Here is a 127,985-nt window from a genome sequence, read left to right as displayed (position 1 = left end):
TGGACATTTTTGTTACCTGCATGTAATACCTTGCACTTGTCCACATTGAATTTCATCTGCCAGGTGTCGGCTCATAACTGAATATTATCTAAGTCCCTTTGAATAACCTGAGCTGCCGAGATTGTATCTGCTGAGCCACCTATTTTAGTATCATCTGCAAATTTGACAAGTTTGCTATCTATCCCACAGTCCAGATCATTAATATAGATTAGAAAAAGCAAGGGCCCTAATACTGATCCCTGTGGAACTCCACTAACAACCTCACTCCAGTTAGAATCGACTCCTCTAATCGACACCCTCTGTTTCCTATACATCAACCAGTTCATAATCCATCTACTTACATTACCCTGAATGCCTACAGCTTCCAATTTGAGGATCAGTCTTTGGTGTGGAACCTTATCAAAAGCTTTTTGAAAATCTACGTATATCATATCATATGCTTTCACATGATCTACAGCTGCAGTTGCATGTTCAAAAAAATCTAATAAGTTACTAAGACATGATCTGCCTCGTCTAAACCCATGTTGACTATGTCCAAGAACATGGTTTTCATTAAATTGCTCCTGTATTTTCTGTCTAATCATTTTTTCCAACATTTTACAAGTAATAGAGGTGAGACTGATTGGCTCAGATTTGTCCCCTTTCTTGTGGATTGGTATGACATTTGCCGTCTTCCAGTCAGTTGGTACATCCCCTGTTCTAAGTGTCATTTGGAATATTTGAGTTAGCGGCCTATAAATAATTTCCCTAATTTCTTTAAATACTGTTGGAAATATACCATCTGGCCCAGGTGAATTGTTTGTTTTTAATTCTGCTAGTCCCTTTAGTACCTCCTCCTAATGTATCCTGATCTCTTTTAGGGTTTGACTGGACTGATTGTGGTATGTTATCCATTTTTTCATTTGTAAAAACCTCTGTGAAATACTCATTTAGAACATTTGCCACATCTTGTTAGTTTTCCAAGATATTTCAATTTTTTCCCTTTATCTGTTTCACTTCCTCCTTTATTGACCTCTTGCTGTTGTAGTATTGCATTAATTTTAGCTCCAAGAGCTATTTCTTTCTATTTCCCTCTTTGGTACAAATTTCTCCTGAGCCTCAAGTAGTATATTCTTAAAATATAACCATTCATTTCCAACTGAATCTATATCCAGTGTGCTCCAGTCTAACTCTTCTAAGTGCCACCTCATACCTTCAAGGTTTGCTTTTCTAAAATTGTAGATCATTGTTTTAGACTTGGACCCTTGTTTTTTGAAAGTATGCCTCAAAAGTAACCATATTGTGATCACAGTTTGCCATTGGTTCTATAACTAATGTCCCTCTGACTCTATCTTGGTCATTTGAAAAGATCAAGTCAATGCATGCGCTCTCTCTGGTTGGTTCCCTGACCAATTAGGTTAGAAAGCAGTCATTTACCATCTCAACCATTTCTATTTCTGCTTCTGTAGTCCCAACTGATCTTTCCTAGTCTATGTTTAGGAAATTGAAATCCCCCATTATAACAGCCACATCCTTGCTAGATGCAGTCCTGGTTACATTGTACAATGTAACATATTTCTGAATATCTGAATTGGGTGGTCTGTAACACACTCCTACCACTAATCTTCGGGATATTTTATTCAAAAGCTTAATCCACAAAGATTATTTTTCGTTACTAGAATCTAATTTGAGTTCTTCTGCCTCAATGTCATTTCTGACATATAATGCTACCCCATCACCTCTTTGATTTTGCCTGTCTCTCCTAAACTGTGTGTATCCTTTCAACTTGTATTCATCCCCATCATTTTCTGTAAGCCATGTTTCTGTCACTCCTACAACATCATAGTCACACACCAGCACTGTGGCTTCTAGGTCTAACATCTTGTTCCTTATACTCCTGGCATTGAGGTACAAACATTCCAGGACTTGTCTACTAGCAGTTTCCCTTTGTTTTCTTTCCTTAGTAGAATATCTCCCATTGTCAGATCTCCCTGCCCACCTGGTTCCTAAATTATTCTCAATTACTCTGCACATACGCTCTCCCAATCTATTAGCCTCCCTTCTGTTTAGATGTAGACCGTCCGGTTTGTACATGTCTCATCTATCCCAGAAGAAAGACCAAGGCTCCATAAATCTAAAACCCTCTTCCCTACACCAAAATTTCAACCACGTGTTAAACTTTCTCCCTGGCCATGCACGTGGTACTGGAAGTATTTCAGGGAAAACTACCGTGGAGGTTCTGCTCTTTAGTTTCTTTCCTAACTCTTTAAATTTGTCTTGCAGAACCTGTGCCTTTTCCTATGTCATTGGTTCCAATGTGGACCATGACCAGTGGATTCCCCCCGGCTTTGGCCAGTAGCTCGTCTACTAGTTTAGGGATATCTGCAACCTGAGCACCAGGCAGGCAAGATACCATGCGGGTCTCCTTATCACTAGAACACACTGTGTGATCTACACCTCTAAGAATCGAGTCTCCTACTATAACTACCTCCCTGTGCTGGGGGGGAGTGGGGAACGTGGTGCTCTGGTGCTCAACTGCCCTCCCATCACCTTCTGAGCTGTCACTGTCCAACTTGGTGTCTAGCAGTTGGAACCTGTTGGGCATTTCTAGCTCTTGGGTTGTCTCTTCTATGTGCGCGCCCTTTTCTGAGGTTACGACCTACTGTAACCCAGCAGTTCTCTACACTTTCCTGGTCTAAGGTCTCAACTCTCCTAAGTTTTGGCATGCACACCATCTCTCTCATGAGCTGATTGACCAATTTTTCAATATCACAAATACAGCACACTTCAGCAAGCTGAGCCTGACACTGTAGTGGCCACATGCTTCTAAATGTTACGTTTTTTCAGTCTCTTGGTTTCTGTTCCTTAGTCAATTCTGTAGCTTTTTGTCACAGAGAAACAGTGCAGCTCTTTCTCAACAGCAGCTTTAAGTAGCTTTTGTCATCCTGCCACCAATTCACACCTAACTGGCTCCACCTGGAACAGAATTCCTGCTAGTCCTTGACTAAATCATCTTTCTGTAACCTATTTACTCAGCAGCTGTACTGAATTGACTTCAATTAAGGCAAAGTTCAAACAAAATGAGGAATGCTAAGACTGGTCAGAAACTAGGAAAACAACAAGATGGCTGACACCTGTACTATCCTGTGTCTGTCTGTGGCAACTTGTAAATACTTCTGTTCACTTCTTGGTCTTGACTTCCCATCCAAAACAGAGTCTCTGACCTCCTTCTGGTTCTTACTCAAGACACATCTTTTCAGAAAGTGCCCCCTTTCCCTTAGCTCTTAACTGTGACTTAACATCTTGTCTGCACTTATCAGCTTTTACAATCTAGGATGTAAGACCTTATACACCGATCAGCCATAACATTATGAGCACTGACAGGTGAAGTGAATAACACTGATAATCTCGTTATCATGGCACCTGTCAGTGGGTGGGATATATTAGGCAGCAAGTAAACATTTTGTCCTCAAAGTTGATGTGTTAGAAGCAGGAAAAATGGGCAAGCATAAGGATCTGAGCAACTTTGACAAGTTGTGATGGCTAGACGACTGAGTCAGAGCATCTCCAAAACTGCAGCTCTTGTGGGGTGTTCCCGGTCTGCAGTGGTCCAAGGAAGGAAAAGCAGTGAACCGGCGACAGGGTCATGGGCGGCCAAGGCTCAATGATGCACGTGGGGAGCGAAGGCTGGCCCGTGTGGTCCGATCCAACAGACGAGCTACTGTAGCTCAAATTGCTGAAAAAGTTAATGCTGGTTCTGATAGAAAGGTGTCAGAACACACAGTGCATCGCAGTTTGTTGTGTATGGGGCTGCGTAGGTGCCCATGCTGACCCCTGTCCACTGCCGAAAGTGCCTACAATGGGCACGTGAGCATCAGAACTGGACCACGGAGCAATGGAAGAAGGCCTGGTCTGATGAATCACGAGTTCAAGGTGTTGACTTGGCCTTCAAATTCCCCAGATCTCAATCCAATCGAGCATCTGTGGGATGTGCTGGACAAACAAGTCCGATCCATGGAGGCCCCAACTCGCAACTTACAGGACTTAAAGGATCTGCTGCTAACATCTTGGTGCCAGATACCACAGCACACCTTCAGAGGTCTAGTGGAGTCCATGCCTCGACGGGTCAGGGCTGTTTTGGTGGCAAAAGGGGGACCTACACAATATTAGGCAGGTGGTCATAATGTTATGGCTGATCGGTATATATTGTTTACTGTATATCTCGTATACACTTAAATTGGAATTTGTAAAATGTGTTATGCCTTGAACTGCATTGTATTATTGTACTTTGTATTGCTCTTATGTTTTGTAAGTTGCCCTGGACAAGGGTGTCTGTGAAATAATAATAAATAAATAATAATAATAATAATAATAATATACAATATATATGTCAGCGTTCCAAGGGTTGCTTTCTATTTCTATTCGTGTTACTAAATCTAATTAGTTTTCCGAGGCATACTTTTCAGTAACTTAAACATCAATGATTCCTTTGTATACCTACATTTCAGTTCTATACAGCTATACACAGTCTTTTCAGCTTCACGATAACCTTCTCCTCATCTAGTTTGTGGCCAGATGGGTCTTCTGCATACTTTCAGAGGTATGTTACTTGAAACTACCTTGTAGTGGTAGTGGCAGAAGACCCCTAATGCAATTTAAGACACAAATGTGTGGCATAGGGGACAACAATTTGGGTGAGAAATACCAGTTCAGTTATATAGCTCCCCAGGATAACACTATTTTACTTTAGAAGGGGACACTTTTATTCTATCAATTGAACCTAAAATGATTCTGGGGACTTTCCTTTCAATATTGGAAAGCAACCCTAGGAAAGCTAACAACCCAATCTAAGACACAAATTGGTGGCATTGGGAACACTAGTTTGGCTGTCTATTGCCAGTCCCCCAAATAGCTCCCCAGCATGACACCAGTGTAGGTTTAAAGGGGATCCTTTCTACTATCAATTGGGCCAGAAATGTTTTTGGGGCCATTATTTTAAATATTTGAAAGTCAGTCTCGGAACGCGCACAATGCACTTAAAAATACGAGAGTTTGGCATGGGGGTCACCACTTTGGGGGTCTATTCCCAATTCCACAAACACTGCCCCAGCATAACACTACTGTAGGTTTAAAGGGGACCCTTAATACTATCAATTGGACCACAAATTATTTTGGGGCCATTCTTTTAAATAAGGGAAAGCAAGCCTCGGTACATTCATAATGCACTTAAAAAATACTACATTGTGGCATGGGGGACAGTAGTTTGTGTGCCTATTCCCAGTTCCAGAAATAGTTCCCCAACAATTCCCAATGGTGATTGTTTTGCTCTGTCTTTTATTGATATGTTTTCTTGTGATAATGAAATTGTACTTTTGCTTAACCTGGTGTCCTGTTGATGTGCCAAGATCCAGACGTCCTGTGCGGGGAGGGTGTGGACAGCAATACAGTGGTGTAGTCAAACATTTTAAATGTAGATGTGACACACATTTTTAATTTAAAATGTGTATATTTTAGTCAAACTTGAACTGAGTAGGACTTTAGTTTTTACAATTAAATTTGCTATGACTGAAATGGTAAAGTGCAATCGACAAATAATCTTAGAGCATATAATTCCAACTGCATGGTTTTGGAATTTAGATTTATTCAGCTTTGCAGATGGTAAATAGACTACTAGAATCTTCAGAGTGGAGAGATGCGAACAAACTTTGAAAAGGTGGATGGCCTGTCTGAGGTACAGATTATTATGACTAAGTAAGAGTGGTTATCTTTTAATTTTTGAGATGGTTCCCCAAAGGATTATGGGTCATGTCTTGGAATCTGCTGGATTTTTTTTCAAATTCTGCAGGACTTTTTAAATACATTCTGCCGGAAATCTACTTAAATGAATACATAATGTAATGTTCTTCTGTAAAGAATCACAGATTGCAAGTAAGGTTGTTGGAGGGGTAGGGTTGGTGTTCTTAGAATGTCTGCTTACAACAGTGGTCAATGGTGTGCTGAAAGAAAGTATACAAAAGTAATCCCCATCGTTATAGAAATCAGTTGTAAATTATGAAGCCTATTTGCTTTGTATTTTGGAGGATATTTTCGTTTTTACAACACAGAGAGAAAGAACAATGTTAAAACACAAGCACAAATGCTCCACCCCCCCGCTCTCATTCTCTATGGCCAGTGGTTAAATTGGGCCGGAGATCACTGGAGCCGGGTTCCGGCAGCCTCCATGCTTGGGTGGGCGGGAAGCTTGCAGTATGTTTTAGCTTAAAATATATTTAGCCAAAATTGAATGAGGATATGATAAGTATGTTTCATTTCTGTGTGCTCCAACGATAGCATGCGTTCTATCTCTTTCCAAGATGTGGGTGTCCCAGGATGGTATTTGACCCCAGGGATTCAATGACCAAGAATGAAGAAGGCCGATGGGAATGTTTACCTGGCTCGAACCTATAGGTTGGTTGTTGACCGCTCTCACCCTGAGTGAGGGAAAATGGGGGAGAGGGGAATTCCAAGGTGATTTGTGGTTTTGTTGCTAAAATTCCCTGCTGAAATACAGCCTTGGAATCCCAAGTGATCTTGGTTCTGATGCAACACTGGTCCTGGATGAGAAGGGGACATTGATCCAAGCTCATGTTAACTTCCCGGGAAATAATTGGGCAATTGGGTAGTGACCAGATTGACTGCAGTAAATGCAGAGACAAATGTAAAAGTCTCTGCCTTTCTTCGACCAATAGCTGTGTGCAACCAAGTTCCATGGTTTCAGGCAGGTGCACCGGACTGGATCGGGTCGGTAACTGTGTGCTTTCAGAGAGGGAATGTTTCTCCTTTGTCACAATTAAGTTGTCAAGTCTGACAGCTAGTTGTATAATTTGTTCCAATTTGAGGGCATAATCTTGGCAAGCTAATTCAGAAAGAATCCTGCTATTCAGTCTGAATCCAGTAATTAATGCATGCTCGTGCTGCCAAGGTACAGAATTGCAGTGCATACTCTGCTGCCAACGAGTTACCCTGACAGAGGGCATGTAGTTGTTCCCCTGCATCCTTGCCCTCCACAGGATGATCAAACATTTACCCAAAGTAAGAAAAAAAAAAAAAAAAAAAACAAGACTTCACAATGAACCAGTGGAACAAAGGGGTATAAATACACAGCTCACATGGGCATGGGTTATGGAGGTGTGCGTGATTAGGTGGTAATGACCAATGAACTTGAATTGTCAGGGCAAAGCAGAGCTGAAACTTTGAAAGCCAGGAAATAGAATATGACCTCTGGAGGCAATCTGAGGAAGTGTAGGGTGAAGATGTGACCACCTAGTGGGTAAATAGGGGCAACAAGACCACGCCACCTCCTTTGATTAACGAGAGGGGAACTCGTATTACCCACTCTCTCTCTTGCCGGGCAGGCTCCACAGTACCAAGATAATCTCCACACACAGGTATCACAAGTCATACAGAAGCAAATGCAAAAATGAATTCTAGATACAACCTAGCTAAAACCGCCTTTAATCCCTGAGCACTCAACACTAAAAACCTACCCAAAATATAATAAGAAAATAAGAAAATGAAGCTAATAAATTATAAAACTACCATTTCCATACAACTATAAACACAAACACACTAGGACACGGAGCCCTTTCTTCCTCTTTCTTTCACAGGTGCAATCAGCGCTCGACCTGCACAGGTAAGTGAGGTGGATCTCCCATGTGCTCTTCCCAGGAGCCCAGCCAGCACTCTATTGGCCAAACGGACACCGGCAGGCTGGAACACAAAAATAGTTAATATAGAAAACTAGCTACAGCCCCGGTTTCAATCTGCCTCAGTGGGGCTTCTTCAATTGACCCAGTGACAGTGGAACCTCAGGTAGTATGAGAACTATCAATTTAAGGTTGGTTTCTCACCGCAAACTTTAGTGTCTAATCCCCAATACATTTTCTTTCTCCAGGTGCAGTTCAGAGAATGCCAGGGGGATGAGATAAAACAAAGTTTCTGTAAGAAAGATACAATGTTAAAAAGGAATGTCACTGCAGCCTTTGAGTTTGAACTCCCTTGGTCTTTTTATGTAATGTATTTTCTTACATGTAGTATAGATAGGACCAAACATTCAATTAATACTATTAATTATTCAGTAAGAGTCTAGGGTCGCTGGATTTTGGTACTTATGGCCCTTAAAATAAAAATCTTGATAAAAATATATTTTAGCTTGTGTATTTTCAAAACACATGGCACAGAAATTGAGGCAGTGTCTTTTCTCTAGATTTTTCCCAGTGTTTCTCTCTGGAATCTGTAATTGGGCCCACATACCAGCACAGCTGTTTCACTTCCTGTGAGAGGAGAGAGTCATTCTGTTGGTATTCTTAACTTTACATAACACATTACATAAATAAAAACACAGAACACATTATGTGAATAGGGACCAGACGTTTTAGGGAGTTACTAGACTTCAATGGGAGCTGCATGGCTGAGAGATCAGCACAACATATTTATTAATACAGGAAGAGTAGTTACTGTAAATCTTCTAGTAACTAGTAACTGTAAGTAGAAACTTAAAAGTTACTGTATATACAATTAGGTCCATAAATATTTGGACAGTGACACAATTGTCATAATTTTTGATCTGTATGCCACCACTATGGATTTGGAAGGAAACAATTAAGATGTGCTTTAACTGACATTCATCTTTAATTTGAGGATAGTTACATCCAAATTGGGTGAATGGTGTAGGAATTACACCCATTTTTATATGTGGTCCCCCTAGTTTTAGGGTCTCAAAAGTATTTGGACAAACTAACATAATCATGAATTAAATTGTGAGTTTCAATACTTGGTGGCAATGACTGCCTGAAGTCTGGAACCCATAGACATCACCAGATGCTGGGTTTCTTCCCTGGTGATGCTCTGCCAGGCCTGCAGCTGCAGCTGTGTTTAGTTCCAGCTTGTTCTTGGGGTGTTTTTGCCTTCAGTTTTCAGAAATGCTTGCTCAATTGGATTCAGATCATGTGATTGACTTGGCCATTGCAGAACATTCCACTTCTTCTTGGGTTGCTTTCGCATGTATGCCTCGGGTCATTGTCCATCTGCACTGTGAAGCACCATCCATTGAGTTTTGAAGCATTTTGCTGAATTGAGCAGATAATATAGCTCTAAACACTTCAGAATTCATCCTGCTGCTTTTGTCAGCAGTCACATCATCAATAAATACAAGGGAACCAGCTCCCTTGGCAGCCATACATGCCCATGCCATAACATGCTTCACAGATGAGGTGGTTTACTTTAGATCATGAGCAGTTCCTTCCCTTCTCCATACTCTGCTCTTCCCATCATTCTGGTACAAGTAGATCTTTGACTCGTCTGTCCATAGGATGTAGTTCCAGAACTGTACAGGGTTCTTTAGATGTTTTTTGGCAAACTCTAATCTGGTCTTCCTGTTTCCTGTTTACATCTTGTGGTAAACCCTCTGTATTTACTCTGGTGAAGTCTTCTGTTGATTGTTGACTTTGATACAGATATCCTTGGAGGGTGTTCTTGATCTGGCCAACTGTTGTTTTTGGTTGTTGGTTTTTCTTCACCAGGGAAATAATTCTTGTGTCATCCACCACAGTTGTTGTCCATGGTCTTCCTGGCCTTTTGGTGTTCCTGAGCTCACCAGTGCGTTCTTTCTTTTTAAGAATGTACCAAATAGTTGATTAGACCACACCTAATGTGTTTTGCTATTACTCTGATTGGTTTGTTTTGATTTCTAAGGCAAAACTGAAGGCAAAACACCCCAAGAACAAGCAGGAATTAAAGAGAGCTGCAGTACAGGCCTGGCAGAGCATCACCAGGGAAGAAACCCAGCATCTGGTGATGGCTATGGGTTCCAGACTTCAGGCAGTCATTGACTGCAAAGGATTTGCCACCAAGTATTGAAACTCACAATTTAATTCATGACTATGTTAGTTTGTCCAATTACTTTTGAGCCCCTAAAATTAGGGGGACCACATATAAAAATGGGTGTAATTACTACACTGTTCACCCAATTTGGATGTCACTACCCTCAAATAAAAGATGAGTCTACACTTAAAGTACAATCTTGAGTGTTTCCTTTCAAATCCATAGTGGTGGTATACAGAGCCAAAATGCTGAAAATTGTGTCACTGTCCAAATATTTATGGACCTAACTGTAATATACACATAAGAAGAAGTCCACCAGCCTGACACAGACTGCAAGTCTGATTTGCAAGAAGTCTTGCAAGAAGAGCACATTTGAAAGATTAGGGTTTTCTTAAAAGTAGTTTGAGAGAGCATGGAGAATAAGGTTAGAGAATGGAAATTAAAAAAATATATATATAAAATATAAAATGTATGGAAGGAGAAAAGGATGATTTATTATGACTACAGGAGTGTTTTCAAAAGAGAATGTATCGTGAGGGAGACTTTTTAAGGCATGTGGGAGTATATTCCAAATTGGTGTGTATTGTGTAAACAATGATTTTTGAATTTGGCATTGAGAGATGGATCTAGTTGTGAAAGCCAGTCTAGTTTTAGAATACCTGGTAATAGGTTACATGCAGATGAGTTGCAGTGGTGAGTCCAGTGTAGCCTATGGAGTAAGATCGATGTCAAAAACATTCATATGCATTTTATAAATTCTGTATGCGTCATACTACTACGGGAATGTCCTACTCTGAGAGACGAACTGAACCTTTTCACCCTGGAACAGAGGAGACTACGTGGGAACTTGATCCAAGTCTTCAAAATGATGAAAGGCATCGACCACATCAAACCAGAGGAGCTTGTCCAGATCAGCAGGGACACATGGAAATGAAAATTGGGCTGAAAGGCATTCAAGGCGGAAAACAGGAGACACTTCTTCACACAGAGAGTTGTCACAAACTGGAACAAACTCCCCACTGATGTGGTTGAAGCTGAAAATTTGGGAACATTTAAAAATAGACTGGATAGGATCCTTGGATCACTCAAGTTATTAATGGACACCAAACGAGCACGATGGGGCGAATGGCGTCCTCTCGTTTGTAAACTTTCTTATGTTCTAAATGCTCACGTTTAGCATGTTTAACATTATCTGCCCTACATATAGGTAGAAGCTGTTATTATTATTATTATTTTTTTATTGATTGTGGTACAAATGTAAAGTTCACCAGACTATAATGTAAATACTAAATTATCTTGTTTTTACAATTTATTTTGCAGCAAAAACAAGTATAGGCAGAAGAATAGTAACATGTAACTAACTTGACAGAAAATAAGTTAAAGTAATACTGAGCAAGTTTACAAAACATTCGGCACATGGTTTTCGTCAGATTCGCAGCATTTTTTTTTTTTTTTTTCCATTCTTACTGGCTCATTCACTTCCCTCTGCTTTCGGAACTCGGTAGCTCAGTTTGCATTGCTAGTCGGAACCTATTTAGAGGTGGACAGGATCATTTCCGGGTAGCTGACGTGGTGTAGTTGTTTATGATGGCTGATATTAAATTGGAGGTTCCTGCCGATACTTCTAATCTCATCAATAACAGCAGCAATGCAACAACCCAGCCCAGCAACCCGCTTTCGAGGAAGCTCAATAAGATATTGGAGACGCGACTGGACAATGACAAGGTGTTGGCAGCAAGATACTTACACATTCAGCTACTGCTACACAGATTGACACACTTTTACATCTGTAAAGTATTTTAGAATACAAACCTAACTTGAGTGTGACAATTTTAATTTTAATTAATTCAGATTAATTATTTTTTATTATTAAAAACTGTCTGGCAAAAAATAAATAAAAAATGATTGTCTTTAAATGTTTATTTTCTGTTTGTAGTATTTAAGGCTGTTCTTGTTGACCGTCAAGGTGCTAGGTAATAGGTAGTGAGGGTTTAATTAATATTTATCCACATTCATCCAACAGGCTCGGGAAAGGTCATAAACCTAAAATCTAATAGTAATTTTAGTCAGCCAGACAACCATTTGTATGTTCAACGCAAACTCCTTCTGCACAACGTCTACTGTTGTTCAGAGTGTAATCGTTCAGAAAAAAATAAAAATAAAAATAAATGTTAGAATACTCTATTAATACAAATACACTTTAGCTTTTAATTGCGTGTATATTTTTAAGGGTGTGCATTCATTCATTCATTCATTCATTCATCAAGCATTCATTTTGTACAAAAGAACAGCGAAACTGACCAATGTCTAAACTGCTGAAACTTTGGTATAGCATCAACATTGTTTTGAGGTTCTGTTAGTTCACCGTACTAGGGCACAGTATTACCTGGTACTGCTGTATTAGCGGTTACACAGCATATGATCAATTATGTGTTAAGGGTGCTCATTTTCATAAAGTGAGTATAACATATACAACAATCAATAGGCACCCCAGTCTATGATCTCCCATACATAGCAAGACTACTTGCATTTGGGATGACAGTAGTTCTGTCTTAATAACTAAAATTCATTGGCTTGGAATGTGTTGCTTGGATGTGTCCAAGTTTTTTGGTGGGTGGTTTGTGATGTGACTTTACTGTCTGTTGAGTACTATATTTTCCCAACATAGCCTATTTCAGCTAGGGGGTGGGGTTGAACAGTTGCAGCAGAGGTAAAAGACTTGATTTGATTTGATTTCACAGTAAGTATTTGATACACTAGAAATGTGTATTTACCCCTCTTTATTCTGCCATGTGATTAGTATATAAGAGCAACCTGTAAAATGTGGGCAAAGGATGGGTGTATGGATTCACCACCAGAATGTGCTTGACAATTAATTCTAACAAAAAGGAATAAAACAGGTACCACACCCTGAACAGACACAATGTATTTCACCACAAACACAAATGGGTTACCATGTGGGAAATTTGAAAAATACATTGCAAAAGCCCCTTTCATTAAAACATATTTTGGTTTGTTTTCAGGAGATGCTGGAAGCTTTGAAAGCACTGTCAGCCTTCTTCTCTGAGAACAGTCTGCGCACACGCAGAAACTTGCGGGGAGACATTGAGAGACGCAGCCTGGCCATTAACGAGGAGTTTGTGCGCATTTTTAAAGATGTTAAGGAGGTATGTCAGTGTGAACTCGGTCTCAGATGTGTTGTTCCTGCATAGTTCTATTCCACAGTTTACCATACTGCGCTATACATATTTTACCTTTAATAATATTGACCTCAATACCTACCTCATAAAACTCTATGTTTAAATAAATGTGTGAATACGACACAGCTATTGGTGGGGGCTGGGTTGTCTTTCATCAGCATCGGCAGCTGTGTCTCGTTTAGGTGCTTTGTACCAGGTAGTCAGTCGCACCTGCGGAGCTGATGCAGATGACAATCAGTGCTCTCACCACAGCTGTGCCTCATCTTATTTAAAACTCCCTGTTGTTGCATTCAGAGAGTTTTGCAGACCACCATCGCTTGTTTCCTCATAGTTGTTTATTTCCATTGCCTTTCTTTTATTTGTTTATTTTGTTAGTTGTTAGAACTTCAGGACTCAGAATGTGAATGCTCCTCTGTGATGAAGATATCATTAATTTATTTTTGTGTTGTGTGTATGGATTAAATAAATAGTCTACCTGCTAAGACCAAACCATCTGTGTCCTTCACTCCCTGTTATGTTCATACACTATGTGTCCTGTTACACATGATGGAGATTTAGAATAATTTGTATATATTTTACAGTATTACTTTTTTTTCTCTTCCTGCAATTACAATAACCAATCCTACTACACAGCATTGACATATAGTGGCTGTTCCTCAATGAAAATTACAAATAACTACACTCTGTTTCATAAAAGAAATTCCCATGATTTGTGTACTGTATAGTGACTGTAAAGTGACTTCTGTCCTTTCTCCTTGTGTAATTCTAGGAGCTGGAGAGTATGCATGAGGATGTTCAGGCTATGAGCTCCTGCTGTGAAGATATGACCAACAGGCTAAAAGTAAGACTAAATTCCTAGACACACTGGGGAAAGTGAAATACACCCATACATTTAAAAACAAATATCTTACTCCGTGCACAACTATAAACTACCATAAGACAAAAACAATACAATCCAAATTACTGTAGACAAACATGAATTGTAATATCTTGAAGGTCACACAGCTTGTGTATAGATTATTGGGTGCTTTGATTGCTGGGTTTTGTTTCGGCTCAATGGATCATTATTTAATTGAATCCTAATGTGCTAAATTATACTTTAAAATGCTTTCAGTTAAACATCTGGAGACATCCTGGAAGTCAGGTTCTCAATCATGGTTCAGCAGCTAACATCCCTATAGGAAGTAAAATAGTTCTGTAATCCGTTTAATCACAGGTCATCACTTTTGTTGGAAGGATAGCAGTTCATCAGGCAAATATGATCACTGCACTACACAGAAATACACAAATGCCTGGAATCAATTATATATACATACAATTGCTTATTACATTTATATATCTCTTGCAACTACTGTATCTAGCATTTTTTTTATTTTTATTGATTACTCAGGGTTTTCCTGCCACTCTAACTAAGACTAAGTGCTTTTCAAATATGCATAAGAAAAAAAAGAGCCAGGTTCTAACCATGATGTGTATGATAGTAGGCTGATAGGCGCTTAGAATATGTTCCCCTGTCCTGTGCGATGCAGTTCAATTTGTCATTTTAAAAGCACACAGTTGACTGGACCAGTGAGTGAGCAGAGGGACCTGCTTGAGTTGAATGATCAAACAAATGTGAGACTAATCACATGTGTAGGCAGGAGAGAAGCGGTTTTCGAAGTTTAAAATTCACAAACCCGGGGTCTCCGGGCACCAGGGCTTGATACTAGATTATTTCATAGGCCTATAAATGGGGAAAAAATAAGCAAAATGGAAACACAATTGAATAAATACATTTAAAAAAGCTCACCCAAGTCTGTTCCAATGGTGCCTCTCTCTCTCTCTCTCATGCCACTATACAGTGCTTTCAGGGCACACCTCATCCTGTCATGAGAATTAGAACCCATGGCCAAATGAAAGATTTGTACTGTAATTACAGTGGGATCTGACTACCTTTGAGGTTTTAAGTGTGCAGTACTGTGGTCAAGTTACAGAAACATCCAACTGTTTAGCCCAATATTGACCCAGTTGTAATGGCTCCATGTTTTAAAAGCCATTCACCCATGTCAGATTATCTTTAGCCCTGTGCATGTGTTGTCAGCTCAATTGCACCAAGGTGACTTTCACTGTCTGTTTACCGATCATAATCTTTTCTGTGTTTTTCACAGGCAGCCAAGGAACAGACACAGGATCTGACTGCAAAAACCACAAAACTGCAAGGAGAGAAGTAAGTGATACAGTTTGAAATATTTTAAAATATTACTGTTGTGGCGGAATATGGAGAACATACAAAAGTGTGTCAAAATACCAAGCACAAAGTGCAGCACCCTCCAATACTGCAGTTATGGTAGCTTGGCCCTGTGCTTCATGTAGTACCAGAAGTCGGTCAGTCGGTCAGTCGGTCGATATTTGTACCATAGTTATACAGGTATTGAATATTATAACTATCTGCAAGCCTTTATTTAAGTGGATGCCATTGGAAATAGGGCTATCACTAATGACTTGGTAATCGAGTATTCTGTCGATTATTCTGACGATTAATCGAGTTATTCAGATAACGTTTTATTGCAATTTATTATTTTAATTAAGTGTCAATGTGTGTTAAGCACACAGTTTAATTGCTTTAGTGTTTCTTAACCAATAGCAAAGAGGTTTGTTGTGAGTGTTAAACAATCAAAAAGCTTTTAAAACTAACTTTTTTTTTTTTTTGTATTGGTTAAAATAATAATAACCGTCTCTTAGGAGATAGGAAAAATGTCTGCGTGCTGACAATGAGAGCGATTTTAAGGGAGTTAAATTAGGGATGTTTTTTGAACATTTTACTGATTCTGAGATCGAAAAAACTTAATCAAGCATTTATTTTAGTATTGTAACCTTTTAATTGAGCACATTGTTCAGTATTGTAGACAGTTATGACAGCGATTTGGAAGAGGGGTAGGCAGAAGTTAATCACAAGAAGGTAAATGCGTGCGAAGATACAGATTAAGACATTTCTAGTTTATTTCAGCTGGTCAACCTATATGTTAGAATCCCCTACAAACTACAGAACTGACAAAAGAAAACCGCAAAGATTAAGAAATACACAGAAGTAGTAATGTAGAGATGTATTCAACACTGCAAACTCGACCGGCTGATTTCTCTGCAAAGGAGAAAACACATCTGTACAGAGAACACACTTGTTTACAATCAATGCAAAGTAAGCAATGGAAATGTATTATTATTGTTATGATTAAATATTACTGGTAGTAATAAGGACAACAACAATAATAAGTACATTTGAAGATGCTTTTAAATTTATTCTACCCAGCCCAATTTTGTTTGTTTTGTTTGTTGTTTTGCCATGTAGTTTTGCAGGGCTTCTAGACAGGCGCCCTCCTTGCAAAACTGAAGATATCTCTTGAACAGTTATTTGTAAACATGTGTTTTTTATGTTATTTTAAAAAGAACATTCTGTGGGATTTGTATACATTTTTTTTTGTTTATAATCCCGGTTAATTATGAAAACAAAGTTGTTTTGAGAATTAAAATTGTCTCCATAAAATAGGTTTATTTGCCAATGCACATTTCTGTATTTATCCCAAAAATAAACGAATTAAAAGAATGAAAAACTTCAATGTCTTACGTTTCTTGTAATATATAAGTTTCATATGATAATTATATTTATTTATGTAAAGTTAAGTAATTTGCTGCACTATACAAAGTGCTTTGACATTTGTGAGAACACTAGTCCTGACGCGTGGTCGCTGTGAGCTTAGTACTATGGGGGTTAATAGAAGCTTCGAGGCAGTACATTTTAATCATGGATTTCTTTAAATCAAATTACTCGAGTTACTCAATGATTCTTGACAGCCCTAATTGGAAATAAATGTCATATTTACAGTAGATGTTTTCTAAGTAGGAGTGTTTCATGTAGGCGATGATATTAAACTAAAATCTCTATTTACATGGGAATAACACAGCAAAATGCTATAAAAGTTTAATATCATAGAAGTTACGTTTTATTAGCTGATGTAATGCCGTGCAGAATTTCACATGATGCTGGAATAATTCATTAATTCAGGTGTGACATGTACACAGAGCAGTATGACCAAGGAATGGACTGGTAGCAAGGCGGAGCAGTATAACAGTAAGTAGGTGAGAGCTAGGAGCACATTGTAGGATTTCCACATTTGTTTAGTTTGAATTGAATAACCTTTGAGGAGGCACTAGAATATCCTGATGGTAATAACACTAGGTGGGCAAATGAAGAGATGGCTGTGGCACTTCGGCGTGGAGGGCGAGGGGATTATTCACTGGCATTGTAGCAGTGAAGAGGAGGCGGTGGTAGAGAGAGAACTACTTTCCATCCATATAGCGCACTTAATTATGACATTTCACAGGACTCTTTAATCATAATGGAATTAATTAGGCATTCGCAGCCTAAAATTTTAAATGCGGGCGGGGACACAGTGAAGGTGCAAATCTCGATTGTAGGAAAGGGCAGTGACCGTGACAATTCATGCTGTATAAATACACAGTTTTCAAGTCAGCTCTGGATTTTGCATTAGAATTGGGAGTCAGTCTGGTGAACAAGGTTTGCAGGATTTGGTTTTTGTAAGAACACGTGAGAAGTAGCTTTCTGTACACATTGCAGCCAAATGCTACTGGAGTTAGGAGGGAGCATGGTGGGATAAATACTTAATGAAAATGGATTACAAGTAGAAATCCACCCCCATCCAAATAGATTAGTGCTTGACACTTCACTGTGTAGTGATCATCAAAGACAGCTGAAGGAAAAGGAGAAAACTCATTTAAATTCCCCCAAACTGATTTAATTTCAGTTATGTCTTGCCCTTTTTGGGGATAAAAGGGAGGTAGCTTTTTCCTCTAATGCAGTGACTGCATGGTGCCAGGCAATCTTGACAGAGCTGATGAACAGTTCCAGCCTAGCAGCCATGCTTGGCTGATTTACAATTCTTTGTCTTACAGTATGTTGGACTTTAATCATTTTTCTGCAAACGTCATTGAAGTGTCTTTGAAAGTAGACAGTAGAAGGTAGAGTGCTCAGATTCCCTCAGCACATTTTGCACACTGAAAGATAAACCACAGACCTGTGTGAGTAGGCGACTGTTTTAACGAGGCTGTATTTGTGATCATTGTTTAGCCAAGTGAATAATGTTCTGTGTAAACCTAAGCAGGGGTATCTTCGTTTTGTAATATGCTAACAAAAGGCTTGAAATGTAAACGGGGATGTACAGAGTGCTTGCACGCTCACTCCTGCCTATTTTTCTAAGCCTCAATTATTTTTTGTTTGCTTGTTTTGAAAGCAAAATGTAAAAAGGAGTGTTTGAAATTAGTCTTTGCCCATTTTAAGAAGACTGTGGGGCATATATGACAATTTGCAAGCAAAGGCTCTCATTGGAAAGTGTAAAACTCATGATGACTTTTTACATTTAGGACAATTTAGGATTTAGTACAATAAAGTGACTGTACTGATGTAAATTACAGGATTCTTATTTGACAGGTGATATTTAATTGTCAGTGTCAACTACTATTTAGGACAAATCTTAATAAACAAACACAATAATATTGTGAAGAAAGCTTCATGCATTGCCTTGGAATATTCCAGCTTTTTTCTTTTTTCCAGCTTGGCATTTAAAAAAATAATAATAATGAGAAAGTGATTGACCCAATTTAAAGTTTTTTTTTTTTTTTTAAACCTGTCACTTATCACTTTTTTTTTTTTTTTTTTTTTTAAAGCTTGCAAGCACAAAACTGCATTTGATTTTACACTTGCCTTAGTCATTAAGGCATGATTCGTTTTCTTCATTTGCAACCCTGTTTATCTATTTCTGTACTTTTTTTTTTTTGGGGATAATCTTTTCTTAAATTCCACACAGTGGTTGTTAAGAAGAAACCCAGAAACCCTCCTGTAAGTCAGGCAGTTATTTTTTTTTTTTACAAATAGAAGCCGGCAAGGCAGCTTGTTTGGGCTTGCACAACGTCACTTTACAAAGACGACTCTTATTTTAAATATTTCCCCGAAAGAAGAAAACATTGCTTCAAAGGGCCAATTAACAGACTTTCAAAGGGAATCTTCAATAGCAGTTCCAGAATAATGAAGACATCAAAGAAAGAGCAAGTGTTTTGTGCCATTTAAAATAGATGGTTATTATTTTTTCCTTACCCTTGCATACTTTCTATGAAAAAAAAGATTCAGTTCAACATCATTGTTATCCATCCTCAAGCCATCCACATTTGCAATATAATTTTTTTTCTAATGAAATGCAAGCTTTGAAATCCAGAAGTCTGTTAGTTTTAAGAAATGTAAAAACAAAAAAAACAAAAAAAGTTCTGAAAAGCTGTTAGCAAGAAGGGAATAGAGGGACTCTTTTGTGTTTGAAGTTGAATTATTTTCCAATGTTCAATATATATTTTTCCTTTACTTGAGTGAGTTTGAATACTTTACTGTAAACCCTGAGGGAAAACAATTAAATACTACTTGTAATGGAGTTTCTGAAGGTATTTCTCACATATGTTTTGCTATTATAAAGCTTAACATAGTATAATAATATTATGGAAATACCACGGATTCCATCTCTGTTTGAAAGCTGTTTTGCAGGTGTATGTGTAATGTACTTGCCAATGAGAATCCAGCATGTTGCGGACATACATTTAAAGGTCAGAGAGCAGGTAGCTGTTGCTCAGACCACACTCCACTTCACAACAGCAGCTGCTTTGGAACTGCACAGCAACAGCCTACTGTGTTATATATTGCAAGTGGTGTGCAGGAGAATTTCTGTTACAGTATTACAGGTTTGTGCATTAACCAGTTTTGCTTGATGACCTCCTTACACCCCACCCTTTGCTTTTGCTGAGGTGAAATGTCTTATTAACCATGACACAGTTGGAGGGGGGAGGGATGGAAACTTCCGTGCAATAATATTTTGTTGGTGGGGTATTTGATATGAGACCAGTTTCCCTATGAGATACTTGTCATCGCTACCTGGATGCTTTCCAGGAATCTATAAATCAAAATAACTTGGTGGCCCAGATTAGAGGTGGAGTGAGGGGGTTTGGAATACTTTCCTTCGAGAAGTGTGATAAACACAGGTATCAGGAGATAGGCATTGCTGGCACCAGCCCGTTTTAATTAGTGCTCCGCAAGGTGGCTGTGGAAAACAAAACCCCCTTGTTCTAAAACAGTCTACTGGGACTTTATTGGCAGTGTGACAGTGCCTGAGCAACAACTGTGATTGTGTTCAGGTGCTGCCTTCTCACTGTGGCAGACTCTCATGTATAGCCTTTATATACAAGCAAGCCGTCATCAAATCCATGCAGAACTGCAGCACTGTCCACCTGTAATTGCTCTTTGTAATTTGTTGAAATGTTTCATTTTACCACTTTTTTTTATTTTTTATTATGTCATTTTTGACATTCTTGAATGTCTTCGGGGTCCTTCCAGAAATTTAAAATCTTTCCAGATTTAACATGACTTAAAGCTAAATACCATTCTGCTTCTTATTTCAGTATCATCAAATACCAAAACCCTGCTCTATAAGAATCCCCCTAAACAAGTCACATTTAATGGTAGGTGTATTTTAACAGTGAGAGACAGAATAACAGAATTTTGGGATTCAAATCAATTTATAACTTTTTTGAAATGCGTTTTTCTGGATTTTTTTGTTGTTATTCTGTCTCTCACTGTTAAAATACACCTACCATTAAAATTATAGACTGATCATTTCTTTGTCAGTGGGCAAACGTACAAAATCAGCAGGGGATCAAATACTTTTTTCCCTCACTGTATATATAATATAAGTGCAGCTGGCAGCTGTTTGCATTTCTCTCTCTCTCTCTCTCTCTCTCTCTCTCTCTCTCTCTCTCTCTCTCTCATATTTTTAAAAATGTGTGTGGTTAGCTTATGGGCAATTTTGTATGTGTTTTTTTGTGTAGTTTGAAGGGGTGGTCATGTTTTTGTTTGTGATTTTTATGTGTAGGATATAGGCCTATTTATAGTTACTTTTGTGTGTTTTTTAAAAACTTTCTAATAAAGGTGGTAAACAAAATCTATCTATTGGCCTATATAATATCTCTTGATTCTAACATGCTTATCCACCATACAATATTATGCTATTTAAAAAAGGGTGGAAGAACACAATCCATTCTGGCATCTTATTTACCATTGCAAGCAGGAGGTTCAAGTTTGCTTTGAGCTTGAGCCTTTGAAATTCATTACTGGTCAGTCATTTTACAGCCATGCTGCCTAACATTAAAATACACCAGAGTGATGTTTTGGAGACTTGTTTTACTACCTTGTGAATGTTCCCTGGGTCAAGGATGTTACTTCTAAATCAGAATCCCCTTAGCATGAAATCAAATAAAAATACTGACTGGAAACATTATAACAAAGAGCTCAGCCTAAATCTGCACGGTCAGACACGTATACAGGCGCATACAGATGTAGGGGGGGACCCATTTAGATGCTCACAGATCCCTCAGATTCAATCGGATTCCTTTCCAGATAGGCTTGTGTTGTTCAGAACACCCTAATGATTAGTCCAATATATAATATTTATATTATTTGATGTTATATCAAACACAGAGAAGTTCAGATCCGATGATATAAGATAGTTCTATATCAGTACACTGTGCAGAGAGTGTTTATACTTCCTGACATTCTGAGCTCTGTACTGGCACGTGTTGCTTCTACTGAAAGTCTTTCGGTTTCATTTTGACGGGCAGACTGGTCCCCTTTTAAGGGTACCAGCACCATCTGTCAGCTTAACAGGTTAAGTGATGGAATAGTACTGTCATTTCTCATCTTGGGCAGGAGTCTGCTAATCAGAGGCTATGATGAGGCGCTTGTGTTGCATCACTCAGAGTGTGTCTTTTAAGCCAGCCATGGAAAAAAGGCATAACATATTTAATTAAGGCCTGTTCTGTAGAAACCCTACATAAATCAGGGAAGATGATGTGACAGTGAGGCCAGTAAATTGAGTAGGTGACAACGTTTGTACTCGGATATTATTATTTTAAAAAGATGGATAAATAAATACATCAAATTGCTATGGCTGTTTGACCTTGAGCTAGGGTTTCTGAATGGCCAAGTGCTGGCAAAGAGATTATGACAGCTGTGATATGCAGTTGGTAATTCCATGCTCCACTGGCACTGCGTGGCCTTATGATGACGAGGTAACATGGAGACCGAGATCCAGCGAAAGGGAGCTCTGCTGTGCTGCCTAGCCTTTCTGTTTAAACACAGCATTCATTCAGATTAGGTTTTCTGCCTACAGTGCACATGAATGCTTTACCTCCACTGGGGAGATGGGAGAGAGTCAGGTTGTGTCATCACTTGCCGCCTTGCTTAATACAAGTGGGAATTTGCTTTACTTGTGCCTCTGAGCTGCAAACTTGCTTAGCTGAAAAAAGAAAACGTTTTTTACAAAAGAGATTTGTAGGTCCTGTCTTATTGTGTGCTCTCAGAAAAGAGCAATTACCTTTGCAATATATATATAGGCAGTTCTCACTGATATTACTGTGGAACTCACAAATGAGCAATCTGACTGACGTACTTCCCTGAATCCTGGACTAAGTTAGCTATAGTATTGCCCAGATGGGAACCAGAGCTGTCTGGAGTATAGGACTCAACCTGTGTATCCAGGGTAAATTATGTGTTAGTCCCTTCTGTTTTTTGCACCTTACGTAACTTTGTTGATGCTGCAATTTAGAGGGAGACTGGATTGCATCAGTCCTCAGTTATGCTGCTTTACATCCTTTGTTTGTTTCACTAGCGCTCTGTGGAGATCTGTTCGCGGAGAGTGCTATTGCAAGAAAAAATGCAATTGAATTGAAATTATTGAAGAGAGAGAGTGATTTTCTTCCTTTGTGTGTACAGGTGCTTAGTCTGTTAACGTCAGTGCGTCTTTTCAGCGATCACCAGCTGTCTGGAAAGAGACTGTAGGGCTGAAAAATATTTGCTGCTGCCCGGTTGGATAGTACCATGTGTGTGTGTCCTTAAACATACTCTTTCATGTAGCATGTGAGGACTAGTACCCTGAAAGGAACTGTCACAAAAACAAATTAAGAACATTGAAAAGGCCCCAGCCTGCTTTTGTGCTCCTACAAGAAGTGTGAATGGATACAGTGACAGGCTTCTATGCACAAAACACGGCTACCGCAACTCTGTTGCATGATCTGTTCTCTTTTCACCGCATTCAATCAATAACTGAAAGCTGGCATCTAAATACAGGTTAAAGGTGCTCCGTTGCTGTTGTCTTTCGGGGTCATATGAAAAGATTGATTTGTTTGAAGAACACAAGAAGAACATGAGAAAGTTTACAAACAACAGGAGGCCATTTGACCGATCGTGCTCGTTTGGTGTCTATTAATAACTAAGTGATCCAAGGATCACGTCCACTCTATTATTGAATGTTCCCAAATTGTCGGCTTCAACAACATCACTGTGGAGTTTGTTCCAGATTGTGACAACACTCTGTGTGAAGAAGTGTCTCCTGTTTTCGGTCTTGAATGCCTTGAAGCCCAATTTCCATTTGTGTCCCCGAGTGCGTGTGTCCCTGCAGATCTGTAAAAGCTCCTCTGGTTTGATGTGGTCGATGCCTTTCATGATTTTGAAGACCTGAATCAAGTCCCCACGTAGTCTTCTCTATTCCAGGGTGAAAAGGTTCAGTTTCCTCAGTCTCTCCTAGTATGACATTCCCTTCAAACCTGGAATATGTCTGGTTGCTCGCCTCTGAACTACCTCTAGAGCAGCAATGTTTTTCTTGAAGTGTGGTGCCCAGAGTTGTACACAGTATTATTATTATTATTATTATTATTATTATTATTATTATTATTATTATTATTATTATGATTATGTATTTCTTAGCAGAAACCCTTATCCAGGGTGACTTACAAAATATCAATAATACAATACAATACAGTACAATAAAATAATACAATAATAATACAGTGCAGTTCAGGCATAATACATTTTAAAATGTAGAATTTACACAAGTGTATACAAGATACAGTAAGCAATATATAAGGTTTTACAACATAGATTGTAAAAGCTGATAAGTGCAGACAAGCTGTTAAGTTAAAGTTAAGAACTAAGGGAGAGGGAGCATAGGTGAAATCAAAACAAACAATACAAGTGCTATTAATGCAAAGGCAAGAGTATGACAAAACGTTGTATGAGTGCAATCTTACAGGAGAATGAAAGACTAAATTACAAGTACAGTCTTAAAAGATGTGTCTTGAGTAATCACCGGAAGGAGGTCAGAGACTCTGCTGTTTTGACTTCAGTGAGAAGGTTGTTCCACCACTTAGGGGCCAGGGATGAAAAGGAGCGGGCTCTGGAGGAAGGGGAGTGGAGAGGAGGCAGAGTTAGTCTTCTGGCATCAGAAGAGCGCAGTGGTCTGGAGGGGATGTATGGAGAGATGAGGATCTGCAGGTAGCTTGGTGCAGTGTGGTCGAGACAGTGATAGGTGAGGGTCAATGACTGGATCTGAATGTTTGCCAGTATTGGGAGCCAGTGGAGAGAGCAGAGCAGTGGAGTAGCATGTGCGAATACCAGATGAGGGTAGTAGTTGCAGGCAGGCCAGCCAGGAGGGAGTTGCAGTAGTCCAGGCAGGAGAGGACCAGTGACTTGATGAGAAGCTGAGTTGAGTAGTTGGTGAGGAAGGGTTGGATTCGGCATATGTTGGTCATGAAGAATCTGCAGGTGCGTGGCAGCGTGGTGATGTGCTGAGCGTAGGAGAGCACAGGATCGAGGGTGACTCCTAGGTTCTTAGTGGAAGAAGAGGGAGAGAGTGCCGTAGGTTCCAAGGGGATTGAGATGGAGAGATCAGCAGAAGGTGAGGAAGGGGGGGGGGGATGGGGAAATCAGATTTGGAGAGGTTGAGCTTGAGGTGGTGCGAGTGCATCCAGTTGGAGATAGCAGACAAACAAGAAGAGATGTGACAGGGGATGAGAGGGTCAGACGAGGGAAAAGACAGAAAGTTCTGGGCATCATCTGTGTGATCGACGGTGTCAAATGCTGCAGAGAGATCAAGGAGGATGAGCACTGAGGAGAGGGAAGCTGCCCTAGCACAGCTGAGGGAGTCAGTGACTGCCAGGAGAGCAGTCTCAGTGGAGTGAACTGTGTGGAAGCCGGATTACAGAGGATCAAGAAGTGAGTGTTGGGACAGAAATGCAGAGAGCTGGTGGTGGACAGCACACTCAAGTGTCTTTGAGAGGAAGGGGAGTAGGGAGACAGGTCGGTAGTTCTGAGTATAGGTATTGTCAAGGGTAGGTTTCTTGAGAAGTGGGATGACAGCAGCTTGTTTAAATGTAGAGGGGAAACAGCCAGAGAGGAGTGAGGAGTTGAGGAGGGAGGAGATGAAGGGGAGTAGGTCAGGAGCAGTCGCCTGGAGGAGGCGAGTGGGTAGAGGGTCCAGGGCACACGTTGTGGGTTTGTGATGTAGGAGGAGATGGGAAAGTTCAGAGTCCGAGAGGGGAGAGAATGAAGAAAAGGAAGCTTGGTCTGTGGGAGACTTGGGTGTGGTGGGAGAGGAGGGGGGACTGTTGAAGGTAAAATCAGGAGAGAGAGATGAAGGAGGAGGAGGGGGAGGGGGGGTGAAGAGGGAGGAGAAGGTGGAGTAGAGTTTGTGGGGGTTGTTGACAGAGGATTCAAAGAGTGATTGGAAGTAAGACTCCTTGGCAGAGGTGAGTGAGGAGGAGAATGTAGACAGTAGAGAGTGGTAGAGTTCGAGGGCAGCTGGGAGTTTGGACCTCTTCCACTTCTGTTCAGCGGCGCGCAGACTGGATCAGTTTGAGCGGAGAATGGAACAGATTCAAGGCTGAGTAGGGGAGGGACGGACAGGACGAGACGTGAGAGGACAGAGAGTCAAAGGAGGAGGTGAGGGAGGAGAACAAAGTGGAGGTAGCACAGTTAAGAGACAGATGGGAAAAACAATCAATGGAAGGTAAGAGAGGGAATGCAGTGGAGGCAAGGGTGGAGACGTAGCGGAGATTACAGCGGAAGGTGACAGAGGGAGTGGGAGTGTTGGGGAGGAAGGGGTGAGAAAGGGATAAGGAGATGAAGTGGTGGTCTGAGATGTTCAGGGGTGTGTCAGAGCGTTAGAGGGGAGCAGCCTCTAGAGAAGATGAGGTCTAGCTGGTGGCCTGCCCTGTGAGTGGGGAGAGACGGGTAGTGAAGGAGCGGAAGATATCTGGCAGAGTGGGAGGGTTGGAGAGGTGGATGTTGAAGTCTCCCAGGAGGATGGTAGGTGAGGACAGCAAGGGGAGGGAGGAGAGAAGAAAGTCGAGTTCATCCAGGAAGGAGGCAAGTGGACCGGGAGGGAAGAGAACTAGAAGGATGAGGTGAGAGGGAGAGGTGAGTTCCACTGCATAGAATTCAAAGCTGTTAGTTGTGATAGAGGAGAGAAGGGGAGAGCGGGAGGCCTCAGACGGGGGGAGTGGGACAAGACAAACATAGTATAGGGCAGCAGGGGTGGTTGAGTGCCAGGAACACACAGTTACACTGACCAATAGCTCACAATAACGCTAAATAATAAGAGCCTACAATGTAACCGCTTGTGATTTACAGAAACTGCATGAAGGTGCATGAAGGGGAACGTGATGCAGCAGAACATATATATAATATGAACAAATCTAGGGATTGAGGTAAATTAGTTTTGTATAAAGTTTTGTGGTTTTTCATTGTTCCTTTCACTGTTCACTCTGCTTGTATGTTAAATGAGAGATTAAAAAATAAAATCGACAGAATTCTCTAGTTTTTGGGGCTATACTTGGGATGTGCTTTTGGATTCTATAGCTCATCTCATAATTTACATTTCAATTCAGCTGTTTCAATGTTTTTGTGTTGTCTTTGTTTTAGTGTTTTTAGCAATACAGAAATGCCACATTGAATTTAATTACTCTCCTTGTGGTCTGTTGTTATCCTGGAGAAGTCTGACTCTTTTCTTTTCTTCTTTTTAAAGGCTGCCACAATTATGTATAATTATTCAATGGAATTTCAAGTGGGTGCCTTCTGGAGAATGAGGGAGACATACTGTTTTTCTTTTTTCATCTGTTCTTGCTCTTCTTACTTTCATCATACTGTGATACTATAAGAATACCGGTATGGCTGTTTTGTACTTTGAATTAAGGCTGAAGCAAGGATAGAGCCTATACACAAAATACTTACATTTCCCCCCAAATTTACTGTATGGAGCGTCTGTATCAATACCCCAGCAACTCTCTAATTTGAATTGGTTGCTAACCAATTAACATGATGCATAATTCCAATGTCCATGTAGAAATGACTATTTCTGTACAGTTACTCATGTGCGGTCTTAATATTCAGTATTGTATCATCCTAATGTAAAAAACAACTTGCCTCAGTCTCATTTAGGGATGCAATCCTATTTAAGAATTCTTCTTCAACTCAGGACATAGCCTAGTTGTCTATACTTGATTAAGAGCCTCATTAATGCTGATGACTACATTCATAATGTAAACAGAGGGCTGACTGAGATAATATGCAGAGTGTCTACACTTAGCCTACTTTCCATATCTTTGAGGGGAAGAAAAACAAAAACTGCACAATGGATTTTGAGGAAGAGCTCACTTTATAGGAATTGTATTAATAAATCTCTCTCTTTTCACTTGTCCAAGTTACTGGACATAATTTTAATGTATTTTAAAAATGTGCGATGTGTAGGGCAATTCTTAAAGGGGAGGATGAGATACTTTTTTCCCTCACTGTATAAAACCATTTGATCCCCTGCTGATTTTGTACTTTTGCCCACTGACAAAGAAATGATCAGTCTATAATTTTAATGGTAGGTGTATTTTAACAGTGAGAGACAGAATAACAACAAAAAAATCCAGAAAAACGCATTTCAAAAAAGTTATAAATTGATTTGCATGTTAATGAGGGAAATAAGTTTTTGACCCCTTCGACTTAGTGCTTGGTGGCAAAACCCTTGTTGGCAATCACAGAGGTCAGACGTTTCTTGTAGTTGGCCACCAGGTTTGCACACATCTCAGGAGGGATTTTGTCCCACTCCTCTTTCAGATCCTCTCCAAGTCATTAAGGTTCGAGGTTTCGAACCTTCAGCTCCCTCCACAGATTTTCTATGGGATTAAGGTCTGGAGACTGGCTAGGCCACTCCAGGACCTTAATGTGCTTCTTCTTGAGTCACTCCTTTGTTGCCTTGGCTGTGTGTTTTGGGTCATTGTCATGCTGGAATACCCATCCACGACCCATTTTCAATGCCCTGGCTGAGGGAAGGAGGTTCTCACCCAAGATTTGACGGTACATGGCCCCGTCCATCGTCCCTTTGATGCGGTGCAGTTGTCCTGTCCCCTTAGCAGAAAAACACCCCCAAAGCATAATGTTTCCACCTCCATGTTTGACTGTGGGGATGGTGTTCTTGGGGTCATAGGCAGCATTCCTCCTCCTCCAAACACGGCGAGTTGAGTTGTTGCCAAAGAGCTGAATTTTGGTCTCATCTGACCACAACACTTTCACCCAGTTCTCCTTTGAATCATTCAGATGTTCACTGGCAAACTTCAGAAGGGGCCTGTACATGTGCTTTCTTGAGCAGGGGGACCTTGCGGGCGCTGCAGGATTTCAGTCCTTCACGGCGTAGTGTGTTACCAATTGTTTTCTTGGTGACTATGGTCCCAGCTGCCTTGAGATCATTAACAAGATCCTCCCGTGTAGTTCTGGGCGGATTCCTCAATGTTCTCATGATCATTGAAACTCCACGAGGTGAGATCTTGCATGGAGCCCCAGACCGAGGGAGACTGACAGTTATTTTGTGTTTCTTCCATTTGTGAATAATCGCACCAACTGTTGTCACCTTCTCACCAAGCTGCTTGGCGATGGTCTTGTAGCCCATTCCAGCCTTGTGTAGGTCTACAATCTTGTCCCTGACATCCTTGGACAGCTCTTTGGTCTTGGCCATGGTGGACAGTTTGGAATCTGATTGACTGATTGCTTCTGTGGACAGGTGTCTTTTATACAGGTAACGAGCTGAGATTAGAAGCACTCCCTTTAAGAGAGTTCTCCTAATCTCAGCTCGTTACCTGTATAAAAGACACCTGGGAGCCAGAAATCTTGCTGATTGATAGGGGATCAAATACTTATTTCCCTCATTAACATGCAAATCAATTTATAACTTTTTTGAAATGTGTTTTTCTGGATTTTTTTGTTGTTATTCTGTCTCTCACTGTTAAAATACCCCTACCATTAAAATTATAGACTGATAATTTATTTGTCAGTGGGCAAACATACAAAATCAGCAGGGGATCAAATACTTTTTTCACTCACTGTATGTTTTGCAAATTATATATCCCTTCAAGAAAAAAAAAAAAAAAAAAACTTTAACAAGTTATTCCTATTCTCTGTCAGACTCTTTCAGTGTCTGTAATCCAAATTCAGACTGCTATAATCTGTTCTCCTAGCCCTCTTGGGGTTCATACAAATTAAAGTAGAACATTGTTCTCCTCTTATTCCTCATGGCAGGTGAAAACAATACCTTGAATAATACATTCTGACTTTTGTATTTTAATACTCCTTTCATTTCAGGTAATGTATATATAGCTGCCATGTAAAATTATGTTGAATTATTATTTAGTTTTATTTCCTTATCTGGTGCACTGTGACCAGCTTAGCTGTCCAGTCTTAAAAGTAATTTGTCTTTTTTATTTTGACCTCTTGTCTGACCCATCACTTGCATAAAGCAGACATAGCTGGCGGCAATTGTTCCGATTTTAACAACTCTCTGTGTGAAGAAGAGTCTCCTGATTTTGGTATTGAATGCCTTTAAGCTACATTTCCATTTGTGTCCCCGGGTCCGTGTTTACCTGCAGATCTGGAAAAGCTCCTCTGGTTTGATGTGGTCGATGCCTTGCATGATTTTGAAGACTTGAATCAAGTCCCCACGTAGTCTCCTCTGTTCCAGGGTGAAAAGGTTCAGTTCCCTCAGTCTCTCAGTAGGACATTCCCTTCAGACCTGGAATAAGTCTGGTTGCTCTCCTCTGAACTGCCTCTAGAGCAGCGATATCTTTCTTGAAGTGTGGTGCCCAGAACTGTACACAGTATTCCAGATGAGGTCTAACTAGTGCATTGTACAGTCTTAACATTACTGCCCTTGTTTTAAATTCTACACATTTGACCATATACCCTAGCATTCTGTTTGCCTTTTTTTATTGCTTCCCCACATTGTTTGGATGGGGAAAGTGATGAGTCCACTTAGACTCCTAGGTCTTTCTCATGCGTTACTTCTTCCAGTGCTATTCCTCCCATAGTGTAATTATAGTGGACATTTTTGTTACCTGCATGTAATACCTTACACTTGTCCACATTGAATGTCATCTGCCAGGTGTCAGCCCACAACTGAATATTATCCAAGTCCCTTTAAATAACCTGTGCTGCTGAGATTGTATCTACTGAGCCACCTATTTTAGTATTATTATTATTATTAGTAGGGGCCAAGCAACAAAGTTGCTGGACAACCTTTTGTAATTGGTCGGATTATTATTATTATTCCGCCAAGTAACTTGCATATATTTCAAATGGCCATAAAATGAAAACTACTGCACAGAATCTGGTATGCTGGTAGATGCCTATATGACCTTGTCCCTCAAGAAATTTGGAGGTCATATGCCATATCATTTGGTGCCAATATTGGATTAATGACAATTATTAGACAATATTCAACAATCTTCTTCTCCAAAACCACTAATGGGACAGATGTAAAACTTGGTGCATATGTTTATGTTATGACCTATATTCAGATTTGTTCAAGACAAGTCGATCCGTGTCATGGTTTGGCAGCCATATTGGAATGGTCAAAAATATTTAGCTATCTTCTTCTCTGAAACCGATAGGCGGACTGAAGTGAAATTTTGCACACATGACTTTGACTTGGTTCTCTATCAGATTTTTTAAAAGCAAGCTGATTCATCAAATAACCTGTCTGCTATGATCAAATCAATGTATATTTTTTTGTCCATACATTTCAAACAACCATGAAATTAAAACAACATTAGAGAAACTCACCAAAATTGGTGTGTTGGTAGACACCTAATAGCAGGTTGTCCCACACAAAATTTCGAGGTCATATGGCATATGGTGTGGTGCCAATATTAGATTAAGTGACAATTATAAGTCCATATTCAAACCTCTTCTCCTTCCAAACCGCTAAAGGGACAGATGTGAAACTTGGTGCAGGACACTTCATATTCAGATTTGTAAATGTAAATTCATAAAAAAGATTTTAAAAACTAAAGTTGTCTGTACTTTCACAAACTTCATCTAATCCACTTAAATAGCACATCTCTCAATCACAGACAATACCACCACTTGAAGGGACTTCCAGTACAGACCACATACTCTGAAACTCAAACATCATGCCAAAGCTTGCAGGGACTTCCAATACAGACCACGTACTCTGAAACTCAACCATCAAGCCAAGCTTTCAGCAGGATTCGATCACAAGAACTCGGACACATGCAGGTGTTGACATACACAAAATACGAGAACATCTCTTAGTCTTGCATTTTGTGCCTTTACCCACTGCACCACTGTGGAGCTTGCTATTAAGGCTTGGATTTATAATAGAGTAAATTTGTGCGATATATGTTATACATTCATGTGGACCTGATAAAGAGAGGGAGCTGTACTACCAATACAAATTTAACTAATAGTAATCTTTACAAATATTGAAATAGTTAACAATAGTTTATATTGTCTATGTATTCATTGTAAGAATGAAAAAGATTTTAGTTAATGTACTATATTGCAGAGTACAAAAAATATCTATGAATAACATATCACACTCGTATTATAAATGGTGACTCATATTACAAAAGATAAAGTTATGATCTAAGTACTCCCTTCTCACAGGCATAGGATAGTTTTGTGATACATTGCTTAAGTTGGATATGGCTCAGACATTAAGGCTATCTTACAGGAGACAAAATGACTAAATTACAAGTACTGTCTGAAAAGATGTGTCTTGAGTAAGCGCTGGAAGGAGGTCAGAGACTTTGCTGTTTTGACTTCAATGAGAAAGTCGTTCCACCACTTAGGGGCCAAATCTGCGAATTTGTCAAGTTTTGCTAACTATCCCAGAGTCCAGATCATTCATATATATTACAAAAAGCACAGGCCCGAGTACTGATCCCTGTGGAACTCCACTAACAACCTCACTCCAGCATCTCCTCTTATCGACACCCTCTGTTTCCTATACATCAACCAGTTCATAATCCATCTACTTACATTACCCTGAATACCTACAGCTCACCATTTTTACGATCAGTCTTTGGTGCTGAACCTTATCAAAAGCTTTCTGAAAAACTAAGTATATCATATCATATGCTTTCACATGATCTACAGCTGCAGTTGCATGTTCAAGAAACGTTAGTAATTTAGTGTTTTTAATTGTGCTAGTCCCTTTACTACCTCCTCTTCATTTATCCTGTACGTCGGTACCTTTGCTGACCCTGTATCAGGAGACCTGGGCTCGAATCTCGCTTGGACATTCAATTACTTTTACACAGAATATCCTTTTATCTCCGTTTGCTAATTAGGAAGTGTGTAAAAACAAACCAGTGCAAATCATTCCAGACTGGGTATTTACACTTGTGCAATAACCTACAGTTATCCACACATAAAAAACAAACAAAAAATAAAACAATTCAAGTATCAGACATTTTGTGGTGTTTTAATTTGCAAAGACTAAAGTATCATAAAACATGATGGCATCCGCACATATTTTAACTAACCATCTGTCATTGTGTTGGTTACATTTGTGATGACTACCAAAATCATGGAGCTGCTGAGTCCCGAATGTGTTCAAATTCTAGTGATGTCCTTTAGTGCAGTTAAACGGTGAAAGTGGTTTAAAGCACAGAAAACTCCACAGGTGATCCAGTGTTTGTTAGGGGGGGTTTGGGAAAGAGACATTGGGCCAAATACAATTTTATCCGTGCCAGTAAAATCATTGGCTCAGTGGCCCAAGGGGCCAGTACTTAAAAACCTAAACATAGAACCCTGCCCTGTGGTTTTGTTTGTAATACATTATTACTGCTCTGCAGCTCTCAATAGCAATCTTATTAGATTGCATCTCAATAGCTTTCTTATTTCTCTGTCTACCAGTAAGGAGCATGAATGACTTAATAGCCACATTTTCCTGTGCAAGCCTTTTAAAGAAGGATTTTTAATGGATAATTGACCTCTCTGATTTCAAAATGAAAGGCAATACAGGAAGCTGTGATTGGAATTAGTTCTATTCTAGCAACATACAGTGCCCTCTTCTTAGAGACGTGATAGCTCAGCATAGATGTTTGTATTTTGAAGCTATACCCCACACCTTGAGGGGAGATCTGAGTTTGAAAAGGATATACAAGGATATACATATATTCAGACTAAAATCCAGTGCTGATTGACCCAATCAGTGACCAAATGAGATGTATTAAATATGGAATCTCCAATATTCTTAAAAAAATTCTCACCCAATTTGGAATCTTCCATTTAGTCGAAGGACATATCCTCCACCACACACTGACAAAGCTGTCCACTATTTGTAATACTGCAATCCCAGAATGCCCACAGTCCAATTTATTTTGTTTTTGCCTGCTGAAGGATTTAATGCAGTTGGAACATGAAACTTAAAAACGTGAACCTGCAGATGCCCGAGGAGCCACAGGCAGTGGTAAGTGAGCAAATGAGGATTGGACATTTGAACTCTACCCTGCCCACTTATGGTGGCACTTGGCCGATTTTATTGTCAGCCCCTGGGAACTGCAACCCTGATCAGTTTTTACCAAATACCCAGCTGATCTAACTGGCCCCACTGTTGCTTGCCAAGGGGAGGTGCTGTTATTCTCCCATTTCAGATAACTTATCTATTTCCTAGCTCTTCCTCCCAGATGCATTTTATGCTATGTGGGCCCTATCATTTCTGCTGCCTGTGTGTAGAGTGAGGAAAGTCAAAATCTGAAAACATGAACACCAAATCCAGCGCTTTAATTTCCCTGCTTCAATCATGCCTGAATTCTAACTTTGCCCCCCTCTCTCCTGCCTGTCCTCCACAGCTGGGACCCAGGAGGCACACACATTGCCTTCATCCCCCTGACAAAATGTGTGATTATTTTTTCACCTGCCAAGCCAAACATCTGTAGTCTTAAACAAAATTTCCACTGGCAGCCCACTATTGTGCTGCAAAAAAGATGTTTGTCTTGTATATAAATATATAATCATAAGGAAAACGATGACAAAAAAGCCTGCTGCTATAAATACATTAAAATTGCTACTTTCAGAACCCAAACACAGCTGGGAAATAAACTCGCATATGGTTGTTGCAGTAATCAAGCAAATTGAGATTCAGCAGCTGCAAGCCTCCAGACACCAGACTGACAGCAGCCCCGCTCTGGGACTCCATCTTCCTGTCACTGAGACAGGCTGATCAAAGGGTCTACAGTATGAGGAACATACTGTGCTTTGCGAGGGATGTAGTGTAATGTAATATTACACAGGCAAGGCTGCCTCCTCAGGGCTTGGTACATGCGGCCTTATTGAACAACATGGGAGCGTGGCTTGTAACAGAATACAGTCATCCGTGTTGTAACACCCTTTAAGTGCTTTACTTCCAATTAACAATCACAATACAAATACAGCCTCCTGAGCTCCAGGGCAGTGTTATATAGACTATAACTATTTTACAGAATCGTTTCCTTTCTCTTCGTTTCAAATTGGAATAGGCATGGAGTAATTGTTACCTCCCCACATTCCTCCATGCATGCTGTTTAACAACTGGGTGTTTAAGTTAGATGTGTGCCACTATATATACTATCCTCCAAAATTATTCACACCCTTGAACAAGAAAGACTGTATGAAGTAAATAATACAAGTAATGAACAATGTTTTAATTCTCAAACATGTTGAATATATTCTGATTTAATAGTGATTCAATAGAATCAACCAAAATAACACCTTTCTCAAATTATACATTTATTTCCCAAAAAAGATTCATTTTGGCAGGATAGCTGGCAATGGAGGCTCAGAGGCAGATGGCAGGTAAAGAAAACAATACTTTTATTAAATTAACACACTAATAAACAGGCACGATGACCAAAGGTACACAAAACCAAAATACACAGGATGGACAAGGTAGAAAACTAACAAAACAGCAAGCACAAACAAACCTTGCTTGCCTCCTTTTACAGCAGGTGGCTGGGGTTGATTGATCAATTAGTGTCAATCAACCCCAACGACCTGCAGTCCATGAGCAGGACTTAACCCCTTCCCTGCCACAGTCACACATTTTCAAGACCCTGTTATCAAGAATTTGTGTACCCTCCCTTCGCTAGGACAACACTACTGAGTCATCTTCTGTAGTGTTTAATGAGATTGGTGAACATATTAAGGAGTGATCTTTGACCATTCCGCCATATAGATTCTTTCAAGTCCCTTTAGATCCTTCGGTCTGCACTTGGTGACTGCCCTGAAAGAGGTCAATAAAGGAAGAAGTGAAACAGATAATGGGCAAAAATGGAAGTATCATAGAAAATGAACAAGATGTGGCAAATGTTCTAAATGAGTACATAAAAAAGAAAAAGCAGAAAACATGCAACAGGTTACCAGTCAGTCCAGTGAAACCATAAGAGAGATCAGGATATATGAGGAAAAGGTACTAAAGGGACTAGCAGAATTTAAAACAAACAAATCACGTGGTCCAGATAGTATATTTCCAACAGTGCTTGAGGGAATGAGGGAAATCATTTATTTAATTGATCCTAAAATTGGAAGCTGTAGGCATTCAGGGTAATGTAAGTAGATGGATTATGAACTGGTTGATGTATAGGAAACAGAGGGTGTCGATAAGAGGAGTTGCTTCTAACTGGAGTGAGGTTGTTCGTGGAGTTCCACAGGGATCAGTATTAGGGCCTGTGCATTTTCTAATATATATTATCTGGACTGTGGGATAGTTAGCAAACTTGTCAAATGTGCAGATGATACTAAAATAGGTGGCTCAGCAGATACAATCTCGGCAGCTCAGGTTATTCAAAGGGACTTGGAAAATATTCAGTTGTGGGCCGACACCTGGCAGATGAAATTCAGTGTGGACAAGTGCAAGGTATTACATGCAGGTAATACAAATGCCCACTATAATTACACTATGGGAGGAACAGAACTGGAAGAAGTAACACATGAGAAAGATCTAGGAGTCTACATGGACTCCTCACTCTCCTCACCCAAACAATGTGGGGAAGCAATAAAAAAGGCAAACAGAATGTTAGGGTATATTGTCAAAAGTGTAGAATTTAGAACAAGGGCAGTAATGTTCAGACTGTACAATGCACTAGTTAAACCTCATCTGGAATACTGTGTACAGTTCTGGGCTCCACACTTCAAGAAAGATATCGCTGCTCTAGAGGCAGTTCAGAAGAGAGCAACCAGACTTATTCCAGGTCTGAAGGGAATGTTCTACTGAGAGACTGAGGGAACTGAACCTTTTCACCCTGGAACAGAGGAGACTACGTGGGGACTTGATTCAAGTCTTCAAAATCATGAAAGGCATCAACCACATCAAGCCAGAGGAGCTTTTCCACATCTGCAGGTACACACCGACCCAGGGACAAATGGAAATTGGGCTACACGATTAATCGGTCCATAAGACCTTTTTCTAGTCTTCAGTAGTCCATTGGTGGTGCTTCATGGCCCAGGCAAGCCTCTTTTTCTTATTTTGTCGTCTTAGCAATGGCTTTCTTACTGTCAAACCTGCAGCTTGAAGTTTTCTCTTCACAGTTGAAACTGAGACTTGCTTACTTCGACCAGTGTTAAGCTGTGCTTGAAGCTGTTGTCCTGTGAGCCGCCTATCACACAAGCTGTTGACTCTCAGAAACCTGTCTTCTGATTCTGTTGTGGCTTTAAGTCTGCCAGACCTCTTCTGGTGAGAGTTTCCTGTACTTGTGCTTAAATTTCAATAAAAATGTTTGACCGGTAGTATGTGTGTATATGTGTGTGTATATATATATAAAAAAATATATATATACAATATATATTTTCATATTATTTTTTCAGTCAACAAGAATGAGATCTCTGCATTTTATGCATTTTGTGGGTCAAACTTGAATTTCTACTGGGTGCCTCTCATGTTAGCTTGTGGTTAAAATGTATTTATTAAACACCTGCCTCAATCAGCAAACTGTGCATATAAAAAAAAAAAAACATGAGAATCTATCTCATCCAGGATGGGAGAAGAAAATTTAATTAACCTCAACTCAAAGCAGAACAGACCTAGTGTGATAGGGTATAAACATCAGGATTAAAGTGATTTGCCTCCATGCAAGACACTTCTCCAGCTCGTCCAGCTGTTGGAAAGTTCTGATTGCTGGAGGTACCAGTTTTCTCCAAGAATGACAAAATTCAAAGCTTTAATTTCATAAACTTCAATATTTCTTCACAATTTTCTGCAGAAGTACAGAACAAAGCTTGCATTTCAGTAAGTCCCTGCATGATGCAGAGAGAGAGTCATATGCTTTTGTGTTTGTGTCTCGCTCATTGTCTGCTTGCTTATACTGTGCCAGTTTTATGGTCTCATGGCACATTTAATGTCGTAATGTCGGTATGAATCGAAGGGAGGGCAAACCTCAGACATACCATCTGTGTTCTTCCAAGTATTTATTTGAAAAGTTTCCATCACTTTTTTTTTTTTCTTCCTTTAAATTGGAATTTAGCCTCTCACCAGTTGCACTATGGGGTAAACCATATGTAAAATGCATTGTTCTGAAGTTAAAATTCCCTTTGGAGTGAGTACCGCATGGTAAGACTTGGGCTGGAAACGAGCCCAAACTCAATATTTGAAAGCTTGCAAGTCTTTTGTGGAAATGATTCCACTTGTCCTACTTTAATTGGAACAAACCTGCCCAAAGCTTAAATGTTTAAAGCCTACATATGTTAATTCCCTCCTTATGCATTTTTTAGATTTGTTTTCTGGGTTAATGTGGGGGTTCTGCAGATTTGTTTGCAGGGTTGAATAAAAGACCATTGGTTGAAAACTAATGTGTTATTTCCAAAGCAAGTGAAACTTCACTCTTAGATTAGAGTAATATGCATACATTGCCAGGAATGTGCTAATGAGATTTTAGCTAGTTTAGCTGGTGAATTTGCCCTGGCAGAGTTGATAAATGTTGGCAGGTCAAGGGCGGGTGGGTGGTAGGGGGGCTGAGGGTGAAAATCAGGCTGTAGTTATTCCATAATAGAGGTGAGGGTCAGTCCCTCTACAAACATGAGGGCTGTGAATTTTACAAATGTTATCAGGAATGTCCATTTCTGCTGTGAGAACTAACAGTGGGGTAAAAGCAGTGGTATAAAAGGAAATTGGCTGCTCTCTGGGCTCTTTTTTTTTTTGTTAGCAGTGTACTATAGAACTCATAATCAAGAATACCAGGTCAGTTTCACTGGCACTCTACAGATCTGCTTAATAGCTGTTGCTCAGTGTTGTACCTCTTCAAGCAAAAAAAAAAAAGAAACAATTATATCTGCGTCAATCTGTGCTGCAAGAATGCGACCAATGGCATCCTCACAGAAGTTCTGCATGGAAATACTTTGACAAAGTAAATTAAAACACTGTTAACTGTATAATATGTGCAGTGCAATTAAACTACCACAAATCTACAGCTGGTATGTTAACCCACCTAAAAGCTGCATACACAGCCAGCTATTGTTATTTGTTTTTTATTTGCTGGAACTCGAACGCTCAGGTATGTTTCCGAACGTAGACCATTAGTCTGTATGCTCAGTGTGGTTTGTAAACATGGGAAAGTAAATAGTTTAGTAAAGTAGATTGTATAAATTAGATGTATAGTGTAATACATTTTGTATTTCACTGTTATGACCGGAAAACATTGCCACAATGCTAAACTATTAGGCAATTGAATGAAAATGTAATTAATACAATTTGACCTATTGGTCGGTCAGTTACAGCTGTAATTGTAAAGTATGCCTTCACAACCTTTATAGTTAATTTGACTAATTTGTTAGTCTGACACAAGATTTGTGAGAGTTGACAGGTCTGCTTTAATTGCTGCAGTTATTATTTCCACACATATTCTAATAGGAAGGTATTTTTACATAGACTAATATTAATTGAACAAAGTAATTGAGTAGATATTAATAAATTACAAAGAATTTATGGGGACTATCTGCGTAGTTCAGATTCTGCTGAAAAGAACCATGTGCGGTTTGTTTACATTGCGTCTTTGCTGGCGTTTGCACAACTGCAATCAGCCTAGAGATCTTATATTTTTTACCCAATCACAGCCAATATCTAGCCAATCCAAAGACCTTCTGAAAGCCCTGGAACTCGGCTCATCAGGCAGGTGTCAGATTACAAGCTGCTCCAGAGCGCACTGGTCAGAACACGGATGAGAGACTATTTTACAGCGCGTGTGTTATATGATATGCTGTTACTTGGGAGATGTTGTTGTTATGTTACAGTAAGTAATCATTACATTTCGTTCATCAAGTTTTAAGTTTTATTTGTATACATTTTCTGCGGGCTTGAGTGGATTCTGTGGGCTTGACTGAATTCCATGCTTTTTCGTAAAAAATCCGTCTGGCTGTGCCAGTGATATGGTGGAGATTCAAACAAGCACTATCTGGATTATAGGGCTCTGAGCAGACCTTTTCACTGGCTGAGACACTGCAGCCTGGTCAACCATTCTAAACATTACATGGGTGGGAAGTGGATCTAGGCTACCATTAAGTCAGTAGTTTTATTTGGGCTTCAAGGCTTTTAGACTAAATAAACCTATTTTTTACAGTCAGTATTTCTTGCAATATATACAGTGAGGGAAAAAAAGTATTTGATTCCCTGCTGATTTTGTACGTTAGCCCACTGACAAAGAAATGATCAGTCATATACTTTTAATGGTAGGTGTATTTTAACAGTGAGAGACAGAATAACAACAAAAAAATCCAGAAAAACGCATTTCAAAAAGGTTATAAATTGATTTGCATGTTAATGAGGGAAATAAGTATTTGACCCCTTCGACTTAGTACTTGGTGGCAAAACCCTTGTTGGCAATCACAGCTGTCAGACGTTTCTTGTAGTTGTCCACCAGGTTTGCACACATCTCAGGAGGGATTTTTTCCCACTCCTCTTTGCAGATCCTCTCTACGTCATTAAGGTTTCGAGGCTGACGTTTGGCAACTCGAACCTTCAGCTCCCTCCACATATTTTCTATGGGATTAAGGTCTGGAGACTGGCTAGGCCACTCCAGGACCTTAATGTGCTTCTTCTTGAGCCACTCCTTTGTTGCCTTGGCTGTGTGTTTTGGGTCATTGTCATGCTGGAATACCCATTCACGACCCATTTTCAATTCCCTGGCTGAGGGAAGGAGGTTCTCACCCAAGATTTGACTGTACATGGCCCCGTCCATCGTCCCTTTGATGCGGTGCAGTTGTCCTGTCCCCTTAGCAGAAAAACGCCCCCAAAGTATAATGTTTCCACCTCCATGTTTGACGGTGGGGATGGTGTTCTTGGGGTCATAGGCAGCATTCCTCCTCCTCCAAACACGGCGAGTTGAGTTGATGCCCAAGAGCTCGATTTTGGTCTCATCTGACCACAACACTTTCACCCAGTTCTCCTCTGAATCATTCAGATGTTCATTGGCAAACTTCAGACGGGCCTGTACATGTGCTTTCTTGAGCAGGGGGACCTTGCGGGCGCTGCAGGATTTCAGTCCTTCACGGCATAGTGTGTTACCAATTGTTTTCTTAGTGACTATGGTCCCAGCTGCCTTGAGATCATTAACAAGATCCTCCTGTGTAGTTCTGGGCGGATTCCTCACCGTTCTCATGATCATTGAAACTCCACGAGGTGAGATCTGCATGGAGCCCCAGACCGAGGGAGACTGACAGTTATTTTGTGTTTCTTCCATTTGCGAATAATCACACCAACTGTTGTCACCTTCTCACCAAGCTGCTTGGCGATGGTCTTGTAGCCCATTCCAGCCTTGTGTAGGTCTACAATCTTGTCCCTGACATCCTTTGGACAGCTCTTTGGTCTTGGCCATGGTGGAGAGTTTGGAATCTGATTGATTGATTGATTCTGTGGACAGGTGTCTTTTATACAGTTAACGAGCTGAGATTAGGAGCACTCCCTTTAAGAGAGTGCTCCTAATCTCAGCTCGTTACCTGTGTAAAAGACACCTGGGAGCCAGAAATCTTGCTGATTGATAGGGGATCAAATACTTATTTCCCTCATTAACATGCAAATCAATTTATAACTTTTTTGAAATGCGTTTTTCTGGATTTTTTTTTGTTATTCTGTCTCTCACTGTTAAAATTACACCAACCATTAAAATTATAGACTGATCATTTCTTTGTCAGTGGGCAAACGTACAAAATCAGCAGGGGATCAAATACTTTTTTCCCTCACTGTACCTAGAATAGCCAAAATCGGGTTATTTTGACCGGTCATTTAAATACATAATAACTCAAATATAATGCATAATCCTGCCTGCCCTTTACAATAGAGTCAGTCTGGTGCTTCAGTGGCGATCTCTACCTGTCTACAGTCTTTCATGCGCTTGAGAAACACGCGCATTGTACAGCATTACAGGCATTTTCTTACAACTGTAGTCAGATTGAGTGGATACAGTGATTACCCACAAAAAAACATGGATTGGAAACGGAGATTGAACAGAGCTCGTTTTGGATATGCCGTGTATATGAATATGACTGATTCAGGGTCATCAGTGATACTGGCAATGACAGATAATTCGTAGATTTGTGCCACTGCGAGTGAAACGCCAGGTCCAAATGGCACCGAGTGCTTTTACTCTACTGATCAATACGTGATTGCTACTGCATAGTACAGAGTGCAATAGCGCAGCATATCCACCAGAATAATGATTCATGGACATTATCATCAGAGGAGCATTTATTGCGATGCTATACACTCACCTAAAGGATTATTAGGAACACCATACTAATACTGTGTTTGACCCCCTTTCGCCTTCAGAACTGCCTTAATTCTACGTGGCATTGATTCAACAAGGTGCTGAAAGCATTCTTTAGAAATGTTGGCCCATATTGATAGGATAGCATCTTGCAGTTGATGGAGATTTGTGGGATGCACATCCAGGGCACGAAGCTCCAGTTCCACCACATCCCAAAGATGCTCTATTGGGTTGAGATCTGGTGACTGTGGGGGCCAGTTTAGTACAGTGAACTCATTGTCATGTTCAAGAAACCAATTTGAAATGATTCGACCTTTGTGACATGGTGCATTATCCTGCTGGAAGTAGCCATCAGAGGATGGGTACATGGTGGTCATAAAGGGATGGACATGGTCAGAAACAATGCTCAGGTAGGCCGTGGCATTTAAACGATGCCCAATTGGCACTAAGGGGCCTAAAGTGTGCCAAGAAAACATCCCCCACACCATTACACCACCACCACCAGCCTGCACAGTGGTAACAAGGCATGATGGATCCATGTTCTCATTCTGTTTACGCCAAATTCTGACTCTACCATCTGAATGTCTCAACAGAAATCGAGACTCATCAGACCAGGCAACATTTTTCCAGTCTTCAACTGTCCAATTTTGGTGAGCTTGTGCAAATTGTAGCCTCTTTTTCCTATTTGTAGTGGAGATGAGTGGTACCCGGTGGGGTCTTCTGCTGTTGTAGCCCATCCGCCTCAAGGTTGTACGTGTTGTGGCTTCACAAATGCTTTGCTGCATACCTCGGTTGTAACGAGTGGTTATTTCAGTCAAAGTTGCTCTTCTATCAGCTTGAATCAGTCGGCCCATTCTCCTCTGACCTCTAGCATCAACAAGGCATTTTCGCCCACAGGACTGCCGCATACTGGATGTTTTTCCCTTTTCACACCATTCTTTGTAAACCCTAGAAATGGTTGTGCGTGAAAATCCCAGTAACTGAGCAGATTGTGAAATACTCAGACCGGCCCGTCTGGCACCAACAACCATGCCACGCTCAAAATTGCTTAAATCACCTTTCTTTCCCATTCAGACATTCAGTTTGGAGTTCAGGAGATTGTCTTGACCAGGACCACACCCCTAAATGCATTGAAGCAACTGCCATGTGATTGGTTGGTTAGATAATTGCATTAATGAGAAATTGAACAGGTGTTCCTAATAATCCTTTAGGTGAGTGTATGTTCGTGCAGTAAAAGTGTTCACCTGGAGAGGGCTGTCAAAATGCAGTGTGAGGGACAAGCTCATGCAGGGAAAGTGGAGAAACGTGTCCTGTGTGGACTGTCCCAAGCTCTCAGGTATGCAGGCTAAATATATAGTAAATAGTTTCTTGAAATACAAAGCTACAGTGAATACAATACAGTATGTTGAAAACAAAGTTTACACGATGTTGAAAATGTTTACTTTAGTGTGCAATTATTTTTTGATAAGTTATTTTTTAACTATAAATATGGCGAAACATCCCTGGACAGAACCTTTTACTATTAAGTTCGAAGGTGCTTTCCATATTTGGATCAACACACATTTGCGAGCGCACATTTTCTGCAATTTCGGGCATCAAGTCCCGCTTCCGTGCGCGTTTTACAGACTGAGTAACAGTCGCAGCTTCATTGCGCTATGACTCCATTCGAGCCGAATTTCACCAAACTGGTCCACTCCCGACAACATCAGGTGTCCCATTAACGGTGAGTAGCATTATACTCTATTTAAATGTAATTGTCTATATATCACACTATTAACCGCTAGTACCATAATATTAAATCCGCTTAATTTGCATTGATGACATCATATGCAAATTATGTGTGGCCCGTGAGACTTGCACTTGGACCGTAGTGCGGCCCAGAGGAAAAAAAGGTTGAGAACCACTGCACTAGGAACACTAACTCTATATAGGACATCCCATATTACTGCAAATACATAACATCCTATTGGTTAAAAAAACAGGAAGGGCTGCTATTAGGTTCCACACAATAACAAGCACTGAGTGCAACAAACCTCCGTAACAGGAGTATTTACAAGTTGCCACAGAGCGAGACAGGAGAGTACAGGTGAGAGGTATCCATCTTGTTGTTTGACTAGTTTCAGAATAGTCTTAGCATTGCTCATTTTGTTTTAAGTTTGCCTTAAATTGACGTTAGCATTGTTTGTAGTTTGCCTAAATTGAAGTCAATTCAGTTCAGCTGCTGAGTTGGTGAAAGTAAACAGGTTGTAGAAGGGAGTTTCTGTCTAGGACTAGCAGGAATTCTGTTGCAGGAGGAGCCAGGTGGGGCTAGTTAGGTGTGAATTGGGGGTAGGTAGACAAAAGCTACTTAAAGCAGCTGTTGAGAGAGCTGTGCTGTTTCTCGCTGACAAAAGTTAGGCAGTTGACTAGCAGCAGGAACCAAGAAAAAAAACACTACAGTGTCAGGTTTGCAGAATGATTGCCTTCCTGGATGAACTCATCCAAGAAGGCTTCATTTGTGATCGTTTTCGGCAGGTTGAAATCCTAGAGATCAAGGTTCGTGATCTTGAGGCTCAGCTTGTCGATCTGCGCTGTATTAGGGATATAGAAGAATTGGTCAATCAGCCCATGAGAGAGATGTTGTGCACTCCAATACCTAGGAGAGTTGAGACCTTAGAGCAGGACAGCGTAGAGAACTGCTGGGTTACAGTAGGTCGTAACCGCAGAAAAGGGCATGCACAACCCCTAGAGACACCCCAAGAGCTTGAATTGCCCAACAAGTTTCAACTGCTGGACACCGAGTTGGACAGTGACAGCTCAGAGGGTGATGGGGGGGCAGTTGAGCACCAGAGCACCATGGTGCCCACTCCCCCCCAGAAGATGGAGGTAGTTATAGTAGGAGACTCAATTATTAGAGGTGTAGATCACACAGTGTGTTCTAGTGACAATGAGACCCCCATGGTATCTTGCCTGCCTGGTGCTCAGGTTGCAGATCTCCCTAAACTAGTAGACGGGCTACTGTCCAAAGCCGGGATGGAATCCACTGGTCATGGTCCACTTTGGAACCAATGACATAGGAAAAGGTAGGACAGAGGTTCTGCAAGACAAATTTAAAGAGTTAGGAATAAAACTAAAGAGCAGAACCTCCTCGGTAGTTTTCTCTGAAATACTTCCGGTACCACGTGCCAGGCCAGGGAGACAGGCAGAGATTAGAAAGTTTAACACGTGGTTGAAAGCTTGGTGTAGGGAAGAGGGGTTTAGGTTTATGGAGCATTGGTCTTTCTTCTGGGATAGATGGGACCTGTACAAACTGGACGGTCTACATCTAAACAGAAGGGGGGCTAATGCATTGGGAGAGCGTATGTGCAGTGAAATTGAGAATCATTTAAACTAGTAATTAGGGGGGCAGGGAGCTCTGACAATGGGAGATGTTCCACTAAGGAAAGAAAACCAAGGGAAACTGCCAGTAGGAAAGTCCTGAAATGTTTGTACCTCAATGCCAGGAGTATAAGGAACAAGATGTTAGACTTGGAAGCCACAGTGCTGGCGTGTGACTATGATGTTGTAGGAGTGACAGAAACATGGCTTACAGAAAATGATGGGGATGAATACAAGTTGGAAGGATACACACAGTTTAGGAGAGACAGGCAACATTGAAGAGGGGGTGGGGTAGCATTATATGTGAAAAATGACATTGAGGCAGAAGAACTTGTATTAGATCCCAGTAACGGAACAGAATCTTTGTTGGTGAAACTTTTGAACAAGAGATCTGGAGGATTAGCGGTAGGAGTGTGTTACAGGCCACCAAACTCAGATATTCAGAAAGATGCTGCATTGTACAGTGTAATCAGGACTGCATGTAGCAAGGATGTGGCTGTTATAATGGGGGATTTCAATTTCCCAAACTTAGACTGGGAAAGCCCAGTGGGGACTACAGAAGCAGAAATAGAAATGGTTGAGATGGTAAATGACTGCTTTCTAACTCAATTTGTCAGGGAACCAACCAGAGAGAGCGCATGTATTGACTTGATCTTTTCAAATGACCAAGATAGAGTCAGGGGGACAGTAGTTACAGAACCAATGGCAATATGGTTAGCTTTGAGGCATTCTTTCAAAAAACAAGGTCCAAGTCTAAAACAATGGTCTACAATTTTAGAAAAGCAAACCTTGAAGGTATGAGACGGCACTTAGAAGAGGTAGACTGGAGCACACTGGATACAGAGTCAGTTGAAAATGGATGGGTATATTTTAAGAATATACTACTTGAGGCTCAGGAGCAATTTGTACCAAAACTTAGCAAATTGAGGAACAAAAAACACTGGCCAAAATGGTTTAATAGAGGTATGCAAAAAAATATAAAAAGGAAGAAAATGTTGTATAGTGCATACAAAAGGGATGGTGACAAATCAAAATACATAGAATATGTTGAGCTGCAAAGAGATCTTAAGAAAGGGATCAGGAAAGCAAAGAGGGAAATAGAAAGAAACATAGCTCTTGGAGCTAAAACCAATGCAAAGAGCTTTTTTCAATATTACAACAGCAAGCGGTCAATAAAGGAGGAGGTGAAACAGATAAAGGGCAAAAATTGAGGTATCTTGGAAAACGAACAAGATGTGGCAAATAATCTAAATGAGTATTTCACAGAGGTTTTTACAAAAGAAAAAACAGATGACATGCCACAGGTTGACAATCAGTCCAGTCAAACCCTAAGAGCGATCAGGATAAATGAGGAGGAGGTACTAAAGGGACTAGCAGAATTTTTTTAAAAAAAAGTTCTTGGATATAGTCATGAAACTGTGTCAGAAAATCCCAATAGACTGTAGGATTTCTGCTGCTCAGTATCGGGGACAGTAGGTATACACTCCAAACAAGGTTGGACTGCTTTGGTCCAGTTCTGCTGATACAAAACAAAATGTGAAAAAGTATCAGTCCAGCTATGTTACTTTTCCAGTACACTTGACATGAATATGTACTATCTTTAGATTTTTGGTTCTAAGAGGGTGTTTGTCTTGCCTATATTTCGAGTCATTTCTTAGAGTAGGTCTCAGATGGGAAGGAAACTTCAGTAGCCTGCAACCAAAGTTTTTATTTGATTCTTTGATTTGTAAATCACTGCTGTTTTTCTGTTTATCGCCTTGGAAAAGATTCATCATCGAATATACAACACAAAAACACAATGCAACATAAAGAATAGAGCTACCAAGTCAAATTGGCACCTCATTGTGGTCCTGGTATTGTGCGGGATGTACGACTTTCTAAACCATGAGGCAGAAAATGCAGAGCAATGCCAACAAGGCCCTCTGTCAAGAGGTCAGTCGCCCATTCTCTGTTAAAATGGAAAGAGGGGGATGGCGATGAAGGGAATAATCCTTCTGAATACTACACTTTCATAGGAGCCAGCAAGGGAGAGGGAAAAAGAGAGTTCGTTCTACTGTTCCCAGGGTTTTGACAGTGAGTGCTCTCACTGTGGAGCACTGTTGTCATGGTGACCATTGTTACCCAAGAGCCTCACCTCCACTGGGGTCCCCTCTGTGAACAGAAAGTTGTACACTCTCTCTTTCTCTCTCTCTCTCTCTCTGAGGAGGTGGTGTATGTTGCTCATGTTTTCAGTTTGCGTGCGCTGTGAGGTATGCTTAATTGAGTTTTTTTTCACTCTCTCAGCCTGGTTTGATTCTAGAAATCCTCACAAATCCCTGTTGAATATTTTTACTCAATAATTATCTGTAATTCCTTTGTTATTTTTGTTATTAGTTAAGTCATCATAAAATTTACAGAATGTTGTCTGGAACTATGTGGTCACTGTGTCTTACTCTATTGTCCTTATTCACTTTTTCCTTATAAATACACAATTTCTTGACAATACCTACTCTTGATTACTGAACAACTAATCTTGGCGATTCATTTGACATCTGAAATGCAGATTCACATTGAATTTTGAAACGTATCTGTGCCTTCGCTTACTCTGAGCAGGACTGATATATTTATGGTGTTTACATAAGATGCTGAGATGCTTAATATGCAGTATTAGAGCAAGTTACTAAACGGTATAAAAAAGATGGGATTATAAAACATCTAAGAGAGAACTGTTTTTGCAAATTTCTTGAAGTCTCTCCAAAAAAATCTAAGTGTGTTTTATTTTTTAATTAGTTTAACAAGATCATATCTGTTGTTCATGAAAACAAAGTAAAATATCCCTATTTAAACGTTATCATCTTAATTGTTTTTGTATAGACAATTCAGCTCAGACCTCTATCTCCAGCCCATCTCTGTAGGATAGTGAAGGTGACACAAGGAAAGATGTTCACTCTATATGCTAACAGCGATGGAATCAGTAAATCTAATTTCACTTCACGTCCAAAACTCGGCATGGACTTGACATTATAATACTAGTTTACTTTCAGTTAAATTGCAGCATTATTGAATGGAGACTGCTATAAGTATAGAGGTACTCAAGAATAGGGATGCTTGAGACAGTATGGTAGTCTGCTACACTAGTATTCAACTTAAGTTTTGTAATAATTACTTAATGTGCAAGGACTGGGTGTGTGTAATCCTGTCCAAATAACATTTCAATTGATTCAATGTAATTGTTTACTATATATATCACAAAAATATTATTACTATAGATTTTCAGTGGTTTAAAACTCTTTAACAGCCATCCACTCAACTGGGTGTAGATGAAACCCGAGTGGAGAGACACTGTTAATGTGAAATCCCTAAGTTAAGTGTCCTTATCTAATGGGAATCCTTTACCTAGTGAACTTGGGCCGAATCTCTATAGTAAACTACCTATGTTTGTATTCTGTAGCCTTCAGCCTTGCAATGTGTATAGAATGAAAATAACATTACTGCCATCTAGTGGGCATGGTGAGAAATCTATGAAGACCAAATGTAGAACTATAGGGGATCTCAAACCGGTATAAAAAGTAAAGCCACAGCATTATAACTGATGTGATTGCAGTTAATAATGCTATAATAACACAGTGCTCATAAACATCTTCAGACTACCACAATGCCAATGGGCCAAATCAGTTTTGGCAGTGCAGTGTCCCACCATATGCTGATGTAAGGTCCTGATGTTTTTGACACATTCCCTAAGTAGTGCTGTGTAACCATTATACAGTCTGTGTAGAAATTTCCTAAAGGTAGAAAATGTTTTTTTTTTTTTTTATCTACGTTTTCTGTTATGTACATATCAATCAATCAATCAATTTTTATTTGTATAGCGCCCTTCGCAGGGTAGCCACAGAGCGCTTTACAGACTGGTAAACATACAACAAACGTATAGCAAAATAAAAAACATAAATACAATAAAATCAAATATAGACCTATAAACATTTTACATGATCTAGAATAAAGTGAGTGAACATTTAAGTAAATAAACCATTTAGGCACGGAGGAGAGAAAAACAAAAAAACTCCTATTGATGGCATGTAGGAGAAAATGAATTTCTGGGGGTCCACAGCTTAGGGCCTAGGCCTAATGGTTGCCTCCCCTCCAGGCAGTATAGTTATTACAGCAGCAAGGAGATAAGAAAGTTCTTTATCGGTGCTGCTGGCTGTGCTCTTCCCTCTGGAGGAGGCCTCTCGCTGGCCATCGGGGGTGGAGGGTTTGGACCATCAACAGGCTTTGGGTTGCAATGGCTCGTCAAACCTTGGGTGTGGATGCCCCGTTGACCCTCCATGGTGAGGTGCTTCTGGGATTGGTTGTGCCTCATCAGACTTTCATGGTGGGGGACGAGGTGCCTCGTTGGACCCTCAGAAGAGGCTGTTGCTGGAAGACAAGAGGGCAGTCGTTCTCAGATACTGGTCATGCAGTGCAGAACATTTCCAAAGACAGTTATGCAATTGCATGTCCATGGCACACTGGCGGCACTATGGGCTAGAAAAACAGAGACTAAACAGATGAGTCTTCATACGTGATTTAAAGGCTAAGACAGAGGGGGCATCTCTTACATTGGCTGGAAGATCGTTCCACAGCTTCGGGTCCCTATAACTGAATGCTCTACCACCTGCGCTTTTCTTGTGTATTTTAGGGAGCGCTAAGTAACCGGCTTCCTGTGATCTCAATGGCTGACCTGGAGTGTATTCCATAAGGAGATCTTTTAAGTAGGGAGGTGCCAGTCCCTTTAGTGCTTTAAATGTTAATAAGAGCACTTTAAAGTCTATCCTGTAGTGCACGGGCAGCCAGTGAAGAGAAGCCAATACTGGAGTGATGTGTTCATGTTTTTTTGTTTTTGTTAGGATTCTTGCAGCAGCATTTTGGTCTAACTGAAGTGCAGAAATAGCTCTGTTTGTGCTGCCTGACAGAATGGCATTGCAGTAATCCAATCTAGAACAAATGCGTGTATCAATTTCTCAGTGTCCTGTAATGAGAGGAATTGTCTTAGTCTAGCAATGTTTCTAAGATGGAGGAAGGAAGATCGACACATTCTGAATGTGTGATTCAAAAGATAGATTATGATCACAGATGACACCCAGATTTCGTGCCATCTCCTTAGGGGAGAAATTAAAGTTATCATTACTCAGTTTTGTTAGTGCATGATGAACAGTTCGATTTTTGTCTCCTAAAATTATGACTTCTGTTTTGTCAGAATTAAGCATAAGACTTTTTTTGTCATCCATGTTTTAATCTCAGACAGACAGCACATTAGTTTTTCTAGGTTTATGGTGTTGTTAGGATTTACTGACAGATATAATTGTGTGTCATCTGCGTAACTGTGAAAGTTAATATTATGTCGTCAAATGATATCACCTAAAGGGAGCGTGTGTAATGAAAAAAGTATAGGTCCGAGGACTGAGCCCTGTGGGACTCCGTACTTAACCTCAGTTATATTTGAGTGGTTCTTGTTAATCTGTACATATTGGAGTCTGTTTGACAGATATGATTTAAACCATGAAAGCACATTGTGAGATAGGCCAATACGGTTTTCTAAGCGGTGTAACAAGATTTTGTGGTCGATTGTGTCAAAAGCCGCACTTAAGTCTAATAAAATAATAACACTGGCGTGCCCTACATTGGAGGACTGAAACATCTCATTCAATACTTTTAACAGGGCCGTTTCTGTACTATGGCCAGAACTGAAGCCTGATTGAAGTTCTTCATAAAGATGATTATTGGTTAAAAAAAGCTTGCAGTTGGTTTGCAACTACTTTCTCTAGAACCTTAGAAAGGAAGGGAAGGTTTGAGATAGGTCGATTGTGTTTAAGGTGGTTAGGGTCGGCACTGGGTTTCTTAAGAAGTGGTTTAATTACAGCTATTTTAAATGAATCAGGAACAGATCCTGAGGATAAAGAGACATTAATAATATTGTGTATTCTGTGAATAATTAATGGCAGAGATTGTTTTAGCAGTTTAGTGGGTATAGGGTCTAGTGCTCAGGTTGTTGTTTTCATTTTAGTAATTAAGGAGACCAATTCCTGGTGATTTACGTTAAACGAGTCCAAGGTAGGCAGGGGCTGTGAAGGACTGCATGTGTCGGCTATAGTATCTGTGTATGTTTCCTGTTCTATCTGTTTTCTAATGCTGTTAACTTTGCTATTGAAATGATCCATGAAGTCACTACAGGTGAAATTGGGGGGGATAACCTCTGAAGGCTTTACCTGCTGGTTAGTAAGTGTCGCTATTGTATTAAAAAGAAAACGCGGGTTATTCTTATGCGTCTCTATTAAATTGGAGTAGTAGGCAGACCTAGCAGAGGACAGGGCCTGCTTGTATCTTATTATACTGTCATTCCATGCCATGTGGAAGACCTCTAGTTTTGTTTCTCTCCATTTACGCTCACATCTACGGCATTCTGTGAGTGAGCGAGTGTGTTCGTCAAACCATGGTGAGTGTTTTGTTGGTTTAATTTGTCGTGTCCTTAATGGGGCTACTGTATCTAAAGCAGTGCTTAGTGTATTTTTGAAATTATTTAATAATTCATCTGCAGATCCTGTTTTGATAAAACTAGCATTTGGCAACAGGGTAGTGAATTTATGAATAGCAGTGGGATTTAGGCAGCGAGTTTCTATATTCCTGTCCTGTGTGTCTAATTCTACTCCAGGCAGCTCAAATGTAATGAGGAAGTGGTTGGAAATAGTCTGGTTTTGGGGTGATATTATGATGTTGTGAATCTGTACCCCACGGGTAATAACTAGATCTAGTGTGTGATTGTGACGATGTGTGGGTCAAGACATGCTGAGTGAAGCCTACAGACTCCAATAGGGACAAGAAACTAACAGTGAGGGGGTCGTTTTTAATGTCAATATGTATGTTAAAGTCCCCCAAAACAATGAGTTTATCATAATGTATGGCTAAGTCAGATAAGAGATTGCTAAATTCGGTCATAAAAAAGGAATAGGGGCCTGGTGGCCTATAAATAGCTATAAGCTGAAGAGGTGGATTAAGCCTAAATTCTACCTGGTGAATTTCAAAAGATGTGAAGCTGTCTAATGGCTTAGTAGACAGGCGCAGGTCTGTGCGGCAGATGGTGGCCAGCCCCGCCCCCCCCCGCGGCCTGTTGCACGGGCCTTCTGGCAGTAAGAGAAGTCATTAGGGGAGGCTTCTACTAATGGAATAGTGGCGTCTGGTCTTAACCAGGTCTCAGTCAAGGTGAGCACATCTATGTGTGTGTCAGTTATGGTGTCATTTATTTAGGCTGCTTTGCTAGATAGTGAGCGGATGTTTAAGACAGCAAGCTTATACATGGGAGGAGTAATGTGAGCAGGTAATTTGTCTTTTTTTTTATTAGATTGTTGAAACGAGGGCCCCGAGAGGAAGGAATACATCTAAGCCTATGACAAACTACTGTTTTAATAGTATAACTATTGATTTTGTTTGTATAAGATTTAACCTCAGGACAATTATTTTCTGACATAGTTTTTTCGCTGTTTTGCATAGCGATGTAAAATTTCTTTTTAAAATCTCTGATTGTCTATGTCTAATATAGTTAGTGCCAGCAATTCCTCCAATTTAGCTTCGATGTCAGAGACTCTGGCTCCCGGGAGGCATTTTACTTCTACTGCTGGTGACACAATCTTTAGATTTCTAACTATGGAGTCTCCAATAATGAGCACCTTCTCAGCAGACGCGCCGCCGAGGGGTTCAAATCTGTTTGTGGTCCGAATGGGAGACTGGTGCGCCGGACCTCTAGCTCTTCATTTCGTGCTTCTAGAGCCTCTCTTTACCAAGACCCAGCGATCCTGCCCCCGGTGTGGCCTCTCGCTGCTACAGAGGACGATTCCGTGTTTCTACAAACCGAGTCAAGCCAATTCTCTGCCTCTTTTATATTTCTAAGAGTATCTATGTGCTCCTCCAACACCCGTACTCGTTCCGCCAACTCCTTATTAACTTGCTCTTGCTCCACTATCACAGTAGTCCTTTATTTCCTTGAAAACCAATTATGGATTTCATGTCAAAGCTTGGACATAAATCTATTAAATCTATGTGCAGAGCATTGTTGCAGTGGGACTCTTTCTGAAATAGTTTATTCTGTTTAAAATAGCACCTGCCATGTTTCAGTGTTAAGTCTATACTGCTTTGAAAAGGATAAAAACATTACTATCTGCGCTATCAATGGTTTGATCTTTCAATTTACTTAACTTAACTTTTGAAGTTAACTTTTTGAACGTTTGAAGTTGCACTCCCCCATGTCTTCTTATGACTTTTACAGTAAAATGCTGTCATTTTGATGTATATGGGTATATTGAAAAATATGTTAACATTTATGTATTTGTACAGTGAATTACAATATCTTTGTCGTTTGCTTTTGTCACCTGCTCCCTGCCCCTTCTCACTTTGCTACTTTATTTACCTTCTCTTTCCCTCTCTCTGTCCATCCACAGTCACCAGCTGGAGGTTCGAGCCCAGGTTGCCAGAGCCTTTCTTGCAAAGTTCCAGCTGTCATCAGAGGAGATGAGCACACTGCGGGGGGGCAGGGATACTGCTGTCACAGAGGTAAAGCAAACACCATCTCGGTTTCCAACCATTGTCTCCAGCACACGTCTAACAGCCCCATATGAGCGAAAACCTGCTGTGCTAAAAGACACCATAGGCTTGAATAGTCTAAGGAAGTTACGTAATTGTAACAGGCTCAAAAGAAACCCTGTTACTGTTAGTTTCACTTACAGCAAGACAATTCACTTTTTGCATGCACAGTAGTACGAACCCAGCTGTATAAAAGAGTAATTGTATGTAAAAAATAATGTGATGTATTGTAAAAATTGGATAAGGGCGTCTGCTAAGAAATATAATAATTATTATGACTTTAGGGGAAGTCTGAGCTATATTTAAAGAGAGGTGTAAGAGAAACATATTGTGTATGCCTAGTCAAAGTCATACACAGTCTGAAAATATTCATACCCAGCTTTTTTCCCCTGACTGATGGTGTCAGGTGTGTGAGAGGAATGTATTGTACGACTCACTAAAATTCAACATCTGGAATTAAATGCCAATATCAATAATACAAAATTAAAAAAGAACTCTGTTAACCCAGCCTTCATAAGGAGATAGAAACCGAGGGTAGTCTGCTGGCACACACCCAAGTTACATTGCTTTGCACAGTGTTTTCCCATATTTGCACTCGTTTCCATGAGAAGTCTGGGCTGTCACGGGCCCTTGCTTATTTCTTCCCAATTTTAATATGAGTCAGTGTGATTTCACTAAGTCTGTGGGTGGAACTTTGCCAGAGTCTGGTTATTCTCAGAAACCCAAAGAATCAATGCTGTCCCAGTATTAGCAAATTCTGCCCCTGTTCTATTTCATCACCTTCAGTTGGGCAGAATTATTTAATCTTCTACAATACTTGTTTTTTATTTACCCTTTAATTCCTCGTGTTCCTTAAAGAAAGTATATGCATGTAAGCTTGTGGAGCATATATCAGTGAGTCTAAAGAGCTCCTACAAGAACTAAACAAATAAATATAACTAATTTTTGCATAATCAAAGACTTTCATATTTAAGCCATATTTAATCAGTGTTATATAGTGTTTTTAGTATAATTGTGTCCTGTTGATCCCTGCAGGATTTCTTCAAGGCCCTGACCCGAGTGAAGCATATCCACGATGATGTGAAGATCCTCTTAAGAACAAACCAGCAGACAGCCGGGTGAGTGCAACCCCCCCAACCACACTGTAGGACACACCATGCTGAGCCCACTAGCCACACCACAGGTGCCTTACAGTGACCAAGTACAGCTCTTTTGTGCTTATACCCATGACTTCTAAGACGGTGATGCCCATAATTGTCCTGGAGATCCCCAGTCCACACAGATCACTCTTGTGTTTAAAGACCAGGAACTTTAGTTATTGTAATTATTGGAATTTAAACAAGTCTTCTTCTGCTTCTTCATCTCCTTCTGCTTCTTGTTCTTCTCCTTCTCCTCCTTCTCTAATTGATTTTCTTTCTTCCCCATTAAGTTTCTTCCTTTTTGTGTATGCTTTTGTTGTTTTGTTACAATGATCACTGTTTTTGCTGCTGTTGCCACTTATTCACGACTACTGCTGTTTATCTTTTCGCAGTCTAGAAATCATGGAGCAGATGGCTCTCCTCCAGGAGACGTCGTATGAACAGCTGTACCGCTGGGCTCAGAGTGAGTATCGAGGGTCTGCTTGGCTGAATGGAGCACTGGCGGACCCAAATTACGTTCGTGGGAGGGCTACAGGCCAGTTGGGGTTAATAAGTCCCTCTCCACCAACACCTTATGTGTTGAGAACAGATGTTAATGGCTTCCATAGAAGTCTCCACCAGCGAAAGCATCCACTTAGAGTGCAGAAGGAGCCTTTTAGTCCTGGCTCCTTTCTGGACTATGTCATAAGCCAGCTATGCCTGGGAATGTTTAAAGGTCAACACACAATTGGCTGGTGGGATGGGATTTCCTGTGCTTGCCATACAACAACAAACTTTCTCGCTTACTAGTGAGCCATGTGCTCCACTACCTCATTATCTGAGAGAACTGAACCTTCACATGATGCTCTACCTCTGCTGTCTGTAAGTGTTTGTCCCCCTGTCATCTGTCTGGTGTCACCTGCCACAGCTGAGGAAGATGTCTTCCTCCAAACTTTAATGTGACGGAAGCACCTAGAGCTGGGCTTTCGCTACCAGCTTACGAGCAATATCAGAGACGTCATTTTTGACAACATAGGTTGACATGAAATGAAGCTAAGTGGTTGCACTGATTGTACTGGAGTTAAATGTTTAAACACTCTTGAGGATAGGACCCATAAAAAAAACTAAAAATACAGGCCTGTTTTAGCAGCATGCAGTGATATTTCATGCTACGTTTTTCGGAAACCTATAATTTACTCTTTAAATAGTGTTTGCGGTCTGTTAAGTTAAGTCTGCCAGTGTTACTGGCAATTGCTGCAAGTGGCTTAGTAAATTCCTCTAACTGTTTATTACAGGGCAGATACTTTAAACCATAAGCTAATGCAGTCAGTAAGTGGAGTGGAACAGCTTACAGACTTGCTAAGCTTCTAAACTTCCCCAGATTTGGGTTCAGATCCAACACTGGTCAGTGTAGAGGAGTCATCTTAGCTTTATTTTAATGAAGTTTTGCTGTGCTCATTGACAGTGACCTAGAAACAATTGTGTTCAGCACAGCATTATAGTCTAAGTTTGGACCTTTGAAAAGAGGCTCTTAACATACATCTCTATGCATATGATGCCTCTTACCAACACATGATTATATATTGAGCACCATTTGAAATAAGGATTGTTTAAAAAAAAAAAGAAAGAAAGAATTCCAAATGGCCTGATAGCCTGCAGTGTTTTAACACAAAATGCTTTAAATGTGCTACATTTAAAGTGTAAGCTTTTTATAGGAGGTCACAGACTTGTTGATGAATGATACACCAATTCAAAAGTGTTTTCTTACTCTGATACCCAAGAAAGAGGGACACGTGGGTACTTCAACCAGGGTCATTACAGTACAGTCAAAAGAATGGCAGAATGCCTCTGCAGTCCAAAACAACAAATGCCTTTGGGGTGAACTTAATTCTTGTGGCTCTATCAATCAGCAAGTTTTTGTCATTTCTACACTGACTACTACAACAACTATGCAAGGGTCCTCTGTTTTATGGTAAACTAAATTATAACTTAAACTGCATTCTAATTTTTTTAAAATGAGGACTCCTGGTTACTGCACTGATTCTGTTCTTGCAGACGAGTGCCGAGGGCTGACCCAAGAGACGTGTGATATCACCCCCGTGTTGAGCCAGGCAATGGAAGCCCTGCAGGACCGGCCCGTCTTGTTTAAGTAAGTACCGCCCTGGACCCTGAGGTGGGGCCCAGATTCGAGTTCTCTCCCACTACCATTCCTGACACAGTGCACTCTTGTTTAGACCTGTGTGGCAAAGGCCTGTGATAAAGAACCAATCTAAGACCTGTCTTTATGCTAAGGCTGAGATTATATTTGCATAGAAATGAGAGCAGTGTTTTTATATCACCAGTGTTTCCCCTGTTACTGTATGTAATTTATGTTTTTGTTGCTTTTATTATTGAACTACAGCTTCTGCATGACAAGCAGATTAGTATTCTGACAGCTCTTTAAAATAATAATACTTACAAATAGAATGAATATGTCTGTATGCCTGATAAAGCATTCAAAATTAAACATGTCAAATGACAATCTATGTAGAAACCGGAGATGAGAGATTAAGGAATAGTGCAAATTAGATGCAATATATTACACTGCAGAATATATCAGGATGTGTAACGTCCAGTTGCCATCCAGCTCGTTACCTGCTGCTTTTGCATGCAAGTTAAGGTATTCAGTTCGTCCAGTTAATCAGATAGTTAGTTCAGACATGGTTGCGAATTTGAAAGTTTGAGAATCCTGATATTAAATATAATCTTCTGACTCTATGGGGGACCCTAGCATATACCACATCAAGTGACTACCACAATACAGAATGGAGATGCATGTTCTTGAAAGGGCCTGCATTTCTGATGTTGCGCTGGTAGCAAGAGCTACTCAGCCTGTAGAAAAAAGCAAGATGCACATTCTTTATACACCCAGATTGACATGAAGGACTCGGTTTCCTTTTTTAAAAGCATTTATATGAAAGTGTTCATAGGGGCTGCAGTAGTATAGTACCCTATGGGTTGGCAGTAATTATCCCACCTTTTTATGAGATACATTCTAGCCCTCATTTCTTATATAGATTAGCTTATTAGTTTTTAGGTGGGTTAAATCAGTGTAGTTTAATTGCTAGAATTTTAAAGCCACAAAATGTCAATTAATTTCTGTGAAAAGTGGAGCTGATGCAGTTCCCCTTTGCTGCCACTTGAGGCCGCCAATTTCATTAATAATGGAAACTACAGATGGGTGACAAATTAAAGGAAAAACCAACATAGTGTCTCAGTAAGGTCACTCTGTAATGACAGAACATTATTCTATTTCCAAAAATCTTCTCGCAATTGACTGGCAAGCGCTCCATGATCAACCAGTAGATCGCGATCAACGTATTGGGCTCCCCTGATTTATCCTAAAGTATTTCATTTCGGGCTTTGAAGAATTATCGATTATTATTAAAAATAAATGAGAAATCATAATAAAAAAAATATTAGAAACCAATGAGCCTGACCTGTGTGTGCCATGTCACAGATTGAGTCAGACAATTTCAAATTTCAAGTAATACCAGTAAAGATTGTAAACAAATGAAAACCAGCCAGATGTTTTAAAATGTGTACAGGAATGTGATTTAAATGAGGGAGTCTCAATCTCTCTTTTGGATTGTGTGCATATTGCTCCATATTTCAGACAGTAATCAGTACAAAATTCAGAGGAAACGCACAACAAGCAGGGATTTTTGTTGGAGAACTGACAGAATGTAAAATGAGTAGCCAAAGAAACAAACAAAGCTGGTGTCTTATCCCAGTCACTACCAGCAGGCAATGTGAAATCCACTAATACTGTTAAATATTCTTCTCAAACCGCTGTAGCACCTCAACTTTCTCATTCCCAATTATTTGCCGAAAGAGAAGCTGCTGCTTTGAATGCTGCCTTCCCTCTCTCTCTATGGGAATGTAAATAGCTGCATGAGATAGTCTTCTGACTTATCTGAAGCTTAATTCAGATTTCCAGGGTGTACCTAGGCATCTGTAAAAGTGTGGGAAATCGATAAGACTTGGATCACTTGTGACTTATTTCTTAAGAGATATCTCTGAGCTATTCTTAGAGATCATATGGAAATAGCTAAAGGAGAGTCCTGTGTAATTTTATAAAGCAGGGGCAGTAAATAAACTGAATTCAAAGTTTTAAGATTATAAATCATATTGAAGATTGGAGAAACCCATCTTTAGATCTGTATTTCCCCCCTTTAAACCTCTGCCTGGTGTCCTTCAAACAAGATCTAACCTTTGATATGCCTAGCATGACGGTCTGTGGGAACCATGCTTCAAACATGTCTGTCTAACTTTGAAGGACTCGTGCTTGTCTGGACAGTGTCTGCTTTTGAGAACTCGATTCCACTTGTCAGTTTCCCATATGACGAAATAAGCTAATGTAAACATAGTTTTTTTTATTACACTAATTAAACGGTGCACTTAAATATGACATGCCTATTACTTTGTATTATTTTTTTTATCAGTCGTTTTTTCTTTAACCTAAACCACAATACCATGGTGGTTAAAAAAGTCTAAGCCTGATGCAGATGACAGACCAGATGTTTACTGTGCCATTTGCTTATATAGACATCCAAGCAAGAATATTGGTATTACCTGCTTGTACACTATGCACATTAAGAATTAAGAAACATAAGAAAGTTTACAAACGAGAGGAGGCCATTCAACCCATATGCCTTTATGTATTAATAGTGTCATGAATGTCACTAGCCACAATAAACCTTCAAAGATTAAATGTTTGCCACCTTCCAACAACTGTTATTTCAGTTGCTGTTCTGTTTGTGCATCAGCTTTGCCTGGAATTAAGAGGGGGGGGACAATTCCCTGAACTTAAACAGTTGTTGTGCCCCTCAGCCACATGTTTTCCCTCCATTCTCAGGTGGTGATAGTGACTGGCATCCTTGCTCAAGGACGGACAGTGATAGGCACACTCTATTCCTGTAATCCACAACTCCACTCCCCCCTTGCTGCTGTTGTCTCTGTTTAGTCTATCCGCAGCCGAACTCTTGTGGTCTGACCAACTTTTTGTGCCCAAAATGTGCAGGCACAAATTGCAGAAATACGTTTTAGCAGATATTCCCACTTGAGTTGTCTGTGTAACTCTGTTGCCAAGAAACCGAACAAGAACAATGTAGTTTGTCGTGTGTAGGATTTGAGTAGCATTCATCAGGCACATAGTTGTATTTTCTCTCTGTGGTGACTTTGCTTCCCTTTCTCTCGCTGTGCAGGTACACCCTGGATGAGTTTGGGACGGCCAGGAGGTGTGCCGTTGTCCGCGGGTTCATCGACGCTCTTACTCGCGGAGGCCCGGGAGGTACTCCTCGGCCCATTGAAATGCACTCGCATGATCCCATGAGGTAGTACTGCCCTTTGTAAAATTCACAGCACTGTAGACAGACTGTAGCTGTCATTTGCTTGGTTACTGTCAGTCCAAACTATATAAAACATTCCTACATGTGTCCATTTATTTGAAAGAATCAAAAGAAAAATCTTAATATGACCATCATTCAGAATCCACTTTAGGTATTCAGCAGGAGTTCCTGGATTTTGATTCCCATGCTGCCTTAGGTACAGAGGCGCATCCATCCTTCCATCCATTTTCGAAACCGCTTATCCTGGTGAGGGTCGCGGGGAAGCCGGAGCCGATCCCGGCAGGGATAGGGCGCAAGGCAGGAATACTACCCAGGACGGGACGCCAGTCCATCGCTGGGCAACACACACACACATACATACATACATACACAGAGAGGGCAATTTAGATACAGACATATACAGACAGTTATTTCAATATAACTTTAAGGTGATGTGACATAATTATTAATTTGGCAAATGTACAATATGCCCAAAGTTGGGAGTTGATAGCATAGCACATTATAGCACTGCTTACAGCCCCTACCTCATCACTATACTAAGTGAAAGGAGATCAACTCTTTTAACAGCTCCAGGGGCAGCTAGCTCTGTCTCTGTGAGCCATGACTGCTTAACGTGCACAACCAGTTTCATGACATACTCAAGTTTTCTCCTGCTTTGTTATTTGTTTTCTGATAACTCTTATTAAGATTGGCTTCAATAAAAATAATAATAAAAAAAACCTAGCCTGAAGTTGTCCACTTGACTGCGGGAACTGCAGAGGTGGTTGCTCCCATTTAAATGAGCACAATGTGCCTTTTCCTCAGTTACAGGAATTAAAGCATGTTCCCAATTACTGCTTTTCTAGGAATGTTTCTCCTATTAGAACATTAGTTGCCTAAGAAGTGGCTGAGATATCGACAGCTCCCTGAAATGAAGCTCACCTCCTCCTGACTGTCTGCCCCGTCACACGTGAGCTTTCAGCAAGTGTGAATTTAAGTCCGCACAATTGTTTTTCTGGCCATCAGCAGAAGAATATGGACAAGTACAGTGTGCTATGCTACGTGTTTACGAAGTACCACCCCAAGTACAGAGAAACAGTTTTGCATATATTTAATTTCACTTTATCATTACATTGCAAGGCATAAGGGCTGGCCTTTGAGGATGGGTTGACTTTTCAGCATAGGAGTCTATGCTTTTGATGTTTTCTAAAATACTCTCCACTTTTTATTTTTATTCCACTCTCTACTTTTTCATACCTAGTATCTGGTATTAATCTGCCAAATTTAAAGAGGATACATTCCACTCCTTTACTCCAGTGAAAGGCAGTCAGTACTTGAGCCCAGATGTGTTATGTACACTAATCATTTTTATGTATTGTCCTGTTGATTTCTGTGGAGTAGGTCAAAACTTTACACTCGATCTTGAAGGGGAACTAGTGGGGATCCTAAAATTATGGTTTTATGTATGTTTACATATAGTGTATAAGTAAGACATAGAACACTTTTCCAGTTTGTTTCTATCATATTAGCAACTTCTAACCTTTACAAATGTAGCCTACAACTTACCAAATAATGTGATGTGTTCTTTAATAACCGAATAGCAGAAACGCATCTGAAAAATGACATAAGCACTTTGTAATAAATATACATAATTGAATTGACAGTATTTATTTATCACAGATAACATTGATCCAAATATGGTTTGGGTTTGTCAATATGTGGTATGATAGCAGAATGTCTTATTCATTGGTCAGGGGGAAGAATAAACAAGTGGTGTTGAAAGCAATTGTAAATTGTACTTGAGTACATTGATTAAAACACATACTCGTACCTGTGCTTGTACTCAGCCTTCAACAAAGTACATACTTGTACTCAAGTGCATTTATTTGTACTTGACCCCAGGCTTTATCTATCTGCGGTAATAACAGTTACTGATTTGCCAGCATAAGTTGTTCTGCTCTTCCAGGTATGTTGGAGATATGCTGGCCTGGTTACATCAAGCCACTGCTTCTGAGAAAGAACATCTAGAAGCTCTATTAAAGTTGGTTACTATGCAAGGTAAAACAGTTCAATACCTTTTGTTATATATATATATATATATATATATATATATATATATATATATATATATATAATTTGTTGTTTCAAATAATATGTGAATTTCCTTTGGAAGGCAAATTTTAAATAAGAACATAAGAAAGTTTACAAACAAGAGGGGACCATTCGCCCCATCATGCTTGTTTGGTGTCCATTAATTACTAAGTGATCCAAGGATCCTATCCAGTCTATTTTTGAATGTTCCCAAATTTTCATATTCAGCCACATCACTGGGGAGTTTGTTCCAGGTTCCAACTCTCTGTGTGAAGAAGGGTCTTCTGTTTTCTGTCTTGAATGTCGTGAAGCCCAATTTCCATTTGCAGATCTGGAAAAGCTCCTCTGGTTTGATGTGATCAATGCCTTTCATGATTTTTAAGACTTGAATCAAGTCCCCACATAGTCTTCTCTGTTCCAGGGACGAAAAGGTTCAGTTCCCTCAGTCTCTCAGTAGGACATTCCCGTCAGACCTAGAATAAGTCTGGTTGCTCTACTCTGAACTGCCTCTAGAGCAGCGATATCCTTCTTGAAGTGTGGAGCCCAGAACTGTACACAATATTCCAGATGAGGTTTAACTAGTGCATTGTACAGTCTTAACATTACTGCCCTTGTTTTAAATTCTACACTTTTGACAATATACCCTAGCATTTTGTTTGCTGTTTTTATTGCTTCCCCACATTGTTTGGATGGAGAAAGTTAGGAGTCCACGTAGACCCCTAGATCTTTCTCATGCGTTACTTCATCTAGTTCTATTCCTCCCATAGTGTAATTATTGTGGACATTTTTATTACCTGCATGTAATACCTTGCACTTGTCCACATTGAATTTCTGCCAGGTGTCGGCCCACAACTGAATATTATCCAAGTCCCTTTGAATAACCTGAGCTGCCGAGATTGTATCTGCTTAGCCACCTATTTCAGTATCATCTGCAAATTTGACAAGTTTGCTAACTATCCCAGAGTCCAGATCATTAATATAGATTAGAAAATGCACAGACCCTAATACTGATCCCTGTGGAACTCCACTGACAACCTCACTCCAGTTAGAATCAACTCCTCTAATCGACACCCTCCGTTTCCTATACATCAACCAGTTCATAATCCATCTACTTACATTACCCTGAATACCTACAGCTTCCAATTTGAGGATCAATCTTTGGTGTGGAACCTTATCATAAGCTTTTTGAAAATCTAAGTATATCATATCATATGCTTTCATGTGATCTACAGCTGCAATTGTATGTTCAAAAAACTCGAATAAATTAGTAAGTCATGGGGCCGGATTAAATCAAAACTTTGACCCACCCGCTAATAACAAACTACAAACCTGTACATCATAGCGGTTACATTTCTGATTAGAAGAAAGTGGCATCTTACTAAAAATGAAGCCGCAACTGAGTACAGTTCTGTAGTTTTCTATTAGCAGGTTGGTCAAATTTTTGACTAATCCGGCCCATGATCTGCCTCGTCTAAACCCATGCTGACTATCTCCAGGAATATGGTTTTCATTAAGATGCTCCTCTATTTTCTGTCTAATCATTTTTTTCCAAAATTGTACAGGTAATGCAGGTGAGACTGATTGGTCTGTAATTGTCTGTCTAATTTTGTCCCCTTAATAGCCACTATGCCAGCTGTTAAAGTTCAACACAGTTCATTTATGACTAAAAATGCAGTGTGGTATTAACTTCCATGTTCCATGATTTTTTGTCTGTTCTATATTTCTGGACACATTTCCCTTCCACTAATATTTGTTTTTCTTTGAAGGCCAGCTGCTGATTAAGTTTACAGAAGGAAAATGTTGATTGTCTCAACTATCTTGTGTAATGCTTTATTAGGTTTTTGGAGTGCCGCCTCTGTAGTTTTACTCCAGTCACTCCATTCCCATGTTATGTTGGCTTTTAACTCCAAATACAGTGAATCTGTATTGGCTTTTATCAGCCATTTTGGCACAACCCTTTTCACCTGGCCACCTGAGCCAAGATGTCTTCTGTCTACAGAAACTGACCACTTGAAAACTGTGCTACTCAACAGCAATGAGTGTTGGTTATCCACCACCTCCATATCTGTTTTCTTTTTTCTCCTTTGACTTTTGGCATGGGGTCCAGACATCTCCTGGATTCTCAGCATTGGTTCAACACAGAAAACTGAGAATGCAGGCATTAGCATTGTAGCCTTGGTAACCAGATGCTACAGAAGCCTGTGGATTCAGGAGAGGAGACACAGATCCATATTCTGGACGTGTTTGTAAAAGTTGTAAAAGATGATTTCCCAGTTTTGCCAGTTTCCTTCCATTATGTTTACTGGGTTATTGTTTCTAACCAGGGTGCCGGTTCGGTTTGGACTCGCTACCAAGAACAAATAGTCAAGAGGGAAAAGCAAACGATATGTCAATCTGGGTGTGTTTTCGCGATATGACCAGGTCATCAGGGTGTATATGGTTGTGTGTTTTGCGGTGTGGTCACTGGACCCAGCGATCATGCATCATTAGGACCAGTGAACCCAGTATGAGACTCGGCTCTCAATTAATGGTCGCGTAACAATAGGCATTGTGTCGGGTCTTGACATATACTGCAGCAAAGTTAAATCAACTAATATAAATGAGAAAAAAACATGACATTACATTGTGTGTATATCTATATCTACCAAAAGTCTGGGTGTGCAGATCTGCAATTGATTGATTTCTCAAAATAACTTTTTATTTTTCATTTTTTAAAGTTTGACATTACTACCTTAAAATCAAATTAAGTAACTTGAAACAAACTACCGTCAGCATACACTGTAATGCATTATAACACGTTTTGCATGATTTATTGGTAAGTAACCTAACGTCTGAAATGTGTGACAATAGTTAGCATTACATATGTCATCAACCTGTTGGTTCATCAATAACACTCAGAATTGCTGCGACTACATTAATTTTAACCTCCGCCATTTCTAACGACCCGGTCGGTTTTTCATTATGGTCACAAGTTCTTGGTTAAAGGTGGCTTAACCTTGTTGTGTTATGGTCAAAATGCGAAAAATGCAGTCGATATGCATGCATAAACCCATGTACACAGACCTTGCCGGCAACAAAATGCCACCAAAACGCCAGCGTTTGTTTCAGTGTGCATGGGGCTTTAAATGTAGCATGTTATTTAAGTTGAAAGAGGTATTGATGCCTATAGATATGAATGCATTTCCAGTTGTTGTATTTTAACTATTTCTTTGCAAAATTGTGAATCATCATTACAGGTGTTACCCTCAATATGAAACCACCAATTTATGATATTTCGTAGTGTGTAAATTCACTGTCTTGCCAAATGGCAGCGTTTTAAAATGATATTTCCTCTCTTATATTCAAACATTTCCCATAAAATAGTCAGTAATTCTGCATAATCTCTGCAGGCTTGATCACAGCAGTGATCCAAAGGAAATTGTCAACCTGAATGTAATTACCTGGCAAACTTTCAATCATAAGTTGACTTCAGAGAGGCTGCCACGTTTGAATTAGTTATTTGAGGTCAGGACTGCTAGGTTGAAAGTTTTGTCAAAAAATTGTCAAATGTCAGAGCAGCTCTACAGCTGTAATGTGACTGCCAGTTTACGTAGTTAAAACATTTAAATATCAAGTAGCAAAAAGGCAATAGGGAGAAAGATAAGGTTAAACAATATGATTTTCACAGGTTTGTGCTAGCATACTTTTTGTCAAACTGTAAATAAACACTAATGTAAAACACAAACATAATTTTAATAATTACATTAGGAAATGTCCTTCTTTTCTCCCCCCCCAATTCCCCTTTACTGAATGCAGTAGCAGGAGAATCAGTACTGCAGACTACCTGGTTCAGTGGCATTGACAAAATAAACACACAAATAAGCACATTTTTTGTTAATACATGTAATCTACAGTGTTTAGCCAAGTTTTAACCTTCATAACTACATCCAAACACACCAAGATGGTACACTTCCAGACCCTGGGAGAACGCCCAGAGAATCCAGATCTGAAGTTCAAACCACTGGAAGGTTTTCGTACTGTCCAGAGAGCAGACTCCTCTTGACTTTTCTGAATGACGTCAACTAAAACTCAGTAGAGGTTAGCGAATGGCCAGAGTGCTGCGCACATCTCGACAGGATGTTACGACTTCACCCCAATTGATCAAGTGAAAATGAGCATTTGATGTCATAGGTGTGCAGGCACAGATCAATTTCTTGTGTTTTCCTGTGTGGGATAGTTTCCCTCTTCTTTGTTGGCAACAGTCTTAACCTTTCCTGGAGGATTGAATGGGAATGATTGTTTTGTGTCATGCTACAGGCAAGCCACTCTAAGGCATTCTCCCTATGTGCTGCAACTGTTTTCAGGAGTTGAGGAGAGTATGCAGGATGTGGTGGGACACGTTACAGAGGGGGTCTGCAGGCCACTCAAGGTGAGAAGCCAGGGTATAGCTCGTTTAGAGGCCAGACGTGTCCAGTTTAGTATAACGCTTTTAAGCTGAAACTGAGAAGCTAGTGATACTCTCATCGCATAAATGTTTAATGTATTCATGACAGATGAAAAACAGTGTGTCCGCTTACCCATTTATCCCTCTGTCTGTCTGTGTGTGTCCATTCACTCCCTTCAATCTTAATTTTGAAAAGCCACAACATATAAATCACATTGAATGCAGCATTTCAGCAGCTGCAGAATACTTAAGCTAATTTATTTTTAATTTGTTTTTGCATCAGTGCTTATATATATATATATATATATATATATATATATATATTAAAACAATAGTACCTTGGCGTAAGGGTACCTGCTTATAAATCAATAATATTAAAACAAATTTCACAGTTTTGTCTCCATTTTCCCTCTTTGTGTGGTCCCAGGTGCGAATTGAACAAGTGATTGTAGCAGAGCCAGGTGCTGTCTTGCTGTATAAGATGTCCAACCTGCTCAAGTTCTACCATCACACTATCAGGTATCGAAAAAACAGCAAGGCTTGCATGTGAAAAATGCTAGTAGCAACCACCAGCTGCTTACTCTTTTAAATGGCTTTCTTCTTCACACTAAAATCTGTAAAAGGACATCACAGAATCAAAACCAACAGAAACAAAACCTGTAATTAAACATCTATGTCACCTTTGGGGTTGATTAGGGTGGTTTTGTTCGTGACAGCACCCCACACAGTAGCAAGCTCATTGCAACATCTATTTCAATGATATAGATTAATGTTAGTACTCCATAGTTACTGGAACACTTTGAGACAGGACAACATTTCCTGCTTAAATTAAAAAAATTAAAAATAAAATGGAAGACATTACAAAATTAAAAATCCAGCATCACTCCTGTTTGCTAAATTGAGCATTGTTGCATAATTACTCTGTCAATAATAAGGATATCACAAAATGCCAAGATTTTTTTTTTAATTATTGTTATTTCCAATAAGGCATATTTTAAATTCAATATTTGTCTCCAATTAATTAGTAATAAGTCTCATATAAAACAATGTCTGTGTTCATTCCTGATCAAATCAGTAACTTTGATGAGCTGTTCCCTCAGTCTGATATGTGGCAGGAATACTGGTCAGCTGATCAGTGTTACTCATTTGCGGTGCATGGTAATTAAACACCATTATGCATCTCAGCAATTGCTAATGCTTCTCATTCATGTCTCTCAGATAAAGGGCTTTCAAAACCCATTCTGTCTCAGAGTGTGCTTGGTGAGTGTACTGGTTTCTAAATGAATACATCACAGGAAAAGGGGCTTGTGGCTAATGGCAGATATTAGGGGCTGGTCCACTTTACACTAGCAAAGACAAAGCAGGGGAGACAGCTGTGACTAATGTACATATACAGTTAGGTCTATAAATATTTGGACAATTACATAATTGCCATAATCTTGGCTCTGTACACCACCACAATGGATTTGAAAGGAACGAATCAGGATGTTCTTTAAGTGTAGACTTTCATCTTTAATTTGAGGGTAGTTACATCCAAATTGGGTGAACGCTGTAGGAATTACACCCATTTGTATATGTGGTCCCCCCAATTTTAAGGGCTCAAAAATATTTGGACAAACTAACATAATCATGAATTAAATTGTAAATTTCAATACTTGGTTGCAAATCCTTTGCTGTCAATGACTGTCTGGCACCCATAGACATCACCAGATGCTGGGTTTCTGATGCTCTGCCACGCCTGTACTGCAGCTGTCTTTAGTTCCTGCTTGTTCTTGGGGTGTTTTGCCTTCAACAAGTGAAATGCATGCTCAATTCGATTCAGGTCAGGTGATTGACAAAAGTATTGTTTCCTTTCAAATCCATTGTGTTGGCGTACAGAGCCGAAATGATGACAATTGTGTCACTGTCCAAATATTTATGGACCTAACTATATGTGATAATGAAATGTCAATGGTTTGAATGTTCCCTATACCTTTCATATACCTATATACATGCACATCAGTCAGAATTAAGAAAGTGCAATTGCTGGGTCTCAGGGATAATTGCCATAATGTCATGGTGTTCAGTATTTTGCACCTTAAAATCTGAAACTAAGGACTCCAAAGTAGCATAGCCCTCAATGCCTCCACCTGGAGTGCATACTGCACCATTAAAGGCCAGAGCTAGTGCAGAAAACCCTGTGGCTTCTAAAGCACCTGTAGACAGTGCTAGCTATGTCAAATCCTCTGATTGAGGTGCTAGGATTCAGAGGACCCATGCCTGTCTCATCCCTCCTGCAAAAGGAACAGGAATTGTAGCATTGAGCCAAGTTTAATAACTGAGGTGAAGAAAATTACAATTTAAGAAATCAAGATGAATTACACAACTCCCATTCCAACACCCCCTTCCACCCAGGAACTAAATACATTGCATAATCTGTCCTCCACCATGGAAAGGAAATTTGCTCAATAGTCGTAGCACTAAGTGGGGTGCCACTATGATTCACCACTGACAATAACCTCTTCTTAATAAAACTCCTTCTTAATCCGGATTGAATTGCATTTGTGTGACACAGTGGCAGCACTACATATATCGTCTGGTATGCTGGCTTGGAACGCCATCCTCAAGGTGCACAACTGAGGGAGAGATTGCATCCCATTACTCTGTACTGTGGGCAGCTGCTATTGTTCATACCAGAGCCTGCTGTCAGACTGTGTTTTTGTAAGAAATGGAATCGGATAGCCACATTTTTTTTCTTGCTATTTTAGTGGAATTGTGAGGACAAGTGCAGCCACTCTGCTCACAACTATTGAAGAGATGCACATCCTGAGCAAGAAAATGTTCTTCAACAGCCTCAGCCTGCATGCCAGTAAGCTTATGGACAAGGTGGGTGACTGGATAGCATATGACAGGGCAAGGGTGTCAAAAGATTTGTTCCCAATGATAAAAGTAATGTTTTTTTTTAGTTTCTTTTTTACTTTCACATGTGAATATAAAAGATTAAACTGAATGTGATTAATCTACATTATAAATTATCTGCAAAAGGCATAAGATCATTTCATTAGAAACCCTTGGAAAGGATATTTTAGAAATTACTTTGCAAGACAAATCTTTGTACTGCATGTAGGATGTTTATATTCTGTATATTGCTATCTATTTTATATTTTCTATATCTATCTGTCTAGATAGTGTAGATATAAAATTTCCTTTATTTCAATAAATTAACTACTCAAATCTATGACATTTCACATTGCTTAATATCACATACTTTTATACATAGAAGACATACCAACACCAAAAACCTAACCTAAAACTACATTCAACGTAATGTATACATTTAGTACATAACTGTTAAACACAAACAAAACAAGAACTCTTACCCAAAAATAGGCTCAGACTACCCCTCCATCACTGAGCAGAGCACCTCCTGTAACTCTCCACCATCCATACCCTCTCAAACATATCCTACCTACCTATGTCAAGCATAACTATTCTTAAGTATTTGCTAATTGTTTGAATGCATACTTAAACAATGTTGTTCAAAATAAATGTAAACATTACAAAATAATTATTTCACATATACACAATACATGATTTATCATTTATAAATATTAAGGATTCATGTCAGAAGTGAAATCAAAGGTGGAACACAGCCCCACAAAGGCCTGAAAATCAAAAGGCTGATTCTTTGAGAAGAAACTAATTTCGAGTAGACTGTCTCTCTGTCTGTTTAGGAGACAGCGGTCCTTGTTTTTTATCATCTTTGGGAAGGACAAGTATTTCTTCCTAGAGATAAAATATGAACAATGGCCATCATGGAACTAGTGAGTTTATTTTCCTTGCAGAATAATTTTAAATCTGGAAAGACAAAGGACATTCCTCTTTCTGAATATATTGGCCTAATGTTATTTCTAAATTGCCAACCAGCTACTGCAGTGTAGCCAGGTTTGTCTTACGTTATTAAAAGCTCTCATTATTCTATTGTTCAACTCATAAACCATTCATTTTCTAATCCGGTCCATAAAGGAAACAATACTGTTTTATATGTTTTTAAATCCTCACATACATTTATTTCCATTGTTTGAACATATGCATTTCATGCTTAAAGTTTGTGAAATCTTTAGCAAAACAGAAATCATATTACAAAATATAGGGAAACATCCTATATACTGTTATCTATGTTACTACATATCTTCGAGTATGTGAACCACGCTTTAAAATGTTTTTTTTATGTTGTAAGTCGCCCTGGATAAGGGAGTCTGCCAAGAAATAAAAATAATAATAATAATAATAATAATAATAATAAAATCTGTGCAGAAAAAAGTCATCAGTGACATTAGTCCGGATACAAAACTGGCTTGCCAGTGTTATTTTGTTTTAATTTCCATCAGATGAACAAAGGTTACAGGTGACATTGGAAAATGAAAATGTATTTTCCACAATGGATTTAAAAGGAAACAATCAATATGTGCTTTATGTGTAAACTTTCATCTTTAATTTGAGGGTAGTTACATCCACATTGGTTAAATGTTGTATGAATTACACCCAGTTTTATATGTGAATTTGGCTGAATCTGAGCAGATAACACTTCAGAATTCATCCTTTTGTCAGCGTCACAGTTTCCTTAAACAAGACTGTAATTCACCCCCTACCGACGTGATGAATGTAGTTCTACAAAACTGAACTTGCAATATACAAAACAAAAAGTATTTTAATAATCATACTCACCAAACCAAAAGGACAAATGACTATAGCAAATAACTATCACATTGGTTTTCACACTGAGCACATAAAAAGTCTGCTTTAAGCCTGCTGTGACTGTCATCTGCTCCATTTGTGCTTCTAAATGAGGCTTTCTGGCAATATAAGTAATCCAAATGGGTATCAAATTATATGGGTTGTAAAAAGGAAAATAATTACTTTCTATTTAGATTGCATTTCCAACTTCACTGCAGTGCAAGATTCAGAAAAGCCCACATTCCTTGGTCAAGATAGAAATTATGTATTGCAGCACATCTTGCAAACCTGCCATTTGATTATTCCATGAATATTCCATCAATGATTGTGAATGAAATAGTGTAATGTTTATTGTGATCATAAGTCAGACCCTGCAAACCTACTAGGTTTCTTGCAGAGATGGTAATTAAACAAAAATAAGGAAGAGGGAATGTAGAGGATTAAATGGCAGTTACCAGGTGTCAGAGTGTGACTGACAGTTTTGGTCCAGTCATTTTCCAGTCAATGTAGCAAGCCCAATAATAAAACAAATTGATAGATAAATGTGTCCACCAAGAACTATTGAAACCGAATACAATTCCATGTGCTCAATAGCTCTGTGATCTTAAATCACATACGTGGTGGAAGATAACAACCCAAAGTAAATTAATGATATTTAGGGAGCTTCTTTGCAAGATATCCTGATCACTTAATCATAGTGAAATTTGGAAGGTATGACAGGCAGTAGGAGAAAGGGGAGTATGCCTGACTCATTGGAAGAGAAGTATGTTTAGACTGCATCAAGACAGTTCTGACAAAGAGTTCCAATGAAGTTGGCCACTTTTGCCTTGACATGCTTGAATTACTACTTTGAGGCTTTTTAGTGATAAGCAGTCAAGCTCAAAATAATAATCAGAAGACCAAAATCCTGAACCAGTGCTGAACATTTCGAAATCAACAAGATTTTATTTTGGAAACAGATGTGCTTTGTAAACATTTCAGAAACTGGCGTGCACACATACTACGTGTAAGCTGGAATGAAAAACAGCATCAATCTTCCAGGCCCAAATTAGTGCCAAAATATCCCTGAACACGACCCAGTTTCTGTCTGAGAACAGGGTGTTCAGTGGACAATCAATACTTGTAACTATCCATTGCCACTGTTGCCAAGAAGGTCTCTTGTCAGTGCTGGAGAAGGAATTATCTCCTTAGTGTGGCCCTAATCAAATTGCAGGAATTTAAAACCTTATGTATCACTTTGAGGCACGGCTTAAAGATGGTGCCAGGAACACTACATTCTAATGGCTGTCTCTATTACGCTACTGGGACCCGACAGGTTATTGAATGTTCTTAAGTATTTTTAAATGTGCCGCTAAAGGTAGGGACCTGGTGTATTGAAAAACTAGCAGTTGCCAAGAGCCTTGAGAGAAATAAACATGAAAAATGTCAGTTGCTTTTTAAAAATGTAATATCCTCAAACCACTTCATGTTTGTTTTTTGTTTTTTTACTGGTAGTCACAAGCTCTGTCAAATGCATACGTTAGTTATTAAATCTTTGAGTTTGGGCCCTCCTTATCTGCCTGACTTGTGCTACAAAGTCATCCTATTTGTTTGTTTAGTGCAGGAATGCTGTACAAAACATAGAGCTCACACTAACTCATTCACTTCTAGAGCATCTAAATTATCTTTGCCTTCCCCCACTTGTTGAAATTCCATGTGAATTCCAAAATTCAGAACCTGTTCATCTTAGGGTTACCTTTTTAAGATGTGTAGTTTGTATTCAGGAAGTGTACTATGTATTATAATATTCTCTGAGTGATCAATTATTTCCCTTTTTTTCCTATAAGACATAACATTTTCAACAATTTTCATCACATATTCATCATATGATCGTTGATCATTCCCTATTGTTTCCACAAGTCCTATATATCTACATTTGAGGGAGAAAGGACAGTGGAACATATAAATGAAAGTAAAACAAGTACTTATGTGGCTCCTATACTCTGGGCCTTACATGGGAAACAAAATAGCAGCTTGCTCGCAAATTGGCAACAGTAGAATATGAAACCCCCTTGTTCCCCAGCCAAGATCTTCTTAACTGCAAATCTTTAGTGCCACTGGGAAAGGTAAAGCTCAATAGAAATACACTGCAGTACAGGAAAGCTAACACCCTGTTTCCTCCTCCAGATAGAGCTGCCTCCCCTTGACCTGGGCCCAACCGGTGCCCTCACCCAGACACTGTCACTACTGCGTGAAGTCCTGGCCTCCCATGATTCCTCTGTGGTACCACTGGATGCCAGACAGGCCGACTTTGCACAGGTTACCGATCCTGGCTGCCCAGCTTTTCCATTTTGGGAAGTTAAAATGCACAGTGCTTTGGTGTTGGTTTGATTGCTGAAACTGTTAGAGTAACAGAGAAAGCTAATTTAATAAACTGGAAATGGTCCAATTGACCATCTTGGTGTTTCTAGTGTTTGAACTAATTTGCCTAATCAGAGTTTATGATAATACAAAAAACAGTTAAATTAAATTAAATAAATATATAATAGAACAAGTCAGATTAAGTAAATGATTAGTTAATTAGTTCAATTAAGTAATTGAGAGCCAGTTGGAACAACAACTATCAGTGCATTGGGCCCCCAGGACAAGGGTTGAGATCCATTGAAATGAAGACAGACTAACCATTGCTTACAGATTTAAAAAATGTCTCATGGCCACCTTAACACAAAATATAATTTCCATATCTGGTGAAAGTTCTGCACTTTTTCATGTTTGAGTCTCCTTTTTAAACAATTTACAACTACTAGAAAGCATCTCTTCAAACATTTACAATTACAAAATGTTAATGCAAACACAGAAACATATTCACATTTCCCTTACCAAACGCTACAACTGGACAATGCAAGTGAGTGCATTTTCTGAAAGCAGACTGACTGTACTTGCTTCTCGAGAAACAGAATTGTATTTTTATAAAGCAGAACTGGTGAGCATGTGATACTGTTTTAGTGATATGATAACAAAAGAGAAAATGTGAGGACCAAACGGAATTTAAATTAGGATTTAAATCCCTATTTTAGGCACTACAAATTTTAGTATGTTAATCGTATGTTTAATCATATGGCATGAACCCCCAAGAGAATGTTCCGGGTGTCTCCGCTCTTCAGGTGCTGTTGTGTATCTTGGACCCTCTCCTGCAGCTCTGCACAGTGTCTGCTAGCAACCTGGGCACCGCAGACATGGCCACCTACATGGTCAATTCCCTGTACATGATGAAAACCACACTGGCTCTCTTTGAGTTCACGGACAAGCGGCTGGAGATGCTGGAGTTTCAGGTACACATTGGACTCGGTGGCTGTCACATGTAGATATTTAAACCGTTAAAGACTTGTTTAAGTTACTGACATTTTCTTAGACTGAGAGATTATTGTCCCTATGACCCTATAGTTGATGAGGTGGACATTGAATATGGATGCATGGATGGGTGGAGTGCTTATTGTCATTATCAAAACTCTGTGTGGGTGTGTGTCTATAAATGTTAAGACTGGGTTTACTGGCTCTGGCTCGCCGGGTTTGCTGGCTCTGGCTCCAGAGTGGCTCCAGAGGTTCCAGGCTGTCTCCGGAGCTGATGTAGACCCCCTGCTCCAGCTCCAGGCCGGCTCCAGCAGACCCTGCTCCAGCTCCACACTGCTGCTCCAGCTCTGGCAGCTTTTAACCAGCTCTAGCTCCGGAGTCGCATACATTTGTGAAAACTAGGATGGGATCACTATTCATAATGTTCTTAAGTTGTATTGCTTTGCTATACATTTTCTAAGATTATAAAAGAGATTAGAATATCGAGGCCATTTGACCCATTGTGCTCGTTTGGTGTCCATTAATAACTAAGTGATCCAAGGGTCTATTTTTTACTCTTTTTTACTTCTTTTGTTTAAATAACTTTAGAAAAACTCAAAATATTAATAACCAAAATCTTAATATCTGAAAATCTCAATTCAAACATGAAAAAGTAGAAAATCGAACAATAAAGATGTCTGTGGCAGTTAGGGTTTCCATCCAGACAGTATTTTATTGGACTGTCCAGTAATTGTATGTACTGTCCAGTTATCTATTGACTATGTTCTTCAATATTATCAGTGTACGTTTGATATCAGCTCCACCCCGTCATCAAATTGCAAGCACAACCCATCCCCCACCCGTCAAATTGCCAGCACCCCCACTTGGTTGACATTTCACCAGCGCCACCCACCCCCACATGACATCTGGTATTTTAGAATTTCAAAAGTGGCGACCCTATTGACAATCAAGTTGCAGGGGGCATGACTCCAGCATGTGACCTTAACTTCCTGGCAACCAACTTTTGGACAATCTGAAGTCAGTACATTTCAGATAACAGATAGCTGTAAAATTAGGTGAATTTAGGCAGATGAATTTGGTTAAAATGAAATCATTTGGAGATACTTAAAAGTGTAGAGTTAAAATTGACTTTCCTTCTTTTGCAAGTGGTTTACGAGAGATGTGCACTAAGATTATAGAATCATTTCTTGAACATTGAGGACTGTATTTCCCATATGAACAGTTAGTGCTAGGAAAAAAGTAATGGGGTATGTGTAATTTTAATTTCATGAGTAATTTAAATAGTGATGCATTAAAAAATATTATAATACTAATGTACACACATATACTATGGTATTTATACAGATGCACTTTAAAAAATAAATATATATTTTATAAACTCAAATTTATGGAAATACACAACATGGCCTAAAAGTATATGAAAACCTGCTCATTGAACATCTCATTCCAAAATCATGGATATTTGCTTTTATTACAGCTTCCACTCTTCTGTGAAGCCTTTCCACAAGATATTGGAACATTGCTGTGGGGATTTGCTTCCATTCAGCAACAAGACCATTAGTGAGGTTGGGCACTGATGTTGGGTGATTAGGCCTGACTCTCAGTCGGCATTCAGATTCACCCCAAAGGTGTTCGATGGGGTTGAGGTCAAGTTCTTCCACACCAATCTTGACAAACCATTTCTGTATGGACCTCGCTTTGTGCACGGGGGCATTGTCATGCTGAAACAGGAAAGGGCCTTCCCCAAAGGCCTAGCCCGACCCATGAAAAACAGCCCCAGACCATTATTCCACCTTCACCAAACTTTAAATTTGGCACTATGCATTCTCCTGGCATCAGCCAAACCCAGTTTTGTCCGTTGGACTAATTTTTCATCACTCCAGAGAACGCATTTCTACAGCTCCCGAGTCCAATGGAGGTGAGCTTTACACCACTCTAGCCAATGTTTAGCATTGTGCATGGTGATCTTAGGCTTGTGTGCGGCTGCCCGGCCATGGAAATCCATTTCATGAAGCTCGCGAAGAACAGTTCTTGTGCTGATGTTGCTACCAGAGGCAGTTTGGAACTCAGTAGTGATTGTTGCAACCGAGGACAGACGATTTTTATGCACTACACATTTCAGCACTCAGTGGGCCCATTCTGTGAGCTTGTGTGGCCTACCATTTAACAGCTTAGTTGTTGTTGCTCCTAGATGTTTCCACTTCACAATTTGACCACTTACAGTTGACTGGGGCAGCTATAGCAGGGCAGAAATTTGATGAACTGACTTGTTGGAAAGGTGGCATCCTATGACGGTGGCATCCTATGATGGTGCCATGTTCAAAGTCACTGAGCTCTTCAGTACGGCCCATTCTACCGCAAATGTTTGTCTATGGAGATTGCTTGATTGTCAGCAATGGGTGAGGCTGAAATCACAGAATCTACAAATTAGAAGGGGTGTCCACATACTTTTGGCCATGTTGTTTATCACATAATTACAATTATTAAAAAATATATATATGTGTATTATGTACTAATAGTGAGAACTGATCCTATTTTATAACCTGCAACACACAACAATACCTATGAAGTTACATAGGCCAGCCCTACTACAGACTGAGTGTGCTTCCCTGGCTTACTAGAGTACACAAGTAAGATTTCGGACATTCACTGCATTTACATGGCCAATAATATTCTACTAATATTTGGAATTCTGAATATTCTGAATATATATTCCGCCATATATACACACACTACCAGTCAAAAGTTTTAGAACACCTCAATTTTTCCAGTATTTTTATTGAAATGTACACAGTTTAATGTCTCAATGTACTCTGAAATTAAAGCACAAAACAAATAAACAATTGGAGATAGAAAATAAATCATGGAATCGTTTTGTTTAACAAAATGTAATCTAAATGTTTTACTCATCAAAGTAGCCACCTTTTGCAGACCACACGTGGCATTCTTTCTACAGTGGAGCTCAAATATTGTTTGGAAAGTTCTTCCCAACACTGTTGCAGAAGTTCCCACAAATGTGTTGCACTTGTAGGTTGTATTTGCTTTCACCCTTCTGTCCAGTTCATCTCAAACCAGCTCGATGGGGTTTAAGTCTGAAGACTGTGTTGGCCATTCCATGATAGCCTACAATTATTTTCTTCTAAGTTAGTTCTGACATAGCCTGGAGGTATGTTTTGGGTCATTATCTTGCTGTAGGATGAACTCCTGACCAACTAGGTGTATACCAGAGAGTATTGAATGGCGCTGCAAAACACTGTGGTAGCTGTTTTGGTTCAGGGTGCCACTCACTGCAAGTATCTGGATCCAGCAAAAGAGCCCCAGACCATCACGCTTCCAACACCATGTTTGACAGTTGGTGTCAGCTGAGGAACCATCCTTTCGCTTTCTCGATGGTGTACAAAAACCCTGTGTGATGAACCGAAGATTTAAAATTTTGATTCATTGGTCCATAAGACCTTCTTCCAGTCTACAGTAGTCCCCTGTAGCGGTGCTTCATGGCCCAGACAAGCCTCTTTTTCGTATTTTGCCATCTTAGCAATGACTTTCTTACTGCCACTCGACCTGTCAAACCTGCAGCTCAAAGTCTTCTCTTCACAGTTGAAACTGAGACTTGTTTACTTCGACCAGTGTTAAGCTGTGCTTGAAGCTGTTGCTGTGAGCCACCTATCATGCAAGTTGTTGACTCTCAGAAACTTGTCTTCTGATTCTGTTGTGGCTTTGCAATTTCTCTAAAGGAAAGACCTACACTTTTAAGGGTTATAATGGTCTGTCTGTCTTTTTTTTTAATTGCCTTTTTCTCACCATTATGATAGTAATGAATTATTGATAGAAGTGTTTAGGAGTTACCCATGTCAGACACAGGACAGGTGCTATTTTGTTGTGTTTTTTCTTTCAGAAAGTCTTAGCCTTAGTCTCCTCTTGTTTTTAGATTTGCCTTAATTGAAGTAAATCCTAGTTTACCTTAATTGTAGTTAATTCAGTCCAGCTGTTGTGTTGGTTAGACTAGATTGAAGGAAAGGTGACCTAGTTTAGGAATCTGGAGGTGGAGTCAGTGAGTCAGTGAGGTGTCAATTGGTGACAAGAAGCTTAACACAAAGGTATTTAAGCAGCTGCAGAGAAACAAAACTGCTGTTTCTTGGTAACAAAAAGAGGTCAAGCAGTTGAATTAGGGGTCAGAAACCAAGAGACAGTGTTTAGGGCACCAACAACTTACTAAATTTAGAACCATGTGGCCACTATAGTGTCAGGTTTGCAGCATGATTGCTCTCCTGGATGAACTCATCCACTGTAAATGGCCAAATAAAAGCGTGTAAAAAGTGTTTGCCTGTGTGTGTAAATGCAAAGAATTATTAAAGTGTATTCATCTTTGTTAAGAGTGAGGGCTTTCAAAATAGAAATGCTAATATAAATATGAACGTGTGAGACAAGAGGGGGTGGCATGAGCTGTGACCCAAATTTATAGGGGGGGGTGTCAGCCCAAAAGTTTGGGAACCTCTGTACCAATACAATCTCAAAATATGTGAAAAAATATGGACAAAGGTTCTAACATACTTTCACTACTCTTTGCAGTGGGAAGCTAGCTGCACATACTTACTTAACAGAACATTCTGAATATATGTATTTCAACATCTTATATTCTGAATACTTGTGCTTTGGAAAAAAATATTATTTGTGTGTGTCAGACAAATTTGGTCAAGATTTTGGGCCATGCAATTATTATACAATGATCAAATACATTTGGAACAGCAAAGTGAGATTTAACTTTAGGTTTACATTTTAATTTTGTGTGAATTTGCCCTGTAAAATGCCGCTCAGATTCTATCAATGAGACCCAATTGTTTAGAACTGTGCCCTTTTAAGTGGCAAGTCAAAGGACCCCCCTGCCAATTCCACACAGTACAATCTAGCCACTACAGCCTAAACCTCAGCTTGCGATCTGACAGCTGAACTATTTATCTTTCCAGAAAAATGTGTCAAGAACCTGGTCTTGTAATTAGTCCCTTCCAGTGTTCAGTTTCTCTAGATAAAAAATATTAAAGCACTGTTCTAATTCTAATTGTGTCTGTAAGTGTAGCATAATCACGTCGCCCTTGCTATATGATATAAATAGTTAATAGCTATACTATATTATTTATATATCTATATAGAGAGATATATAGATCGACCTCTCTCTCTCTCTCTCTCTCTCTCTCTCTCTCTCTCTCTCTCTCTATATATATATATATATATATATATATATATATATATACACACACACGCGTGTTGATTGTCCCCTAGAAGCACTTTTGTGTGGTTTAAACTCTTGAAATTAGTGTTTAAGCTGCCTGGTGATATAACTTGCCTTGACAGGCCCTAAATTATAGCATAACCACATTAGCTCACATGGCCAGTCTTGGAACCTTAAGATGAATGCTGGTTTCAGTTGTTAACAAAGTCACGGCCTTTAACGCAGGGGCAGGCTTTGGCTCTTTGAAGATCCTGAATCACGTTTTCAAGATCAAACATCTGACGATAATTGCTGTAATTTCCTTGGGTCGATGTTGTACCCAATTTATTTGATACAACATTGTATTATTTTGTATGTGAGCTGTATAAATGCAATCAAATCTTTCCATTTCCTCTGGACAGATTTATATGTAGTATATTTGATTATTTTGTGCTAATGAAAAAATAAATGCATGTCACTTATATAAGTAGAAGTAGATGCCGTTATCCAGAGTGACTTACAATATATAAGTGTAATACAGAGTGCAAAAATACAGTTCAGTACAAGGCATAACATTACAAATTCAAATTTACATAATACAGTGCAATTCAAAGCAAAATACATTTTACAAATTCCAATTTACACAAGTGAATACAATAAATGAGGTCATACATCCTGGATAGTAAAAGCTAAGTGCAAACAAGATGTTAGGTTACAGTGAAGGGCCAAGGGAAAGTGAGCATAGGGGAAATCAAAATACCAATATTAGTACTAGTCACGCAAGGCAAGTAGTATGATAAAACGTTGTGAAGTGCTATCTTACAGGAGAGTAAAGGACTAATATTACAAGTATTGTCTGAAAAGATGTGTTTTGAGTAAGCGCTGGAAGGAGGTCAAGGACTCTGCTGTTTTGACTTCAGTGGGAACAGGGCCGGCCCATGGCATAGGCGGAATAGGCAAATGCTAGGGGTGCCCACAGGGCCAGCCCTCCCATTAGACAAGATTAGGTAGCTGAACCCCATCCCATCCCCCCAACCACACCGCTAGCGTGAAAGAAACACCGTCAGCACCCCCAAACCCCCCTCCCCATGTTAGCGTGATCGAGACACCGTCAGCCACCACCCCACTAGCATGAAAGTAGCACCCCAACCCGCTAGCACCGCAGACAAAACACCGTCAGCACCTGAGGGGGGGGTGGCATTTTTTAGTCTTGTCCAGGGGCCGGGCCTGAGTGGGAAGGTTGTTCCACCACTTAGGGGCCAGGGATGAGAAGGAGTGGGCTCTGGAGGAAGGGGAGTGGAGAGGAGGCAGAGTTAGTCTTCTGGCACTGGAAGACTGCAGTGGTCTGGAGGGGATGTATGGGGAGACGAGGGTCTGAAGGTAACTTGGTGCAGTGTGGTCAAGGCAACAGTAGGTGAGGGTCAATGTCTTGAACTAAATGCGTGCCGGTATTGGGAGCCAGTGGAGGGAGCAGAGCAGTGGAATAGCATGTGCGAATCGGGGCAGAGAGAATACCAGACGATCCTCAGAGTTCTGGATGAGCTGGAGCGGGTGGGTAATAGTTGCAGGCAGGCCGGCCAGGAGGGAGTTGCAGTAGTCCAGGCAGGAGAGGACCAGTGACTGGATGAGCAGCTGAGTCAAGTAGTTGTTCTCTGATTGCAGGGTGGCTACAAGGGGCAGGGATAATTAAATTATTATGGAGGAGTGCCACAGGTTAGCAAGTGCGGGATTCAGTTAGTAATCAAGATGCCATTATATTGTTCGTTTGAACTAAAACTGATATGCATTCAAGTATTCTACAATATTAAACTGAAATTAAGATACAGTAATCATTATTGATTGTGTTCACTTTTGCCTGTGTAATTAATAGATTAGGAATTGTTTTCTCTAATAATCGAGGACAAATAATACCTGTTGTGTAAAGCATCCATATGGAAGAGGTGTTGAACACTGTCCAGCCATCTGATCTCCCCTGCAAGCTTATAGCACTGGCTGTGATAGCATTTTAGGGAACGTGTGGTTAAGTCACTGTTTACTGATCTGTTTCCATTTCACAGATTGAAGCTCATCTGGACACCCTGATCAACGAGCAAGCCTCCTATGTCCTCACCAGAGCTGGGCTGAGCTACATTTACAACTGTGTGCAGCAACACAGGCCTGAGCAGGTGAGCAGCATACAGCATTCATAATACACACATACAGCTAAAGACATTAGAGATTGACTGGAGCAGGTGAGCAGCAGCACAGGAATATTCCTCTATGCTTTACGCGGCTTCTGGGGGAAAGTGGAATCAAGTGGAATAAAAATAATATTTAAAAGAATAATGTGTCAAACTGTAACAAACGCGTGCTTTCAGTTTTGTTGTGTGTGGGATGTTCCATGCCAAGAACTTTAAATTTGCTATTTGTTTAAAAAAAAAAAAATTAAATGGAGCCTAATACCTAATCATATTATCAAAAACTGATGACTGTGATTGGAAAAAAAAATGCCCAAATGTATTTTCTTGTTTAATAGGCTATGAGGAGTCAAACTTAGAATGATACTTTATTCTCGCAGCACTTGCTCATGGACTACCATAACTACACATCTCAAATGGTATATTTGATAGAAAAAAGCTTTACCCATATAAGTTTGATATATTTTTCAATATGCTATAATAAATGTCCGCAGGTGATACTTGAGGTTTGTTCAGAGACAGTTGGAAATTTGTTGACGCTACAGTTGTGAACAACCTATCCTATTTAATCACACTTGCAGGGTATTAAGCACAGCTTTATATTTAAGAAAAAAAAAAAAAAGATTTTCTCGCTGCACAAATATAAATAAATAAATATAAAATATGTAATGTAATTAAAAGATAACATAATACTAAATCATACAGGCATAATGACTACACATGTTGTAGGTTATTCTACCTAAAATTATATCAGAACGTGTAACGTATATATCAACTGGCTGTGTGATGTTTGCACGTCCATCATCGGCGATATGTAATTATTAATATTGCCCAACCCTAGTATACACTACATGACTGTGTAAGCAGGAACTTCCATTGCACTGTGCATGGTTTGGAGAACTGGCTTATAATGTCCACCTTGACCCTCTGCAATAATTTCTATTGGTTCTAAAGTGGGTTTCTTTTTTCTAATGAGAAAATGGTGTACAACTTTGCCGACAGCACTTATCATATATATATATATATATATATATATATATATATATATATATATATATATATATATACACTCACCTAAAGGATTATTAGGAACACCTGTTCAATTTCTCATTAATGCAATTATCTAACCAACCAATCACATGGCAGTTGCTTCAATGCATTTAGGGGTGTGGTCCTGGTCAAGACAATCTCCTGAACTCCAAACTGAATGTCTGAATGGGAAAGAAAGGTGATTTAAGCAATTTTGAGCGTGGCATGGTTGTTGGTGCCAGACGGGCCGGTCTGAGTATTTCACAATCTGCTCAGTTACTGGGATTTTCACGCACAACCATTTCTAGGGTTTACAAAGAATGGTGTGAAAAGGGAAAAACATCCAGTATGCGGCAGTCCTGTGGGCGAAAATGCCTAGTTGATGCTAGAGGTCAGAGAAGAATGGGCCGACTGATTCAAGCTGATAGAAGAGCAACTTTGACTGAAATAACCACTCGTTACAACCGAGGTATGCAGCAAAGCATTTGTGAAGCCACAACACGTACAACCTTGAGGCGGATGGGCTACAACAGCAGAAGACCCCACCGGGTACCACTCATCTCCACTACAAATAGGAAAAAGAGGCTACAATTTGCACAAGCTCACCAAAATTGGACAGTTGAAGACTGGAAAAATGTTGCCTGGTCTGATGAGTCTCGATTTCTGTTGAGACATTCAGATGGTAGAGTCAGAATTTGGCGTAAACAGAATGAGAACATGGATCCATCATGCCTTGTTACCACTGTGCAGGCTGGTGGTGGTGGTGTAATGGTGTGGGGGATGTTTTCTTGGCACACTTTATGCCCCTTAGTGCCAATTGGGCATCGTTTAAATGCCACGGCCTACCTGAGCATTGCTTCTGACCATGTCCATCCCTTTATGACCACCATGTACCCATCCTCTGATGGCTACTTCCAGCAGGATAATGCACCATGTCACAAAGGTCGAATCATTTCAAATTGGTTTCTTGAACATGACAATGAGTTCACTGTACTAAACTGGCCCCCACAGTCACCAGATCTCAACCCAATAGAGCATCTTTGGGATGTGGTGGAACGGGAGCTTCGTGCCCTGGATGTGCATCCCACAAATCTCCATCAACTGCAAGATGCTATCCTATCAATATGGGCCAACATTTCTAAAGAATGCTTTCAGCATGTTGAATCAATGCCACGTAGAATTAAGGCAGTTCTGAAGGCGAAAGGGGGTCAAACACAGTATTAGTAAGGTGTTCCTAATAATCCTTTAGGTGAGTGTATATATATATATATATATATATATTTAAAAAAACAACAACCTCCCAGTCCATTTCAAGACTTTCGCTGTGGCTTTTCCATAGCAGGGCCTCTTTTATTTGTATGGATTCCCTTTAAGTCCACTGTTGCCATGGAGAGCTTTTTATCAAGTAACAAACTCTACTTAAATCATTTTACCTCATTGACTGCTTACACCTCAACAGAGCGCAATTCAGTGGATCAGAACAACAGAGCTTTCAGTCTTTCAAACATGAGCCTTTTTTGGTAATTTATTTTTGCATTGTACCAAGTTCTCCACTGAATGCATCCCCTTTATCTAGTAAGATGATACATTAGCATACCCAGGTACCAGCCATACATTTATTTGTTTGTTTATTCTTCTACATCCTTGCAAATTGCAACTCGACCATAACCAATTAAAAAAAGGTTTTACCAAATGGTGAACACTGATTATAACATCACATTTTTGTTTCTTCTTTTTATCTTCCAGTTTCATTAGGAAATGGTTCCTTGGAATAAAAAGAATTACAAATATTTTTTCCATATGTTCTACACCAGTTAAAGGCAATCATATCTGAGGTTGAACGAGGGCTCTGTAAGCAAACTAAGTGCATTGTGGTACAACATTGCATTTGTTTTGGTATGTGATTAATGGAATCCAACACTGAAAGTTTGTTGGCCATTTCTTTACGCTACTGACCGTTTTATAATCTGATGCCTATAGCTGTGAGTTCAGTTTCAGATATCATCCCATAATGAATCAAAGTGAATCAAAACTCAGTGTTTTGATAACAGTATTATCCATGGCTTACATGCTTATGCATAAGTAATCCCCCCTTCAGTCAATATTTGGTAAAGGCACCTTTGGCAGCAATTACAGCCATGTGGATCAGTCTCTACCAGCTTCACACATCTGGACACAGCAATTTTTGCCCATTCTTCTTTGCAAAATTGCTCAAGCTCCATCAAGTTGGATGGGGACCTTTGGTGAACAGCAATTTTCAGCTCTTTCCACATATTCTCAATTGGATTCAGGTCCGGGCTTTGACTAGGCCACTCCAGGACATTGACCTTTTTGTTTTTAAGCCACTCCAGTGTGGCTTTGGCTGTATGTTTGGGCTCATTATCCTGCTGGAAGATGAATCTTCTCCCAAGTCCCAGGTCCCAAGTTGCAGACTTCAGCAGGTTTTCTTGCAGGATTTCTCTATATTTTGCTGCATCTGTTTTACCCTCTATCTATACAAGGTTTCCAGGCCCTGACGCAGAGAAGCATCCCCATAGCTTGAAGCTGCCACCACCATGCTTCATGGTAGGGATGGTGTTCTCAGGATGATGTGCAGTGTTAGGCTTGCACCAATTGTAGCGCTTAGCGTTGAGGCCATGAAGCTCTATTTTGGTCTCATGAGACCATAGAATCTTCCTCCGCTTGGTCTCAGAGTCTCCCACATGCCTTCTGACGAACTCCAACCGAGATTTGATGTGAGTTTTTTCAACAATGGCTTTTGTTTTTCCAGTCTCCCATAAAGGCCACTTTTGTGAAGCACTCAGGCTATTGTTGCAGTATGCACAGTGTCTCCCAGCTCAGCTGTGGAAGACTGTAACTCCTTTAGAGTTGCTATAGGCCTCTTGGTGTGGCTTCCCTGACTCGTGCCCTTCTCACTCGGATACGCAGTTTTTGAAGATGGCCTGATCTAGGCAGATTCACAGTTGTGCCATATTCTCTCCATTTCTTAATAATGAACTTTACTGTGCTCCGGGAAATATTCAATGCCTTGGAAATGTTCTTATATCCTACCCCTGATTGGTGCTTTTGAAGAACCTTATTCACAGATTTGATTTGAATGTTCCTTCGTCTTCATGATAGTTTTTGTTAGGAATTGTACTAACCAACTGTGGGACCTCCCAGAGACAGATCTATTTAACCCTTGTGTAGTCTTAACATTCTGTATACTCCCCTTGTCCTAAGGGTGAAAAAAGACCAGACTTCACTAAACCCCTAAAATAAAGCAGCTTAATTGAATTTTAAACCCCAAATCTATTTTGAATGAAGAAACAATCTGTCATTCATCACAAACTTTGTGAATATCTGGGTTTTCCCTCTTCACAGTGCAGAAAGACTGCATTTCATCATTGGACACCACTCGTTTTTATTACAACACGCCTGTCATAATTGTTTTCTTTACAAAAGTAGAGGTTTATTATTATTATTATTATTATTAAGGTACTGTATAGGTGTAAACATTAATTTAGCAAGATATGGCACTTGTATAGCCTAAGAATGTAGCAGAACTGTGCAGAAAGTAGTTTTTTGGCAACAAAGTGATATATTCTTATATTCTGTACAATGAGGAATTCAACTACAAAATACTAGTCTTCTCCCATTCTTTTAACCATTGCCCCCACCCACAAGGTGTACAAACAACAACAATAAATAAGAATAAAAGAAGATAATAGATACAAAACAAAAACATGAAGAACATAAATAAATCAACTCTAATTAGCACATGTAGGACAGTATGCAAGTGTGTGTGCATGGACTTTGCAGATGTATTTCTCACATGTGCAGCACATAGTATTTGTTTTAGTCCTTCTTTGGGGGGCAGAATTGGCATCTCCTCCTCTTGCCTGCCCCAGCTGCAGCCTCAGGTGGATCAGGACAAGATTCAGCCCCCTGAACAGCTTTCACAAACACTGCAGAGGCTGTTGTGCAGGGCAGGCGCTCCCTTCTTTGAATGTGTGGGGTTACAAGTGCCTTTCCTAGCTATTCCAGGAACACCCTCCTCTTGTTCCGCTTATTAGGCATCCAGGTAGGGTTGATCTTGTTCCATATCACGAAGGCATTGTATGAGGACACATCAATGATTTTATGGAAGATGACCATGGGCCAGCGGGCAGTCATCCTCCTGCAGCTGTAAGTTCCAATCACCTTGTCCAGGTTGTCCACGACTCCTTTGTTGTGGTTGTAGTCCAGGATGATGGCTGGCTTCCTGTCCTCATGATCACTGATCTCAGCCGTTTTGTGCAGTGTGCTCAGGAGGACCAAATTATTGTTCCTCTTTGTGAGGTAAGAAACTAGAGTGGTGGTGGGGGTGAAGGCAAACTTTGATGAGAAGGCCTCTCTCCTCCTTGTTGCGAGGAGTGCAGGGGTGAGCTCAGACTTGTTCTTTCTAACTGTGCCAACCATGGTGATCTTCCTCTTCAGGAGCTGCTGGCAGAGTTCATAAGAGGTGAAGAAATTGTCACATGTGACATTGTGCCCCCTCAGTCCATCTGTCACATCAAGCACAACTCGCATCCCCTGGTTCTTCTTGTCGGCTTCCCTGTGTAAACTCACATCTTCCAAGCGTAGCTGGATTGTGTGTCACAGGCCACCCATATCTTGAAGCCATACTTTGCAGGCTTGATGGGCATACTATCAGTGCGTGCGTGCGTGCGTGCGTGCGTGCGTGAGTGCGTGCGTGCATGTGGGTTGGTGGTTTACGAGGACTTAGGTTACAAACGGGTAATTACAAGGTTATTATGCAAAAATTGTGGTTTATGAGGAACCCATAATTCAAAACGCTTAAAAAAACATACTAATGATGTTTTTTTGAAAAAGTAAAAATGCAGAAAGTTTTTTATGAGGGTTAGGTTTAGGGCATAGAATCTATAGTTTGTACAATATAAAAGTAATTATGTCTATGGAGAGTCCTCATAATGACAGCGGCACCAACATGTGTGTGTGTGTGTGCTAGCGTGCGTGCGTGTGTATGTGTATGTGTGTGTGGGTTGGTTTATGTGGTTTACAAGGACTTAGGTTACAAACTGGTAATTACAAGGTTATTATGCAAAAATTGTGGTTTATGAGGAACCCATAATTCAAAACGCTTAAAAAAACATACTAAATGATGTTTTTTTGAAAATGTAAAAATGCAGAAAGTTTTTTATGGGGGTTAGGTTTAGGGCATAGAATCTATAGTTTGTACAATATAAAAGTAATTATGTCTATGGAGAGTCCTCATAATGATAGCGGCACCAACATGTGTGTGTGTGTGTGTGTGTGTGTCTTTGTGGTTTTTGTGCTGTGTATATGATTTTATAATTGCCGGGTCAAAAATGACCCTAAGACAATCTTTGTACCCTGGTGGTGTACAGCTTTCATGGAAACACTTTTTCTAATGTTGGGGTCACTCTAGGAAAAGTCATAAAAAGTTAAAAAAAAATGTCATTTAGGGGCTTTTCTCTGCTGTTAAACATATTGGCGGGTCATTTTTGACCCTTAAGACAACACAAGGGTTAACCTGAAATCAAGTGACACACCTTAATTGCACAGAGGTGGACTCCATTCAGCTAATTACGTGACTTCTAAAGACAATTGATTTCAACACAGCTCAATCAGGTGTGTCATAGCCAAGGGGGTGATTATTTATGCATTCAATTATTTTCTGTTTTGTATTTGTAATTAATTTAGAACAATTTGCAGATTATATTTTTCACTTTGATATTATGGACATTTTCTGTCTTCAGTGGCAAAAACTCCTGATTTAATTCCATTCAAATTTCATGTTGTAACACAGTGAAATGTGGAAAAGTCCAGGGGGGGTGAATAATTTTTGAGAGCCACTGTATGTGTAGCCCACATCCAATACACTATACACAACACACTTTAATACATTGGGGAACAAGTGTAACACAGATGCATATCCTATTTCAATTAAAATACTCCTGAAACAAACTCTCGTAACTTTCAGCAAAAGTAGCCTCTTTGGGACCAGCTATTGTTCTGACTTGTTCTCTAGCTGTGATAGCCATCTTTGTCAATGCAGATTTATACACAGGCAACTGTTCAGAGCATGGCATGGCTGCTGAAAACTAAGCCAGTGAAACCTGGCTGACAGGGTGGATTTGGAGTGTTTCGTCCTTTCCCACATTACAGGCGAGAAGCAGAACTCTCACTTTCAGAACAGAGAGCGACAACACCCCAGAGGATCCAGCCATCGCAGCTGTAGTCCTTATTAGCATTTAAACCCCCAGCTATAAGGGCACATGTGTAAACGGTATGGGGCTGAGAGCGTCGATATATCAGCAGCCTTTGCATGGCAATCTGTGGGGACAGAGTATAATGTACCTGAAGGAAACAGATGGGAGGTGATCTCACTGCTTAGCCTTCCTACCTAGTAGTCTTACTTAGGACAGTTGCTGTAATAAATGCATTAAGATGTAATGTGGCTAGCATAAGACATAGCTCAAAGTCCACATTTTATCCAGATTCACCCCTGCTGGTGACACCATCATACCATAACAAGGCCCAAACCACTTCAAAGGGACAGCCTTGAGAGAGAATTCAGTAATGCAGAACAAACTGTACTATATTTGTCATTTTTAACAGCTTCGTTAACACCTAGTTTTTTTGTGGATCAATAGATTTGTTGATGCTTAAGTTTATGCCTACCCTATTGCAGATGAGCATCCTATCATTAACTAAGTACAAAAAGGAGAAGCAGTGCTCTTCAGTTCTAGCTACAATGAGACCACCAGCAGACTGTTTTCTAATGGGCCACAGCTCATTAGCCAAGACCCTGAAACCCCCATAATTGATATTCTCCTAATCCCGAGGTTTCAACACATTCATGGGCAGGGACCATCAAGGAACCAGGAAAGAGTAGGAACTGCAATTTCCCATGACTGAACCCCAAATATACTGGATCTATGTGTTTCATGTGTACACAAGTCAAAAAGCAACTTCATTTGACAAAGCTGCCTCCTGGTTGAAGCTGTTCAGTGTCTATATTATATCTAATGTAGACTTGGGTGTGGAAAAGCGATTTAGTACACTGCTAACTTGTCTTTGAAAGCCTGCTATAGACCACGTAAGAGGTTACAAACAAGGGAAAAGCCATTTGGCCCATCTTGCTGGTTTGCTTCCTACTAGCCTATTGATCAGAGGATCTCATCCACTAACAGCTTAAAGGAATCTGCATTTGCAATATGACTGCATAGCTTGTTCCAGACTCCCACAACCTTTGGTGTTAAAGCAGTGTCTCAGTTTTCATTCTGGAAACCATCATCCTTTTCATGTCCAGTGGGGAATGATTGAAGGACCCCAAATACTCCAGAAAAAAAACAAAGAAGTGTAGTTATTTCCAAGGCACACTGTTATGTTTTTGTCAAGAAGAAATCTTGCAAGGAAGAGGTCCCTGGGAGACCTGTCCTAGGGGTGCTGTGCTAACGAGTCACCAGACATTGCTTACTCTGTGACACATTTTTTTTTTCTCACCATTATCTATTCATACATTTGGTGTTGTGACCTTCACATGACTCTCGTGTCTTGACATGCAGCCACCCACCCTGCACTTTACCTCACTACACATAAGGGAATCGGAAAGGTTGCAAATCAAAGGAGGGCATTTATCCCATTTTACTGGTATTGTGCTTGTGCTGTATAGCTGTTTGATCAGAGGACACATTGGACATTGTTTCCTTCTGTTACTGTGTTTCTTGGAGTGCTGTCCTCAGGTGGTAAAGTTTTCTGTTGTGGAAACTTTTTTTTAAAGATTGTTTTTGAGATCAGTGCAAATCTGACCCAGCCTCATTATTTTATTAATGGTCTACACATGCAAATTAATTGATGCATATACAATCTTGCACTAGTCGGGTGCTCATACACATGTATGTGTACACTAGCCCATATACAGTTCCTTGTAAAAGTATTGAGACCCTCGCACTGTTTTCACTTTTTCTTGCTTTAAAGCTTTCAGTCATGTTACTTTTATGTAGGAATGAATGTGTTATATACACAACCTACTCCGCACAATCAAAGCAAAAACAAAAATTAATAAAAAATATGAAAAATCATGATTGCATAAGTATTCAAACCTTTTGGCATGGCAAACCTAAATTAATTCAGTTGTACAAAATAACCTTAATTAGCCACACCTCTGTCTGTGTGCAATAATAGTGTTTCTCATGATTTCAAAATAAAAACACTTGTCTCTGTGAGGTTCCTTCAGGTACTTAATTTCAAGCAAAGACTTGTGCATGAAGACCAAGGTAGCTTTCAAAGCAAGTCAGGGATATAGTCATTGAAAAGCACAGGTCAGGAGAAGGGTACAAGAAATGTAGAAGTCTACGAATATCCCTGTGAGCACAGTCGATTCAATCATCAAAAATGGAAGGTGCAGTGTACCATCGAGACACTGCCTAGATCAGGCCATACCTCCAAAATGAGGAGCTAGGCAAGGAGAAAATTGGTGAGGAATTCCACTGTGAGGTCAACGACATCTTTGAAAGAGCAACAGAGTTCAGTGGCTGAGATGGGAGAAAATGTGCATCAAACAAATATATCCAGAACACTTCACAAAAGTATGGCAGGTTGTCAAGAAGGAATATGTTAATAAAAAAAAAGTACAATTTCTGAAGAGTTTCAAAGCAAAATAAAGTATGTGTTAACTGTCACTTAAATCTCTTAATTGTCATGAAAGCATGCTGGGAGAGATCTGAGGTGCAGTTGTTGATTTCAGAACTTGGAGTAGCAGTTTTTATTGAGCTGATTTTCTAAAATGGTTTCCTCCTTGCCTGATTACAGATACCTCTCTCCAAGGTGTGTGCTGCTAATTTTAACCAAGATAACGCACTTGGCACAATTTGTCAAACAGCTGGCCTGAAAGGGTAATTACCTTTCCAGCATACGTTCAAACAAGTTAGGGATGGAAATCATTATCGATGTTTGAATAGGCCCTTCTACAACATCTCTGTAATGCGTCATTGATGAGATTCATCTAGAAATGTTTAGGGTAATAGGTAATTACCCACCAAGGCTTTTGTATATCCTGCTACTGTATATGGGTCATAAAACACAAAAGCTTTTTTTGACAAGGTTTTGCTTAGATATCCTCAGTATAAAACACCCACTGTGAGGGTTCTGAGCATACTGACATTATGAGACTAAGTATGGGTATAAAGTAATTAGCTCTTACCAGAGGGGATGGAGCCCATGATTATTCTATGAATCTTCAGACAGGCTGATAGCAGTTCAGAAATTATGCAGTGAAATTAATTATCACAATATAAGGTGGTGAGCTACATGAAGAGGCATCAATCCCCTCTCTTTCTTGCCTTCTAACTGTCTTAAAGGCAGGGGTTACAGGGAGGTCAAGGGATCTTAGTTACCCAGCCAGCATCTGTAGCCCTGTGTAGTTGGGAGCTGAATGAAACATTTATCAATCTGATCCACTTACTTCCAACCAGTGCTTGGAGCACACTCTGACATCCCACATGTCAACATCAAGTTTGTATGTTTGTACCTCAGGAGTATAAAGAACAATATGTTAGACCTAGAAGCCACAGTGCTGGCATGTGACTATGATGTTGTAGGAGTGATAGAAACATGGCTTACAGAAAATGATGGGGAAGAATACAAGTTGAAAGGATACACAGTTCAGGAGAGACAGGCATAATCGAAGAGGTGGTGTGGTAACGTTATACATCAGAAATTACATTGAGGTAGAAGAACTCAAATTTAGATCCTGATAAAGAAACAATCTTTGTGTGTTAAACTTTTTAATAAAAGATCTGGAGGATTGTGTTACAGACCACCCAATTCAGAAAGATGTTGCATTGTAATCAGTGTAATCAGGACTGCATGTAGCAAGGATGTGGCTGTTATAATGGGGTATTTCAATTTCTGAAACATAGACTGAGACTACAGAAGCAGAAATAGAAATGGTTGAGAATGGTAAATGACTGCTTTGTAACTCAATTTGTCAGGGAACCAACCAGAGAAAGCACTTGCATTGATTTGATATTTTCAGGTGACCAAGATAGAGTCAAATGGCCATTAGTTAGAGAACCAATGGCAAACTGCAATCTCAACATGGTTAGCTATTAGAAAGCAAACCTTGAAGGTATGAGGCGGCACTTAGAAGACTTAGACTGGGGCACACTGGATACAGATGCAGTTGAAAATGGATGGTTATATTAAAAAAAATATACTACTAGAGGCTCAGGAGAAATATGTAAACCAAAACCAAAACTTAGCAAAAACCATTGGCCGAAATGGTGTAATAAAAATACGCAATAATAAAGATCAAAAGACAGAAAATGTTGTATAGTGCATACAAAAGAGATAGAGATGAAACAAAATACAAAGAATATATAGAACTGCAAAGAGATGTTAAGAGAGAGATCAGTAAAGCAAAGAGGGAAATAGAAAGAAACATTGCTCTTGGAGCCAAAACTAATGCAAATAGCTTTTTTCAATACTATAACAGCTAGAGGTCAATAAAGGAGGAACTGAAACCGCTGAAAGCTTTTTAGAAAACAAAAATGATGTGGCAAATGTTCTCAATCAGTATTTTACAGAGGTTTTTACAAAAGAATAAACAGATAACATGCCACAGGTTAACAATTAGTTCATGGAAAAATACATTCATGCATTGAGAGATTCCAATGTAAATGGCCAAATAAATGTGTGTAAAGTAAAATGAAAACAAGTATTAAAGTGTATTCATTATGTTAGGGCTTTCACAAATATAAATGGTAATATAAACATGAACATGTGAGACTTGAGGGGTGGGGTGCGAGCTGTGACTGAAATGTATAGGGGGGGCGCCACTCAAAACGTTAGGGAACCTCTGCTCTAAGAGAGATCAGGATAAATTAAGAGGAGGTACTAAAGGGACTAGCAGTATTAAAAAAAAAAAAAAAAATCACCTGGGCCAGATGGTATATTTCCAAAAGACCTTAAAGAAATTAGGCTGCTAACTAAAATATTCCAATTGACACTTGGAAGACAGCAAATGTCATACCTTTCCACAATTAAGGGAACAATACTGAGACAGGAAATTACAGACCAGTCAGTCTCATCTGTATTACTTGTAAAATTTTGTAAAAAATTATTAGACAGAAAATAGAGGAGCATCTTAATGGAAACCATATTCTTGGTGATAGTCAACATGGGTTTAGATGAGGCAGATCATGTGTTGCTAATCTATTCAAGTTTTTTTAACATGCAACTGCAGTTGTAGATCACGTGAAAGCATATGATATGATATTCATAGATTTTTCAGAACGCTTTTGATATTGTTCCACACCAAACAAAGATTCTAAAATTGGAAGCTATAGGCATTCAGGGTAATATAAGTAGATGGATTACGAACTGGTTGATGTATATGCCACCAACTGACTCTCATTGACTCCACCTCCAAATTCGTAAACTAGGTCACCTTTCCTTCAGTCTGGTTACTCTAACCAACACAACAGCTGGACTATATTAACTACAATTAAGACAAACTAGAAAAAAAAAAAAAAAAAAAACTTAAAACATGATTATTAATGCTAAGACTGTATAAAAGTAGAAATGCAACTAAATAGCTTTCTCCCTCTTTTGACTTCCTAAACCATTCTGTTCACTTTTTGTTTCTCAGCAGCTGCTTAAATACCTTTGTTTAAGCTTACTGCCACCAACTGACACCTCACTGACTCCTCATATCTATAACTTCAGTTCCTTATAGCAAACCTGGCAGAATGCACACTGAACTCAAATAAACAGGAGTTCCACATAAAACTAATTATCCGCGTTCTTTTCTTCCATTGGTGCACCAGTGGAGTTATAAGCAGCAGATCTGTTTAAGATTTCCAATTGCCTAAATGCATGTACCTTTTGGTAGTGTGACACAAACGAGTCTGATCCTTAATAGGAGAACACAGGCAACCACTCCTGTTTCAGGCTCCTGTTTCCACCAAATATTTCCAAATGGTCTTGACGTCCTATGTGATGTTAGTATTTTGTTTCCCGATTCAGTTTCCTTTCTCCACTCAGTATACCTGATAGGTATACCTTAATTGCCAGATGTACAGCTGCAATGGCAGCACCATATCTGATGGGAATATATCTATTTATATTTTTGTCTTTCAGGGACCTTTAGCAAACATTCCCAGCATGGACAGCTCCTCACTGAAAGCAGCTATGGTAAGTAAAAGTGTGGCTTTCCATTGAAAACAGTTTGCGCTTCTGCTCTTACAATTTATTAGGTGATGGTTTTGCATCTGGCAAAAGCCTTGGCCCAAAGTGCAGGGTGCGTCCTATAGTCTGGATTGTCCTCACCTATGTAATTTACCTGATTTTACAGTCTCGTGGAAAATGCAGAAAACAAACTGTTTGCACTAAAAGATGCCCGCACATCGAATTTAAGAATTTATTCTTTTGATCCAGTCTTCATTAAATTTAAATCCAGCAAAAGTTTTTGGTCTCTGCTGTGGTATATTATTGTTTTAAGACTAATGTACCAACAGCTAAAATGTTTTTGTCAGATTTGTTTGTTTGTTTTGTTGTTCTGATTTTTGCATTTGTTTGGAAAAAATAAATAAAACAAAAAACAAATTATCAGTTTTATCATTGTATCAAATTTTTATTGTAAACATTATTTACATTATAAGGCTTGCACATTAAAATATATTGATCTTTGTCTTGATATTGACCCATTCAGCCTTGCACTTGACTTTGAACTCGACAGGTCTGGTCTTGGTCTTGGTTTTGGTCTCAATCTTAACAGGTCTTGAGACATCTGGTCTTGACTCAATCTCTGATGGTCACGAAGAGCTGGGCTAGTTTGGGTGAAAGTTAATTTGGCAAATGTGAGGTAATTCTCCTCATGTGACTGCTGAAATGTAGCTGCACCCAGATCCTCTCATTGGTGTACGAAATACGATGGGCATTCTAGGATTTGTAGTGTAAAACATTGCAGATGCATATCAGAGGACGCATGCTTTGTCTCCCTTCTGAATGAGCACTCCTAGCAGTAGACTGAGTTGACTATTCATGATTCCAAATTATGTCACGGGTGATTCCACATGAGTGCTGTACTGAAGAATCTCAGATTTGATTCTGTGTCGACAGGTTCAGTTTGATCGGTACCTGTCATCTCCAGACTCTCTACTTATGCCACAGCTGAACTTCCTCCTCAGTGCAACACTAAAGTAAGTAGCAATAAGTATTATTAAAAAAAAAGAAAGAAAACTACAGCATAGGAAAGAAACACAGTAGCAATGTTTATAGTCTTAGTATCTTTAAACTGAAATTCTTATGTTTTACAATTGATTTAAAGTGTCAAGTGAACTTAATAAACTGGATGTCAGTGGCAGTTCAATTCCACAAGTAACACTGAATAAAATCTCCTGTAATACAGGAGTCATCAATAACTAAATAAAGCATATTGATGTGCATGTTATTTTATGTGTTGTCTTCAGGATGTTACTTTGAGTACTTATCTATTGCAAATACTATGTGCTTGAACAACAGTGTAATCAGTTAGTTGCAACTTGTTTTGTTATTTTGAATATACTTACTAATGACTAGCATTATTCTCTAGTGTCTGCTTCTCCAACTGATTTAGAACTTTAGGAAAATCAGCATCACCAGTTTTAAACCAGTTCCCTGAATCACAAGGACATTTTTTAAACTTGCAATTTCAGTTGCCACAACCCCACAATGGGTTCAGATGTTCTTTGCCTTCAGGTTTAGACCTCTGCTTTGATCCTATTTAGGCTGCCCCTGTGTGTGAAATACAAAACATACAATGAAAGTATCCTTAATTACACTTGGTGACTTCTCAGAAATGAACAAACAATCACACAAAACAATGAATTTGTACTGCTCTATGCCTAGGACAAATGTTGTTTGCTGCCTATACTCTTGAAGCAGAGTTTGGCAAACTACAAATGTTTAAAAGAAAAATTATTATGATTAAAGAAAACTCCCCAATGTAGTCTGTGTTGCTGTGTTTGAAGCAGGAACATCAAAGAGCAGCTTACCAGCTAGCAAAAGTGAAATGGCCACAATTGTCACCTCATAGTACCCACAACAGACACAGAGTTCTATGCTTGTTAAAGTGTTATTAAAGAACTGTAAAAAGCCATGACACTGGGTGGGGCGGTGGGGGGTGTCTGTCCAGGCCATTGTTGTGGGTCTTGTGGTGTAAACTTTATTTCTTCCAAGAGTTATTCAATGGCATTTGAGGTCTCTAATTATCTTTTTTTTTAAACTGTCAAATTCTCGAGAGAGGCCTTCATTGGATTGTCTGTGTTAGAAATCTAAATTGTTAGTTTTGTAGAAATAATAAGAATAAAAACTGTGCCATTATTGTTGTCATTATTGATTTTGTCTAGTATAAAGTTATCAGTGTACTGTTTGAACCTCCTTCTAAAGCAGAACAGATTGGTAATGTCACAAATACTAAGTGTGATGGAGAAATGAGGAGTGAAAGTAAGTTTGAAGTTTGAATGTCATTATTGTCATTAATGTTGCTTTGTATTGTTACTTGCAGCTGTTTTTTAATTTGCACATTGAAATGAGCATTATTGTGAAGGTAGAACACAAACGATAAAATTAAGTGGCGAAACGCCGTGAAAACGGTTTTCATTTACAGTTGGTAATTGACAACTGCTGTTTTTTGTTTTATTTCTTTCTCTCTACAAGCCTTAATTGCTGGCATATCTCTCTGGTTAGCAGAAGAAATTCCACCTGTGCCTACGTCTTTTACATCAAAAACAAATGCATTGTCATTCAGTAACACAGGATTAGGGTAAAGTACAGTTTTGCCATTCCAGCTGCATTCATAAATCCGTTCTCTGTTCAATTCCAATTCAAGTAGAGCCTCTTATGTCAGTGACAGAAAGATTTGGAGTAGGTCTGAAGAAGAGAATAGTAATGGAAAAAGTCGTATTGACTGAAACTCTGCAGTAACACAAACCTTCCTTTAAGTTTTATATTAGTCAAACACAATTCCACCCTTTTAAAGCAGATTTTTATTGTTTTAATGCTTTTGGTGTCATACATACGCTTTTGACAATAATACTTAAAGGGCCCAAAAAGAGCTACTCAGCAGAATAAATCTGGTTAAAGTTGGGGTCATTTTATTGTTACTGTTTGTACATGCAGTCACATTTAGCATGGAACGTGCTGTCATATGACGCTCATTGTCATATCAAGGAAATATGCTTTCATTACATACTTAAGTTATCTCTTGTATCTTTTGTATCTCTCTCTTTTTTTATTATTAATTTAGGACCCTTCTTTGGTATTGTCATGGAGAGTTAACCAGTCTCTTGCAGTTCACTAGATGGCAGTAGTATCCAGCTTTTTTTATGATTGCCTAATGTATTGACATTAAACTAAATGAACACAATCAATTTAAACTTATATGTGCACCTTGCTTTGTCAAAATCAAAACAAGTTTCCTCCTTGGTCTTAAGCAGTGTCTATAGACAGTGTTTCACAAACATTCCCCTGACTCTTTAAAAAACACATTTACTTATTTCGAAATAACAATATTATACACATTACTGGATCTTAAAATATCTTTTTTTTTTCTTTTTTAATACAGCTATAAGTTGTTTTTTAGGATATTAGGATTTATTTCCTAATGCCCTCCTATTAGGACGAGTGGTGCTGTGTTGCAATAGGCTGTCTCTAACAGAGTGCAGCAGCTAGGTGGGAATGGCTTATTCCAGCCGGTAAGATTCAATATTAATGAAAATCATCAAACGGAAACATTTTGCTTTTATTTAATCAGGGTAGTTTACCAAACTTTTTTTTTTTTTTTTAATTAAATTTCATAAGTAAAATTTTAATTAATGTCCGAAACAAAAGGTATAAACGTTGCAGGTTGATTCGAAAAGTATGGCATTTGCTTCAGTCTGCGGCACACCTGGAGCACTGGCCTGGACCACTGGTGAGCCGGAGACCACACTTTGAGAACCACTGCTATAGATGATAGGAGTCTTGTCAGCTTGCATAAGGCAAGGTCATCTATATATATACTCCAGTCCAGGTTATGTATTTTATCCGCCCCACATGATGAGATGCAGTAGTGATCTCGGCAAGAACAGGGGGCGATGTGGACAAATCCAATATACATTAATGAAACTCAGCCCTTTCCCTCCCCTCCCTGATGCAGGTAAGTATTTTCTGCTCTGCTGCACCCCCCCATGCTTTGACAATACTGTAGTGTCATGTCATGTAGAGACTGCACAAACTTTGGCAACCTGCATCTCTCAAGTGCCTGCTGAACCCTTCTTTCCAGGCATTTTCAGATCCTTGATTTTTTTAAAAGCACTTGTGAGTCCCCCCCCTTCAGCCTTCAGTTAAGGTTCCCATCATCTAGTTTCTAAAGAGACATCCTACCAAAACAAAGAGAACATCTTTGCACCCATAATAGATAGGGACGTGTGTTCGGTCAGTGGTATCAGCCAGCGATGCCTAGATACATATGTGTGTCTTTCTTTTCAGAGAACAGATTTTCAAGCAGTCCACCGAGCTGGTGTGCCGAGCCTACAGTGAGGTGCACACTGCCGTCACCGACCCCTTGAACCAGTACAAGGAGCCGGAGTCCATTCTCTACCGATCTCCCCAGCAGGTTCAGACACTATTCTCCTAACTGCGGTGCTCCTGGTCGTCAGTGGACATCCGTGGACAACTTCTGGATGGGATCTTGGTAACTCTGTATCAAGGCAGCCTCATATAATCAAATGGAACTGGTTCTTGCTGTTGGAGAGTGTTAGACACAGGTGTTTACTCACCTTCAAATCCAGCAGGTAGTACACGTCCATCAGACTAGAAAAGGGTTTTAATGGGTTTAAAGTGAATAATGTATGTAATTAACTAAATAAGGGCTCAGGTTGAATGGATTGTAGACCCTCCAAGACCAGATTCAAAGTACCTAAAAACTGACCTAAGTGGTTAAGGAGTACGTAGGTATGTATATGTTTGTTATTTTTAAGAATCTATTTCTATTTTATTTCTATTTCTATTCTATTTTACATGGCTAGAAAAGAGGTGGCCAAACTACTTTAAGTTTTTTTTTCTCATTGTGGAGCTGTGAACTGAAACTCATTATATTGGTTGTATGCCTAGATGCACCCAAGATGTATGCAAGGGTTCCCAGATCAGTTCCTGTGAGAGACTGGATATTTCACTCACTCAATGGACATGAATAAGGTTATCATTAACTTAATTGGCACAATTTGCTTTAGGTTAGTTTTACCCTGTATTTTGCCTGTAGTTTGCATTTGTGCCACAGAATCAGACCTTTTTTTTTTTTTTTTTTTTTGGTCTTTCCTTTTTTTTGTTCAGTACATATACAGCTGCACGGTTTGGTAAAAGGTGATTACACTTCATTGCAACCAAAAGTACTCAAGGGAACTGCTACTCTCAGCTGTACTGCTTGTTTCACCTGAACTTTGCAGTATTTTTTCCTGTTTCCCCTGAATTATCTATCCTTGCAACATGCTGTTTAGAGATTAAATTCTACCAATCATCATATGTATAAAAACCCCAATCATAATAAATGTCCAAAGTGACAGCTTAATGACTTTTAACAGCAGTTCTAATCCCCTACAATTGATATTCTCTTTGTGTATTGTGTGAGTGAAGTTAAAACAAACTGGGGTTTGTTGGGGTAAAAGAGTGGTGTGGGAAGAACTGTGTGATATGCCTTTTCTGTAAAAATAAAGAACATAAACAAATCGATAGTATGAGATTCTAATTTTACTATGTTTTGTAAATTTAGTTTTGGAATCAGTGTACAGTGTTTACCAGTGTTCTTTTAATCCAGAAGGCACCTCACACTATATCATATCCAGTCCTCAAGGGCCACAACCCAGCAGGATTCACAGGTCTGTAAAAATCATATCCTGGATTAGACCTAAGAAGGGAATTACATTTATTCAGTTCAGTGAATAATTAGTGCAGTTCACTAATTATGAGCTCAGGATGAATGAAAATAAGAAGAGCTCTGAGTCTGGAGGTCCAGATTTGAAGAACACTTCTATATATATACTGCATTCTTTCAATCGATTGCATAGAAGTAAATAAAATTCTGCTCTGAGACATGACTACATGACTGATATTTTGCTATCCTCTTTGTAAGGTCGCCATACTCATGAGAAAGGGATATCATTACACTATGAGAGGAATAGAACTAGAAGAAGTAACCCATGAGAAAGATTGTGTGGACTCCTCACTTTCTCCATCCAAACAATGTGGGGAAGCAATAAAAAAGGCAAACACAATGTTAGGGTATATTGTCAAAAGTGTAGAATTCAGAACAAGGGCAGTAATGTTAAGACTGTACAATGCACTAGTTAGACCTCATCTGGAATACTGTGTACAGTTCTGGGCTCCACACTTAAAGAAAGATATCGCTGCTCTAGAGGCAGTTCAGAGGAGAGCAACCAGACTTATTCCAGGTCTGAAGGGAATGTCCTAATGAGAGACTGAGGGAACTGAACCTTTTCACCCTGGAACAGAGGAGACTACGTGGGGACTTGATTCAAGTCTTCAAAATCATGAGGGGCATCGACCACATCAAACCAGAGCAGCATTTCCAGATCTGCAGGGACACACGCACCCGGGGACACAAATGGAAAGACGGGCTTCAAGGCATTCAAGAGGGAAAACAGGAGACACTTCTCTACACATTGAGTCGTCACAATCTGGAACAAACTCCCCAGCAATGTGGTTGAAGCGATAATTTGGGAACATTAAAAAATAGACTGGATAGGATCCTTGGAGCATGATCGTTTCTTTCTTATGTTCTTATCAGCATTGAGTGATTTCCCTAAAGCCATGTTGCTGCACTGTTTGTGGGTGTGGATCATTTTGAAATGTGCTGTGCTCTAAGTGCTCCTGGTCTGTTTTACAGTAAGGCAAAGGAACTGTGTCAATGGATTGTGGGTTTTTACAATGGCTTTATCCTCTCTAGTACTAATGAAAGTGTCCTTTGGATCCTATCAGGATGGAGTTTCTCAAATCCTGGAGATAGCTCGTTTCATCTATAAACTCTCAGAAAATGGCCTCAACAGACCCGAGCTTCAAGTCTCCCAAGTTTGGCTAATCTTGCACCCTTCACAAAGCTTAACTACAGGTTTCACATACCAAAATCCCTTGCTGCAGTTTAATGTCCTTTGTAACTTTTCAAATTGGAGTCTGAGAGGGTGTGAGAGAAGCAGAGAGAGAGAGAGGCCCCTCCCCACCTTCTCCAACCTTTAATCGGGAACATATCTAACTGTTCTGTTAAATTGAATTTATATAAAAAGAGCATATTAAAATTCATCTTCATGTCTGCATGCTCGTTTCTGTCTCTCTCTTAATTTCTTTTTATTTTTTATTTTAAAGAGATAGTTAAATTAAACTCTGCGGTTTGCCTGTTCATAGAGAGAGTGGGTAAGAGACCCAATTAGGGGTCGGTTGAGTGCATTTCACAGACAATGGGGCTTTCATGTATGGCTGAATCCACAGTCACGCTAGCATGTAATTGCAGGAAAAATGCTTGCCAGCCTTCATTCACCAGCTATATTTAGGGGAGTAATACAAAAAAAAGAAGAAAGGAAAAAAAAAAATATTTGAGCACAGACTATTGATAGAAGCTGTAGCTCACAAACAGACTTAAATACTTTATTTGCCAGAGATAACACCCTGGGCAGGGTGGCAGTGCTGGGAGTATTCAGAAGATAGTTATAGTGTACAGCATGGCCTTGAGAAAAATCTTTTTTATCTTGAGCTCAGTCCTGGCATTCTTGAAGACACTCAAGAACAAGTGTTACATGCCTGCGCTGAAGACTGGTTTGATTTCTATGAGCTTTTATGATGGTTGTATGCTTCTTGCCAGATTAACGTGTGTTTGTATTACTCTGCCATTATAAGAAATGTATAGTCTATGAAGACTTCCCCTGTGTTTAAACCCAATAGATAGCATTAGGCCAGTACCTCTAGTCTGCCTTATGGTGAAAATCCTTCTTTCGTTTCAACAAGGTACCAATGGAAAATTGCATGAATTTCAGAGCCTACTTTTGAATGATATTTTTTTTTGTAATTTCACATCCCTTTGGAAGACTAATGTCTCAAATTTTTCAGGTGTTTCATATAAAAGCACGTCATAGCACAGACAAAAAGATGACTAAGTAATCTAAGGTGTTATTTGTCTCTGGTATACCTGTGAATGCAGACAAGATCAGACTTAAGCTGAGACACTTGAAAGCACTGTCTGTAAGGGCAAGGTCAATCTATTTTTTTTAATACTTAAAATAGTTTTAAAATGCCAAATATGCTGCATGAGCTTCCCAAATGTCATCAGTCAGGATTGGATTTATTTTGTGTAATCCCCATTACTCCCCAGCAATGCCACACAATATTGAGGTGGATAGAAACTTAAATATTACGTTCCATACAGTGAGGGAAAAAAGTATTTGATCCCCTGCTGATTTTGTACGTTTGCCCACTGATAAAGAAATGATCAGTCTATAATTTTAATGGTATGTGTATTTTAACAGTGAGAGACCGAATAACAACAAACAAATCCAGAAAAACACATTTCAGAAAAGTTAAAAATTGATTTGCATGTTAATGAGGGAAATAAATATTTGATCCCCTATCAATCAGCAAGATTTCTGGCTCCCAGGTGACGTTTATACAGGTCTCTCTTAAAGGGAGTGCTCCTAATCTCAGCTCGTTACCTGTATAAAAGACACCTGTCCACAGAAGCAAACCAATCAATCAGATTCCAAACTCTCCACCATGGCCAAGACCAAAGAGCTGTCCAAGGATGTCAGGGACAAGATTGTAGACCTACACAAGGCTGGAATGGGCTACAAGACCATTGCCAAGCAGCTTGGTGAGAAGGTGACAACAGTTGGTGTGATTATTCGCAAATGGAAGAAACACAAAATAACTGTCAGTCTCCCTTGCTTGGGGGCTCCATGCAAGCTCTCACCTCGTGGAGTTTCAATGATCATGAGAATGGTGAGGAATCAGCCCAGAACTACACGGGAGGATCTTGTTAATGATCTCAAGGCAGCTGGGACCATAGTCACCAAGAAAACAATTGGTAACACACTACGCCATGAAGGACTGAAATCCTGCAGCGCCCGCAAGGTCCCCCTGCTCAAGAAAGCACATGTACAGGCCCGTCTGAAGTTTGCCAATGAACATCTGAATGATTCAGAGGATAACTGGGTGAAAGTGTTGTGGTCAGATGAGACCAAAATCGAGCTCTTTGGCATCAACTCACCTCGCCGTGTTTGGAGGAGGAGGAATGCTGCCTATGACCCCAAGAACACCATCCCCACAGTCAAACATGGAAGTGGAAACATTATGCTTTGGGGGTGTTTTTCTGCTAAGGGGACAGGACAACAGCACTGCATCAAAGGGACGATGGACGGAGCCATGTACTGTCATATCTTGGGTGAGAACCTCCTTCCCTCAGCCAGGGCATTGAAAATGGGTCGTGGATGGGTATTCCAGCATGACAATGACCCAAAACACACAGCCAAGGCAACAAAGGAGTGGCTTAAGAAGAAGCACATTAAGGTCCTGGAGTGGCCTAGCCAGTCTCCAGATCTTAATCCCATAGAAAATCTGTGGATGGAGCTGAAGGTTCGAGTTGCCTCGAAACCTTAATGACTTGGAGAGGATCTGCAAAGAGGATCCCTCCTGAGATGTGTGCAAACCTGGTGGCCAACTACAAGAAACGTCTGACCTCTGTGATTGCCAGCAAGGGTTTTGCCACCAAGTACTAAGTCAAAGGGGTCAAATACTTATTTCCCTCATTAACATGAAAATCAATGTATAACTTTTTTGAAATGCATTTTTCTGGATTTTTTTGTTGTTCTGTCTCTCACTGTTAAAATACACCTACCATTAAAATTATAGGCTGATCATTTCTTTGTCAGTGGGCAAATGTACAAAATCAGCAGGGGATCAAATACTTTTTTCCCTCACTGTATATTACTATACATTTAGTAATTTGCATTAGAATGTCATGAAGGTCATATATTTAATTAAACATGGGGCTAAAACACTGTGACATACAAACACAAGTGCAAACCAGAACCTCACTGAATGTCCACATGTATAGATTGTGCATTTTTAGGGATGATATGAATACGTTTTGATAATAACAGTCACTGCTTGTCAGATATTATAGTTATCTCATTATGGTAAGTCCTGCTTGACCGATTGCATTGTGTAATTACAAAGTAAGATTTTGTCTTTTCTTTTAAATGACATGGTGGAAATTACCTGATGCTTGGCCTACAGAAGCTAGGCTGCACCGTTCTGTGTACCTAGATTTATTCTGACTCCATTTGATTCTTATGACTGAATTTACATTGGTATCTTGGAACATGAACGGCCTGAATTCACCAACAAAGCACACATCTTGTTTAGACTTTCTGAAAAGAAAATGTGCTGACGTAGGATTTTTTCAAGAGTCTCACTTGATAAAAGGAGATGTTTCAAGGTTTGCCAATAAATAAGAACATAAGAACATAAGAAAGTTTACAAATGAGAGGAGGCCATTCGACCCATTGTGCTCGTTTGGTGTCCATTAGTAACTAAGTGATCCTAGGATCCTATCCAGTCCAATTTTAAATGTTCCCAAATTTTCAGCATCTACCACATTGCTGGGGAGTTTGTTCCAGATTGTGATTACTCTCTGTGTAAAGAAGCGTCTCCTGTTTTCCATTTTGAATGACTTGTAGCCCAATTTCCATTTGTGTCCCTGGGTGCGTGTCCCCCTGCTGATCTGGAAAAGCTCCTCTGGTTTGATGGTGGTCGATGCCCTTCATGATTTTGAAGACTTGGATCAAGTCCCCATGTAGTCTCCTCTGTTCCAGGGTGAAAAGGTTCAGTTCCCTCAGTAGGACATTCCCTTCAGACCTGGAATAAATCTGGTTGCTCTCCTCTGAACTGCCTCTAGAGCAGTGATATCTTTCTTGAGGTGTGGAGCCCAGAACTGTACACAGTATTCCAGATGAGGTCTAACTAGTGTATTGTACAGTCTGAACATTACTGCCCTTGTTCTAAATTCTACACTTTTGACAATATACCCTGACATTCTGTTTGCCTTTTATATTGCTTCCCCACGTTGTTTGGATGGAGAATGTGAGGAGTCCATGTAGACTCCTAGGTCTTTCTCACATGTTACTACATCTAGTTCTGTTCCTCCCATAGTGTAATTATAGTGGACATTTTTGTTAGCTGCATGTAATACCTTGCACTTGTCCGCATTGAATTTCATCTGCCAGGTGTCGGCCCACACCTGAATATTATTAAGTCCCTTTGAATAGCCTGTGCTGCCGAGATTGTATCTGCTGAGCCACCGATTTTAGTATCATATGCTAACTATCCCAGAGTCCAGATCATTAATATAGATTAGAAAAAGCACAGGCCCTAATACTGATCCCTGTGGCACTCCACTAACAACCTCACTCCAGTTAGAAGCAACTCCTCTTATCGACACCCTCTGTTTTCTGTACATCAACCAGTTCATAATCCATTTATTTACATTACCCTGATGCATGTTGCATGTTCAAAAAAACTAATAAATGAGTAAGACATCATTTGCCTGGTCTAAACCCATGTTGACTATCACCAAGAATATGGTTTTCATTAAGATGATCCTCTATTTTCTGTCTAATATTTGTAATACAGATGAGACTGACTGACTGGTCTGTAATTCCCTGTCTCAGTATTGCCATCTTCCAGTCTGTTGGCACATCCCCTGTTCTAAGTGTCATTTGGAATATTATACCATCTGGCCCAGGTGATTTGTTTGTTTTTAATTCTGCTAATCCCTTTAGTACCTCCTCTTCATTTATCCTGATCTCTCTTTTATTATTATTATTATTATTATTATTATTTCTTGGCAGATGCCCTTATCCAGGGCGACTTACAACATAAGTGCAACACAAAGTGCAAACATACAGTTAAGTACAAGGCATAAAAAAACAATACAAATTCAATTTACATTAAACATAGCAATTCAAAATATAATACATTTTACAACTTCCAATTTACAGGCAAGTACAGTAAGTGATGTCATACATCCTGGACAGTAAAAGCTAAGTGCTGTCAAGGTGTAGGGTCACAGTCAAGGGCTACGGGAAAGGGAGCAAGGAGGAAAGCAATCAAAAACGCAAGAAGCATAATACAACTCTGTGAAGTGCTATCTAACGGGGATTGAAAGGACTAACATTACAAGTACTGTCTGAAAAGATGTGTCTTGAGTAAGCGCCGGAAGGAGGTCAAGGACTCTGTTGTTTTGACTTCGGTGGGAAGGTCGTTCCACCATTTAGGGGCCAAGGATGAGACGGAGCGGGCTCTGGAGGAAGGAGAGTGGAGAGGAGGCAGAGTTAGTCTTCTGGCACCGGAAGACCGCAGTGGTCTGGAGGGGATGTATGGAGAGATGAGGGTCTGCAGGTAACTGGGTGCAGTGTGGTCGAGACACTGTAGGTGAGGGTCAATGTCTTGAACTGAATGCGTGCCGGTATCGGGAGCCAGTGGAGGGAGCGGAGCAGTGGTGTAGCGTGTGCGAATTGGGGCAGAGAGAATACCAGACGAGTTTGGCATATGTTGCTTAGGAAGAATCTACAGGTGCGTGTCAGTGTGGTGATGTGCTGTGTGTAGGAGAGCGCAGGATCGAGGGTCACTCCTAGATTTTTAGCGGAAGAAGAAGGAGAGAGTGTGGTGGATTCCAAGGGGATCGAGATGGAGAGGTCAGCAGAAGGTGAGGAAGAGTGGGGGAAAAACAGGAGATCCGATTTGGAGAGGTTGAGCTTGAGGTGGTGCGTGTGCATCCAGGTGGAGATAGCAGACAAGCAGGAAGAGATACGAGAGGGGATGAGAGAGTAAGAAGAGGGAAAAGACAGGAAGATCTGGGCATCATCAGCATAGAAGTGGTAGGAGAAACCATGGGATGTGATGAGGGGGCCCAGGGAGCGAGTGTAGAGAGAGAACAGGAGCGGGCCCAGGACGGAGCCTTGGGGTACGCCTGTGAGGAGAGTTTGGGGGGTGGATGATGAACTTCGCCATGTTACTTGGTAGGTCCGGTCATTGAGGTAGGAGGAGAACCAGGTGAGAGCAGTCCCAGAGATTCCATGGTCAGCGAGGCAGGAGAGGAGGATGAAGTGATCGACTGTGTCAAATGCTGCAGAGAGGTCAAGGAGGATGAGGACTGAGGAGAGGGAGACCGCTCGAGCACAGCTGAGGGAGTCAGTTACTGCCAGGAGAGCTGTCTCAGTGGAGTGAGCTGTGCGTTAGCCGGATTGCAGAGGATCAAGGAGTGAGTATTGGGACAGAAAGTCAGAGAGGTGACGGTGGACCGCCCGCTCGAGAGTCTTTGAGCGGAAGGGGAGTAGAGTTAGAGTTAGAGTTTGACTGGACTGATTGTTAACCTGTGGCATGTTATCTATTTTTTATTTTGTAAATACCTCTGTAAAAAACTTATTTAGAAAATTTCCATTTTGAGCCTTTAGCTGTTTCACTCCCTCCTTTATTGACTTCTTGCTGTTTTACTATTGAAAAAAGCATTTTGCATTAGTTTTAGCTCCTCTCAACATCTCCTTGCAGTTCTATATGTTCTTTTTATTTTTATTTGCCTCTATCCCTTTTGTATGCACTATACAACATTTTATTTTTCTTGATATTTTTTGCATACTTCTATTAAACCATTTTGGCCAATGTTTTTTGGTCCTCAGTTTGCTAACTGTGTGATCTACGCCTCTTAAAATTGAGTCTCCTATTGTAACTAACACCCTGTTCTGGGTGAGTTCATGGTGCTCTGGTGCTCAACTGCCCTCCCATGACCCTCTGAGCTGCCACTGTCCAACTGAGTGTCCAGCAGTTGGAACCTGTTCGGCATTTCTAGTTCTTGGGTTGTCTCTTGTAAGGTGTGTGCGTGCCCTTTTCTGTGGTTATGACTTAATGTAACTCAGCAGTTCTCTAAACTTTCCTGCTCTAAGGGCTCAATCTTCCTAGATTTTGGCGTGCATACCATCTCTCTCATGGACTGACTGACCAATACTTCCATATCACTAATACAATGCAGATCAGCAAGCTGAGCCTCAAGATCATGGACTTTGATCTCTAGGACTTCAACATGCTGACATTGTTTGCAGATTAAAAGGGACTCATTCTGCAAACCTGACACTGTAGTGTCCACAGGTTTCTAAATTTAGAAATAAACATTATCTCTTGGTTTTTGTCACCTAATTGTTTGTTACAGAGAAACAGCACAGCTTCCTGCCACCAATTGACACCTCACTGACTCCACCTCCAAATTCCTAAACTAGGTCACCTTTCCTTCAATCTAGTTACTCTAACCAACACAGCAACTGGACTGAATTAACTACAATTAAGGCAAACTAGGAATAAGATTAATTTCAATTAAGGCAACAATAAAAACAAGATTAGGAATGCTAAGTCTGAAAGTCCTGTGTCTGACTATGGCAACTCCTAAACACTTCTGTTCCTTTACTACTATGAATAATAGTAGTATTAATATTAAAGTTATGTATTAATATTATTTACATTATGTAATACAATATTTACAATTAAAACACAAGTTTCTGAAAGCCCAGTATAATTATTTTTCTGTTTTGGACATCTTTGTAAATCTTTCCACTGTTCTGGCATTCTGGCGTTCCATGTTTTCCCAGTCCCAGTGTCATGGCGTTCAATAGAGGAAAGATTGGTATCTCCATATAGGCTTCAAGATCTGGTGAACTTTAAATTATATTTCTCCAAGCTGCATATTAACCCTTTGGCAATTAATTCGTATTGCATCTGTCTTGCGGGGACAGATGTTATAAATTGGAAAAATGTTTGGAGGAATTTAAACTCTGCTTCTAAGAATCCCAACCATCAACTTACCCATTTTAATCTAATTACTTATTAGATTCCTTAAAAGATTCCTTATGAAACTCACCTCTACCTCACTATGTTATTAATGGACACCAAACGAGCACGATGGGTCAAATGGCCTCCTCTCGCTTGTAAACTTTCTTATGTTCTTATGTGAATTATGCTATCATGGTGTAGTTTTTTTTACGTTATGGGAATGTCCTGAAGTTGCATTGTTTTGGAAAAGGGTATCTGCAACTATGTCTAGTCTTTTCAATGTGGAGATAACATGTATACCAATAATCTTATTATTAGATGATGATTCTTCAACAAAGACGTATTTGGTTGGCTGATCTGACAGTAGCGAAAAAAATGATTGCCCTGCTATGGCAGCCTCCACATGCCCTCACCTGGCATAAATCGATTCTTACATTCTTAATATTGTTAACTTGGAATTGTCTACTGCTAGGATCCATGGAGCTGGAAGGGGGGGACTGTGGGGGCATGGAAAGAAGCGTCAGATTCAATTAAAACATTACTGCAATAGACTCGCATATTTATATTTAAGGGTCATATTTATTATCATTATTATTCATTATATATAGGTGTATGAACATGAGTGTATATATTTATATACATGACCTGTCAAAAGCTTTAAAACACCTCCATTTTCCAGTTTTTTAATAAAATGTATGCAGTTTAATGTCTCAATGTACTCTGAAATGAAAGCATAGATCAAATAAACAATTGGAGATAAAAAATAAATCATGGAATCATTTTGTTTAACAAAATGTAACCCCTTAAGCTGACAAACCCCTCTGGTACCCTTGCATGTGCAATTGCATGTGTACTCTTCACTGTTGTTTGCCAAGTGTTTTGTATCCATGAAAGCTGAGACTCTTGGCATTCTAACGAAGTGAAGCATTATCTGATGTGAAAAGTTTAGGTTGCAGTGTAATTTGCATTACATAAAGTTTCCTTTGAACTGTATTATTATTATTATTTAGATAGAAGTGTGACCAAACCATGTTTTACAGTGTGGCAGTGGTTTGTAAAAATAGATTATTTTTGAACAAGACAAGGGGCTTTAAGTGTGTTCTGTGCCAGTTTATTAATTTTTTACACCCCCTCCCTCCCAGTTTTAAATTTCTCCAGTAATCACTCAAAACATTCACAAATTTTTAACAGCAATGGCCCCTTTATTGTACAGTCATATGATTATATTCAGGGAGAGTTTGTAAATAGTGCTATGACATTTGTTTTTGCTCACACAATAGTAAAGAAAAGTCAGATGAAATGCAATGTCTCAGCTCAGGTAATTTATTGTCTGTAAAATTACCTGCGTTTATGACAACACAAATGTCGTCTGTGAGGTTAAGACAGTTGTGCAATGTTGGCGCTGGACTGCTGTGTCAAGTCTAGAGCCTGTCTGTAAAATCTCATCTGTTTCCTTCCTTCCACACTTAGTGTTTTCAGAAAATATTAATTAGGACAGTATGCCCCAGTACCCACTTACCTGTTTATGTACTCTGAAATGAAAGCATAGATCAAATAAACAATTGGAGATAAGAAATAAATCATGGAATCATTTTGTTTAACAAAATGTAACCCCTTAAGCTGACAAACCCCTCTGGTACCCTTGCATGTGCAATTGCATGTGTACTCTTCACTGTTGTTTGCCAAGTGTTTTGTATCCCATGAAAGCTGAGACTCTTGGCATTCTAACGAAGTGAAGCATTATCTGATGTGAAAAGTTTGTTTTTCATACCCCCCCCGCATTTATGCCCCCCCCCCCCGCCTTTCAAACAATGTGCGCATTGTAGGAATACAGTGTAACTTCTATGCACAGGAGCTGTGCGTAATGCTGCCAAATAATGCTTAAGAGGGTGTAGTAACACAGTATATAACTCTGAAATGTACATTCTTTTTCAGTTTTTGGTAACCTAAACTTTTTTTTTTAAAACCTCTGGAAGTTTATCGCTTGCCTTTGTACCATTTCAGGTTATTCACTGGACTTGAACTGCTTAAATTTCAATAAAACTTTTGTTGTAAAACTGGCCGATAGTGTATGTGTAGGTGTATATATGTATGTGTATATGTATTTATTTTCTACTGGTCCTTCCTGTGGTGGGATAGTGTGAGGGATTTATTGGTTTACCCCATAGTCTAAAACAAAAGTTTTTAACACATTATTGAATGTTAAAAAGTGGTCTAAAGAAATGCAGATAGACATATAAAAAACAACTGATTTGTAGTCTAAAATGGACAATCATGTAGCTTAAATTAAGTCACATGACATTATAAAGTGGCCTTATTTCTTTCTAAACCACTTTTAATCCACTTCTTAAGGATACATGTTCCAGGCTGGAACAACTGTTTCCTTAGCAACTAAGAGACAATAAAACAACCCTAGCATATTTAGATTGGTTTGCTCAATATGATTATATAGTATCTCACTTTGTATGTTTTATAAGGAAACTGATCATTTGCAAATCAAATAAAAAGTTGATATTACCTGGATTTTACAGTAAAAAAAAAAAAAAAAAGATGGACTGGTTAATTTTGTACTAGATACATGTTTCTAGATACATTTCCTCACAACACTAACTATCTTACTAAAATACTGTAAATATATGACACAATAATATATGTCTCTGTGGCAAGTCAAGAAAACCATGTTTTGCTTCAGTCACCTGCACAGAACTGCCCTGAGGTAGGGGGCCAGGCTGAGGCAGTTAGGAGTTCCTTGACTGTCAAATATTGTTAAAATCAAATATCCCTCTTATTTAATACAACACGTATTGACCACGAATACTTTCTTAGGTTTCAAAACCATGGCAAGTCATGTGTTTTGTAGAGTAAAAACTGAAGTGGCATCTTTTTTTTTTTTTTTTTTGTTTTTTGTTAGAGCAGTTCTAACTTGGAAAGAACTTGTATGTGCCACCAGCTCTATCCCACTTAAGTCTCAGATGAAAATAAACAAGGCCAGACACTATTTGTACAGTGAGTAGCTTTCCATATACTGTAGATATGCATTATTAATGACTTTGGCAAGCAAACTGAACTGCTGAAGTCTAGTGTCTACGGAAACTTGGTTGAGTCTTGTTGTCATGCTCTCTCATGATTCCAAGGAGGAAGGAAGGAAGAATAAAATAATAGAAAAGTAAGAAAAACTCTAATCCACCCTTGCTCTCATACAGCAATGAAAGAGTATTCAGAAGTTTATTAAAAACAAGAATAAGTCATGAATTCTTTAGAATTGGCTAATAATCAATCCAAGAGCAAAAAAGAAGGGTGAAAAACTGACCTAGAACCGATTTTTTATAAATGCTGTTCTAAGGATAGTAAGCTTTTAAAGGTAATTTTACACTTGACAAATGATCTATGGCTAAATGCAAGAACCGGCTATCATGTCTTGACTAGAATTTATTTTTCTTGCTAGATGACTCATTATTCACGTGATGGGGCTATATTTAAAAAATGGTTTAAAAGCCCTGAAAGAAACTCAAAACAGGGACTGTATTTTCAGACAGCAGCAGTGTGTATCCAAGTGTCATGCACTGACCTATTTATATGATTGTATGTGTGGGAGCTTATTTATTTATTTATTTATTTATTTATTTATTTATTTTCTTGTCTGTCAGCCTTCTTTTTTTAGATGTGAGCATTTGCTTGTTTTTTTAATGTATTTTATTTATTTAACCTTTTGTGGACACAGCTTTTCTTTCTATTTTTATTTATTTATTTATTTATGTAGGTTGCAGTGTAATTTGCATTACATAAAGTTTCCTTTGAACTGTATTATTATTATTATTTAGATAGAAGTGTGACCAAACCATGTTTTACAGTGTGGCAGGGGTTTGTAAAAATAGATAATTTTTGAACAAGACAAGGGGCTTTAAGCGTGTTCTGTGCCAGTTTATTAATTTTTTACACCCCCTCCCTCCCAGTTTTAAATTTCTCCAGTAATCACTCAAAACATTCACAAATTTTTAACAGCAATGGCCCCTTTATTGTACAGTCATATGATTATATTCAGGGAGAGTTTGTAAATAGTGCTATGACATTTGTTTTTGCTCACACAATAGTAAAGAAAAGTCAGATGAAATGCAATATCTCAGCTCAGGTAATTTATTGTCTGTAAAATTACCTGCGTTTATGACAACACAAATGTCGTCTGTGAGGATAAGACAGTTGTGCAATGTTGGCGCTGGACTGCTGTGTCAAGTCTAGAGCCTGTCTGTAAAATCTCATCTGTTTCCTTCCTTCCACACTTAGTGTTTTCAGAAAATATTAATTAGGACAGTATGCCCCAGTACCCACTTACCTGTTTATGTTTCTTCTTTCATCTTCCTTTCTTCTGTTACTGCACACTGTCAAACTTTAGCATTTTTTCATTTCTCAATCTTTTAATACATTTTTTAGTCGTGTTCTTTCATTTCTTATTCTTATTTTATTTTGACTTGCGCCTTTATTGAAGGTGGGTCACATTCAGGGAGGTCTAAGGTAAAAAAAAAAAAAAAAAAGGATTACAATGAGTCCAAAGAGCTATAGAAATTAAAGTACAAGCTAAAGCAGTGTAGCAAATGTTGTTCTGAACATCTGAATAGTGGGTATGGTAGAAAACAAAAATTAAGTAATGCTATTTATCTGATTTTCCATGGTAGGCAAGTATTTCTCTACTCTACTGTATAAAGTTTAACAAAAAAGGACAACATAGAAGTGAATCCCTACTAACTTGGTTAAAGCAAGGCTTTTAGAATTTAATGTAAACAGTCCAACTCTCCAGTGTTGTACAGGTCTGTATTGCTGTTGACTAGGACAGAAATGTAATGAAATAAGAAAAGCTACAATGAAAATAACTTATTTCATACCAGAGCTAGGCCTGGACCAAGTAATAATTTTGTTTTATAAGTAGTAGAAAGTGGCCAAACACATTTGGTTATGATTTTCTATTTTGTGATTCATGTAGTAGTGCAAACATCTATGATTTAATGACACATTTATATGAAATCATATTTCTAACCAAGTTAGGAATTTGTACTGAAAAAAACTTTAATTAATATAATGTTCAATGGCAGATCCATATGAAACTCCTTTGTGGGTCAGATATAATTACATTTACATCTCTTCTCTGCAGCTAAAATCAAGCAGGCTGTGTTGCACATTGGAATAGAGGATGGCTAAGTGACAAGAGTTAATCTAAATGATTAGAATGGGTGTTCTCTGAGGGGAACCTCACAAAAAGTGGTTTACTTAATGAAGTCTAGACACAGTTAACAGTTATATACTGCTTACCAGGAGGATGTTAAATTAGATTTTAATATCTATATTGCGAAAACTGCACTACATCATACATTACAACAGTGGCTCAATGCTCACCACCACTCTTGTCCATGTCTTGTTTCATTATTTGAATCAATATTGCTCATAAATTATAGTAGTTATTTATAGTACTTATTAATTATAGTACAATTGCAGGTGGCTCTGCTCTTTTACTTCATGTGTACAATTGCACTGGAGGTCAGACTCTGTAATGCAATCCTTGAACTCCAAGCAGGTTACACATTATTCAGAAAGTATGCAAAGAACCTCCTAGCTGAATTCTTGCCAGCTGATCTGTAGTCAGATCAGATTCAAACCACCATGTAATTTATATTGCAGGCATGCTACTTTGAATGCAGTGTGTCCTAATACCATGAACTGTGTTATATTTAGAGAAAACATTTATAATGTATTCAAATTCAGTGCTGAAAACATAGGGTCAAATACTAAAGCCAACGGTGTGATTTTAGTGCATTCACCCAAAGCCACAAAAAATATCCACTCTGAGGGAATATTGTTTTCCCTGAACTTAATCTTCTGAAGATTCCCTTTTTTTCTTTTTCCTTTTTTCTTTTCTCAAGGAATCCGACATTATATCATCCTCCAGGATCAGCCGACTAGTTTTTGGCAAGTCCGCTATCCCAGGATTACTGCAGTTCAGAGGATGTTGCTCAAGTACTGCTGTAGTACATTCAGTTCAGGGCACATGTTATTAGCGGCATCTGGACTTTGCTTTCCAATAAGGTTAAAAGTCTTCCTTTTTCTTTTTCTTTTTTTCCCCTTTTTCTTTGCCTGAATATTTTCTGAGATTTCTGAGCCTCTATCAGTCCTATAAAATACCTAGAAGTTTGGTTGTGATAAGAAGTGTATTGAGAGCATTATAAATATCTGGGAGAAAATATTCAAGACAGTGAATAGAGTGGAAGAGGTAAAGATAGTGAATGTGTTTGTTTGTTTGCTTGTTTATTTATTTGTTTAATAAGGCTGTCAAATTCCAGCTGTTCCAATTAGTTTCCCTTTAAGACTTTCTCTGAACTGACAAATACCAACAGTTTTGCTCTTAAATCACCCAGTTAACTTGTGCAATCATTATAATCCCCTGATTGTTTTCCATTGAAAGAAGAAGAAAAAAAACAGCTTCTAATTGCCAGCAGGTGCTATTCCAATATCCTTTGCAGATGCACATTATAAGCACATAGGCAAAACAATAGTGTGTAATATTATCAACAATAAATACATTGAAAGTTTCCCCTCTTGCTCCCATTCATATTTACAATGACTCATCCATTTCTGGTGGCATTAAGAAGTTTTTAATGAAAAACGGTGATGTGTTTGACAATAATTGACCAGTAGAAAGTGGGCAATTTCATTTGAATAGAAAACTCTAAGGGACTGAAGCAGAATCTAAGGGAGTTTTCAGAACTACTTGTATTATTTAAGAATGCATTGAACTACCTTATATGTGTCAGTTTTGAAAAAAGAAGTAAAGGAAAAATAATCTAAACAGGGTGAGCTCCTGAAAGCACAGATAATAATATGGTAGAGTTGGAGTGTGTTGGACATAAATAATGTTCCTGGTATTCGAGCCACTCTCCTAGTCTTCTATGTCTGATAATAGCCAGGTTCCTGCTGTATTTTCTATTTAGTGCATTCTTAATGGTTTCTGTCCTTTGCCAAAAATGATATACAGTTTGTGTTTGGAGGAGTGGGGGGAAAAAGAGGAGATCAGATTTGGTGAGGTTGAGCTTGAGGTGGTGCAAGTGAATCCACGATTCGCACACGCTACTCCACTACTCCACTCCTGATACCGACACACATTCAGTTCAAGACATTGACCCTCACTTACCATTGTCTCGACCATACTGCACCGAGTTACCTTCAGACCCTCATCTCTCCATACATCCCTTCCAGACCAATGCGTTCGTCCGGTGCCAGAAGACTAACTCTGCTTCCTCTCCACTCCCCTTCCTCCAGAGCCGCTCCTTCTCATCCCTGACCCCTAAATGGTGGAACGACCTTCCCACTGAAGTCAAGACAGCAGAGTCCCTGACCACCTTCTGGCGCTTACTCAAAACACATCTTTTTAGACTGTACTTGTAATCTAGTCGTTTATTATCATGTAAAATTGCACTGATTCAACATAACGTTTTGACATACCCCTTGCTTTGCATTACTAGTACTCGTATTGTTTATTTTGATTTCCCCTATGCCTCCTTTCCCTTAGCTCTTAACGATGCCTGCACTTACTAGTTTTTACTATCTATGATGTAGGACTGGTTTACTGTATATTTCCTATACAGTTGCGTAAATTGGAATTCGTAAATTGCATTATTCTTTGAACTGTACTGTATTCTTGCACTTTGTAATACTCTTATGTTTTGTAAGTCACCCTGATAAGGGTGTATGCCAATAAATAAATAATAATAATAGATGATAACCACTTGTGTATGAAGTTACTGCACAGCTCTGTTTACTGTCTCAGATACTGTTTACTGTTGCAGTACTTGGATGTGAAGCATCTCTCTTCTTGTATCTCATGAGTCTCCATGTGCAGTTTGGTTGTGACGAATATAAAGTGAAAGTGAACAGTTCTGACTTTGCAAATGGCCCCAAATGGTCAGGTACAAAAAGAGGTACAATATATCCACTTATACAAAGCTTCACAATTAAGGATTTTACCAGTTGACCAATTTAAAACCAGGAGGGCCTGACACAGGCCAAGAAAGACTCCACAAAGACCACAGTGACACACAATTCAGCAGGATGAACAAAACAAGAAAACAAACAAACAAAAACATCTCTCTACAAATTGCCTTTAAACTAAAATCACACATTAGATTCAAATCAGATCCTTCACCCAGACACAGAAAAAGCCCTGTCACCACCTAATCTTAAACCATTTGCAACTGTCAGGGACTACCTGATGTAGCTGGTCATAAGCAATGCCCGAATTATAGCGCATCTGTATTCTATATTCTGTATACTGTAGTGTATTCCTGCTCTCTCCAGCAGCAAAGCCAAAGCAAAGAGAGCACTTTCCTTCATGTGTTAATGTTTCTGGAGCCTGATGGAATCTTTGCTTCCCATATTGTAAAATGCAGTTGCAGTGGCTGAAGCAATTCTATAGCAACTTCACCAAAATGAGCTCTTTATATAATAAGACACCAGATCTTCCAGAATATTGAAAGCATATTGAAAGGAAGTGTGAACCTCACTTGCTGCTTACAACTATGGTATATATATATATATATATATAATGTTGTTGAATGGAAAAGGACTGGAGAATAACATAGAGCAGATGTCCATTCACCAATACAGCAGGATAATCATTTCCAAGCTCCAACTGACTTCAAGGCTTTGTAACCCCTCTTTATAAGTCACTGATCACATCACCTGGCTCACATGTCCACCCTGCAATGGACCAGTTGATTATTAAAACATAACACCACCGTTGCTTTCTGTCCTTTAGCTCCCAGTGCTGTCCTTTGCCCCTTTTTAATGATAATACCCTCTTTAGATGGGAAATGGTTAACAAAAAACAATTTGACAAGCCTGGACTTTGGGACCTCCTGTATTGAAACAAGATTGTGTGTGTGTGTGTGTGCACACTCCGGACTCCAAGGTTGTGTATATTCTTTTTATGGTCTTTTGTGAATGTTTGTTTTTGTTGTGGTATTTGTTTTGCTTTTATTTTTGTGCATGCTGCCACACACATCGGAAGGTCGTTACTCAGAGCACTGCAACCCCACACAAGACTTTTGACCACAGCACTTTGCTTCAATAACAAGCAGACAGGCTTTTAGCCCTTGGTGAAATAGCACTATGTATCAACATTGAAAGTGACTTCATGTCTTGTCACTCAAAGGGAATACTGGCACAGTCTCTAAGACTGAGATGGTATTCCTCTGTAACTTGATCCTGCATCTATTTTTTCTTCCATTACCATTGGTCAGGATCTGCAAAATACCAATAAAAATCGACTCTTTCTTTGTTATTGTCTTACTTTTGGTGTTTTGAAAATAGACATATTCTGCAATAATAATGGCATTAGATAATTTGACGAACAATTCAGCACCCCTGTATGTTCAAATTGTTGTTTATCACTGGAGACATCAGTTTTTGCAACCCAAAATGAGCAGTGCAGTACAGAAAGGTACTCCAAAATAAAAACAACATAAAATGTCTGGGGTCTTACATATTGTAAAGACAAGATATATAGGTTTATTGATATATCTCAATGTGACAAAGCATGTTTTGAAAAGTAATCTACTGACAAGCCAGATAATAGTTTTAAATCACCTGTTCTGAATGTTTAATATGTGTCTTTTATCAGAGCACTAGGCCTAACAGTGGGGTCTATACTCAAAGGAAATATCTTAAATTCTATATCTTTTTCTAAGAGGACTAAAATACTAAATAAAACTAAGACTTCATTTTCACTGTACTGTTTATGATTTCTTGTGCTTCAATCAAATTTAAATATGTAACTAATGACCATCAGCAATTTTTGAGATTTGTTTTCCAGCTGACATTGATTAGCCATGTTAGTGTTTTCTACATAATCAGTGCTTCTAAAGTAGATAAAAGAGCTGAACACGTTCTAAGAAAATGGTTATTATGTTCCTAGTGCAATTAATAGCAATGTGAAAATTATAGAATGGGATGAATTGCTCTTTTTGAAAGAAAAGTTAGTGGTTTTCTTTCTCCTGCCAGCAATGTTTGCAGTCCTCCTTCAGGCATCCACCAAGTCAGCTAAATTCTTTACTACCCTTTGTGTGGCTAAATCCATGATGTCTGTATTTCTCTGCAGAATTAAGCCTATGACAATGGATTATGCAATTCTTACACTGTGGCGGGGGCATCTCTATACTTTCTCCCAGAGAAGTTTGTGGTTGATTGCATTGTGCAAATATGCTCACATATTTCAATCAGTTTCAAATTAATTAAACCCCTCCCCCCACAGCTGTCACATAATACATTGTATATCTTTACCAAATACCCAAAAATACAAATGGAGGGGTGGGGACAGCAATCAACAAAAGTGAAGAATAAATATAGAGGTGAGTTAACTGTTAACATACACAGTCACCATGCAAAAGATAACACACCAGGATGTCCAGTGGTGTTTTTGAATGAGTAAGTCCAATTTAATTAAACAACAGGGCTGCATATGTCTATATACAAGCAGTTGACCAAGAAAATAATGTAACCTTAGAAACTGTAAGGATGATTTCAGGGTGACAGAATTTTACATTGTTGACCTCACAACCAAGTCTGGGTTTCCAAGATAGCAAAAGCTTAAAACTCAGGAAGAAATGTGATCTGCTGAGGCCAAGGGCTCAACAGAAAATGGTGTGATGAAAGTCTGTAGGGCTGAATTCCATAGAAGTGTACCCTATCAGCTGCACATCTTGGATTCAAAATATCCAGTTATAACAAGATGTTCCCTTTGGTTATATAGACACTAATATAACCCAAAGCGTGCTTGGCTTTTGTTGTACAGTATTCTTAATGCTGATGGCTATTGTGCAAGCTTTTCCTCTCGATCCGGCAGAAAATTTGTTTGCTTAGCTAATGTGAACACTTCGTACAGATTCCTGGAACCTGGTCAAAATAAGTTACATAATTTCCAAATAGTGCCACTTTGGACCTCCGCTTACTGGCTGACGTACTTGGATCACAGTGATACAAACACGATTTAAAATTCATAAGCAATATGGGCACAGTGCAAAACCGTACACTTTCAACCTTTGAGCTTCTGTACAGCACGTTCAAAAGCTGCTGGCACAGATTGATAGAAGCAAAATGTTTCAGCCTGTCAGTCATTGAATAAACAGAGATCTGTCAGGAAGGTTTTTGTTCTTTTTTTCTTCCTGTTTTTTTTTTTTTTCAAACCTTTGGTCTTCATGACAGAAGAGAGCATATATTTGAACAGAATTAGGAAATCAAGACATGTTAGTAAGAAAGAACACAGGCTGATTGATAGTGAAAAGAGGCCATCAGGTCTGTGCTTCTAAGCTCTGTCTTTGACATTACTGAAATTGAAAGTGACGGATAAAGTCGAGCTTTAGAGTGGGACGATCCAAGTGGAAAGGTTTCGAAAACAACTGACTTTTTCCTCAGAGACGATTGCAATCTAGCTGTTATACTAAAATGCTTGTTTTGTATTGCCCCTGCTTTGAGCTCTTATAAAATGTTCAGGCCTTTGTCTTGCCCCAGCTCTGTGCTGCTATAAAATGTCTGCCAGTCTCTCTGCCACAATAGGAGAAGGGGAGAGGCCTGAACTGATCTGTCATCCAGGCCAAAGAGTGAGTGCTTCACTGTCTCAAATACTACAGTTCTTGCTGTTACAGGCACTTCCAATGTGATTTACCAAAGGGGAGAAGATAAGACACTTGGTGGCAGTGTTCAAATTGTGTCAGAGATCTTGGGGGGTCCCCAAGGTGCTGCCAAAGTGTGGTCCATGAGGCCGGGGGGGTGGGTGCAGCCAAAGTGTGGTCTGTGGTTGTAGTTTTCTTGAATGAAATATCATGGGACCCCCCAAATTTAAAAATAATTTCTCTCTTAGCTCCCCCTCAATTTGAACACTGCTTGGTGGCATCATTCATGTCACTAAATAAACACTGAAAGGGTTGATATATCTACTCCTGGCACCTTTAACAATATGAGTTTCACATTTGGCCCTTTTTGAAAACCATGCTCATATGTATAGTGCTTTAGGATGTCTGTTACAAATTCATATCACAGCCACTACGGTATATGTCATTGAAAGCAATGACATAAGTAATAAAAATGTCTGTCAAATGATTACTTTTTACTCATTTAATTGCATGTAGGTTATTATTTGGTTATTAATTTCTTGCCTTATAATAGTGAAAAAAAAAAGTTTCTTCCTCAGACAGTAACAAAAAGTATTTCATTATTGTGGACTAAAAACCACACACTGGCTCAATGGGGTCAGGGACATAGTGCCCTCCAACCTTTCCAACCAACCTATTTTTTAAATGTTACTTCTCAAGGTCTGTAAACAAACAGGATGTGAGCAAACTCTTCTGCGCTGCGCTACAGGTTCACATGAACTTGGGCACAAAGCGCAGTGACGCACAGTTTTGTTGACCCACAAAGGTCTTTTGCTTGGAGAGACGAGAAAAACAAAGAGGGGGGAGATGACGACAACCCCAAAACCATGTTCATGATAGCATATCTCCCTGTTCCTGTCCCTTGCTGGGGCTGTTTATGCTTGCCTTTTGTGGATTCGAGAGGCCCCCTCAGAAGGTTTGCTGATGCCGAACTAAACGTGTACCAAAAGCACAACTTGCAGATGAGCAGTCCGGTTTACTCAGTAACCAGCAGAAATAACCTTTTACCCAGTCCCCCCCTTTTTGCTATGCTGTGCATGTGAAGAAGTCCTGTTTGCATGCTGACAGACTCATGCACGAGGCCTGGAACAAAGCGAATGTGTCCATTAGAAATGATTATTAACATTATTGGTATTATTAACAAAAACAAACAAAAAAATTATCTCGAGCTACAACACTTAGGGCCACTTGTGGAAATGTGAAAAGTGTGTCAGGAACACAAAAGGAGTGAAGAAGAAGGAGGGAAGAACGTGATATAAAAAAACACTGATTCATTAACATAGAAATCAGTTTAGTGACAGTCCAACATTTACACACCTAAATTAACGCATAATTTATGGTCTTTATAGATTTCTCAAGGCTGAATATTTTTTTAATAAACATTTTTTTGATAAATAAGTTCCAAATTCCATTTAAATGGTAAATAGAATGTTTCTACGCAGGAAGGTTCTGATGACCCCTCTATTATCCCCCTACTTCCCTGAAAAACAAACAAAATAGACACTCCCCTTTTTGATCCCACCTACTCCAACCCAAGCTACTGAAATCAAACCTCCCCTTCCTGTTCTGATACACAGAGAGTGACTCAAATTAATAGCAGGGTTTGCTATGCACTATCAGCACAGTGCCCACATATCATCCTGTATATCAGTGTGCCATGTCTGGATTAAAGCTCAATGGGGAGTTGCATAATGTGGCAGAAGTATTCCCTGATTATGGCATCTCTTTGTTGGTAGGGTTAGAGGAGCCAGTCCCCTTTAATTACTTTCACTGGATGTGCAGGCAGGCAAAACACAACACCCTCCCTGCAGATATTTAAACAGCGAGACACATAGAAAGTCTGTAAAATATATTTAGGAATTGCTGACTGAAGTCTACAGTGTGAAACTTAATTTGATGCCATCTCTGAATTTATAAAGAGACATTATAATTATTCCATTAAACGTGCTCATTATAAAACTGGAGGCCGGCCACAGTTATCTTGCTGCTCACCTGTGAATGAGGAGTGTTGAAGTGAAAAAGCACAAGCCAAGTACTTCTCCTAGTCTGGCCTGAAGTGAAAGAGACACAGTAGGGTTTTCCCCTTTTGAACTTTCGCTTCACCCCTTCCTGCGGCAATATAAAATGGGTGTTTTTTTGTTATTGTTTATTTTTAAATAACTGGCTTCAAAGCCCTGAAATACACTACATTATCAAAAAGTTATGGGCCAGCCTTAAATATATATATATATATATATATATATATATATACACAGTGGCTCTCAAAAGCATTCACCCCCATTGAATCAACCAAGAAGCCATCAAGAGGCTTATGGCAACTTTTCAACATTTCACTGTGTTACAACATGTATCAGAATGGATTTAATCAGGAATTTTTCCACTGATCAACACTGAAAATGTCCATAATGTCAAAGTGAAAAATATAATCTGCAAATTCTCCTAAATTAATTACAAATACAAAACAGAAAATAATTGAATGTATAAGTAATCCCCCCTTCAGTCAATATTTGGTAGAGGCACCTTTGGCAGCAATTACAGCCATGAGTCTAGTATTTCAGGTTAAATACACTTGTTTCTGGGAGGTCCTACAGTTGGTTAGTTCAATTCCTAACAAAAAGTACATCATCAAGACAAAGGAACATTCAAATGAAATCTGGAATAAGGTTATTCAAAAGCACCAATCAGGGGTAGGTTATAAGAACATTTCCAAGGCATTGAATATACCCCAGAGCACAGTAATGTCCATTATTAACAAATTGAGAGAATATGGCTGTGAATCTGCCTAGATCAGGCCATCCTCAAAAACTGAGTATCTGGGTGAGAAGGGCACCAGTCAGGGAGGCCACCAAGAGGCCTATGGCAACTCTAAAGGAGTTACAGTCTTCCACAGCTGAGCTGGGAGACACTGTGCATACTGCAACAATAGCCTTGGTGCTTCACAAAAGTGTCCTTTATGTGAGAGTTGCAAAATGAAAGCCATTGTTGAAAAAACATGACTAGAATTTGGCCATTCTGAGACCAAGTGGACGAAGTTTCTATCGTCTGATGAGACCAAAATAGAGCATTTTGGTCTCAATGCTAAGCGCTACGTTTGGTGCAAGCCTAACACCGCACATCATCCTAAGAACACCATCCCTACCGTGAAGCATGGAGGTGGCAGCATCATGCAATGGGGGTGCTTCTCTGTGTCAGGGCCTGGAAACCTTGTAAAGACAGAGGGCAAAATGGATGCAGCAAAGTACAGAGAAATCCTGCAAGAGACCTGGGAGTTGGGAGAAGATTTATCTTCCAGCAGGACAATGACCCCAAACATACAGCCAAAGCCACATTGGACTAGCTTAAAAACAAAAAGGTCAGTGTCCTGGAGTGGCCCAGTCAAAGCCCGGACCTCAATCCAACTGAGAATGTGTGTAAAGATTTGAAAATTGCTGTTCACCAAAGGTACCCATCCAACTTGATGAAGCTTGAGCAAGTTTGCAAAGAAGAATGGACAAACATTGCTGTGTCCAGATGTGTGGTCTGGTAGAGACTGATCCACATAGACTCAGGGCTGTAATTGCTGCCAGAGGTGCCTCTACCAAATATTGACTGAAGGGGGTGATTACGTATGCATTCAATAATTTTCTGTTTTGTATTTCTAATTAATTTAGAACAATTTGCAGATTGTATTTGTCACTTTGACATTATGGACATTCTCTGTGTTGATCAGTTGCAAAAACTCCTGATTAAATCCATTCTGATTTAATGTTGTAACACAATGAAATGTTACAATGGGGTGAATACTTTTGAGAGCCACTGTATATATATATATATATATATATATATATATATATATATATATATACACTCACCTAAAGGATTATTAGGAACACCATACTAATACTGTGTTTGACCCCCTTTCGCCTTCAGAACTGCCTTAATTCTACGTGGCATTGATTCAACAAGGTGCTGAAAGCATTCTTTAGAAATGTTGGCCCATATTGATAGGATAGCATCTTGCAGTTGATGGAGATTTGTGGGATGCACATCCAGGGCACGAAGCTCCCGTTCCACCACATCCCAAAGATGCTCTATTGGGTTGAGATCTGGTGACTGTGGGGGCCAGTTTAGTACAGTGAACTCATTGTCATGTTCAAGAAACCAATTTGAAATGATTCGACCTTTGTGACATGGTGCATTATCCTGCTGGAAGTAGCCATCAGAGGATGGGTACATGGTGGTCATAAAGGGATGGACATGGTCAGAAACAATGCTCAGGTAGGCCGTGGCATTTAAACGATGCCCAATTGGCACTAAGGGGCCTAAAGTGTGCCAAGAAAACATCCCCCACATCATTACACCACCACCACCAGCCTGCACAGTGGTAACAAGGCATGATGGATCCATGTTCTCATTCTGTTTATGCCAAATTCTGACTCTACCATCTGAATGTCTCAACAGAAATCCAGACTCATCAGACCAGGCAACATTTTTCCAGTCTTCAACTGTCCAATTTTGGTGAGCTTGTGCAAATTGTAGCCTCTTTTTCCTATTTGTAGTGGAGATGAGTGGTACCCGGTGGGGTCTTCAGCTGTTGTAGCCCATCCGCCTCAAGGTTGTATGTGTTGTGGCTTCACAAATGCTTTGCTGCATACCTCGGTTGTAACGAGTGGTTATTTCAGTCAAAGTTGCTCTTCTATCAGCTTGAATCAGTCGGCCCATTCTCCTCTGACCTCTAGCATCAACAAGGCATTTTCGCCCACAGGACTGCCGCATACTGGATGTTTTTCCCTTTTCACACCATTCTTTGTAAACCCTAGAAATGGTTGTGCGTGAAAATCCCAGTAACTGAGCAGATTGTGAAATACTCAGACCGGCCCGTCTGGCACCAACAACCATGCCACGCTCAAAATTGCTTAAATCACCTTTCTTTCCCATTCAGACATTCAGTTTGGAGTTCAGGAGATTGTCTTGACCAGGACCACACCCCTAAATGCATTGAAGCAACTGCCATGTGATTGGTTGGTTAGATAATTGCATTAATGAGAAATTGAACAGGTGTTCCTAATAATCTATTAGGTGAGTGTATATATATATATATATATATATATATATATTTTTTTTTTATTTATTTTTTTTTTTCTTCTTTCTATTATTTTAATTATTATTATTAGAAAATGCTTAATGAACTGTGGTGTGGAGTTGTTGTTTTTCTAATTAGGAATTTGATATACTGTGAATTGTGCCCCTCTTCTCTTCCTTCAAACAACAGTGTACTGCCAGTATTGATGGAATGAAGTGCTGAATGTATATATATATTTGTAAGGAAGGTTTTCACAGAGTTTCCTAAAACTTGTAGTAATATAGCCAGTGATCCTGGGCCCTGGAGAGCCGTAGGTACCTTCTGGTTTTTGTTTTATCCAAATCATTTGCTGCTTAATTGAGTCAGTTGTTTGGGTTTAATCAGTGACAATTTCCATGTATTCAAGGTATCCAGTGATTGGGCAATAGCAATGCTGAGCTTTACAAAGGTTGGAGATAGTTGATGATGTGTTACATCTGCTGTGTTAAATCTAGTGCATCTTTACAAACAAAGCATATGAAAAGAATATAAATTACTGTGTATGAAATGAGTGAATTCTACCATGGTTCAAAAGTATGGTTAATATTTGAGCAGTGTGCTATTCTTCTTTTTTTATCTCTCATGGGTTTGTGCTCCAACTGTTACAAACCCCTCCCACTAAACAAACCTAGAGGTTCTTGAAACCACAGTTTTTTCAAGACCCTTGAACACCCTCTGAAGAAAAATCTCTTTTTTGGAATGAAAGTTATTTTCAGTTCTCATGAAAAGCCCACTTTTGAGCCTGCTAACATTGCCAGCAAAAATAGCCCTGGATTAGAAGCCAAGGCCTTCTCTGTTACCTGAGGTGCAAATGTGGGGCACAGAATGAAACTCTCAGGCATGACTCATGGAGAAACTGCAAGGGAGTGGTGTGGATAAAAAGTTGTGAATGTCACTAATCCCCGTACTGCATACA

At 39.5% G+C, this 127,985-nt stretch overlaps 1 protein-coding gene and 2 pseudogenes across 1 annotated transcript; 1 reads left to right on the top strand and 2 right to left on the bottom strand.

Annotated features, from left to right (window-relative positions):
• The first annotated feature begins 11,377 nt into the window (after positions 1-11,377).
• Positions 11,378-101,130, top strand: cog6 (component of oligomeric golgi complex 6). Its single transcript, XM_066699903.1, has 19 exons — positions 11,378-11,565; positions 12,864-13,007; positions 13,810-13,881; positions 15,188-15,246; positions 53,774-53,885; positions 54,951-55,033; positions 55,447-55,517; positions 57,089-57,182; positions 60,280-60,408; positions 62,369-62,460; positions 66,837-66,901; positions 67,344-67,435; positions 69,664-69,781; positions 73,799-73,930; positions 74,776-74,943; positions 82,226-82,333; positions 95,525-95,578; positions 96,506-96,585; positions 99,896-101,130. Exons 1-19 carry the CDS (start codon positions 11,425-11,427, stop codon positions 100,041-100,043), a joined length of 1,962 nt encoding a protein of 653 aa, XP_066556000.1. The 5' UTR covers positions 11,378-11,424; the 3' UTR covers positions 100,044-101,130.
• Positions 49,838-50,982, bottom strand: LOC136746466 (uncharacterized; annotated as a pseudogene).
• LOC136747358 (piggyBac transposable element-derived protein 4-like) lies at positions 87,124-88,041 on the bottom strand (annotated as a pseudogene).
• Positions 101,131-127,985: the final 26,855 nt, after the last annotated feature.

Source organism: Amia ocellicauda, chromosome 3 (assembly GCF_036373705.1).
Source record: "Amia ocellicauda isolate fAmiCal2 chromosome 3, fAmiCal2.hap1, whole genome shotgun sequence".
NCBI lineage: Eukaryota > Metazoa > Chordata > Actinopteri > Amiiformes > Amiidae > Amia > Amia ocellicauda.
Note: the sequence above shows the minus strand (reverse complement) of the source record. Positions and strands in the feature narration are given on the sequence as shown.

Excerpts from the sequence above, each read along its gene's own strand:
- cog6 (XM_066699903.1), top strand. The coding sequence starts at position 11,425 with ATGATGGCTGATATTAAATTGGAGGTTCCTGCCGATACTTCTAATCTC. Across the intron at positions 55,518-57,088 it reads GCTGTACCGCTGGGCTCAGA|ACGAGTGCCGAGGGCTGACC; the intron begins GTGAGTATCGAG and ends CTGTTCTTGCAG. Across the intron at positions 62,461-66,836 it reads AAAGTTGGTTACTATGCAAG|GAGTTGAGGAGAGTATGCAG; the intron begins GTAAAACAGTTC and ends AACTGTTTTCAG.